At 38.5% G+C, this 144,179-nt stretch overlaps 1 protein-coding gene across 2 annotated transcripts; it reads right to left on the reverse strand.

Annotated features, from left to right (window-relative positions):
- Positions 1-36,726: 36,726 nt before the first annotated feature.
- TOX3 (TOX high mobility group box family member 3) lies at positions 36,727-114,535 on the reverse strand. 2 transcript variants are annotated; one of them, XM_032195982.1, is made up of 7 exons: positions 114,343-114,535; positions 62,930-62,995; positions 58,723-58,974; positions 42,784-43,053; positions 41,245-41,472; positions 39,903-39,983; positions 36,727-37,673 (listed from the first exon to the last, which is right to left on the reverse strand). In XM_032195982.1, the coding sequence occupies exons 1-7, from the start codon at positions 114,442-114,444 to the stop codon at positions 36,933-36,935; spliced, it is 1,740 nt and encodes a 579-aa protein (XP_032051873.1). In that variant the 5' UTR covers positions 114,445-114,535; the 3' UTR covers positions 36,727-36,932. The 2 variants fall into 2 exon arrangements, with proteins under 2 accessions (XP_032051873.1, XP_032051872.1); XM_032195981.1 differs by having other exon boundaries at positions 58,723-58,977.
- Between the last annotated feature and the right edge of the window lie 29,644 nt (positions 114,536-144,179).

Raw genomic sequence — 144,179 nt, forward strand, 5'->3', positions numbered from 1 at the left:
TTTATTATTTGCTAATGTCATAAAAAGCTGAATTGTTTGCTTTGTTAAAGGGCTTACTGAGCATTGACTTTTCTTTATTTGTATTTTACTACCAAAAATGTTTTAAAAAATAAAATAATAAAAAATCCCATCTGAAATGGGATTTAAATAACAGAGCAAGGTTTGCCATTATCATAAATGTATAAAGTGCTTTGTGAGTAATAAAATGGATCATGGATTCTGGATAATTCAAACTGAAATGTTATGTTCAGTATCAAGATTAGATTACATTAATGTAGTTCATTTTAAATGGTTTAAAGGCCATCAGATGCATGTGAAAAGAATCTGTATCATAACTTAGAATAAATAGACTGAGACATTTGTTTATAATGTCAGTGCTAAACAAATCTATTACTACATTTCTGCATGTAACATTATGTTACCACTGTTATTAAACAAGCAGAGCATGAAGATAAATTATAGCTTTAATTATAAACATTACCTTTGCATATTTATTAATTTAAAATGAAACAATGTTCATGAACCTTAGATTATTTATATTTGCTAACATTTTAATTAACTTTGTTTTATTTATGTTACTTCTTTGCTGCTGGTGGTCATACATAGCTACTTAACTTGTGCAATCTAATTTATCATACTTCATATTACCCAGGAAATCAGACAATGCTGTTTTGGCTACTTTTGGTACAAGATACACATAAAAAGCAGAGCTAATGACTGATGGGAAAACCCCTCGAAGCTCACTCACAGGCAAAAACTCCAGCCTTGCTTTTTTAAATTACATCCATCTAGCCAAGATGCCAGCCATAACTCAAAGAAAACTCTCTGCTTACCCTGAAATGATTCCGTTTGACAATATGTCCTTGATTCGATATTGCGAGTGTTCTTTCTTAAAGTGATTTGGGAAGAAGAAAGTACTTCAAGGACTCCATGTTTATTATAGCTCAATAATGAGCAGATAATGGTCTGCATGGAAGTATTAAGGTCATAGTACAGCCTGAAAATTTCCTTTGCCTGGTTCAAGTGTATCAGAAGAAGAGAAACTGCTGAAGTTTTAAATCTCTGGATGAGTTTCAAATCCCTCCAACTTCCAGCTAGAAAGTGGGAAAACAAGCTTAACAGTGAAGCCCTTGCTGCTGCTTTATGATGAACTTCTTTATAACTTTCCATCACTCAAGCTCAGCTGAAGTCAAAGTAAGACTCAGCTGATTTCCACTGCCTTTGCCAGCACCTCCCCAGGCAGCAGAGGGGCAGCCCCACTCTGAGCAGCACAGGCTCTGCTCAGCTGTAACCCTGATGGCCTCGCAGAGGGCGGTTATACCAGAGTTTGCCTTAGGACAGAGTTTTATGTACAGCTGGTGATGCGGATAAGGCACAAAGGCATTCCCACACAGCTGCTTTTAAAACTCATGCTAAATTCTGCTATTAAACACTTGCTTCTCCTTACATGGATTCTCTTTGTCCCACACATCTGGGAGAAAATCTGTGTAATGTTGTCTTTGGTTTAAACACTAAACCAGGATTAACACCATCATTGTGTTTTGCATAATTAATTTTTTTATATATAAATTTTATAACTAAAATGCAATAAGTATCTTTAATATCAATAAATATCTTTTAAAACAAATGTCTTTAAATTTAAATAAATAACAAATGTTCTACTGTAGTCCTCCCTCTAAGGCCAGAGTTGCCTTAGTAACTGCAAGTCAGAGGAACTAAAAAGAACCAACTATACAGGCCTTAGAGAGGAATGAAATACTAATAAAATTTTAATATTAAATAGAAAGCTTAAATTAAGTTTTATAAAGGATTTACACTCTGTGATCCTTATCTTTATTATGCTACAGCATCATATATTCTGAAAAATGAGGAAGCTCAGTATGTCCCATCTTCCACTGGTTACCACACCAGGACCCAATCCTGCAAAATTTTATTCCCCAAAGGGCTGAAGATTACTTGAAATCAGCAGAAGCAGTCCAATGCAGTGAGTGCTCTGCAAGAAGTCACCGTTGTCTTCCCTAATGCAGCTTGGGGCAAAGCTGGGGTTTAGGATTCTGGTCTAGCCCTGTCCTATCTGAAACAAAATAAACTGACATGCAGGTCACTCTTTCCCTTCTGTTAGAGTAACAGAACAAAGTATAGGTTGTTTTGAAGTCTCTCCTTGGCACAGAGGAGTTGGACTTCGTGGACAATTCCCCAGAATCTCAGTTCCCCAGCTATAATGTAGCTGTCTAACTAACCATTTGCCTGAGATATGATACTGCTGCTTTAGAAAATTATTTATTTTTACTCTGAGCCCCCAAAAAAGGATTACACCTTTTTAACAGATGTCTTAATTCCAAAAAAGTGCCCCCCCTAGTGGTGGCACTTTCCTACTTTACACATCCCAAACCAAAACTGTCTCCAACTTTATCTAGGACAACCTACATTTGTGTCCTTAAGTCATATATACCACACTGAACAGCAGTCCCACAAATGTCAAAAAAATATCCTTATTAATTGTTAACTGCCCCTTTTTCAAAACCTTATCAGTAATCCCATCTAAGAGCAGTTGAAACTCTTCAGTGAGATCACATGTTAATTTCTGATAATCATCACTAAAACTGTCTAATTATTCCAACTCATTATTCATTATGACTACTGAAACCTCCTTTATCAGCTGTTTTGACCTCTACAGTTTTATTATGCTTTAAATCATTTACAGCATGTCTCTTGCCATAGCTGAAATTGTAATTAACCTCAGCGATATCATCAAACATTTTATCAAGTTCTTCACCCAAAACTTTAGAAAAGGTCAAGAATAGTAGGCAGAACTAAAAATAGAGCTTGACCACATAAAATAACCTTAGTGGTAGACTGTATTCATTCAAGATACAGGACGTGAAGGAAAATAATAAATAAATAAATAAGTTAAATTAAAGTTATATACAAATGAAAAAGTTACAATAATCATTCTTCCTTTAAAAATATATTGTCTTAGTTCCTGCATTAAAACAGTATTTTTAATTATGTCCAATTAAACTCAATAAAACAATTAACATTAACTCTCAGGGTAACTACATCTCCCAGCTTGACAAAGATCATACTTCAACCAACATGCTAGCAAAGCTTGGAGACTAAATAAATGTGTGGCATACCTTGTAAGGTCATCTCCCTGATGTTATCATCACTGACAAAGCAGTGAGCACTGCAAGAGCAGAGCAAGATGGCAAATGAACACACTTGTCTGATCACGCTTGTGCCCAATTTTCTTGATAGTCAAGAAACATCTCCTGGCAAAGCTTAGCAGAACTCTACACCATTCTATCCCCTCTTAACAAAAATGGAGGAGAAAAGCAATCTAGCCATGCAGAAATTAAGATAGGAAGTGCCAAGATAATGCAATTTTACTTTGTATATGCTGGAAAGGCTGGCAGAGCAGAAACAAAAGCCATCCGTGCGTGTTGTACCTGGGGAGATGCTGCAACTCTGATGCTCTTGTTTCTGCTTTGGAAATGGTGAGTTACAGAAATCTTGGGGCAGATTTCCCTCTATTCCAGCAATTTTACTCCTGTGCAAATGTCTTAGGAAGGGTAAAGGACCTATCAAAATCTTTTTTCACTCAAGAAAATGTTCTAAAGTTTATAATATCATATTCAAATGTCTCAGAACATGCTTGAAGACTAAGCAATTGATGATATCACTCAATCTAGTTACAATTTCAAACAAAAGCATTTTGTTTAGATTTGATTAGCTTGGGTTCTGTAGAATCAGTCTCCTACTAATCCAAATATGTAAAATTTTATTAGGAAAGGACAAAAAGAAAACATGATGTTATTCTGATCCATTTTTTCTGGTGGACAAAACCCCACAAGAATGATATACCACACCAAATTATAATGCCTCCTACTGATGTTAACAGAAGTCTCGAAGTGCAAAACTGGAACAAGGTGCTATGATTTTATTATTGTGATGTGTAAAATTTATTTCTGATTCAAGTAGTTATCCACAATTTAGTTAGATTTTTCTTAATCACTTCACTTTTCCCCACTATCTTCATTAGTTCACATCAAGAAAACCTTAGGAAAAGAATTTGAGAAGAGATCATACTATTTCTGCTGTGACACATTTAATATTGTTCCAGATTTGACAGTTTGAAAAAAAAAATTAAATCCACTATTACCAGCATAAATCTTTCCATTGTACCTTAAGTACAGGACTTGAATAAGGATTTTAAAAGTTATATTTGAACTTCTATTGTGAGAGCTTCCTGTTTGGGAAAATAGAGAGATGAAGCAGTGCTCATGCTTGTGAACCCCTGAACATCTAGGGCTAAATCTTGCTCTGCAATAAGGCAAGCACTGCTTTTAAAGGTTCATCATCTCCCTGACTTCGGTGAGCATTTTCCCAGGCAGGGCCACATCTGGCTGCATTTGAGAAGGAAAGGGGAATAACTGCACCTAAGCTTGGTGCAATTGGGTCTCCTGCCCTTCCCCTTGGTGGCAACTGGTACAAATAATGACAAGGAGATGCTGATCATCTCGGTTGGTGGGATAACTTGCAGGTCCTTTCAGACCAGACCAGGTAGTTCCAGGGTGCAGTGCCCTTATTTGACATAGGGGAGCCACGTCTGGGTGTCTGGTACCTCTGCGAACATCCTCTTCACTTTCACAGCCCATACCTGTGGTGTTCCACAGATGGTGTGTATATCATCTTAATAACACACCAATTTAATCAGGTCTGCCACAGTACCTTGTCAATCATTTAATTGACTGTGGCTTATATCATGTGTATTTAATAGTTGTATGATTTATCCACTTAACCAAAAAAAGACAAATATTAATAAATATTAAACAGTAAACTCAAATAAGATAGTTTTATTCCTCTGGATTTTTTATTGTACAAAATAAAGCTCACAAGACACATTTGTAGAGGAAAAATACGTTCCTAATTATACCTTTCCAGTCTCTTACAAGGAAATCGAAGCATCATTGCTGATACAGCTAAAAAAGATCTCATTACATCTTTAGGACCAGGTCTTTTCCTAGTAGTAGGCGATCTTTTGATCTCCCCCTCTTTCTTCCAGGTTGGCTGCATACAGCATTTGTCCGAAAGGCTGCAACATGTCTCATGACATTTCATAAGCTTTATAAATTCCATTTTTCCCTTTAGCTGTTTCCTCTAGTAGTTTTAAATCAGTTTCTCTCTCCCACAGTGCAGAGGTCCTGACCTGACATGGACCTTTGACCGTCACAGCGCTAACACAAGAGCTCACTTATCAGATCCGAGTGCCTTGGAAACCCAAAGACAGCTGGCACTTACAGAGAACGGGAGGTTAGTAAAATGAATGATGTTGTACTGAAATGCACAAGGTAAATATTTTGATATGTTAGAAGAGCATATATACCCTTAAACCTCATCCATATGGACACCGCACACACATGGGGCTTGATCCAGAAAAGGAGCTGAAAAGTGGCTGATCCCCATCCAAAAAAGTTGGGTTTTTCCCTCCCACATTTCTATTTCCTATAATTGAGTTTCAAAATGAAAGGGAGGTTACTCTGCTCATCCTTAGGCATCCTGGAAAATTATTGGAAGTCAGAGATGTGTGACCTCTTTCAGACACCCTATGAAGGGGCAACCAGGTACAATTCTTAACTCAATTTTCCATCTAACACTTATAACAAACATCTGAAATAAAATATTTTGGGGATATCTGTAATAATATTTTGATATTAAATGGTTAGCATAGGTAGATGTCATTTTACCAACAATATCAATTTGATCATTTTCAGGAAAATTAGCCTTCTTTTTTTTTGCCTAGAAAAAGATCTTCAGTAATTTGGGATTTACTGAAGGTCTTACAAAAATAAAGAATACAGAGCATGAGTGATGTTTCCTTCAGAAATTCACTCAGCTTTCACCACTGGTGAAAAATACAGAATATCTATGGAACAACCCCTATTTAAATCGTAGCCCTGTATGGGTTCAAGGTTGCTATTGCTGCCATGTTCTTTTGCTAAAATGTTTTTTTGACTATCCAAAGGAAACTCCTGAATAATTATGTGATCTATGCTATCAGAAATAGAATAGGGAGAATTCACTGCCTCCAAAATTAGACCACTCTCAGGAAACATCTGGAATGACAAAAGATAATTAATTTGGAGTTTAATGGAGTAAGTTTAAAGGCATAAGTTAGGTAATCAGCCTTCTTTACTGCATTAGTTTCACTTGATATTTCATGTTCCTGACTTCCTTCACCATCTCTAGGTCTATGCTGAGCCCAAGACAAAAAATCACCAGTTCAGGTTTGGATTTAGAGCAGAGGAAGTAAAACTGTTGTCCCACTCTGCACAGCCTCATCCCAGCACAGATGTACCAAAAAAACAGAATACCCATTATCAAGATGGAAAAGGGACCTCGGGCATAAGAGTCGCATTCCTTTTCATGTTCTTTGGGATTCCTCATATATATATATATATATATATATATATGTATATATATGTATATGTATATATATACACATATATCTGAAGAGTGACACAGTTATCTGGATAACAAGCAAACTACTTCCTAAAAGCTGTGAAACAGCTATAGCTAAGGTTTCCAAACTCATTTTTGTAATTGTGAGCAGAACAGAGACCACCAAATCTCACCCAGTAATTCACAGTTTGCATCTATACTTGGAGATATGCTGTGATTTAAAGACATTAAAGAATGGACAGATTACTGCATCTTGTTAATCATTTCTGCTCTTTAATTATCCTTATTATATCCTGCTGAGATGTGGCATCTCAGCTGGGTTTAAATTCCACTCACTCCAAGAAGGAAAATTAGCCTCTTAAGAGTAATATGCAATGGCTCTCCCTGCTAATGTTTTTGTGGACAGATTCAAAAACATCTGTTGGGAAAGAAAAAACTAAACTCTTGGCCTTATGTGTCTGCCCTTATAACTGGACCAGGTGACCACTTCAGGGATCTTTCCACTATAAACTTGTGTCATGCTTCATTTTAAATTTTGGTGTTCAGCTGTTGCTGGATGTCTTGGTTTGGTTTGCTGGTTGTGTGAGCCTTATAGTGTCAGGTCTCTGCTGATATACTGACACCTATATTATGTTTTAAACTTTCAAAAATCATACAGTTACAGCATTCCTTACCTTAGTGTACTCTTACCAAAAACACTCCTCACTTTCATGAACAGCCCTAGCAGTATCAATGGGAGAGTTTCCACAAGATTATGCAAACTGGTTCTTTGCTCTTAAACCCTGATTATTCCAATGAAAACTAACTTAGCAGATATTAAAAGTAGTACTATAAACATGTTAATAGGAATATTAGTATTACTAACACTAATAAAAACAATGTTTTCTCCACCAAAAGGAAATAACTGCCTGCCATTTACAACAAGTTGTGTATGTACTTGTATATATTCCTTTTCTCTAAGCACGGAAAAAAAAAAAAAATCAGGCCCTGATGTTAATAGCTAATGCCCTGGCTTTACTAAAGACACTGTTAGTTTTGCAATGGGCTTCAGCAAAAAATAATCACAATTCCAGTCCAGTCCTTACACGTCCATTCTGATTTTCCTTCTTGCTTTTGTAATTAAGCATGTTATAGCTTGCTCAATACTGTTGATATTATTTTACTAAGCAATCTTTCAGTAGCACTATTCTAGAGAAATGGACTACACTTGATTTAGAATATATTTATGCTCCCATAATTTAAGAGAGCTTCTCTTTTCCTCCCTTGTTCCATCTTCAAGTTTGACTTTGATTGGAATGGGATTGCCAGTAGTGTTGGATAGTTTACAAGCTGTCCCCAAAATCCTGAATGATGTGTTTCTTGCTGAGTCTATGCCCCACAGGATCTGCCAAGCAGCCATCACACTAATCCAGTATTGAACTAGTCAAGCATGTGGGAGTTTGAGCTGTCAAGAACTGTAAGAATCATACGTAAAAACCTCCACTTTTTTCCTTTTCTTGCCCAGTTCATATATGTAACTACATTTATCAATATGTTATGTGTTCATCTCACCACTAGCCTATTTTGATTTCTTGCTTTGAAGAAGCTGCTATAATCAATCTAAACCAATCTAAACAATTCAGTGTCTCATATGTTCACTTCAGAAAGAGCTTCTGTGAAGAAACAGTTTTCAAAATTCAAACAAAACATGAATGCAGGGGTAGATTTGCCTGGTTCCAGTTACCTAAGTGGATATAGACTTTCCCTGAATCCTGAACAGTTCTTCAGAATAACCATCTGAGCATCTTTTCTCCCCCTTATCAGCAAACATTTCCAATGTGGTCTCCAAAATCAGTAGATAGTTTGAAAATAAATCTATGCAAAACATTGGCAATCACAGATTTCACCCATACTTAAAGACAGGGGGGAAGAAACAGGCTCATCCATCATAGTGGGATTTCTTGGCTGAGAGCAGCACTCCTGTTCAGGCTCACACCCATACTGAATGTATGAAACAGCATGATTTGCTTTAAATACAGGGTTTAGTTTGGCTTCAAGGGTATGATATACATTCTGAGCACCTCTTCAGAAATGCCTTGACACAGATTTGTTCCTAGTTTACACAGCTTAATTGACCTTATGTTTCCAAGTACTTCAAGAAGGAAGAAAAAACTAAAAATTTTGATTCAGTCTGGGGATCCACTGTTGCAAACAACTCAAAAAAAGAGTGAGAAAAACAGATGAAGAAAGCAAGCATTCCTCAGAGTTACATGACCTCATGAATGGAAAAGATCCCAGCTTGAGTTCTCTGTAGCAGAGTGGGCGATATCTATTTCAAGAAAATGTTTTTATCATTTATTATGTCATAAGCAAAAGAGTAAAATAAACTGTTTATTATCATGTATAAAATGCTTTTGACCAGTCAACTGAAAAACTAATTTCATTTTCTCATTACACTGCCTCAGGCATCTTTTAACGTCAATTTTTATTACAAAGAAGGAAAATTAAAATGATCCGTTACAGTGGAAGAAAAAACAAATGTTTCAGAATTTTAAGATGACTAATAAGCACTGAACCTGCTAATCATTCTTGGTAATTACTATTAATTTTGCAAGAAACAGAAGATAGGTCCTAGGGATCTGTGTTTTTGTGTCCCAGAAGGAATTCTCCTGAGTGGAAGCATTAAGGTTTCTAAGAAAACTTGGAACAGTAAAACCATGAGTCTCTGCAGAGACTTCTGGGTCTCATTGCTCTGAAATAGGAAAGTTAGTTATAGAGATGCTCCCTAAAGGAGAATTAGAGGCATTTTTCTTGCTTCTAGGTGGAATTGATTGTTCTCCTCTGGGTACGATTAAACCAACTTCACCAGTACAGTCATATGTCTTAACATCTTTTATATGTCTAAAGTGCATCAGATTGCAACAGCTTTATGGACTTACACTTGTGGGCATTCTCTTGTTTTGTTTGGTATGGGGGTGGAAGGGGGGCTGTCACTCAGAGCCCCCCCACCCCTACCCCTCCCCCGGGTCATCTCAGCACTTTTGCTCCATAAAGGAATCATGCTAGAGCTGTGCCAGGCTGGAAGCGTGCCCCATGGTGATCCCAAAAAATTTAAAAAAATCTTAAGTGAGCCAGTAACTCATTGTGTAGTACAGCATTTCACCAAGTGTAAAGTTCTTCTGGAGATGTGGCCAGGAATTCAATAAGCTATCAAAGGCAGCAAGGCTGAAACAGTTGATGTAAGGTTAAGTATTTACTATTTTGTGGTATTTTTTTCCTATGCCTTGAAAGATTCTAAGAGAGCTATCAAGCTCATCACCATTTGCCTGGCAGAACCTGTAGCAAAATACTTAGTCATTTGGGTTCCTGCAAGACTTTCCAAGTACTCCAGCTGCTGGGGGATCAGCAGGAGGGACAAATTTAATGGATCTAACATCCGCTATCTGCACAATGGTAGCAAAGGCAAAGGGCTCCTTTGCATGAGTTTCTGCCATAAACTACACCAAAGCAGCATGTTCCAATGAGTCAACAGTACAGTGAAAAGTTTCATAGGGAAAGAATTTCATGTAATTTGTGCAACACTTCTGTAGGCATGTCCAATCCTTTTCCCAGGTTACTCACAGGTGTACAAAATCAGACTCTTCATTTTCCTGGGACAGCTTTAGGAGCCATCTTGTTTTCTTCCCTTCTTTCTTCTCTTCCTTTCCCATCATTTTCCTTCTCTTCACAGAACACCCTGGACTTGAACGTGGAGGACAGGTTTCAAATGATGACAAAACACTTCATTAAATGACCATTGCTGTCTTCCACAGGAAAGACTCCAGGGAAGTATATTTATAAATAAATGAAGTTTCAATTCAACTACATACTGAAAAATCACCTAAAGATAATGGAGTTAGTGATGAACAAAGGGCAAAAGTGGAAGTGTCCGCTATGATTGCGGTCAGCTTGGTCATTTTCTGGAGCCAAACTATAGGGAATTGATCCTTTCCTATCCACAAAAGTCAAGTTAAAGCCCTTTAAACTCTGCTAACATGTTAATTCTGAGGTCAAGTTTACTTTCTGTACATCCTCCAGTACAGCCCTGCCTGGGAACCACGTGAGATAGATTGCTACAGTCCGCTAGTTCAGGCCTGATTCTCACATATTGTGCTTTGGGGGAGTTGCTCTAATTTCTTCAGTAATTAGGCCAGTTGATATCAGTTCAGAATATAGCTTGTACATGCCTGTTTCCCATGATATATGCTGTGTCAGACACAAGACAAAAATTTACACATTTAGATGTGAGCCCTAGACAGGTGTTTGTCTCATGTCCCAAAAATTGTTTAAATATTTCAGGCAGGTGCTTGAATGATTGCCATTAAAAGCTAACTTACCATTTATCTCCTTTCTAAATGACATGTTGATTTAGTACTGCATGCACATTAGTGACATGACTGAGCCTGTCTTAATTATTCTTTTATTTAAGTCTACAAATTATCATTAGTTGTTTCTCTGTCAGGTTAACACAGATTGTGGCAAGTATCCTTCAGTTTAAAGTTCTGGATTTTATCAAGCAAAAACAATGTTATTATTGAGTTGCTGAATCTTAACATAATTCCTCTTAAAAAGAAACAGCAGCAAACAATTAATACATAGGTATGATGAGCAACGCTTGCTCTTAATAAGCTCCCAGAAACCTACCACCAGCTAATAGCATGCAAAGCAGTTTGCTTGGTTCTGTAAAACAATCCACATTTTCATGGCATAAAAGTAATAGAATATTGGATTAAGGATGCAAGGGGTGCTAGAATAATATTTGCAGAAAGCAGGAAAGACAGTTAGAAGAAAGTTAAAACAGAATGCAATCATTATACTGAAGTAAATACAGTATTTTGAGAATACCTTCTATTATTCTTGTGAATATTCTCAGGGGCATAACAAGGCTTTATATCACAGATAATTAAATGCAGTCTCTTTACTATTATATCTGTTGTATTCCAGAGAGCAGTAGGTTATAGGGCAATAGACTGAAATTAGATTTTAGCAGAACATGTGTCCTGACCTTTCTTTAAAGCAGATCTATTTACTTTATAATGCAGTTCATCTTGTAGGAACTGATGTACTCATAGCCAATGTAAAGGTTAAAACATATGTGACTCTTAAACCTCCTTGCTTCTAACTCTAACACAATTCTTTGTTTATATTGTGCAAAGAGATATTTTAAATAGCTAGTATTGAAAATAATCTTCTTTGTGGCAATGTTAATTTCAGCTATCCTAACGTTTATACATGCAGCAGAGCAAATGCGTTTCTAAATTGCAAATCTAATGGGCCTGATCTTCTCAGCGTAAATCAGAATAGCTCCAGTGAATCAAACACTGAAGCCAATGAAATTTCACTGATTTATATCTAGGTACCTAACTCAGAGCTTAAATGGATTAAAGCCAGATTTACATGATTGTAAGTGATAAGATCTTGGCCTCACGTATTTTGATACATTATGGGCCAGATTGGGAAACCCTTATGTCAGTGGCACAACTTGCATGACTAAGTGCTCACTGATGTGACTGTGGGCTGCACAATCTGGCTCTGTATTACACAGATGTAAACAAGTAACCAAGAGAAAGTTATTAAGTGGCTTTGATGATCTCATAAATAAACACGTCATGACACTTAAGTAGCTTTAATAGTATCAGAAGCACAAGAAATATGTACAGCCTTATATTACAGATGCCCTGTGCTGTGGTCTTTAAACATAATGGATGAGAGATGGTTCAACTATATCACGCCATGATTCTAGATAACATTTGATTTGCAGAGAAAAAAAGTCACATAAAATAGGACAATGATGCACTATGCAATGCAAATAGGAGGTTTTGCACATTCCTTACTGCTCTTACCATTGTTGTCTATTGATCACCAAGATGTTTTTCCCTTGCCCCATGATCTGTTTTCCTCCTCCTTTCCCCCTTGTTTTTATTTCCTCTTCCTTTGTGTATTCTGTTTTTCTAGCAAGACCTTCACATTTAAAGCACTATGTTTTTTTCCCACCAGGTAAATTTGTGCATTAATACCACTTGTAATTTAATGCTAATGCACATAATAGACATTTTGTATGTGCATGCATACACATTTCAGATGCTAATATAGGTATATGTATTAATAAGTGGAGATTCTATGTACATCACATAGGCTAATTTGCAAGGAAATCATAAATTTGTGTTGACAGCATCCAAACTCTCAAGGCAGTTCCTACGTAGCCCATCTCCTGAAACACATGTCCACTTATACAGATAGATACAGACATGTACCAGCAGAGCAACACATCATGGAATGACATGGTAAAGGACCTGGATGAACAAATTCTCGTAACATCTCAGATGGCAAGAGATTATTGAATTAGCTCATTGACAATACCTAGCTGTAGTAAAAGAGTTTCCCATAAAGTTGAAGTAATCTGAACAAACAAAATACAAGGATACAAGTGTAAAATCTATTGTCTATCTATATAACACCAAGCTCTGCCTTAATCTTCTTAAGAAATATAGATATGATTTTATGCCTTAGAGAGATTTTTTTTTTATTATTTTCCACATGTTAGTTACTTTTATAATCCCTGCTTTTGTCATTCCTTGCATTTGACATGTGGAATTCACATGAATTACAAATTCCAATCTTATAAACCACAGTAAAAAGTGCAATAAGTAGTAAAAAAAAATAATAAAATAAAGAGATTTCAAGGGAAAAAAAACTGGGCCAATAGCTCTGTTCAGCCATGATATGATAAATATTGATTCACCTGGCTGTTAGGCCTTTCTACAGGATTATCCCGAGCCTGTTTTTATTACTGTGCGCACAAGCAGGTAGCAAGCAGCAGGTTGAACACAGGGGCAGCCTGGGCTCCCAGGGCAGGGGTTGCAGCTGGGGCAGCAGCACAATCAGGGGCCCTATGAGCCTGCTCCCTGCAGCTCTGCTGGGCTTTGACACTGGAGGCTTAAGACCAGAAAATTCTTCTAGAAGATGCAAGCTCAAATACAGAGACCCTGCAATCATACCATTGGCTAGCATCGAGTCATCTCTGTCAGGGTATAGAGATAAAAGAAGGGCAAGGGGAAGGTGCTGGACAGGAGTATTTCCTCAGTGGACTTTTTCCTCTGAGCACCAGGGAGCACAAAATGTCATTCTAAGGGTTCTCAGCTGCATGGGCAATGGGGGAGAGCAAGCACCTCAGTGCCTGTGGTACCCCCTCTGTCCTGCACCCAGTCTTCCCCTGTTCTCTGGCTTCCCAAGTGAAGGAGTGCATCTTGCTAACAGCACTCAAAGAATAAAAAAGAAACCCTTATATATTTTGATATAGCAGCACTTGTTACCAGCAACAGCACCATGAAAAAACAAAAGAGGTTTCAATGGCTAATAAATACAGCTGCATCCTGACCACTATCACAGCTGCTCCAGAACTGGGAGTTTGGAGGGCCGCAGTCACTAACACTACTCATAGGAACAGGAGGAGCTGAAGAAGGGGCCTCACAGCAATGCAGCAGTACAGGGGGACCTCTGCAGCATCGTCTGGGGGTGCCTGGAGACTTCAGGGCCCCCAGCATAACCATAAACCTTTCTCCTGCTATGGGTATCAAAACAGTAAAGAGAAGCTTTCCTTTATCTTCAAAGCATAGCCCTCCTGTGAGAGGGATGGTCTGTCTTACAGCGCACAAACTGCTTCGAAATGAGGGAGCTGGTACAATGGCTGCTACACACAGTCCTCTTACAAAGCAGGAGGGAGCTGAGAGGCTGCAGCAGCCCATGCAGCATGCTCAGCACCTCGAAGTGCTCCCTGCAACTCCAACACGCACACAGCTCCCTGGGCATAGGCACTTGCAGCCCTGGCAAGAGCACCTTGCCCCTTCTTCTCTCTGTTTCTTCACCTTTGTGACATTTCCTTCAAGTTTCTAAACTCACATTCCTGCTCCTCTCTTAGATGAGCACATGCAAGGGCACCAGTATGCACAGAGGGTTGAGGGAAACGGCGAATCACGAAAAAGAGCAATTAATGTGAAAATGTTACATGCAGTACTTTTTCTTTTTTTTAAGCACATTACATGAATTCAGTGTCTTATAGGGATTATTTTTTTCCCCTCAAACAAGAGACCAAGCTATCTTTCATAACTAAAATAAAAGTAAACTATGAAACAGCACAGGCTTGGTGACCATCCTCGGTAATGCAATTTAAAGCCCCACAAAAATACACTTACACTGGCATAAATCTCAAAGCCTGAGGAACAATTACTGCCAGAATAATAAGGGATATCAACACTGATTTTAACATGAACAAAATGGCTTTTTCAGTGTTCTTAGAGGAAAAGTAGAAATATTATGGGAAAGGCCTTACATAATAACCTTTTTGTAAAGCTTGGATGGCAAGATGATTCTGTAAGACACTGAAGTCACATGTCATTAATCAGAAATGACAGTCTTTATTCATGTATATTTGACTGAAACTGCATAATTTTAGCCTCCAATAGCCCTGGATAAATGACCCTAAGTATAGTACTTTTTCAAATTGACAATGATTGATGATGGAGAAGAAATTATGAACACAGAAGAAGTAAACATGAAAAATAGACAAACCCTTTAGTATCAAACAGATTTCTTGTTTTCACTTCTCCAACTCCTTCTATCTCATTTTTTATCTCTATAACCTTGCTCATCATGTTTTAATCATTTTTATGCTACTGCATTTTTTACATTTTGCCTGCGGTGCCCCCACACTAAATCCAGAGCTTGCTGAAAGATTCATTCAGATAAATGGAATTGATTTCATATTTTCCCGTTCATGAAAAGAGTCTTTAAAGTTGGAAACTCTTTATGCAGAACAAAACTAAGGAAACTGATTACTTCTAGGAAGCATTTATCTACATCTCTTGACAAAACTGCATAGCACGTCCTCACGTGAGCAGCATTACTTACATGACACATGGTGAACCAGCCACACTGCTCTATAGAAGCAGTCCTACAGCTTTCAAGTCCCTTTTATAAACACAAGCCACCTGGCTGACCATGGGATAAATAATGTTCTTAAGTGATTAAAACCCCACCCTATTGATTGTTTTACAAACCAGTATGTGCTTGCACTAATTGATGAAACAGTGAAGAGAAACCAGCACCTAATTAAATTTGTTGGGATTTAACAAGTCCTCCTCCACAGCAATACCTACTGCTGGAATTAATGACTGCAGCAGTTGGGTTTTAAAAAGAAAATAAAAGAAAATAAAAAGCAAACCCTGCCTTGGCACCAGCTGATGCTCTGTGCATGGGCAGAATGTGGGTTGGAGTCTCGAATACTGTTCATTGTATGCCTTCCTCAAGGTGTCTGCTTGTACATGAGCTTGAATTTATGGCAGGATATCAGAACGGGGGGAAGCACACAGTGGTAGAGGGTTCAGCTCCCTGCTGGCAGGGCTGGATCCCTTGCTGTGACCCACTGGGATGGGGCCAGTGGTGAGACATAGGCAGGCAGGGAGCTGCCCCACACACAGTCCCTCTGCTCCAGCAACCCACTGTCTGTCCAGGCGAGGCTTCCCATTTCAGCTGGGATCGTGTGGTGCAGCCTACAGAACAAGTTTTATACCACAAGCAAAGCAATCAAGCAAGAGGAAAGCCAGTAGCTCGCAAAATGCACAAATGTTTGGGCTTATTTCATAATATATCTTCGTATAAAAAGCTTTAAGATCTGAAGATGAAATCAGAAATAGGTGGCAGCCCATTTTTCTATTCAGATTGAAGACTGGCCGAGCCCACAGAGCCCCACAGCCCTGATCCCTGGTTTGTCAGCAAGGCCCATGACCTTCATGTTCATCCCCTGTACTCCAAAGCTTTGAACTGACTCTGTGAGAACAGAATTCTGCATCCCGTCACTAAGGGCACACAAGTGAACATAGCCTGTACAAAATAAAAGACTTTTATTGGCACTTTCCTCTGTCATAAGAGCGACTCTCATATTGGATTAATAAGGCTAATATTGCCCCTGTGTTACCACTTTATGAAAATTTGCTAATGGGATTTAGACTTGCTTAATGGAAATTTCCTGGTTCTTCCAAACACCTATGCTGCTGCTTGCCATCCGAAAGCTGACCTGTGCCGCCACAGTGGGAACCGGCAGCAAGTGGTTGATGCCAGGAGAGGCCAAGTTGGCTTTTCTCACACAGTGCATCATGTAACATCATCCCACATTAAGTTACACCACATTAGGGCTCCATGCAGCATAGTAGGAGGCGACATCCAAAGGAATAAGCTCGAAGAAGCCCACCACTTCACTAAGGTGCTTGTGCAGCAGAAGTGGGTGCTGCCACAACCAATAATCCTGGTCTGCCGAGCCCTGCACCCTGATTTGGGAAGGGACAGCATGGACCCAGCACCAGTCTCCAAAACAAGGTGGCCAGAATACACTGCAAACACTTTCCCAGCAGTCCTGGGCAGGGGGACTGGAGGGAGCACCATGGGCACATGCCCTGTCACGGTCTGGCTGGCAATTCTCATATTTAAAAATAATAATTTAATAGCATCAACAGAAGTTATTCCCTGCTGTTTGCTTTGAATAAATTCTGCCTGTTGGGTTGGTGCTTTACCAGACATGTAGTTTTAAGTTTAGCTTGTCCCGTTTGTTTTCACTTGCACCGACAAGGCATAGCGATGGTCTGGACTTCTGCAGGAAGGCATGGCAACTGTTGATTTGCAAGTGGGAAGATGCTGGAGGCATTTACAGAGAGCCCCAGGGAGCACTTCTAGGCTAGGAGAACAATCACTATAGATAGGCTGACCAAGTCAATGGCTTTGCTATAGATCCATTAAGAGCACCAGTTCTCACTTCTTACAACAATTGTAGAAGGGCCATCTGACTAGTCCAGAAAGCAATAAAGCTCCATTTTTCCTCACTTACAGCTGTCACAATTTTCTGCTGGGCCATGAAGACAACAAGGAGGAAAGCTGGAAAAGTCTCGGTCATAATTCTGCATTCCCTGGCACATTTCTCAGCTGCGGAATTATGCAACAGAGGAATCTGTCCTCGGGTGTCTGCTTTTCTCCTGCCATAAGTCATGGCTTGTAACGTTGCATTCAATACCCAACGAAACAAAAAGAGCCCCTCTCTGTAGGAGGCATTTGGGTCAACTTTAACAGTGTGAAGGGCTCCATGCAGGGAGCAGTGTGCTGTGCTCCAGGAAGCGATGAATGCCAGTGTTTATCCAGCAGGAATCTGGAGCATCTGAAGTTCTCTTTTGTGTTTTGTTTTGTTTTTTTCCTCCTTTACTATCTTTTCATCCAAGTGAAAGGCTTATGGGGAAGAGCCACTACACAGTTTAAAAACAGATTAGTGAGCAGATGTTCTTCTAAACCAAGTACCCACCATGATTTTTGTTTATTATTACACCATGTTTACACCACGAAGCTGTGATGAGAGTGTGCACACTTGTGCTGCTCATCAGGGCCATCCTGCTGCAGGGTCTAGTGCAGAAAACCCAACCTTGGCAACACAGCCACGATGCCATTAAAAGGTAGTCACTGGATCAAGCTGTTCTACCTTCATAGCAAGCTCCTGGTGCCCCAGCTGAGAGTCACTAGCACTACAGAGTCATATATTTCACTACTGTCACTACGAAGTGTGGTTTCCATCACACAAGGGCCAGATTACTGTTACATAAGCCTTACTATGTACTGCAGCGTTGACTGGACTGGACAGACTTTTCTAGGCACTGGGAACAACCTCCCAGCACATGGTCCTCTGATGCTGACCGATGTCCAGCTGTGGGTCATTAGAACTCATTTCCAAGCTTATAGTCCTTACCAGTTTACTCTATGACTTCTTTTCACTCCTCAGGTGGGTACTATATCATATAACACCTGAGAAACGTGTATACCCTGATTTTAGCCAAATGCAGGTGGATTGGCTTATGTCAGTAATTAGTCAATCCTCAGCACAAAAGGCATAAGCAAAGTGAATGGATGGTAATAAAATATTAAAACAAGGACTCCCAAACAGTCTACATGTATTGATCATACAAGGAAAACCACAGAAATGAGCAGAACCCCAGCCCCTGAGCCAGCTTCCACCCTGGCAATCCAGGGCCGTGGAGCTCCTCATTCTCATTCACACAAAGGTTACCGAGGCATCACTCTGGCAACATAAAGATACCTCAAAGGGGATATAAATATTCAAACCTTAAGGTCCATTTATATAGCTAGAGAGAGGTAAAACAGCCTCAGGGTAAATGAGAATTAAGATAATAGATTTTAAGGCCAGAAGGGATCACTGTGATTATCTAGTCTGATCATAGTTTTACTCAATAATTAATTTATCAAGCTGATGCCTTCTCTTCACAGGAGTGCATCTCTGTGCCACAGGTATTTACTGCACAGTGAGCCCAAAGAATACTTTGCAATGCATATGTCAAGTAGTGAAGCACTTTTGTGGTATTCAGGTGTCCTGTTTTAAGTTCTGGGTTCCTTGGGTTTGGGATGGGTCACAACAGGTTGGGAACCCTCAGGCTCATAGCTTTGCTTCAGCATTTCAGATGGGGTGCAGCAGCACAGACAGTGGTGAGGAGTTATTCTGGAAAAGAAAAAAAAAAAAAAAAAGAAGAGTTGTTAAGAGGAAACTTCTGGTTAAGACAAATGCCAGAAACCACAGATCATACTTATATTAATCCCATGTCCCATCATAGTCACGGTCATTGATGGAAAGAAACGCTTCTGAGAAACAGCTTTGGCAAAAATGAGGAGGTGGGAAGACTTCAGAGTTCAGCTCTAAGGGGGATGCAATAGTCTCAGCCTGAAACATGGAAAATGCAGCCACTGACCTCTGGGCTCATCTCCTATCCTCCTAGGGACAGAAGTTCATATGCACTGTGCTTGAGCAAACTCTTTGTGCTCTAGATGACCTACTTGCAAAAAAAAAAAAAAAAAAAAAAAAAAAAAAAGGAGGGGGGTCAAAAGTAGGCCCTTGCAGAAAAACAGATGCTGAAAGTGAGCTGAACAATCTTGGGTAATTAAATTGTAATAAAAAAAATCGCTTCATTCATTAACTATGGTAATTGACCAAAAAAAACAGTATGACACCTGCTATTTTCATTATAACTGCCCCAAAATAATTCAGGGTGCAATCTCTATGTGGAACAGGTCATTTAGGTTTAACATGGCTTCAGATTATCATATTAAACAGCTCATAAATGTCCTCACCTTTTATTTCCAATGACTGATTCCAACAGAGTTTGACCAAAGAAGAATACTTAGCTCTGGATTTATAACAAAGTGTTTCACCATGTTACTAGAAGATTCATCTCCTTTTGTATTTGTTTCTTTGCTTCCAATTCCTTTAGGCCCTATTTAGTATGAAATGCAGTCTTTATAGATCTCTCAAAGTTTCATGGATTTTTCTTCCTATTTTCTTTTTTTACTATTTAAATGTGATAACATACAATCCTATTGTCATTTTTATGTATTATTTGTGTTGTGTCAATGTATGGAAATGTGTTCCCTGCAAAGTACAGTCAGACAGATGTACTGGAGGTGAAAAAAAAGAAAAAAAAAGAAAAAAAAAAAAAAAAGACTTTATTTTTCAGTAGAGCTTTCTTTCTTGTTCCCCCCCCCCCTTTTTTTTTTTTTTTTCCTTTTATTTATTTACATCTTGCACAATAAAGATTTATTGTCTAACTGCACAGATGTCAATACTGGGCTAATTCCATGTCTCACTCAAACAAGGTTCTTACTACAATAATGTACTTACCAAGATTACAACCACTGTGGAAATCGGTTGCAAGCATCCAACAAAACATATTTCTCCCAGTTTTAATTTAAGTAGTGGAAAGCAAAAAGGAAAAGAAAGAAGATGAATTCATATAAAGTAACAACTTCAGTTTGTTTTTGTCCTGTCAAAACTACCCCAAAGCTTTTAACTCATGTCTAGAGAATTTTAGCCAAGCTTCTTCTTGGCTGTGTGTTGTAAGGGCTCTGCTTATTTTCAGTTTCAGCTGTACAACTTGTACAGCACATTGAATGATTTAACCAAGCAGATTTAGAGTTCAGTAGACAGTGTTCTTTGTTAGATTTTAGTCACATACCAAATTCAATAGACTCTCTGCTGCAGGCGTACGTCAAAATGCCAGGAAGGCATGAGACATTGTTGAATATGTTGGAGTTTATTGTTTAGAAAAAAATTAAACTTGGTCTCTCATTCAATCTTTAATTAAATAGTCATACTCTAAAGCTCAAGGGACAAAGGAGAAGAGAGAATAAAGACAGTTGTTCTGTAAAACACAACAGATATTTCTTTATAGCTGTATTGAACAAGTCAGTATATGTCATCCTCTCTGAAAATAAATATAAGTATGTTGGGTAAATGTGTTCCAAGCAATAAATTACCATCACTACTGCTAGCTATTACCTACATAAGATCATTAACGAACAGACAGCTTTTCTGCATAAATAGAGCTGTGTTTGTTTCCTAATAAGAACTGCCATCATATTCTCAGCTGGTGAGTTTTGGAAAACAAGTCTTAGATCTCTGTGCAAAGACCTCACACAAAAACTGAACAGCCATATGTGATAGCTAGCTAAAAAACAAGTCATTTCGCTGCTCCCTGTCTGCACATTTGTCCTTAAATATGAACACAGAGCAGACTGCACGTTAGATCCTGGGCATCAGGCGTCAGGCTTGCATTGCCTAAGACCGAAGAACAGCCAGCAGTCTGCCAAGCCCCCGATTTCAAGGAACCCATTCAAAGGCCACTGTTAGTGGTCTGACCACAAATCCGCCCAAATTGATTCAGAGTGGGAATGCTTGAGAAGTGCTCAAAGTGTGGAGAACCACACCACAGAAACCCAGGAGCCATTAATTATGTCAGCCCCACCATGCTGCAAGTATTTGCCTTCCCCGGGGTTGTGGTGGGAAGCATCCAGAAGATTTCTTCTTTAATTTCTGTATATCATTTAAGGGAGTTTTCGTTTCGTATATCCATCACATACCCATCCACGGGACGTGGTTCTTACAACTGTATGCCATGTATATGACAATATACATGTCCAGACAATAAAGCATGCCATTAACCTACATTAAATAAAAATAAAAATAAAAATAAAAATAAAAATAAAAATAAAAATAAAAATAAAAATAAAAATAAAAATAAAAATAAAAATAAAAATAAAAATAAAAATAAAAATAAAAATAAAAATAAAAATAAAAATAAAAATAAAAATAAAAATAAAAATAAAAATAAAAAAGCTTTGGCTGCTTTCTGTCTTTGATTGTATGATCATCAAAATATCATCAACTGAAAAAATAAGTCTTTTACCCTAGTAATTGTTAAAGAATGTGTGACAGAAGTCCTTTATTCCCGCTAATGTAATGAGAATGGGAAACAGTACAAATTCTAACCCATTTAATTATAATGTTTAAATTGTAAGCTTGTTTTCCTCCTTGCAAGCTTATTCACAGTAACTTGCAACAAATCCGTCGGCAGCACATTAAACTTGTTTTCTTAATATTCATATTCCTAATTAATCTATTTAATGTGGATAGCAGAAGTCAATTATTCCTGTTCTTGGAATAATTGACTCCAAATATTTTAAAATACAACTAAAATTTTACAGGGTTATGACCAAAATTGTCTTACTCTGATGTGTGAAGGTCACTAAAATCATCCAATTTGAGGTGACTAGCTGCTGGTCAGTGCTTGGCAACTGGACTTATTGTTCAGAAGAGACTAATGTAATTCAGATGAGTACATTTTCACATCTTCTTCAACTCCCATTTTCACAGATTTTGCCTATAGAATTTGTTCATGTTGTGGTTTCAGCAGCATGTTGTTATTGCTATGTCTCCTGACTGCACTTCTGATTTTGTTTAAGGTTAAACAACTACTTAGGAATGCCATCCAGAGATCTGTCCTGAGGCAGGATAGTTACGAGTGGCAGGGAGTGTGGAAGGATATGGGCAGGCATACAGAGCTGTAGGCACCTTCAGTGCTTTGAAAATTCACCCCTGAACAACCGCAAAAAAAAAAAAAAAAAAAAAAAAAAAAAAAAAAAAAAAACTGTTAGAATGCTTGAAAAAGGTGTATCATCAACCCGGCAATACCAGAGAGACACTGCAATGTGCCAGGGACTGGCCTATGCCTATCAAGCTGCAATCGATGGCACTATAACCCTAGTGACAGACCCTGCACGTACTACAAGTCCTGTGATAGGCCCAATGGCCACTCCAACCCCTACCATGGACCCTGCGGTCACTCCAGTCCCTGTGACGGTCCCAGTGGCTGTTCCGACCACTGTAACGGTCCCAGTGGTCATTCCAACCCCTGTGACAGGCCCTGTGCCTGTTCCAACTCCTGTATTGGGCCCTGTGGCTATTCCAACCCCCTGTGACAGGCCCTGCGGCTATTACAACCCCTGTATTGGGCCTTGTGGCTGTTCCAAACCCTGTGTTGGGCTCTACGGCTGTTCCGACCCCTGTGACGGTCCCAGTGGCTGTTCCAACCCCTGTGACAGGCCCTGTGCCTGTTCCAAACTATGTGACAGGCCCTGAGGCTGTTACAACCCCTGTATTGGGCCCTGTAGCTGTTCTATGCCATGATGGGCCCTGCAGCTGTTCCAACCCCTGTGACAGGCCCTACAGCTGTTCCAACCTCTGTGACATACTCAATGGTCATTCCAACCCCTGTGACAAGGCCTTTGGCTGTTGCAACCCCTGTGAGAGGCCCAGTAGCCCTTCCAACCCGTGACAGGCCCTGTGGCTGTTCTAACCCCTTTGTTGGGCACTTTGGCTCTGCCAACACCTGTGTCTGGCCCTGTGTCTGTTCCAACCCCGTGACAGGACCTGTGGCTGTTGCAACCCCAGTGACAGGCCCTGCGGCTGGGTCAGGGAAACAGACTGTAGCAGTGCAAGCTGTCTCTGTAACCAAGACGAAACAACGGATGAGAAAGTCAGGTTGTTTAGAATGCAGAGGAACTCCTACTCAGATGGGGGAGGAAGATGATGACATGATAGCTACTCCACAGTGGCTGGGCCATCATACAAACAGGAAGATGAAGAGGAAGATATCATAAAAGTATCAATAACTACCCAAGGCCTAGCCCAGAGTGAGCTACGAGATACGCGAAAGGATTTTGGTCATTGTCATTTCAATTGTTGTGCTTCAGTTCATTTAAATTTTGCAGTGGTTTTAAATTGAGTCCTCCAAACTTCAGATCTACAAATAGTCATGGCAAAGGTTTACCTGGCCCATTCTCCAGTGTCCAAAACAGGCTGCGACAGCGTGGGAAGCAGAAGACAATCACAACATGACATTTTACCAGATTGCCTTCCAGAATGTAACAAATCTCTTCTAGAGGCTTCCCAAGCCAGAAATTTCATCTTTGTATTGAATGAGGAAACAATCATTTTCCTTGAGAAGTCTGACCAGTACACCCTTTGAACCCACATACACTTCCAGCATCGTGCAGGAGGAGTCCAGCAGTTTAAGAACATATTCTGCAAAGCACAATGGGATGGCAGTCAGAGGTGCTTTACAGACAAGTAGTGCAGGATTTGACCTTGCTCATAAATATGTCATTACAGGTCTTCAGTTGAGAGTACAAGTAGCTATTTGGAAGTTTTCTTCTCTTTCTTGCCTTTTTTTTTTTTTTTTTTTTTTTGAGCAGAAGTTAACTTTTTTTTTTAGTTCAACAGGCTTGAGGCAAATTCTGCCAACTTCCATCTTCAAACTACAATGGCCAATAATCACTTACAATAATCACTTACAACCCAGGTGCCAGGGAGGTGTGCAAGAACCTTTTTAAATGTAAAGTAACACGATTCTGTGACGAATAGAAGGCAAATCATTCTCAATCTAAAAGCAGTTGGAAAATTCATGATGTGTACTCATTAAAAGTGCCTTCAAGATACCAAGATAGGCTCTCTCTATAAATGCAAGTTGAATAAAAATGGTAAGCAGCATCTATGATGTACAAAACACTTCAATGAACACAGTTGTTTTTGTTTCATGCTGCTGGTGGTTTTAGTTTTTTGTTTTGTTTTGTTTTTAAGCAAACCTGTATTGCTTTAGAGAGCTGAATGTGGACTAAAAGTAAGAACAGGAGTAGGGAAAGCTGAATGCCACAGCAACGTGAAGAGGCACAGGAAGGGCTCTACAGCACTAGGTGTGCTGGGGCAATGCCACCAGGAGGAAGAGAGGGGTTCACTGGACAAAAACATAGCAAGATTGATTTGGCTTTGTGACCAAATACCGGGACAGTGTCCTTTTTGTAACGAATAGCTGCTTAACTGCCTCAGAACATGAGGCACCACGCATACCAAGATGTGAATCAAACCATGCTTCTGGAGGAAACAATGTTGAGACATCAGCTCTTTCAGCACCAACCACATCCTCACATTTTCTCCATGTCCAACATTGCTAACTACCATCCAGGCAGGGCTGCAAGGCTAAGCAGAGCTGCAAAGGTGCAGGGCTGCAGTGCTGCACGCAGTGGGTGCAGAGCAGGGCAGGAGCACCCAAGCCCTCCTAACACATCCCCAGACAGCATCAGGCTCCCAGCCAGAGGAGCCTGAGCCTTACTGAGGCACAGCTCCAAGTTAGGGTAATTCTTCTATTTCATAAAGATAGCAGAGCCCCTCTGTCAGGATTTGGTCCGGTAGCACCAGAGCCACCGAGGGCTTTACACTGAATATCAGGAGGTGAGGGCTAAAATGCCACTGGCGCTAAACTATAAGACAGAAATGCTCTATGTGACACCATAACGAGTTAATGAATACAATATAAGTAATTCACTTGCTGTTTAACTCCCAGAGGAATCATCTATCAATGTTTCACGTTAGCAGAACTGCTTCAAGGACTGAGTTCCTCTCCATACCTGACCAGCAAATCTCACTCCCAGCTATACCTGCCCAAGCTGCAGGGGATTCACCATTCACCCTCTGCTTTTCCCCACATGAAACCCAGGAGGGCATTTTTAAAGAAACAGGTGGAGTTATCAGCACATAAACACCCCAAACTCTAATTAATCACCAAGAATAACAGCAACCTGGTTCAGCTGTTCATGAAGTCACCTGTTTAATCTGCTGCTTCAGTTTTAACAAAAAAAATAATAAATAAATAAATAAATAAAAATCAACAAACTTGCCTTCACACTTCACTTTCATGGAGCAAAATCTTTAGCAGTATCAAAAACCTAAATAAAACATAAATCCTTTGGGAATTCTCATTATTTCTGTTCCCAAGGCCTGAAGGAAGATGTGATGGATTATGAGCAGTTACAGGCTTCTCTACTGTTCCCAAATCTTAATTATCTTTCCTGTTCAGGAACATACTTTATAAGCAGCTTAACTTTAAGCACGTACTTAAGAATCATTGAATCCAAGAAGCAGAAGGTAGGGTCAGGATGCAGGACACCAGAAATGGTCTCTTAGTGAGCTACAGACAGCATTCACTTCTCCCCAGGTTGAAAAAGCACCTGAGGCCACTGGTGCCCGTGAAATATTTAGATAACTTAGATGAGGTGTGGGCTTTTATTAATGTCTGCAGTTTTTCTTCAATAAAGTCTATGAAATTCAAGCAGACTTGTACTCATAAACTCATGTCAAATCAATATCAATAGGCCTGAACATATGCTTTTGCACTGTACAAAAAGGGCTCAGATGTAATTACGCCAGCCTGCAGAGGTTAGCGTCCCATCCTCAACCCCAATCCCCACTTCCGTCACAAAATCAGCCAGCAGAACGTGCCTGTTAGCTACACCCTTCTTCTCACTGATCCAAATACACCACCAGGGAAGTTGGCTGTGATCTGTTGCCTTTTTCTAGACATTTCCAATCAATTACACTCAGTAGCTGCCTTTTTCCACGTTTGTTTCCCTTTATTTTTTCAGTAACATCCAAAGGCCCCAGGACAGATCTGTGCCACACCACAGGACGCACCGTCTCCAGAAAAGACTGCCCATGACCCAAAGACACTGCAATTCAAACAGCTAACGATCCGCAACAGAAATAGAAAAAACATCAACCAGCCCACGTTTTCAAGAATGCAGGATTCCAGGCTAAACAGCATACCTCTCCTGTCCCTTCCTTCTCCTCCCAAGGCTTTTAATCCTGCAGAAGACAAAAAATATTTTTTTGCATGTGCATTGAACTAGTCCTTTCCAATAAATTCATAGATCTGGATCCTCCAGTGGACGTGTCTGAAGGCAAAAAACAGCCAGCCACCACCTGGTTTTCTGCTTGCCCAAGGATGCTGCCATGCAGCTTACATGCTTTGTGGTGCTTTGCTGCCTTGGGTTGGGCTCACAGCCACAGCCAGCTCCCCTCCTCAAATGACGGTCCCCAGAGGCTGCAAACACTGCAAGCAGCAGCTCAACACACAGCGTTCCAACTCAGGACAGCTCTTCTTTTTTTTTTTCTTTTTTCTTCTTTTCCCTATGTTACCCTGCTCACATGACACTTCCAAGCAGATGGACAGGAACCTTTAAATGAGCTCCCAAGCTGAAGTGCTCAGTGGAGACCTGCAAAGCAGGTGCAGCTCCCAGCTCCTTCCTACTTTTACACACCTGACTCAGCCAGCAGCCAACATGCCACCAGGACTGACTCAGCGCAGGGCCAGCATGCAGCCTACCCTCCCTGTTTCACAGGTGAGGGTTGTTTGTGTCTCAGGGACTTCCTGGGATGATCTTGAAAATCACTTTGCCATCCACATTGCCCGGTTGGGACCGTCTGCTTGCTGAAAACAGGCATCAGAGACTGATGATATGGCCTCAAGTCTGCATAAAGAATGAGAGCGCTGAACCAACAGGAATAACCACAAAGTAACATTTGCCCCCAAGAACGTAGCTTGGATAGTGCCTACATGTGCGTTGTACCCTGCAGGGACTCCTTGAGTCTGTCATGTTTATTCTGAGTTTTATGAGCACCAAACACAATTCTGGAGGAATTCTTGCTGCACATAAAAGCTCATAATTTTGAGAGCAAAAGGAAAGTTTGGGTTTCTGGTATTTTCAAGGAACCTGAAAGCTACTTCTCTATATGGTTTCTTGGCTTATTCAACTTTTATTTGCCTGAGTGCTCAGCTGAGATGCTGCCATGTGAAATGCTTCTGGTTTGCTAAACCAGACGATGCTGCCACAGTGTGCTACCCTTATATTTCCTTGGCTACTGAACCCTAGCTGGTGATTTGTGTAATTAAAGCCAGGCATGCCCCTACAAATGCTTATTTGCAGTCTCTGCTCTGGGTAGGGCAGCAACTGTTCCTTGTTAGGGTCTCTTAAGGGTGCAATCTATCCCAGAAAATATACTGTTCATAGTCTATCCCAAGACGTGTAGAGGAGGCAATACACACTTGGTTCTTTCTCCTGGGCTCACTCCTGTGCTGTGCCCTCACTAGCAGGGGTAAGGGCTGGTGTCGTCCCCTCCCCATGATGCCCTCGAGCCCCATGCAGGCAGTGCCCAGAGCAACCCCTGTCATGGGAAGGCTGGACCAAGGGCTGTGTAACTTCCAAGAGGTGACCTTCCTCTGCTGCCTGGGTCTGTGTTATCGCAGCCCATCTGTTTGTGCTGTCCTCTTGTGCTCCTGGCTCCCCTGGAATGGCCCTGGAGAGCTAGGAGCTACTGCTGGAGATAAAGCAGATAAGGCCAGCAGTCTTGCCAAGTGGGATGGAAAGGACTTGAAATCCACCTTTACTACAGATATATGTTAGATGAAACTCACGTTCAGTTAGAACACTACATGCATCTTGCATTTTTTACAAAAGAGGCACCTCATATTGTTAACAACTGTTACCAAGGATAATTGCACTGTAATTCTATAAAATAAAATGTAATATAGTACTTGCACTTTCCAATTACACAATAGAAATTGTGAATAATTAAACAAAAACCTCAGGCTTTTTTATGGCTCGTTCTAACACTGAGTTTGCATTCACTGTATAAGCACCATCTGTAGGAAATGTAAGGCACAGCTATGTAAAACTGTATCACCAACTTTCCAGTGAGCACCCAGTTAAAGTTATTGGTTGCATCTTCCTCTAGACTACCTTCATTCAACAACTTACCCTTTTCTATTCAAGGTCCTGCTTCTTTGCATTCATGCTTACTCACCTGAAGGACTTCTGCTCGCTGCACAATGCTCCGTGCAGATACCTCGTGTCTGTGACCCTGCTTCCACGGGGTCTTCCCTTGGCTCCATTCTGTGCCTGCCCCACCATGCTCTGCCCGCACCCTCAGTGCACAGTTACAATAGTGCACCTGAGGTAGGTACAGGGTGATAGTTTCCAAATTCTTGCAGTGCTTTTGAGGTGTTTCAGCAGAAGGCTGCTCGCAGTGAATACCAAAGCAGGGTCTTTTCCCTCTGCAGAGGCCCCATCTTAAGTATAAAGTGCAAACAATGAAAATGAAAAGCAATAAAAAAAGAGATCCGGGCTTTCAATGCTTCTTAGGGTCAAGCACTAAAACCTCTTTTGACAGCTACACTTGTTCTCCTCAAGAGAATTTGACCTCGAGTAAGGCATTGAACAAAGTGCATATTTTGTCTACACAGGATGAATATGTTGTTCTAAAGCAACAAACAAACCTCAGATAAAACACACAGATAATGTCAGGAAATAAAAAAGACCCTCCCAGAAGTGAAACCCCCACTGTAAGTGATGCAAACTTTAAAAAAAAAGAAAAAGTATTTCTGATTTCATTGACTTTGTGTTGTATGGCAGAAGGTTAATCAAACTAAAGTGTTACATTTCTCCTCTGTTATTGATTAACCAAAGTCAAATAACATTATCATTTTTCTTAATGCATTTAAATCATGACTGGTCTCCCAGATGCTCTGCACAGTCACTTTGCAGATTTCAGTGGAAGTTGTTTACATGCTGAAGCACTGAGCGTGGATAGAAACACTTTGCTGTGATAGCAACACATACCCAACAGTTTTCATTTTCTCAATTCAGGAGGAAAATTGCTGTCCCTCCCTCTCCTTAGAATTATCTCTCTTTGTACAAGACTCATTCCAACATCATTGGAGAAAATAATAAGCCTGCTTGTGATAGCTGCATTTCTGTGCCCATCTTCAGCTAAGCCCTGACCCAAAGTCCCCTCAAATCACCGGGATTATTTCTCCTGACTTCATGACCTCTTATTTATCCCCAAGGTTGCTACAAAGCTGGTTCTAATTTTTAATAGGATATTAAAAATTGCTCAGTGGAGTCACTTATGCAGAGAATTTGGCCTAATAGCATAGAAGTGAAATCCTGTCCCACTGAAGTGACTGCAGCCATGCCACCAACTGTGACAGGGCCAAGGAGATAGAGTAGTCCAAGACTGGCTGCTCTTTCTCCCTTTGGAATTGTCAGGGGAAAAATCTTGCTTTGGTTTTTAACACTAAACAGAGGCGAGTTGAGAATGGAGCCTGTGCTGATGGGGCTGGACTCACCACCTGCAGCATCTCACAGCCATCCAGTGGACGCTGCTCCTGGCACAGGTTCCCAGAGGGTATCTGTGAGTGCAGCTGGACTGCCAGAGATGCACAATCATGGATCAATTAATTTTTGCTGATCAGCAGCTTTGAAAATGGAATTAATTTATCTGAACAAATTCAGCCTGGATTTAAAGCCAAGTATAGCTTCAGCAGACTTAAACAGAACTGAACATGATTTTGACTAGATTTTCACTACTATTTTTGTTCAAAGACGTTTAATTTGTCCAAAGCTGCTAGCAAGCTCTGTCTGTTTTCTGCAGTGAAGGATAAGGATTTTATTTGCATTAGGATAAAACAAAACAAAACAAAAAAGCGCACACACACACACACACACAAAACAAAACAAAACAAAACAAAAAAAAAAACTGCTGATTCCTTATAGAAGCACAAGTATCTGTAAATTGACGCTCAGAATTACATGGATTTCACCTGAAGCTCAAGAGCTTCCTTAATACACTATCTGCTGTAAAAGGCCCAAACACTTAGATTTATCTGCCACAACACTGTAAAGGAGAAAACTATGTTTATAAAATTATATTTGTCATCATCTATATTCTGCCAATGCCTCAGTGTGCTAAGTAGTAACCAAATCCTACAGTAGCCCTTGCTACAAAGCACCTAGATAATTACCCCCAAGATCCCTAAATGTATGCCTAATTTTTACATGTGTTATGTACATATCTGGACATCTCTCCATTTAAACACCTATCACATTTGGGCTGCCTATTATTCATTTTCTCGTGACTATGAGGAACAGGAGGGACAAGAAGGGGTAAGGAAGAGGAGAAGCTCTTCAGGAGGAGATTCCACCACTGGCTGCTCCTGTGATTAGCAGAGCAGAGAGGAATGTGGCAAGGGACAATAAGAGAGACGAGGCTGGGGGGATACAATTTGGTTGATGCCACAGTGCAGCTCCACAGATGTTTGGTCCCATATCACTGAAGTCAATAGCACAATACTTGTTAGTAATGGAACACACATTTAGGCCTGGAACACATCGATGGATTGCTTGCATATCCAACTTACATATGCACGCATACATATGGTGCAGCAGTGAGAATCACCTGGTCAACAGCTGATGAGGCAGAATTTTCAAAAGGAACCTCTGATTTTCAGATGCTGAATATTTAGTATTCCCAGAAATCGGGAGTAAGAAAGAAATTAAGCAATGTTACTTATCAATTTTAAATATCCATGTTGTGTGGTCATCATGATGCATAGAACAGCAATTTCAAAATTAAGTACCTATAACCACCAGTAAGAGAAGTACAACACATGGGATTTATTATTTATTTGCTTTGTGTTAATGCAATGTGTACGTTTGTTATCAGTACACTCTGGGATCTAGCATTAAAAATAAACCAGTCTCAAGTAACTATACCCTTTAGGTTTCACAAATATTGCCAATAGGTATAATGCTGCTTTGTTTGCCTGCATTTACTTCTCTGTTTTGTAAATACAAATATTTGGTCAAGGCATCTGCTTAGTCAAGAACTGTGACTGCTGATCCAGGTGCACATTTTCAGACCTGTGCACAGTAGAAACACATCTAAACGACTGAGTATGCAAATTACCAATCAGGTGGTTAATTCTTTACACATCTATGATGATGTGCAGTCAGTGAACCAGCACAAAGGTTAGATACCTGTACTTGAAAATCAGACCTGTGGTTTGTTCAGAGTAGAATTTAATAAACGGCAATGCAGAAAATGTAAGTTTGGTTATGTTAGTTTTAGGTTGTCATTACTGCTGTTTGGAATTGCTTGGAAAACAAATACAACATTTTTGCAATTAGACCCCTGATCTATGAAAGCACTTGAGCAACTGTACAACTGTAAGCATACGAGTAGTCACTTTAATGAAATTACTACTTATATACATGAATTATCCACTCATTTTAAGTGATTTGCTGGATCAAAGCCTTTCTTTTTCAATTAGAGCAGCAGAGTTAAAGTAATGTAACATATCCAGTTTGGAGAAAATAACAGACCAAAGGTATCTGTATCAATATAGATATTCCAGAAGGGAAGGAGAATATATGAGACCTGTATTAAGCACCCATATAACTACTCTACATCAAATACTATTATCAGTTCAACTTTTTTTCCCTAAAAGATTAAACTGCATTTCGTTTCAAACCTTGTAACAAAACTCCGCACTACTTCAGTTTGTGTAGAAGCTGAAGAAGTTAACACTGCAGGAACTTGGATAAAACCATGATTTAAAATACCACTTCTACTTTTTAACAGTGGTAAACAGAGTACATTATAAATCTCCAGCGTAGCCTATTGAAGTGTCAGAACAGCTCATTCAAAGTCATACATTCTCTTCTGAAAGATTTTAGTATTATAATCGAAAATTCTCTCCCTCAGATGCACCTGAGAAGCATTAGTTTCTTGGTGACTTTAAGAACCAAATCCTTTAATACAAACCTAGCTTTTCCCACAGGCACTTGAAAATATTTAGCATTTTTTCAGTTGAATGCAATTTTCATAATAAAGTAGCTCACTTGGCTACCTGACACCACAGACAAAGACACCAAGCAAGCAGCTACTGCCAACTTCGGCAGAGCGCAATCTCCCCCCAGTCACATACGTAGGTCAGCTTTTAAACCTCCAATTGCTGCAACAATTCAAGCAATTTATGTGTACAAGTGCCCATGTCCTTTATCCCAAAACATCCAAACACAGCTCTTGCGCACCGGATGTCTTTCAATCAACCTTAATGGCAGGTACAACAGATCTTACATTTTTGTAGCATTTAAATTCTACTTCAATGGCCAGTTCTAGGACACCAAAAAAGCCCTTTGCTACTCTAAAGCTGATTTGGATGCCTCATTTTATTTTCTGTGTTTTAGGGGATGGTAATCAGAATTGGCTTAATATAATGTCTATTCTGCCCTGAAATAGATTCCTCCACATAAACACACAGTCCTTCCTGAGCTGCACAGGCTCATCTTTAATGATGCTATCCTTTTAGTGAACTGTTCATTTAAATTTCCCTGGCAAACCTCTTAGAAAAGTATGGGAATGAGGTATCCTTTTTTTTTCTGTGCCAGAATACCCAGTCCGCCCTATCAAATCAGAAACGTTTGTATCTCACTGCATCTCCAGCAGTTTTAAGGACATTGTTTTAGGATTCTGGTACTTTTTTTAAATCAAACAGCACAATGATCCTGTTTTACTTCCATCCACTTAGCCTATTAATGCAGGCTAATACTGCATGTTCTCGTGGCAGCAAAAACTAAAGTGTACCCAGAGACTACAGTGATAGATTACATGTACATGCTGTGTCATATCCAATTAACTCAAATTGACTGTGTACTGCATTATGCTGTTAGTGCATGGAAGATCAATAAATATGGAGAAAATCCAACAAGGCTCTCTCCATTCCCATCCAATTCTAGTAGGTCTGAGACAGATCATGCTCCTATGATGTGTATGCTGCTGCTGAAGAGGGCAGGTGGTGCATAGACACCATTCAAACTTGGCCTATTCAATCTAAACTCCTCTAACTCTCCATTCATGCATAGCAAAACACCATCTGGTCCTATTTTGCCTCCAGCAATCACAGCTGACCAAAAACGATAATAACAGCTGTTGCAAAACAAAAGCCAAACAAAGGGGGGAGGGAAAGGTTAGAATGAAGTCCAGTGCTGCAAAATACTCCATGAAGTGAGAAATGGAAAAGGAGCCATTCAAACGTCCAATCCCCATTGAAAAGAGTCAGTGCAAGACTTCTGGTTAAACTTGAGATATTTAATCCATCTGTCCTGCAAACCACAATGGTCAGGTGATAATATAAAATTGAGATTATGTTGCATAGTGGTATTTAAAGCCTTTGTTCTCCAAGTTAGAAACTAATGACCCTGTGTCAGCTAAAAATTAAACCTCCTTATGTTCTTTCATCATGTGTCAACCTGGGTTAATGTGAAAGTAGAATGTGGTTAACCGGGGTGATAAAGCATCTGAAACCTTGGGAAAAGAAGGGAGCAGTTAAGTACTTGTAAATGATATGAAGGAAAACGTTCTCTAAAATGTGTATGACACTGAAATCATATGGATACTGCATTTTCCCTGTATAAATTGCATATTAAGTGATTTAAATTAACAGTTTTATTTATGACCTCTGATAGCAAAGTTATTCACTTAGACGTAGAGAATATGAACACCAACTTGCAGTTTGAAACACAAGATGTTCTGCAATATGCTATTGTGGGTAATATAAAATATAATTTTGTAGCAAGGAGGGGGATGCTGCAGTTTTTCATGATTCAGATTTCGATATATAAAATGTAGTCCTGCTCGATGATTAATTTTTTTTTAGCTGGAGTAATTAAAACTATTTTTCCTGGAATTGACCATCAGTAGTTCAGCAGCTCTTAATCAAACGTGATAAAACTCAGGATTTATTAAATCATTAAATGAGTGTAATAACACCTGCTTCTCGCTGCAAATAGTTGAAAACAGACTTCAGTTGTAATTAACTCTTATCATTAGTGACATTTTTCCAACGATACTTCATAGGTCTTCAAAATGACAATTACAGAACTAATACACAATTACTGTCACATGCAGTTTAGCAATTATTTCTGAAGACAGTTGTCTAAAGGTTTCAAAAAGACTATAAAATGGTTCCTTTTGTTATGTAACATTGCTTAAAACTGACACACAAAACCATCCCTCACAGCCAGCCTCTGCTGTGCCATTTCTAATGCACGCAGGCTTCCTCGCTCCTGGAATAAACACCCTCCACCCCAGACATGATTAGATATCATACTAAGGCTATTATGAGCATGGGTAGCTGTCAACTAACACCTATTATGAAAAGCTTCAATTTATACACGTTTTTTTCTGCTCCAAGAAATCTATACATTTCTAATTAGAATCTCTCGCTGTTCAATATTTGTACATAATAAACAGTACCTGAGGATTATGAAATATTGAAAGCTGAATTCATTATTAATAAACTCACACTGTATAGTACCTCCACCCACGAGTCTGGCTGCAACTTTTGGGGAATCTATATTCCATTATTTTTTGGTTGTGGCCCGAGCATGGTAGCCATGGACACGGCCTGAAACAGGATTAGGATTCTGCTCAGGTTTGACACTTGCTGTTTTTAATTTTCATTTTATCATAAGCAGTTTAAGATTGTTGCCAGTGGTAATTTGCAATTTTTATCAAGACCTCTTCATTATAGCTTCTGACAGGACAGATGCTGTAATTAATCATGCAAGACAACTGGGGATAGTGGTCAGACTGCACCCACAGCACAGCTATTGCAGGCAAAGAAAAAGGATTTCTCCCCTCTGTCAAGAGTAAAAATGTACAAACAGCACTAACATCTTGACAACATGCTGGATGCAAATGTTACCAAATCTTTCCCATGAAATATCTCCCTCTCCATCACTTCCTACCTCCACAATAAAATACAAATCAGATAGCCTGGACCAGCCAGAGCCAGGGGTTCAGAGGCAGGAGGCCCAGGGCAATGGCTACGTTTGCAACTGAAAAGCAATTTGAAGAAAACCACAATTTGTGTTTATTTTCATCTGTGACCACCACAGCTCAAACAGGTTCCCTATCCTGTTCCTGCTGACATATGTATCACAGGGCAGGATGACTGCTTTATAACTCCACCACCCATTTTCTCTCTCTGAAGTGACAGAAACCTCAAAGAAGTTGTGTGGGACTCTTCAGCCTTGTGCATTTATGGACACAGGAGCTGATTGCAACCCTGATCCAGATCAGTACCCATCTACACACAGTGGCTGAGAAAATAAAAATCCAAAAAGTTAACTAAAGTTTCTAAGAATGTGTTTTTATAAGGAAATATTGATGGTTTTATTTTTTCTATCAAAGACTTGTGGCCCATCAGTTTTACTGAAATGTGTTTATTCTATAGCAAGATAAAAGCATTTATTTTAGATAAGCAAAATACAAACAACTTAATTGCTGCTATCGTAACTCATAAAAAAGTATAAAACAGCATAAAAACACAATAAGCAATGTAGCAATTAATAATTCATGTTACCAGTGTTTACATTAAAGCCTCATTTATGAAAACTTTACAACACATGATATGAAAACTTACAACTTTTAAAGAAAATATTTACATTGATTATTCAGCTGTGGAGTTTCTTTTAAATATTCTACCGGTTTTACAGCATATTAAAAACTCTTGCATTTTTCATCTTAGCTTTTTGTAATAACAGTTTTATTTAAGTGCATTTCCCTTTTAAAAATACAGTGTATTAAATCTGAAACTCATCACTTCGACACAGAATATAATATTCACATTTGTTCTGTAATTGGAATTAACGTAATAGGGTAACTGTCAATATATATTTTTTGTTACAAACTATGGTACGTTTATTTGGAGAAATGTAGTGAAAGGATGGATCAAACATTTAAGTTCAGTTACTTGCATTTGTTTTTCTGAAGATATTTAGGACAGAAAATTAAGAGCTTTGGCAAAAAATCTGTGATTTACTCTATTTCTTTTCATGACAAAAAATGCCATCACCTAACTCATGTCATACAAGTATGATTGTATGAAGACCAATCATCATCATTTTACAGGTAGTTACAACTGTGCTTTAAGGGCTTCATGAGTTCGTACTGCCTTGAAGTGCATTATTCACTTTTAGAGAAAGAAGGGTTGTATCATATAACTCTGAAAGGCCATTTTGCAGTCATAAGGTCCAGGTATGTATCAGGCCATTTGATTCACATATTGTAGGTAAAGCTTAAATAAATTAAAAAGGCATCACATGAAAAAGAGCACAGCTTTTTTTTTTTTTTTAAAACAAAATGATTTATAGTCAGCTAAAAGATGATACACAGCTACATTGTAGTTCTTTATTGCCTATCTAATAGACACTTTAGAGGATCATTTGATCTGTTATGCATCCCTGCATAACTACCATCAACAATTTACAGTTTTCAGCCAAATGTGGTTTACCCCTACCCCCTCCATCAACACAAAGCGATGCTGCAAGATCATTTATCTTCAGAAAATACTGACCTGTGATAATACTTGAGTCTGTGTCTGGGATTGTATTTGTGACTGGTGCTGCTGAGGTGCTGGCTGAGGGCTCCCAATGGCAGGGATTGGAGATGTGATCTGAGAGGCTACTGGAGAGTGCTGCTGAGGAGAAGGCTGTGACTGGTGTTGCATATGCTGCATTTGCTGCTGCTGCATTTGCTGAAGCTGTATGTGCTGAAGCTGCTGTTGCATTTGCTGTTGATTAATTTGCTGCTGAAGATGCTGCTGCTGCTGCTGCAAATGTTGTTGCATGTGGTGCTGGAAATGCTGCTGTTGCATTTGTTGTTGTATTTGCTGATGCATTTGATGCTGATGTAGCTGCTGTTGCTGCATCTGCTGCATCTGTTGCTGCTGGAGCTGCTGTATCTGGTGCTGCTGGCTTTGCATTGAGGGACTTACTTGAGATGAAGATGGTGTTGCCACCATATTTGTTCCCATAGAGCTTATCAATGGAGCTGCAATGTTTGTTGGCATGTTTGGTGCAATGGTAACAGATGCTACAATCTGATTCATTGGCAGTCTCATGGTTAGAGGTTTTGGAGCAATTGCTCTGGGAAGGGACTGTTGAAGACTTTGAGGAGATGCCGATACTGTTGCATGTTGAGAGAGGGAAGTATTCAGAATAAGGGAGGAAGACAAATTTGTGGATGCCAATGTTTGCTGGACAGAACGAATTGTCTGGGCCTCAGCAGACTCTGCAGCAGCCTGTGTTTGGAAAAGGAATTCAAAAACTTGTATTGGTAAAAACAGACATCATCCCCTATAAAACTTAAAAAAATTATCAAAATCCCCTCCTGCTCTCTCTTCCTTCAATGTACGTAGTTCAGTGGGAAGGGGGAAGACTTCGCCTTGAGAGTTTATCCAATTATTGTAATGGTCCATTTAGGAAACACAGTTCAGAACATCCTCTGAGTTGCCCACTTTATTCACCCATTACAAGCTTTTACCACCTTGTTTCTTGCTTGTCCTCTTTCAATACTTAAATCTATCTGCTTGCACTTAAGGTATTTAGAAAGGTACAGATCCTGGCTCAGTATGACCTGATCAGTTTAAGTTATCCTGCCTTTTTAAAGAGAAAACTTTGTTTCTGTTTACAGAAAGTAAACAGTTACAGGGAAAGAAAAGCTACAGCTACTCAGGGAGACTTTCATCTTCAGTTTTCTATCGGGAAGCATTAATCAGCAGTCTGAGAAAGGCCACTGATCCACTGATCCATTACATCACACCTTCGTCTGTCTCTGTACACAGTACCTCCAGTTCTTACCTGAATGCCAATTCTTTATTGGACAAAAACAAACAAACAAACAAAAAAAAAAACATGCATGTACGCCCTGGTTCAACACCAGAAATTCACAGTAGATCTTTGGGCTGAAAGAGCCCAACACTCTCTATATGCTTAAAAACAACAACAACAAAACAACGCTGTTCTTTGGGAGACAAATCCAAACAGAAGCATACCCCTATGCACCAATTATCATGGTATAAGAACAGTGTACAAACACCCAACTTCTCAAAATACTGCTTACAGACTAAAGCTCCAACAAGTAGGATTCATCTTGCACAGTTTTATACATCTGCATTGTACACAGTATGTAACCTAGTTGCCTAGAATCCCTTTAAAGACAATGGAGAGAAAAACTCTCTTCCAGTACAATTAATTGATCTATTTTAGACATTTACCTTAGAATGTGTCAAAACTTGCCTCAGAAATGCCTGTACTATCCCTACTCTCAACAAGAACCTTCAGTAGCAAAGCTATAGCAAGGATGTCATAAGTAAGGACAGATGAATTCTGGACTTTCCACCCTATCTTCCTATCTTCTTGCAAGTCACTCAGCAACCCAGGTTTTACAGATTTAAGGAGAAAATACGATTTCGGATGTTTTTTAAAAGCGACTTTAGGACTGACAAGATAAATTCCTTCAAAGGTATTTAGAATTCCAGCTGCCATTTCACTTAGCATTGCATTATTAAAAACTTTGTGAATATTATCTAAGTCCTAGAGACAACAGAAAAACACAGCTATGTATGCCTAATTTCTGTTGTTGTATTTCTAAGCATTAATTAAAATACACAGAAACTTTCTATACAACTTACTAATGCTCTGCAGTTGTGTATTCAAATAAGTATTCTTCATTCTCAGGAGGTGGATCTCATCAGTTTAGTTTATTGCTTTCTAGTGATCAAGGATATTTTTGTAGTTGATCTTTACAAAGTATTACATGAGAAATAGCCATCTTGATTTCCATACATATATCAGATGGACATAAACATACTTCTATTTACAATATTCAGAAGCAACAGATATACAATCAACCTAGTGCTGGCAGCTAAAAAGGTAAATTGTCAAATAAGACAACAGAGCTTTGTTTTCTTCACATGAGTTTTATATTAACTAGGGATCCGCTGCAATATTTAGTGTGGCTCACTGCCAGCTAGTCCATTTGTAAGTACTCTCCAAATTCAGAGCCACAAGACTTATTATTTTTCCCCCTCACCTGCAAGAAATACTTAAGCTTTGTCATACAGTAACTGCTCTCCAAGTCCATGCCAAACAAGTTTGTCTTTGGAGAAGTAGCACTTGAGGAAAGGAAAAAAAACCTCTGTGAATACCCTGTAAATCTTAATGTCAAAAGGTCGCTGTATTTTTCATGACTAAATTTTACTTCTATTGTGAAGTGCATTATTTTGCTTCCAAAGATAATGGATGATGTACATTTGCAAACTTATTGTTTGGTAATCATTATTGTGCCATTAGAGAGATTAAATTTCTGTTGCAGGGTTCAAGCAGCAGCACAATGAGTTTCAGAACTGTATTACAGAAATCCTAGGATTCTACTTTTGTTCTGCATAACAGCACACCCCTGCCTCCATATTTAAAACAAGATTGCCAAAAGCTAACTTGCATTATATTGAAGACATTATTAGGCTTACCTTGGAAACAAGGCTTGCTCTATAGGCTGCGAGTGCCTTTAGGTATTCTTTTTTGGCAGCTTCGGTTTTTCTTTTATAAACCTATTAAAAGAGACCACAATTTCACCAACTTCAGTTATTAAGAAATTTTTGCCAGAATGTTCCCAGAATCACTTGCAAAGAAACAAACAGCTCAGATTAAAAAACAGAAAATGCTCCGTGGGAAGAAAAAGCCCATGTAATATTAAATATTTTTGCAGGTGGCCACAGACTTCCAGGTCTATTTGCTGGACTTTCACCACAATTTATGTCAATTTATCATGAAGGAAAAAACCTGCTCAAGCAGCCGACTGTTTGACAAGACCAGCTATGCACACTTCACCTCCCTAGGAAATGATATTTTACTGACACTGAGTGTTTCAGATGCTGAAAAGTATCTGCAGTAGTATAAAGTAGAAAAAAAAAAAGGGGGCACCTAAGCAGTAATTTTGTTTGAAAAGTATTCAAACTGCACTTTAAAAAATCATACATTTAGAAAACGTGGTTCACAGAGTTTTGACAATTCAGTTTCCCCAAAGTCAGTATTAGAGAATCCCACAGAGCTTAAGAAAAACAGTTAAGCAAAAATTGAATAAATCTATATCTCTGATCATCAGAAAATTTAAAGTTCATCCTTAAATCATGTTCATCATCTGTTAAATGATCATCATCTGTCAGACTATTAAGTATGACTAGAAGCTGCATATCAACAGGCAAAGAGCCCCAAAGGATTTTTTTTCCAATCCATGTGTAGGAGTTATATGTGTATAGTAAGAAGAATAACCCTCAAGGAAGAACAAAACTCATCATTCTGTACCAAGTTTGAGTTGGAGATAACATTTCACACACGATATTGTAATGAGGCACAGAGGATTGGCTTCAAAGGTTTGAAATCAACACGCTTTGTAACAAATTCATAAGGCAGATCAAAGGAAAAGGTAAATGTGCTGTACCTTCCCCTTTCCTATTCTAACGTCTGATTAATAGGAAACAAGAGCTTTGAAATAGGAATCATCAAAAGATTGTCTTAACAGGACTCCAGGACAGTATCACCTGAGCTTTTTACAAACTGCCTTTTAAAATTTAAAGACAAATGCATCCATTCGATATTACCTACTGGCTCTTATAACAAAATGCTTTTTAGATGCCAGATCTTCAGCAGGTTCAAAAAAATCAATGCAGCTCTATAGAGTAAGAGGTCTACATCAGCAAGCAGTCTTTCCCTCAGAGCAGAGGTAGGAGGATTCTTTACAAGGATTACTATATTACTTCTTGTAAGACATCCCTGCACCTGTTTTTTTTTTGTTTGTTTGTTTGTTTTTACCTGTTTTTGTTCTTCTCCTAAACTGTCCCACATTGATGCCACTATTTTTGAAACCTCTCCAAACGTAGCATTCGGGTTCTGCCCTTTAATTGCAGCTTGCGTATCTCTGAAGAAAAGGGCATATGCTGACACTGGCTTTTGTGGCTCGTTGGGATCTTTCTTTTTCTTCTTCTTTGGAGTCTTGGGCTTCTTGCCAGAATCTGGGGCAGCTCTTTTTTCTCCAGTAGCCTGAGAAACAGCAGGAACAATAACAGTCTATATATGCATGAAATATAAGAATACTGAAAAATTATTGATGGTCTGGCTTAATAGTATATGGATAAAACCACTGTGTAGGCAACGTTTTAGAGAGTCCTGTTGTGCAAGCCTTTCTCCTACCAAATAGCATTACTCTCAGTTATTCTCATCAGATGTATTGGAACTAAATGCCTAAAGAGCTACCACCTATCGTAAGCATGGCTCAGAATCAATCGTACAAGCTTGACCTGAAAAAGTACACCTTGACATCCTGAATTTCTATTAAAAAAAAAAAAAAAAAAAAAAATCTATAGTGTGTTTTGAATAGGCGATCTATGTTTTTCCAATAAGATGCAATTCCTGCAGCACAGACTCAAAAGACAAGAGCTTGGAGGCATTTCCTGGCTTCCAGACCTATGGCTGCCAGCTTTGACACAGGTCAAGGGTTAAAAAAACCTTACCCTTGAGGCAAGAAGCAGCAGCAGCAGCTCTGCACTTTCTCTCCACCTGCAGCGAACACGCCCTGCGCCCACCACCTACCCCCAGCAGGGGGGTCCCCCACACCTAACACCTCCTCCTGCCCACACAGGACCTGGAGTAGCCCACACAGAACACAGGAACCTGGAGTAGCACCCCAAGGATGGGGGTACCTCCAGTCCTCGTTGCACCTCATGTCCCATACCCAATTCTGGTGAATGACTTATGACAGCAAATGGATAATGTGGCTCTAAATATACCTCTCACAGTCCTTTTACTTTGATATTTTCAGGATCCTGTACAATATTCTTTCCATTAACTTAATGAGAAAACCTATCACAGAACAGTCTAAGTTAACCATTTAAATATACTGCTATAATAAGATTTTTGCTCTATTTTGTTGATATTTTTTTTTTCCATTTCTAATAAGTTAAACTGTAAATTAACTACACTTTCAGATAGAAGAAAGCTTATTTTATTTCCTTCTGAACACACCATATTTTAAATGACTCCAGTGAACAGTGATATGACAAAACTGTCCAAAGCTGATGAGCAAAGAGATTCACCAGATCTATAAATCTAAAATGGATTATTAATGTATTCAGCTGAAAATAGATAGATAAGCATATTCCGACCTCTGCTATCTTGGAGGTGTCATGGAAACTTCCTAAGAAGCTAAACAGCAAATGGGTCACATATCCCACAATACAGTAAAGTGTGTGTTTTATATGACCACACTGCAGCAGGGATGACATCGCCACATTCATGAAAACAAAGAATACAGACATGTAAAGCTTACTCACTACAAAGCAGAGAATAACTTACTCTATTTGATTCATCTGCGTCTTCTTCATTTATAGAGCTGGATGGGGAAGGAGTGGCTGATTTACTTGCAGGAGGGGAGGGAGAAGTGTGTGGCAAGTTAGTGCCTCCTAAATTTAGCCCCAGCTGTGCGCTTAGCTGAGACTGGTTAATGGTGGTAAGCTGAGAGGGAGGCATAATTCCTGAATGAGCAGCATCAGTCATGTGGACAATGGATCTCATAATCAAAGAATGGTCTTGGCGGTACTGAGAAACTTGTGTGTGACTCTGATCCTGAAAGAGATTGAAACAGTATTTAGTCATTAACAGTGACCATTATAGCATTAGCAAGTAAAGTTATTTTTACAGGCTCACACAACTGAAACTGTCTGCTTGTGGTTTGTTTGTTTGTTTGTTTGTTTGTTTTTAACAAATTAAATACATTTTTAATAAATGAAACACAGCAACAGTTGCCACACTTGCTTCAGACTTTGCTTCTCCCCCAGTCATTTTCTGGGGGTAATAAAAATTGTATTTCCCCATTTTTAAACAGTTTTTCTCTTGATGCCATGTGAAATACCCACATAAACAACTGGCTGACTGATGACACAGGGAAAACATTGCAACTGAGTAGACAAACTGCTGTCAAATGCAGAAAGCAAACAAAACAGAGAGGGAGTGTGGAGAGAAAAGCATCTTCCTATACTGACATTCAATTATTCATAGCTGTTACCAGTAACAGCAGTAGGTATAAAACAACCCTGTTTAAAATAACTTTTAAATCCCCTTCAGACAAAGAACATCGCCCTGCCACATCTTGAGTGCAGACACAGCAGCACTCTAGAAGACTGTTCAAGTAATCCTAATCACTCCTAAAAATCCTTTTTTTGCCAACAACATACAAAATGATACGTTTTTATCTTTAATCCAACAATCAAACACATGTGGAAGTAGCAAGCTATGCACCAATCACCAGTTTATTTTTCTTGTACTTCATGTCTTGGAAACTCAAGTGCTTGCATGTTTTTGTCTCTACTGTTTCTTGAGGGCAAAAACTAAGTTGCCTTCTTCATCTACACAACACTTATCACAGTTGTAAATAAAAGGAAGTCAGACCCCAAAGGTAAAAGTCAACTGGAATCTGACTATGAACAACTCAGTTTTGTTATTTTTTTAACCATACACAGACCAATACACAATAAGGGAACATTTAAATAGAAGATTTTAAAACCAATTAGTAAGTGAAGAAAATAAATAGCTCACAAATAGATTTAGCAACTTGACCAATCTATAGCCATTGTTCAAACAGACACAACCATGACAAGTACACTAGATTTTGAAAACTCCCTCATTATTAATAACCCACGTTATTAATAACCTAATTAGTAGCAGGTACAGTGATCTTTAATGAAATGCCACTAAGCAAAACTGCAATGCTTGAGAGCCCAGCATAGAGCCCACCTGACTTCCACAGCAGATTTCGACTTTTCCAGTGCTCTCTTATTAAGTTTGTATAAGCTCAGATAGGTGTTCAAAAATCTGCATCAACACTGAGGTTTATCCCAAGTGACTTTGCTCTTACTCTTTCCCAGTGGAGGCAGTGGGCTCTGTTCTTCTGGAAACCTCTTATCTGGGACAAGTGCAGTAGTGCAAAGAAGCAATGCACTTCTTAAAGAAGAAGCTTCCCCTTGCCTCATCCATCTTGCCTCATCTATCTTATGCTGCAGCACACCACTTCCTTATAGCAATAACTTATTAATTCTGAATTTGGCATGCCTGTGTCTTTCTGCTGAAACCCAGATATAGAAAAGAAAGACTTTGTAGCATAAAAGCACGCGTATTGTGTTGCACCTGGACCCAGTATAGATGAAGTTAACTCCACATGCTCATGATCCAGGTCCTATCTACTAGGTCTCATCTTCATTTTCTCCCTACTTGCCAAGCCATTGCCCCTCGGTTCATCATCCATACTGGACCATGCTGCTTTTCCTACCTCTTGGGGTCTTTTAATATTTTCAGTAAAGGAGCACAGTTCCTTAGAGATGAATGCATGTGCCAGAAGTGAAGCACTGATACAGAAAGATCAAAACATCAGACTTACTGACTGAAATACCCATTTGCTTCAGGGCACCTTTCTGTGAAAATTTACGACCGTTAACTAGAGGGTCATTTTGATTCAGAATTGTATTGGCAGCGGCATCTGGAAGTCATATGAAGTCTTTTTAAAAGGATATCACTTTCTGCATATTACTCCATTCTTTTCTAGTTTACAGACATTGCTTTATTGCATTAAGAAGAAAAAATGTGTTGTTAAAGCAAAGGTGGAGATCTTCAAATTACCTTCTCTCATAAAAAGCAACTTTCTTCATTATATTGCAGGCAGTACTTTCGTAGGGCTGTTCTATGGCCTAAAAGGCTAGCCTTTGCTCTCTCTCTATTGTTACACAAAACAGGCCTTTTGGGCCTTTACACCAAGGCAACGAAATATGATGACATGGGTTACAAACGATTTACTCTAAGTCTTGTCATTTCAGTTGCATGTACGATTTTATTGAGACTAAATTCTCTTGACTTGCATTGACCCAGAATCTAATTTTATACAAAAGCCCATGAATTCTTAACTGTCACTTCTTCTGAGACTACTTCTGAGGCTATTTGATGCTTCTGTGTTTTTTCATCAACTTATTTAATTCCTGTTTTTCTCTTCTATACCTCTTCCCAATTTTTAATCTTTAAAAACTTCACTAGAAGCTAAAATTAGGAACAACAATATCTTGTAATTGGCTCTCTAGCACCAAGCAGGTAAGACTTACTATATAAAAGAAGATATTTCATAACATTTCCAATCATTTCTCATTACATCCTATGTGCATATGATAACCAGGAATTCATCTGTTTTCTGCACTTAGAATTAAAGTTATGTGGCTAATTAATAAAAAATAATGGAATGGGAATCTCATTTTTATTTTGCGGTTTGGTGTTGTGGGCCTCAATAGTCTCTGGTATCTGCAGAGGAGCTTTCAGACAAGGAAGCATAAGCCATTGTTTATGGCTATACAGTGGTTTGGTATGTAGCAAGAAAGCAGGGTGGTCAATAGTAACAACGAGGTTCGCAGCATTTGTATATAAATTCTGAGTAAACAAAATCTATCTAAGGAGGAGTATATACTCAAGAAAGCAAGTTTTCCATCAGTTATCTCACCTCTTATTTTTTTCCCATATTTTATGAAGACCAGTATTGAAACAAAAGGATCAGCATTTCATTATGCATGAAATGTTAAACAAAGAAATGTTTAACAACAACAAAAAACATCTTATATCAAGAGAATGCATGGAAGTACTATTACAGTAAAACATCCACAAGACACCCTAATTATATTACTACATAAAAATTGAAAAGGCAAAGCTTGTGCATTTAAAATAATCCACTGAGAATACTGTGAAAATTTTAGAGAGTAACACATGCTCATTTCTTATATAAACTTAAATAGAAGTAGAAGCAGTGTGTAAGCATTATGAATTTCACAGAATTTCACAGAATTTCTAGGTTGGAAGAGACCTCAAGATCATCGAGTCCAACCTCTGACCTAACGCTAACAGTCCCCACTAAACCATATCCCTAAGCTCTACATCTAAGCGTCTTTTGAAGACTTCCAGGGATGGTGACTCCACCACTTCCCTGGGCAGCCTGTTCCAATGCCTCACAACCCTTTCAGTGAAGAAGTTCTTCCTAACATCTAACCTAAAACTCCCCTGGCTCAACTTAAGCCCATTCCCCCTCGTCCTGTCACCAGGCACGTGGGAGAACAGACCAACCCCCACCTTGCTACAGCCTCCTTGAAGGTACCTATAGAGAGCAATAAGGTCGCCCCTGAGCCTCCTCTTCTCCAGGCTGAACAAGCCCAGCTTCCTCAGCCGCTCCTCGTAGGACTTGTTCTCCAGGCCCCTCACCAGATTCGTCGCCCTTCTCTGCACCCGCTCAAGCACCTCGATGTCCTTCTTGTAGCGAGGGGCCCAAAACTGAACACAGTACTCGAGGTGCGGCCTCACCAGAGCTGAGTACAGGGGGACGATCACCTCCCTAGCCCTGCTGGTCACACTGTTCCTGATACAAGCCAGGATGCCGTTGGCCTTCTTGGCCACCTGAGCACACTGCTGGCTCATATTCAGCCGACTATCCACCATCACTCCCAGGTCCTTCTCTGCCTGGCAGCTCTCCAACCATTCCTATCCTAGCCTGTAGCTCTGCTTGGGGTTATTGTGCCCCAGGTGCAGGACCCGGCACTTGGCCTTGTTGAACTTCATGCAGTTGACCTCAGCCCATCAGTGCAGCCTATCCAGATCCTCCTGCAGAGCCTTCCTACCCTCGAGCAGATTGACACACGCACCTAACTTGGTGTCATCTGCAAACTTACTGAGGGTGCACTCAATGCCCTCGTCCAGATCATCGATGAAGATATTAAAGAGAACTGGCCCCAGCACCGAGCCCTGGGGGATGCCACTAGTGACTGGCCTCCAACTGGACTTGGCTCCATTCACCACGACTCTTTGGGCCCGGCTATCCAGCCAGTTTCTAACCCAACGAAGCGTGCGCCAGTCCAAGCCAAGAGCAGCCAGTTTCTTGAGGAGAATGCTGTGGGAGACGGTGTCAAAAGCCTTGCTGAAGTCAAGGTAGACCACATCCGCAGCCTTTCCCTCATCCACCCAGCACGTCACTTTGTCATAGAAGATCAGGTTCGTCAAGCAGGACCTGCCTTTCATAAACCCATGCTGACTGGGCCTGATCGCCTGCTTGCCCTGCAAGTGCTGCGTGATGACTCTCAGGAAGATCTGCTCCATGAGCTTCCCTGGCACTGAGGTCAAACTGACAGGCCTGTAGTTTCCCGGGTCTGCCCTCTGGCCCTTCTTGTAGATGGGCATCACATTTGCTAGCCGCCAGTCAACTGGGACCTCCCCCAATCGCCAGTACTGCTTATGAGCATCATAAGCATTCAGGATTTTCATCACATAATGCAGAAATGACAGATTAGTTCTGAAAAAAAAAAAAAAAATAATCATGGACTCCTCAAGTGAACAGAAGGAAGTGTTGAGTGAACCTGATATGCTGTACTGTTTTGGACTGAAGTTATGCAAAACTTTACTCAGTTTAACAATCAAAAAAGGACTTAATGGATGAAATGGAAAACCAAAGAGAAATGACTTGTGTGATTCCCCTACAGACTGAAGTGACTATCTCAGATCTCTATCATAATCCTACATAGCACTGCAAAAAAATATGGTTTAGATAAATTTATTAAATAAAAGCAAAATATGGTCCAAAACTGAAAATTAATGGTCCCTCTGAAAATTAATTGGCTTTCTGTCATCACTCCTGAATAGCTCCAATAGCACCCATTATGAAGAGTTTTATCATTTGATGTGTTGAAGACATCAAAGGCATCGTGAGGTTACCTATCCAACAAATTATCCTACTTTCAACTATTCTAATCTATTTAGAGTCACGTCAAAGAAGTCCTATTTAGTCATATTTAGAAGTCATGCCAAAGGACATCTCACAGCAAGTGCAAAATATGTAGATTATTTTAGTTTGATCTGCAGAAGTATTAGGTTCTCAAAATTTGATAAAAATCAATTCCTCTACAGCCAATAAAGCAAACAGAGTAATGAGACTTTAAATTAAGGTGTGAACTCTAGTACTTTATACAGTGTATACAGTTAAAGGTGTTTTTCAATAAATTCTGTACCTCATCCAGCCAAAGTGAAGCATACCCCTGAGAATAAAGGGAAAAACTATGGTAATAAAGGATAGTTACTTGTTCTGATACCAAGTTATTAGGCATCCAGTAGATAATAGAGCCACTAACAGAGCTAGTATTTATTTTGATAGATAAATGGTACAGAGGTCCAGCCATGACTTCTAGAGATGACATAATTTCCACTTTTCCTGCATTTTGAGAATTGTTTGCAGATAATTTCTACACCAACAAAATTTTGAACTCCACAAACATTCAACAGGATATATGAAATATAACTAGGAAAATGTTTTTTAGACCATTTTGTGTAATAATGGTGTCTCAATTAAAATCAATGTCTACAATATTCAATCATGCAAATAGGCAACACCTCCACCAAGATGTAGGGCTGCGATCTGACCCTATACTAGATGAGCCAGGTTTTTAAGAAAAGTGGTCAAGTCTGTGGTAAATCTGCCAGTAAAAATAACTACACAAAAGCTAACATTTATGTTCATGCTCACTGTGCCCTGGTTTTGGAAGTTGACTTAAAACATTATATATTCTTTTGCCTTAGGAATTTGTCACTGTCAATGTAACATAAGCTGATGTAATACTTTGAAGTATTCGAGTTGAAGCAAATGCACTTCAATGTAAAGAGTGGAATCCTCAGTTGTGCTTGTCTGTAAATTACTCCCTTTAGTTTTGGGCAAGTCAGCATATCTCCAGAAGAAATTCTCAATACTCTTTTTCTCCATGAGCAAAATAGAGATAAAAGAATCCATTAATCTAAATTTTTACAAGATTGGAATTCACTGCCAGTCAAAACAAATCAAACTAACAGGATGCTTTTCTCTGTCAGAGATTAAATCCTTACTTAATAGAGTATAAAACAGTTGCACTTGGTAATGCCACCACTGCAGAAGTGTCCTTCCTCTCCCCCCTTCAGATACTGTGATCAGTGATGATTTGTCAAACTACAGTTATCAGGAGATCCACTACAAGCAGCAGCTTCTTTTTTTCTAGCAATGAGAACACTACTAGGTTTTCCTTTGTGTCTCTGTAGTAAAGTAAACCTTACCTAATTTAATTCCCAAATAAAGGCTACAACAACACACGGTACATGTCAGAGAAAAAAAATGATATCTGCAGATGGATTTGAAAGATTGGTTGGTGACAGGAGGCTTACGCACATTGTGCTGCTTGAAAGACATGAGGAGCATGCAATCTCTTGGTCTGTGCGCTCCCCCAGTCCCAATACATCAGAAATTACTGTGTTCTGTACACACAGAAAGAGCACATAACCCAGAGAAGGGGCACGAAAGAGAAAAAAAAATAATAACATTAGGGCCCACTGAATCATTCCTCAAAACTGAGCATCTCCTTTTTATCTGCGAGTCTCAGATGTCTGTAGAAATTCCTCTGTCTAGAAATAAATTTTTCCTATATGATTTTCTTCTATAGCTACCACCTCCAAGCTAATTTACCATGTTTTCTTTGAATCTTTCTCATCTGCTGTCCCTTGATTTTCTTCCCCCCCCCCCCCCCCCCCCCCCCACCTTTTTTTCTTTCAGGTCAGTGACCTCTCCTGTGGCTGGTGTTTGTTCTACCCCTGGGCACTGCAGAACTTCTTTCTCAGCAGACAGCCTGACCCATGGTGTCGGGTGGTTACAATGCTGAGAGACCACCAAAAGACAAGTTAAAATGATTCCTTCTATGGAATGATGTTCAGGGAGCAGGCAGGAGGAGCACACCTATGCCAGGTGGTGCAGCACCACCTCAGAGATGCAGCTGGAGCCAAGAGATGGAGCCAAGCAGCCTGGGCGCCTGCCACACCGACATGGCCCTGAGCCCCAGCTCTGGCTCCCCCTGCCCTGCTGCTCTGTGCCCCCACCAGTACCAGCTTGTTCACAACAGCCTCAAGTATCTCTAACGTTACCTGCATTACCTGGTGAGGAATCACTAAACGCTCACAGCTGGGCAAAATCACACAACCAAAGCAAGCAATAAAAAACTTTCCTCATAATGCTCATAATGCTTAAGCAGGTCACCCAGCCAGCCTGGCACAGAGCTCTTGCGGTTTGGGAGACTTGTTCTCACCCATCTACTTTCCTGTCGAACCACATCTGTCTGAAAATGACCTGAAATGTTCCTCTTACAGTCCCCAAAGTGGGCTGAAGGGGACCAATTCTTCTTGGTTGTGTCAGCTGCATGTTGAGCCTTTCTGTTCTGAAAGGTCCTCTGCTCTTGCAGATGGCTGACACTTGGGCTTGCTATAGCCCTGAATCCACCCACAGCGGCCACCACTGACTGATGCTTTAGCATCACCTCATTCACAACTTACTCATAGTTCAAGTTTTACACCACTTTGCAGACACTTTTAAAAGCAGGTACCCTGCTGCTTCCCCCATATCCCCTCCCCCCCAGCTGCCTACCATTCTTTAAGCCATTCTGAATCACACTCCTTTTGGACAGGGGATCCAACAGCATGATCACAAGGCGCATGTGACTCAGATCACAGATCTGGGCTCTGATCTGATCAGTCTGTTGGCACGAGGAGCTTCTATCCAAATTAGCAGTACAAGCTTAGGTCTGCTGTATGCAAACAGTGAAGGCACATTGCAAACAAACAGTGGAGAGTTGAAATGAAGTCCTGTAATGTCAGATAAGTGCTGTAGCAGTTTTGTTACAACCCCTGCAACTCCAGGTGCTTCAGCTACCAAATCAAAGGCAGACTTCAAAGGTCCTTATTATGCAGAAAGCATCATCAGGAGAGACTGCAAGGAAGCATGACAACCAACAAACATTACCAAAGCATTACCAAAGGTAACATAAATTGTGCGAGAAATGTGGGGTGGGGAGGGGGGCAGGGAGGGACAAATGACACACTCAGGTGTTGGGTGACATTTGTTTAACACTGCTGCAAGTGCTGGTACTGATGTGTTGTGCTTTTGTCTTTGGGATTTTTTTTGTCTTCTGCTTGTTGTTTTTTTTTTTAAGCAAATCATAAAAGTAGGTCTCATTATTTTCCATATTATCAGAACCAAGCTTTTTTTTTCTTTTCTTTTTTTTTTTTCCCTTTTTTTTTTTTCCAGCTACCTGGCAACACAGAATACAATCTAAAACTCTACAAAGACTCTATATTTCTTTATGGCTTGAGAACTGGAGGTGAAAGCTGAGGATTGGGTAAGCTGTCCATGAGAAAACGTGGCTGGTAACAATAGAGAACAGGAGGAATTGCAAAGGCAGTTTTCAACTGACCCAAGAATGAGGGCAGCTGGACCCAATGCAGCCTTTGTCCAGGTACAACACATGCAGCAGAGCAGCACCAGCACCTGCCTCATCTGGTTGACTTCAGGAAGCAGCAGGTCAGGGTTTGCTCACACCTGACTTGAAGCACGGGAGGCAGAAGAGTTCAAAGCCATGGCCCAGGCTTAAAACACAGCTGGTGCCCACAGTCAGGTATGTCCACACTCCTTCTGAGCTCACTTCTTAGGCATATCGCCAGTTCCTGACAGCTTCCTGGTGGATGCAGCACTTTCCATGCCTTCATTTGGCACCTCCCAGTATCTTGTTGAGTTAATGGATCCTGATGTAGGTATTATGAATATCACGCAGGCATGGTCTTTTTTCCCCAGACTCTTCTGCCAATATTTGTGTATTTTTCTATTTCCACGTGGAAGTCCCTCTTAGCTGGGTAGGTTAATAACCTGCTTCCATTACTTTTCCCCCCAGCATCCGTAGCACCTGCTATTCAGACAGGTATCTTTGGGAATGGCTGCCGCTGTTTCCTACGGACAGGTCCTTTCTCGTGGTTACTCGGACAGGAAATAGTTTACACAGACCAATAGACGACGAATAAAGATTCGGTTAAGGATTTTGTTCTGCTTTGAATTGCCAACTTTTGAAAAGAACGCGAGAATCCGTTTCCTTCTCCAACCATAGCAGCTCATTAACAGATGGCCTATTGTCTCCGTATCGATGAGATAGGAGGAAAGAGCACGTCTCACAGAAAAGTGACTATATTATCTACTCTAAGCATTACAATGTCACCGAGGACACAAGAATCTACACACTATTAAAAACTCTATTATTCAATATATCATTAGGCTGTGCTGTCTTCATATCCCATGGAAGTTGTAGCAGTTTCTGTACAGAAACAACTGCTGCCTACGGCCTCCGGGGCTGCAGCCCATTGTCCACCTCCCCCGGGGCCCTGTGAAGTGGGCATACATGCTCTCTGAACAGTGACTAAAAATGCACAGCTATGTCATTAGATGCAAAATATTTAACCACATACAAATTTTAATAAATAAATAAATAAATAAAAATCTCTGTAAAGACTTGAAAGCTCATCAGTGATGCCCATAGCCCAGATCTGCAGGCAGAAGACAGAGGGACACACTTCCTGCCTGGTAACAGGCACCGGAGTTACAAAATCCCAAATGAGCCCTAACAACCTAATTTCATGAAGCATGAGCCACCATTTGAAAGATTCTGTATATGACCAAATGTCACCTATCTGAGCCAAGAAAACATCATTTAATTTATGACTACCTAGTCTTGAGATTATTTTTTCCTGGTACCACAAATTATTAAACAGCCACAAAGTCCAATGCAAACCAGATTTATGATGTTAATCTGGAATTTAAGTTCAGTAGCCCACCTTTCTCAAAGGACAAACACAGATGAGAAAACTGAAGATAATTCCTAGTAAGAATAGCTGCTATTCCTATAAATGAATAATTTTAACCTCCCAGAATCAGTTGTATGTTTTGGATTAGGGATGACAATAAACACGTTCATAACAATAACAAGCGCTTGTTTTAAAAGACTGTTCCAGGCCTTAAACACATTAATGACCCATGAAACAACTGCTTCATCTGCAACACATTAAACAATGTTGTTATAATGTTGTATTAATTGAAAACCAACTGCATTCTCTCTAAATATAAGATTACAGACTGGATATTAGAAGAGAGATTTACAAACTAGTTTATTTGTAATAGGAAAATTAAACATATAAATTAAAGCCATGAAGGTGAGTAGTGAAATAATTATCTGGAAAGCAATTTTTAATCTTCTGTTAATCTGTTCCTTGAAAAGTTAAATTAATAATCTGGGAATAAACTCTGTAAGATTTTGACCTTTACATAAAAGGTACCACTATTTTGAAACATTAATAATATTTCTGTTTTATGCAGCCTTTAATAAGCTGAAATTTGCAACTTGGATCTTTAAAGCCACATCATTGTGCTGTTTACTTAAAAAGTCTTCTTGAAATAAAAGCAATAGCCACCATCATGCCTTTAGTTTGAGCACAGCGCCACTCTTAAGTAGTAATGTAATTAAAGATGAGCTTATTCCACTATGAATTAGCCTTATCTGTGCAGAATCCTGAATGCCCTGAAAGCATTGCAACAATTATAAAATATAAACAGGCTCAAATCTTCATCAAATAGGAAACACATTTTCTCCAGCAGCATAAGGAATATAGGGAGCAATACATATAAAATTATCAGTCTGTTTTTGTAACATCTGTACTTTTTTGAATAAAAGAGAAAAATCAGACTGAAAAGAGACAATTATTTTACTGTCTTTTTTTTTTTTTTTTACTGTTTCTTAGATACCAGAAAGAGAATTTTGAAATTCATCAAAGCTAACCTTCTGTTATGTACAACAGGCTAAGCTGAAAAGAATGTTAACAAGTTCAATTTTCATTCAATCAGCACTACTGCTCTCTGAAATGTTTCATTGCAGGAAAGAAATAAAAATAATCTATATGGTAATTATGAGGATGAATCCCCCAGTAACTTTCAGCTACATGAAAGGTCAGTTCTATTCAAGATATTTTATCAGTCCCCTGCACATACTCCTGTCCTGTCATTTTAAATCTGAACAGCATTTTATTTTCCCATTTACAGCTACCTGCAGAATTAAGTACTTAAGCCAAATAAGAAAAAAAAAAAAAAGAAAAAAAAAAGAAAAAAAAAAAGAAATGTTGAATGCTGGCAAAGGCTATAATAGCATGGAGATAAATCGTTCAGCTGCTCTCTCTCAAGCCTCTGGGGCTGCAGATTTTTCTTCTCCTGGTGCACTGTGGGTATTCAAAACTTGTTCAACATGATTTCATTTCATTTCAGGCACTGCCTGAGAAAACTAAATTACAGAATCAATCATACAGAAGGTCAGAGTGAGACTTCATTACAAGTATTGCATGCTTGCATGAATATCTTTCATTTATGACTGACCCAATATGTCACAATAGCTGTCTAGTAAAAATAATCCACTTTCTGAAATTGATGTACTACTGATGTCAATGCTACTCAGCAGGCTGGGCAGATTATAGAGAGGTGTTAAAAAAAAAGGAACCCTCAGGAGCACAAGTTGTAGTTATATAGAATTGCCACAGTTTGCAGATTAAAATAATTTTTCTATGGTCAGCTCAACAGAAAACAGAGCATTAATATAAAATACTGGGGGTTGATTTTTAATGAGGATATTCCTGTTGATTTCTATTTACTTATATTCAAGCATTTACAAGAATAATATTTGCATCATTTAAATCCGTATGTTCTTTGGAGTCAAACGTACATCAGCACTTCACTTTTCAGCGATTTTTTTTGAATATAAGGATTTTTTTGTATGTTATTAAAATATGAAAACGGATCTACCTTCCTCCATTTTCCACCTTTCTTTTTCTTGCCGTTGTCTGTTTTTAAACGTAAAAAAAATGATGTTAAGTAAGATAAATGTGTTGTGTTTGTTGCCAATAATAATGAAGTTAATCAGCATTGTGACAAATTGACACTCCTTCCACAGTATAATTCAGCATGCCTGGATCCAGCTTCTCTGTGTCCAGAACTGCCTTGTTCTTAACAGTATGAGCAATTGTTAATTCATCAATACAAGCTTTTAATAATTGCTAGGACACATTTTTATACAGTGAATAAATATCTTCCTTGCACTGTGAATGAATTTTTCAATATAACAATGCACAAAGAATATGTTAAAAAAGAATTATTTTTTTTTTTTTGTCTGTCTTCCTGTGGGAAATATGTGAGATACTTGCAGAAGTATTATGAAGTAGCTAGCCAACTCCATACCCTAAGGGAGACATAGGAAAACCTTGACATAACCTATTTTTAACCATGCCTCTGGTGATTCTGCATTCAAGTTTATAGGTGAACATGTCAGGTAGTACATAGCAAAAAGCCAAAGACACACAGTATTAATCATAATTCTGTCCGAGCCCATTTTATTTTTTCAACATTTGTGATTTAAAATCTCATGACATTTCTTCAAGGTGAAATTCTTCTACTGGACTTTTCAACAGGGTAGGACTACATTTATCTAAATTAAATATGGCTTACAGTAAAGCTCTCTAATGCTTCACAAGATAACCAATAAACTCAATGCAGTTCATATTAAAAAAAAAAAAAATTAAGTTTGTATTCAGCTAAAGAAGCTTTAGTGATTAGCAATACATTATTAATACAGTCTTTAAATAAGACTATCCTAGTATCGCTGGATAAGAACATTGTTCTATAAGTGTATACGAACATCATAATTATTTTACAGCCTCATCTTTAGTTCTTTCTGATATAGTAAATTCAATTGACCATGAAATGAAATTTCATAGTCAAAATGCCTCCTTTACATTTTTTTTATTGCTGCAATAAAGTTTTTATAGCTCCAAGGCAAGGTAATTCATGAAATGTCTAATTTAAAGATGAATTCTAATATTATTAATAAATATTTACCAGTCTAATAAAGTGCACATTTTTCACCTAAAATATGATGTACTGTTTTCATTTTCTATTTTTAAAATACAGATTAATGGCTGGAAAATTTGAGAACTAAGGAGCATTATATGAGTTCAGGGGAAACCTATGCATGGACCCTCTGTTAGTATTTTTAAAGTTCCTGATGTCACCCAGCATTTATGAGCAGAGGAGAAAAAGATCACTGACTAAAATGCAGTGGTAGGGGTCACTCCATCTCACAGTACAAAACAAATCTAGCAGTTGTCAGGAAGTGTCTGACACATGAACCTCCCCGCGTGGCTCCTCTGTATCAAATCCCCCCATTCCTCATCAATTCTCTTTGACAAAACTGCTCACAAGTCCCAAACCCACAGCTTTGAATTGGCAGTCACCCTCGAAAATATCACTGGATTATTGGGATATGAAGGCTGGAGCTTCTCTACATCTTCCCTTTGACCGCTATGGGAAGAAATTCTTACCATTGCAGTTAATGTAAACCTTGATTTAATGGAAGAATGGCATTCAGTGAAAATATGCAAAATGACAAGGCAACTCAAGGTCAGGTTACAAACCACTTGGTAACACTGGGGGGACTCTCTCATGTAACACAAGACTGATCCAGCTTATGGTATTTATTACATATTTCTGAACAAGTTCCTTTGCATTCAGCACACATGCACTCCACTGCTTTAGTTTTCAGGCAATACATTCCCGACTCTAAAGTTTTATTATTTTTTTTCTGTGTTTGGCACTCAGTACGTCACCCAACATGGCCAGGGCATACAAAAGCCCATGCATAATGAGATCTGAAAAGAAGTATCATATCCTTCAAGGCTTGTTTCAGGCAGTCCCTGCTTTGTGCCTGTGGAATTACTGAACTCTGTACCTCCTAAAGAGTGAGCAGTTTGTGTTTATTTCTGTATTAGGGCTAGCTACTCTGCATTACCTCAAAGGAAATATTAAACATTGCGATGGAGCCAGAAGCCTGGAAAAATCCTGAGAAATTTGCCGTGTGTTGATTTGTAATTCTTTAATTAATTGTCACTCGCCAGAATAATAAAAAGGAAGAAAAAAAAAAAAAAGTACATGAAATTATAATAACATAGTGGGCTTTATTATAGTCCAGCAGTAAATTTGTATTTTCATTTCAACAAGTTTAGCAAAAGGTCTATGAAACAGAATAACTTAACTGTTGAAGCTAAACATCCACCCTGGCTTTAATATGCAATACAGAAACTAATTCTAATGGCAACCATTGAGTTTAAAATGCTAAGTATGATAAACTGACTCACAGCTATGTCTCATGCCTGGGAGTAGGAATGTTACTGCACGAACCTTAGAGAAACTCACAAAAGAAGACTCTCCAAAGGTGGGGAGACCCTCCAAAGCTGAAAGGGTAATGCACCAAGAAAGTGGAAACTGCCCCATATACTCTCCCACCACAATTGCAGCCACACAGTGTGAACAGATTCTGGAGATGACTTAATACAGCCTTGGTTTTTAGTGCTCTAATTGCCAGGAACTATCACTGAAATTGGCCTAGTAGCCCCATCCCTCATCTCTTCCCCACAGTCAGATCATTCCTCCCCTTTCTGGGGGGCTCCAAAATGTCACAGGAACACAGAAGTGAGGCTCAACCTGCCACAGTCTCGGGTCAACAGGAGCACTGGACAAGTCTTTTTATGGCCCTGTATTTCTGAGTATATGTCCAGTTAATTAATCCCCACCACTCTGTTAGTAGTTAAAAAATAATAATAATTATAAAGATCTAGCCCATGAAGTATAAAGAAAACAGAAATATATATGTATACTACTGCTGGTATAAGGTGTCTGGATCCCTTTCTGAACTACTTTCAATAATGTGCTTTCAGAATATCCTGCAGGCCGTCAAGTGTGGGTCCTATACGTGAAATGTGGTCAAACAATTCCTTCTAAATGCCATAGTTCACCCTGGCCAACACCATGGTGCTTCAACTCATGCTGCCCATTATCAACTGTACAACAATTTCTTGAAATCTAACACCAGTCAGGATTCACGTGATGCCAATGACATGGGCTTCCAACTCTGTTCCCAAAATTAAAATTCTATGTTTATAAAGCCTGACTGCTTTTTTACAAGAGATCTGTTTACACACAGTATAGCATTGCACTGTACATTAACAACCATGTTTATCTTCCTGAATCCACCAATATTAAACCCTTAAACATTTGCCAACTGCCTTAGGGAACTAAATAATAACATATCATTGTTCGCTGTGCAACACTGACAACATGTGTCATCATTCAAACAGAATATGGCTGCACATAATGCAGAACATTGGCAAATGCTTGGTCGGACCATAATACCAAGAAATGGCACACATCTTTGGAGAAGTCAATTAAAACTGATACACGACACAAATCTACGTTACTATGCTTTGACAAACGATATTTTGCAACCAAAACACAAAAAGAACTGCACCTACCATATGCAATCCATTGTTGTGGATGATGCCATCTTGCTCCACAAGATTTCGGGATATCGTAATAGAGGGAAGATCCAAACTCTGTGGGGGAAACTGAGGCGTAAATTCATTTCCTTGTGCAGGCAGCTGGTCGCCAAGGCCCTGAAAGGGCAGCAGTATATCTGCCATCCCTAGTGCAGGGTCTGATTCCGGTGGGGGCGTAATGGGTGGGATTTCAAACTCCTCATCCCCAAGGCTCGGTGTGTGGAACGTCTGCTAAAAAAGGACAGGACAACATGCACCATGTTAGGGCACACTGTTCTCCAAAGTCATCTTTGGACCTGCCATCCAAATCTTGCTTTGTTCTCAAATGCAAACTCTATATATTAATAAATAAAAAAAAAAGTTTCATATACTAAAGGAGTTTGTATACTGATACATACTGATTAAAGATTTAAGTCTCATTATCATATGGCTTTAATGGAGTATCAGTATTAACAGTTTTTTAATGCGTACTTAATTAGCAACATCTGTCTTTGTTGTTAGTCTGAATATCAGCTACATTGGATTTGGCTGTATAACAAATTACCACTTTATTGATATGTTAGTAAAATAGCACAAACAGCTTATATTACTCTCATGCTTCATAAAATACTAACAATTTTGTATCACACACACAACATTAATTCAGCACTGACCATTTCACATCTTTTGTTTCCATTTTATCCACTAATAAACATGAAATACTATAATTCTGGTCTTTATTTCTTTTCTTTTCCATCCCCAAAGTACAATGCATCCTTCTATATAGGCGTTATAATTTGGAGAAGAGAAATGTACAAAGGAGTGTGGGTGATTACAGCAGCTTCCAGTGCTTTTTAAAGCCAGCCAGCTTTGTTTGAACAGTAGGTTTGTTACGAACTAAACACCTGTTAAGATGCCTTGAGCAAAACGTTTACTGCCAGTTATCTTCAGGGTCTGTGCGTGTTTGTACGTGTGCATGTGTCTGTCAGAGATCTTTATTCAAGTAGAGTCTGTATCTGGCTTCAACACTGCCGATATTTATTTGGGAAACAAATGAGCTGTGCTGATTCAAATTTCTTGTGAGTCAAATTAACTTTCATATATTATTTCGGCTCCACTGCTACTTAATAATAGAAATCCAGTGCTTGAAATTAGGCCATTTTAAATGTACCCAAATCAGGACAGTCTTGATCAAGTCAGGCAGTTGGCAATCCCAAAATAGGCACTCTGTCTTGTTCTGGACATGCAACACTGCTCTGGGATTTGTTTGTTTGCATTAGTTCAGGATCCTAGTTGAGAGCAGGGGAAATTGTTTTATATATTATTTACATTGTTTGAAAGAGTGACTTAATGCCAGTTAATTTAAAAATGATATGTTCAGTGAAAGATCTCATTAACTGCTGCAAATTGTCATCCTTCAAACTGTTAATGATGATACAAATTAATAACCGCTTGAGAAAAGATGGAAACTGAAACACAAGTAAAACCTTTGCTTGCATATAGAACCTGTCAGCTGTCATTATTGGTCTCACACCAGAAATGATGAGGTCCCAGACTGCTGCAGTCTGCACTACTGTCAGTCTGCCGAGACACGAGGTGCAATACTGTAACTTAATTCTGGACCTGAAAGCTGGGCCAGTGACAGGGAGCCATTTGACTTCCCCTCTGCTATATCACAAAAGGTGTAAATTTTGATTCCTGTGTATCCCTTAGTTCACAAACACAAAGGATGGATTGGCCACGAGAAGTGGTTGGCTAATGAACATAACCCTATGGCTGCATTTGCAGTTATTTTGGCACTAATGTGGTCTAGTAACAGATGCAACTGTAATTTGTGACTCATTTGCTACCCCATTACTGCTTAATGAAATCTAACATATCACATTAACAATACGGATAAACACTCATTCTTGATATGTGGCATTTGGCTGTTTTCATTACCACTGTAATTAACACTTGAAATATTATTTCAATAAATATTTAAGGTGCTTTAAAATGGGTCGTGGTAATCATGACATAGAGACAGAAAACATAAAGCAAATGTGTGGCTTCTTAGCCTGAATGTGCTCTAGGATTACTCTCTTAAGGCATTATTTACAGGAATAAAATGGGCTTCTAGCTCAGCAGTGATCATGCCCAAAATCCTAGCAGGAAAGCTACATTCGTGTTAATGTAAAAACACTATAATTAAATACATTGTAATGCAGTAATTGCAAAGTTAGGTTCATGCTTTAATGCAAGCAGTAACACTTAATGATATTTCTATTCCTTGTTCAAGCAAAGGGGGTCAGTGAAATCAGTATTATTACAGTGCGCTTCAACCTCTCTTTACTTGTGTTTATAAGATAGTAGTAATTAAAAGAATTGGATCTTCTTTCCTCATCTAACAATAAATCTAGGGCATCTGTATAAATATATAACACAGTTGCACGGTAATACAATATTTTATTTAGAGAAGCCCCACTCATCTTAATAGTCATGGCTTACTACAAATGGAAGAGCAAATTGATGTATAACATAACATTTTTTAAATGTAGATTTAATTCTTACAATATAACTTTTCCAAGTGTGTGTATATCTTTTTTAAAAACATATCAAGGGCCTAAGAACGAAGATGAAATAGATGTAATCTAAGAAAAAAGAAAGCCCCTTAGTGAAGTAGTCTTAAATCCAAATCACTGAGCTATTCAGCCTGCAGAAATGGTCTGAATAGTATGCAATTTGGGATTGCAGAAAGGTGCTGTTATGACCAAGAGATGGTCTAACATTTGTGGGATTTATCTTACCAATCATATATATTTTTTTAAGTTATTAACTTTTCAAATATTTATATCTTACATGTTTAAAAAAAAAAAAAAAAAACAAAACTGTGTGCACAGTTAAATGCCATCTGTACTGAAATGTTCAAAACATTTGTTCCTTTTGATAAAAATGCAAATCTGGAGAACTGTTGTATCAACATATAACAGCCAATGTCTGACACGGTGAATTATCACAGCTGGAATTAAATTGTCTCTGAACAGCTGCTGGCAGCAGAGCTTTCATCAATGTTTGATTCAAATGTAGGAAAGAAATTCTACAGAAAGAAACATCATGTTGTCATTACAGATGGGGTTTGTGTTCATTATCACAAATAACACTGGAGCTAGTGCCAAACAATATTCCTTTATCTAAGCAGTCTTGCTGGGTAAAAAGAGATGGTGACCATTGTATAAATGATTCATAAAATATGACTCCTAATTCTAACCTTCGTATTTATTGTTACACCTTTCTACTTATTTTCTCCAAGATCATTTTTTTAAAAGTGCATAAGAATACCTCTGGCTGAATCACCGCTTACAATATGTAAAGTCAAAGCTGCCCAGGTTTTAACCTTTTCTTATGTCTGGAAGATCATTTATGGCATACACCTGATATAAATATTGAGTTCTTTTTCTTTATATTGCCACACACACTGCTAGGCAGTGCATCATGCATTTTCCATCCTTCCCACTCCCTTTGGAATAAAAGCTGTTGATTTTTAGTGACAAGCAAAAGGTGTTTCTAACTGGAGCTGGGGTCAATATTAGCATGTTGATAGTCTATTAACTGGCTGGAAGAAGGCACCACTGTAACAACAACTACACAGACTGCAGCTGCCGTACCTTTATCCTGTTTCCCTTTGAAAAGCCAGTGCTCAAATCCATCACCTCTACAGCCCAGCCAGCCTCCACCAGCCCAATGCCCAGGTTTGCTCTTAATCCTGATCAGACATTTCCCTCACCCAGCACACTTTAGGCAACAAAGTTGGCTTTGCTTTTCTAACTTATATGAGCGTTAAGAACCCAAATCAAAATATTTGTATCTATAATAGAAATTAGCACATTAGCTGCTATTGACTAGTACTAAGCTTGTTTTGAAAATGTACACCTACTGTGCCTTTTATTTGTTTCCTTCTGTTTATGACTTTTTTTTCATACGTAAAGCAGATTTGTTTCTATTGACATGCTATGTAAGTAACAGCCTTATGGACAGCTAAATTGACTAGTAATGGAGAGCTGTCAGGTTATTTTCTTTCTCATTAAAGTCTTTATTTTGTGCTCCATAAAACACACAGAAATTCAGCACTTCACTCTTCATCCATTCCAAGTCTGTTAAATTATCAAAGCAAACAGCGGAATATGAGCATAGATAAAAAAAAAAAAAAAAAAAGAAAAACATCTACCTCATTTGCAGCAAGAAATGCATTATTTGCCTCTGCCATGTTCATGTAGTTGTTATTGTTTCCAAACTGAAAGAAAAATAAATATTCAGATTTTAATGCATGCCACAATAAACTTTTCTTTACCCCATCATCAGCATAGAAAAGTTTAAGAAAAGCAAAACAGATAAGATGTGATTTTGCAGGTGTTCTTTGAAGTCAGAACATTATTATTTAACATTATTATTATTATATCTTCTGCATCCCCAGGTCTGTACGTGGACGATCTCCAAGCATACCTTTTCAACTTTCTGTGTCACAAAGCCATCCCACAGGCCTAGGGATGTCTGGAAATTAAGTGCCCATTACAAATAGACTATTTCCCAGAAAAGGCATTTCAAATCTGCTACACTTCTCCTGACACACATAATTATATTTCTGCAGATGATCTTGATCTTGGGGACAGCTGTAGCTAGAAGTAGCTTTTGTATTACTGTTCCAAGCAGAGCTGGCTTAAAAGAGATGAAGGTAAGAAGGAGAAGAAAGAGCATCTGCAGCATTGCTTTTAAAATCCCATTCTTTCCATAAAATTAAAAAGCCAAACAATCCCCCTTTGTCTATCCTTCATTCCAGTTGAGCTCCCACCCCCACTGATCTTTAAGGCCAGAAGACTTTGCTGAGGATTTTTCACATCAGAGGAATGGCATCACATGGAGACTCCAAGATCTACCCGGGCTGGGTGACCGCTTGCTCCTGCTGGGGTACAACTCCTCTCCCAAATGAGTGATCAGAAAGGATCCTCACAGATGCCATTAAGTCATTTCCTCCAAACGCCCAAGTATGAACATTTGTGGATGTGGATAAGTACTTTTTCTTCTACAGACTGAGCACAGAAAGGAAGAGATTATCAGCATTTGGTTAATTGGTAGTTAGCGTGCCTTATTCCCTTAAATGGCACTTCCAAAGGCAAGCAGGTGCCTCAAGTCCTTGCTTCAAGGAACAGACACCATGCATGTCATGCAGCTACCATATAAGACACTAAATTAAATTTTTTGCATTTTCAAATTTCTAGCGTCAGGCACATTGCAAGAGCATCAAATGAGAGCAAAGTGCTGCTGCTACAGTGCCCTACCGTGTTTTACTGCTGCTGAACCACACTAAGCATTCTTCCCTAAGCTCTCATTTTTTACTTCTGTAAAGCAAACTTTTTCGGAGGTTTTTATCTTGCCAGCCCTTGCCAGAGAAAACAATACCAATCACAAAAAATCACAACTCCCCCCACCCAAACCAAACAAAGGACAACAACTAAGTACAACAGCAAAGAGTACCAGCAGCAGCAGAAGCTCTGCAACAAGTACTTGATGATTGGTAACCATACACTTGCAGAGATTGTTTTTCTTTCCAAGCAAGAAACCCTGTTGTGCTCCCAGAGCAGGTGAACCTGTCCTGAAAGGAAAACCACTTTGCTCCAGCTCAATTTGCTCTTGTAGTGCTTGATGCCTGACTGTTTTTAGCAGGGAAATGTTTCAGACCGTGACTCTCTCCAGTTCCTGCAGCATCCTGGAGCAGTGGGGGGCCAGAGAGTGATCCTTTCAAGAGAGGTTCTTTCCCTGAAAACTCCAAAATCCATTTCACAAAATAAGACTAAAAGCCAAATGAATGAAAAAAGAGAAGTTGAGGAAACTGTAATGACAGAGGATGAAAAAAGGAACGTGGACACAAAGAACTGGAGCCTCACGTCCCTTGCGAATATACTGTCTTTGAGTCCTGATCAACAAAACCGAAGAGATCAAGTTCTATCAAATTCCATACTTAATATATGCTTAAAATGCTGATTCTTTCAACCTGTATCACGCATTAAAGCAACAGAGGCCTTAAAATGATAAGTAGGCTGCCTCATAATTATTTAAACTGTTATCCTCAGCTACTGAAATAATGTCATCCACCTTTAAAAGCCCAGATGTCACCCATTTTGGGGAGAATTAAAAAAAAAAAAAAAAAGAAATTGCATATTGAAGTTACTGTCTTGGCATGGAAGGATGCGTGTGTGTGGATTTGGGGCACAAAGATATACTACGTCAGCTCAACACAGAGGTTGACAGGATAGATTTTTTCATGTCAGACAGTGGCAAACTAAGAAGGCACACCAATGGTTCCAGTAGAGCTGTTCTTTCTACAGTAACAAGAAATATATATTATTTTTTTCAAATAATACCCAAATGCAAAGGCATAACCTGCACTAGCTCTAATACTGGATAAATAAATTGGAACAAACCCAATCCTATTTTCATGAGCTTAGAGTCTTAGGGACTCCAGAACCTCAAAATGGGAATGCAGCTGATTTTTATTTATTTTTTATTTTTTACCTCAGAGGGTAAACTTCTATAATGTTTTGATCTACATGTGTTCCTCACATCACAACTGCTGCTGGTTTGAATGCCAACCATTTTTAACTTATGACAGCATACTTTTCCATTTTATTAAGGCTGTGGAGGCAAATTATATAATGAGGAATGTCATAGCTAGAAGTTGCAACTATATGCCCTTAAATTCACTCTGTTATTGGAGTACAATATTTAGGACTCTATTGTATATGACTCAGGCACTGATGTCAGAGCCTGGCACATTTAAGCTTTTGTTAGTGTGGGTCCCAACTAATATCACTGAAATTTATTTTTTCTCTCTGAACTAGAAATCCATTTAAGGCACACAACAATTATCAGTGAGTATTGCTAAGATTAAACTTCCTTATTATCTAATGGTACCTATAACAACAAAAGAAAATAAAATGGTTATTATCTTAAGGACCTAAACAATTCAAAAAACAAATTAAGCTTAGAGTGAAATAAGAACTGGGTTAGAAATCCTCTTCTGAACAGTTAGTCTGCGAATGTAATTACTGAAGAAACTACAGCTAATCAGCTGTGAATTGTATCCATTAATTAGTATTTGCCCTGGAGAAATGAGAAAAATCAGTAACAATGTTAACACTGCAATGCACTGATGAGTACTGAAACACAGGGCCCTCAGCATTTAGTCAAGCAGGTGGCTCCAATGGTCCAAGTAATTTAAAAAGCTCTCACCTGAAGTGCGGAGCTGGAATTACAAAGCACCCCTTGCATATCTTTGTATCTATATAAGGCTATAATTAATGGCTTTTAATTTAGAAACACTTTGTGATCAGCTGGGAACAGTTATAAATCATTCTAAATAGAACAAAGGGTTCTTGTCTATTTTAGTAAAATAATTTGGGAAAGATGTTTTCTGTGAAATGACTCTTGTTACAATCAACACTTTTCTCCATTTATTTTCTGAAGGATCACTTGCCCAGACCCCTCATAAACATGACGGAGCATTCCGACACTTGACAGCGGACATCCAAATTAAAGGCTAGATCCCCCAATTACTGGGTCTGCCCAGGTACAGTCCTGTGGGGTTCCATCTCTTGTGTTTCCTTGGGACAGAACAAGATTAAGATGCAGTACGTAGTCCAGCTATCTTTTAATTTCATGCTGGTTTTGTGATGTTTTGCAAATGAGTTAGTTAAATGAGTTATGAGCAAGGTTTTGCATAAACTTTTGTATCTAAAGATCCTAGAGCATCCCAGGTCTGTAACTACAAAAGCAGACTTTTTTTTTCCGTCTTCCTCTGGCAACATATACCATCAACCCATTTATACAAAAGTAGCTTTGGCCTTTCAAGTAATATCTGCAACATCAACAAAAATGAGGCGCTAAGAAACTACTCGTTTCCTTTGTTTCTAGGAATTCAACAGACTCTATCTTAAGTTTCAATAAACATACTAAACCTGAGTACCATAACTTTCTGCTGCAGCAAATCAATGCGAACCATACACACATGCTGATTGCACAAAATAGACTGCAAACAAATGAATACTCTTCTGAACTTGTTCTGATATACAGCTTTTGCTGTTCATGAAAATTGTTGCACTAAAAGTATGACAGTTCAGTCCTATACTCTTTGAAAGGCCCTTGAACTGTCTCTGCTGAAATCTGTAAGCACTAACAAGAAGGCTGTTATGAGAGACCAAGTGTTTGCTTACTAACACCTTGTATAAAGAATGTCAAGAAAGCTGATTGATTCTAAAATCACTTGTTGAAGCTCTTCTGTTAGCTTTGACTACCCAAACCAAAGTCCAACATCTAGACCTCTTTTGTAGGAAGGGTCTGTATTTGTAATGCCAAAAGAGAATTCATGCCCTCTATTCTATCACATGCCCAAATGAAGACCAAAACAACTTCTGGCCAAGCTTTAAAAAGCACATCACTGCCCCACTTCAGCAAACTGCACATTTTCTTTGACCAAACATAGGCCAGACATTATGACTCCTGTTTGTGAATCAAGGAATTAAGCATGTTTAATCAAAGTAGAATGCTACTTGGGTTTCCAAGCTACCCTCTGTAGCTACCAGAGCATAAAAATTGTTTGGTTATGAAAGCTCTGAGACTAATGAATTCACATGAATCAAGGAACCAATGTTTTAAGAAAGAAACCTGATGGTGGGCTTCATTAAAAAAAAGCCTTGGCAGCTGGAGATACAGATCAGGAACTCAGACTCTGTGGACATTTAATGACTGCCAAAAAATATCTTCAGACAAATCCCAAAAGGTTAAATAGGAGCTACTATCTGAGTTCTTGTCCTTTTGCAACTTTGATGAGTCAAAAGCCACAGCAAGAAATAGGCAACAGAAGTTTACATCACAAAGCCACAATAAACAGAAGTATAAAGACTAAAGCTAATAACTAATTCTGAAGATGTTATGGACACACAGAATAACATTATGAACCTATAAAAGTTAATGGGAATTTTGCCACTAATTTTAATGGAGGGATTATTTTACTTGCAATATTTAATCAGTATTGTTTATTTAAGCTTTGTACATTTCTGCCTTTAAGTCAACCCAATTGTGATGCTACTCTAATTTGAAAAACATTAGAGCCCCGCTACTCATTACCAAAACAAGGCAAATAGAGAAATACCTATGGAACTTAAAACATACAGGAGCCCAGAGCATCTCAATGGAACAAACAAGAATTTTTATAGAACTGCTATTTTATGCTTCACAGTAAAATTAGATTCATTGGGCAACTACAAAACATTTTCTAAATAACTCCTTTCATAATAATGCTAGTTATTTTAATAATGCAATCAAAAAGAAACCATTGGATGGGTTATTGTTCCAGCACAGAATAAGAGCAAAACCATAGAATGTGAATAAATGTTCCAAATGAACAAAAGAAAAAAAAACAACCAAAATATTTACAGAACACGCAAATGAAACACATTTTGTCTTCTCAGAACATACCAGGAGATTTATAAAATATTGAGATTAAATTCCTTACTCAATATTGAGATTGTAATTCCTTACTCAAAGATTACAAATCATAAATCTGAGAATAAGTAAAAGATTCATTATAAATGATTACAGATTTCCCCTCCTCCCCCTGTAGTTTTTGGGTTTGTTATTTTGTTTTGTTTTTTAAATAAAGCCTTATCCCAACCCTTACTTCAAAACAGAACTTGGACCTGGCTACCATGACTCTAAGAATCCTTACATAATTATTAGTTAATGTTTAGTCAAAACAAATATTTTAAAGTTTCTCAGGATAGTATCTTCAGACAAAAATTCTCAGTGGCTTGATGTTCAACTCCTGCTTGAAGAACTAGTGCTAAATTAGTTATGTCACAGCACTACATATTCACTTGGATATGTATTTTAGATAGTTGCACACCTGAATTCTATCATTTTTAATGTCAATTTATTGCTTAAGGAAAACAGGAGACTCAACTGATCACATTTCCAGCAGTTCTGCAATAATATTAAGAGACATATTTTTTGTTTTTTAAATACAGCCATTAATACAAATCATTCTTTTATGGTGTGAACATATATATTTTATATAGAATAATATCTACTTGCACAAATATATATTATGGCAAGAATCTCAGTTCTATCTTCAGATTTGGCAAATTAATTCCTCAGAGGTTACACTATCCTTATGAGTGAAAAGAAAGATAACGATCCCAAAAGATGTAATTACAGACCAAAACTAAATTACTTTGCAGGTCTAAGTACTGTATCTTAATAATTTCACCAGAGAACATCCTCACTGCATTTGGGCAGATTTGATTTTGCTGCCTGACCAATAATTACAGCTCTGGCAAATACAATGCCTGATAAGGACATCAATTAAGAATGAGCATTGTGTTATTTAAAAAAAAAAAAAAAAAATCATCATGTTCACAGCCCGTCTGATTGAATGAAATGCCAAATTAAATTAATGGAGATTGCTAAGTCTAGCTGACTGGTGGGGAACCATGCAGAAAGTGGGACAGCATAGACAATAAACTGTCTGTAATTAAAAGATGAGAAGCTGGACTAATGCTACTTCAGCCTGATTACTCCAAACAAAACAATATACACTAAAATTATTCTGGCAACAGAAGTAGATGGAGTGGGAGGAAGCTTTTTTTTTTTTTTTTTTTTGGGGGGGGGGGGGGGGGGAAGGGGTTAAATCATCAGCTATCAGCATCTACAAACAAGTGTTTCATCAGATGCATTACATTAAATACTGGTTTTTGTCCTCAGGAAACACAATTTATTTTCTTAGTGAAAGTAAAAATAACATTTCTATTCTGGATAGATTTCCAGCTAATCTCTGTAGAGGCTTTACTTTTAACTGTGATGCGTTCATAGCAGGAGCAGAGTGTTCTTTTCTGGAAGAGCAAGTCCTTCACGACAGTTTCAATACTTCAGAAACAGTAGGTGGCATTCATATTATTTTATAAAATACAAGTACTCTATTTTATTTTTGCTACTAGTAACTATAAGGCTGGTTCACAGATGTAACATCACTAAATCTACTAGGGATTTATACTCATAAATGAATGAAGCATCTCTTAAAACATGAAATTTAAAACCTTGTAAATAGATGAGAACTAATTTTACCTCAGAAGGGATACAAAATGGTATACTCAATTTTGATGCTACATAGCTATGCTTAGAAATATCTGAACTTCTCTGGCACAACTCTAATGTTTTTGAACACCACTTTCTGCCAATTACAAAATGTATTATTTACCACAGCCAACAAGTAGCTACTGGAGTTGTAGGCATTGGAGGTTGTGCTGATTCACTGAGTTGAAAAGAGATGGCCAGTTTGACCAGATGCAGGCAAAAGGCCTTGCATTTGGGTCAGCGTTTGACCAAATGCCTAAGTAGATGAGGTACCACAACTACATTAAAGAACAAGTCACTAGGTGTGTGTGCATAGGGTATTTATATATGCACAGACACAATACATAAAAGCTACACTTTCAGATGAATATCATGATGTAGTGGGCCACTTGTTAATATGCCACATTCATACTTGAGCCTTTGCATTCATATTCTTACAGCAAAATTATGATCAGTGATTACTGTAAAATAGCACAATAAAAATCAGCTTACTACATTCTGCTTATTTCCAGACTTTTTCAGAAGATTTCCAGAAGTACCTTCTGGAAGTAGGCTCAATTCCTGCTACGTTCTGCTATAAATTTTCTAGGAAAGATCCTAGTGCATGTGTGAAAAACTACCTGGGAAGTGCTAGGTTTAGTGACTTCACCCACCAGAACTTACTACACTACAGATATTTCTATTATTTTCCAACTCCTAAAGATTCCCTAAAACACCACATCAGATTCCTAACCTTTAATCAACTGCTTAATACTTACGAGGAAACGCAGGTCCCACTGAAAACAAAAGGAGTTCCTACAGTGTTTCTAGAAGCTTCGTTTGCTTACGAACACATTGCTGATGAGCAACCAACAACAAACAGGAACACAAAATATTAGAATGAATATTTTTAGTACCCAGTTTTGAAATCACATCTCCAATGTTGAATTTTGGGCAAATGAATAATCTCATTAGTGGTTCGTTAATTACTGAATCTCTACATAAGTGTTTGTACCATCATATATTTGACAGTCTTTTGATATTTAATTCTTAAAAACCTTTAATTCAGGCAACCATTCAAATTTGATTTGAGTCTTAAACACCTGCCACACTAATTTTCATATATGTGTGTTTTTACACATAAACATATGAATGTATGTATACACACACTTGTACTGTTTGCTTACCACCAGAAAAAAAAAATATATATATATAAAAAAAAATCAGTGGGATGAAATACTTGAGCAAGATCCTAAAGAAAACAGACATTTATATTTTATTCATATATCCTCAAATCTCCATCACACACACTGTTTGCAAATATTACAGATTTAAAAGTTTTAGGAAAGCAATTAGAATGAAAATATTTGAAATTACTTTAAAAGCTTTCAGCCAACAAATAAAAACTTCAACAATAACAATAAAAAGCACTGACTTAATCTCTCTAATTCCAGCCAAACTCTTTAATATGAATTCCTTCAGTGAATTCCATGGCCAAAAGCAGTAACTGAATGATATTTTGCCAAGTGTGATACTGTGCAATCTTAGGAACAGTAATGAAAGGAATATTTAATGGTCTCATGTTAGACATTTTCAGATCTCTTAAGAAGGATACAGTCTATAAAAGTTTTTATATGCAAGAAATAACTTTGTATGAATATACACGATATTATTATTCTGTTGACTGACAGTCAGGGTAATTCAATTTATTCCAGACTCTTAATGCTACTTATTCCATATTTAAATGCATAAATATTAAAAGGTGGTCTAAAGTGCAGTACTGGCCCTAATATTCATACAAGATTAAGGTGTTATAAAATTAGTTTGAATCTTGACATTTCTCTCCAAGACAAACATACCAAATGCTTTGCTGTCACATGTTCAGAGCTCCAATTTACCATGTTAGCAAGTTGTAGACAAGGATGTATTTTCCATTCCACCCACCTTGGTTCAAAGAAAGTAAAACTGAGAATTATACGTGGATTCTGGGTATCTCTCTGTATCCACCTACATATATTCAGACTATTTTTCCTCTGTAGAAGGCTAATAAAAATATCAAGTTTAGACCAACCCACTAATTTCCACGAAAAAAAAAAGAGCTCCACAAGATCTACAGATGTTACTTCAAAGAGTTCTGATGTGCAATCACTATCACCGTACCCTGTTGTTGCCTGAAGGTTAAAAATACAAGAGTCCGAATGTTAAGATAACTACAACCATTAACAAAGGCAAGGAGAGGCAAATGTAATTTTAAGTATTTGCTAAAAACTATATTACTTTTTTTTCTTTGCTTTTTAACCTAGAGTTGTTTGTGGTGGTAAGCTATGAAATTATTTTCATGATCGCATACATGTTGCTGAATTAAACCAGATCAGATGCAAATACCATGGAAGGAATATATTGCTAAAATGCAAAAAGAACTTACTTATAGAGATATGTCTCTTGCTTCTACATATATATGTGTATTTTTTGTTTAATTTTTACTACTTTGTAGCAATTTCGATTTCAAATGAAAAAGGTCTCATCAAACATGCAGTTTCAGAGCATCTATTCAATGTATGTATTTTATGAGTTACAATTATCTAAACAGCTCACATTATACATAAGATCTCATTTCTGATAACATCAGAGGCTAGAAGGAAGATGAATTACATTTTTTTCCACAACTGCTCTAAAGAACCACAGCAAGATTAAAGCATAATTGCTCCCTTTCCACGGCCCTGTGAGACAGTTGAAATGTCTCTATATTCCATGACATTTACCAAACGGGAGGAGATCAACAGCCTCTCAGAATGGCCTCAAACGTGGACAAAATAGCTTGCCAGGAAGACCCAAATGAAATCTGTGAACCAAATTTTGGGACTTTCCCGCCAGACTACCTTCCCACATGCCCCAAGACTGCAATAGCAGCACTGGTGCTGGCTCCTGGTTCATGGATAGAGGCCCATACCTTGTGTCCTTCTAAGGGACAGGAGCCCGCTGGCACACTGGGGACTGAAGGGAGAGCAGCCACATCCTCCTCCTGTCCCAAAACACAACATTAAGGGTCCTTCTTTAACTCCCCCCAGCAGGGATATGAAACCATGCTACACCACTGAGTCCCTTTCTCTACCCAACAGCTTGAGTTTAACTGCTGTAAGGAATACTTTTATAGGGGGAGAGGGGATGGAGAATTCACAAATACAAAACTGGTTTTGCCATATGAACATTTCTGTTTCACCTTCTTCTTTCAGGCATTGAGTTCATACAGCCAATGTGTTAATCATGTCTACCCCCATATTTATTTCATATAAGCTGTCTAAGCATTGAATCTAAGCATTTCTTAACATAATGACAACATTTTATTCTTAGAATCCTAAGAAATAGTTTTATATCACTATATTCAAGATTACTGTAACATTTTCTCACACGAAATTTAAAGTGATGTGATTATACTGCAATTGGGCTATAAGTAGCTTTTCTTTGAATCTTATATCAAATTTCACTCACTCCAGCAAAAATCATAAATTCCATTCTAGACTGTGATTCAGCTCTACTACATTAGCAAATTATATCAGGTTTTAAATATAAAATTGATAGAGAAAGGGTGAAGCAGATGCAGACATTTTATAATAATCATAATGGAGGATTATTCAAGACACTTTCAGGATAAAGTCAGTACATGCATGAATTCATAAGTATCTCAACTTGCAGCCATGTTGATACCCCTGGTTCAAGCATTTTTTTCTGAGACTAAACACTTTCCACTTTAGAAAATATAACTAAAATCAAACAGCACACACACACACACAAAAAGCATTTTAAAAAGTATTAATTCTACTCATTATATGCAAGGCTGTACAAAGCAATACCATCTATTGCAAAGACAGCCTGAAAAATGCAACATTGCTCTCACTCTCTGAATGAGAACTGGAGAAAAGCCACCCAGAAATACACCAGTGGTTCCAACCAATTGTTCCAGTGGTTGTTACCCTCAGCCACGATGGGGTTGGTGGCAGCAAGGGAATTTTACACTTGGTTTCTTTGTCCCTTCATAAGCTTCCTAAGGGAGATTTCTCACTTGATTATTTATTACTGATTTCCAAAGCATTCTTTACATGACAAATGTTTTCTAAGCTCTGAAAAAGTGATGATCCCTGTTTTGTAGGCCTCATAAATTAAGAATCATCTCACAAGCAGATACAGGAAAAAGAAGAAGAAACAACAGCAAAAAAAAGTATATATAATAAAATAATAATAAGTACATAAAGCCTGTTCCGTTTACCAGGCAGACCTGGGAAACACCAGGTTGTCATCTCTCGTGAAGCTCTGCTCAGTGATAACTCGGCTGCTTGCAATACCCAGGCCAAGCTGTGTTAAAACTAGGGGGAGTGTCACCCCTCTATGCTGCAGTATGTAATAACAGTGCCGCTCTATGTGGAACAAACAGGAAAGCACAGATGAGGCCCAGGGATTTCCTATGATAATCTCATAAGAGAAAGCATGAAGTGGCTGTACAAGAAACTGAATGCCAGTCAAAAGATTCAGGAATTTTGCTGAGGTAAAGAGGTTTTCCAGTTTTGCAAAAATTATGTGTCGATATAGTATCGATATAGGTGCATGTTTGAAACAGGAATATAACATCACTTGCTCCTGTTTCTTCATCTTATATCAACCTTAAACCTGGTAGATCTCTCCACTGCTTTTAGTTGGGGCTGGATTACAAATCCCACAGCAGGGAGGCCTCTGGAGAGTCTTCAGCAACAACTAACTTTATTTAAACATGCAAGATTGAATTGGATGCAATGCTCTGCAATAACAGTAGAGGAGAATTAAATTTAAGAGTGGAATAATCCCTCATGCTAGCTTGTATTCTTAATTTATGCCACTGAGACTAATCAGGCTTAATTTATCTATCTTTAGCTTCCCACTGTTCCATTCCATCCTAAAGGCAATGTTTTGGGCAGCACAAACTTATTTTGTAGGTGAGTAACCTACTTTAATTGCATTTTCATCCACTACTAAAAGTCTAGCATTTTCTTCACTTAATTGGGTCACTATTTCTTCTTATAAGTGGGCACAGAAATTACTTCTGATATTGATTGCAGCCCCTGAGGTTCTGCTGAGAGATGAGGACACACTGCGAACTCCATTTATGACTTGTGAAAAGATTCCAGTTTCCCTCAAAGCCTCCACTTCCGGTAATAATAAACAAACAACCAAACCAACGAAACGAACATGAAAATTCCTAACATTGAAATATTAACAGTATATATTATACAGGTCAATGCCAGTTAGGAAAATTCAGGTGATTCTGTTTATAATCTTATCTAAAATGCATCCTGACTGATGGCCTCACCCGCACAGGCTGGGAGTGTGCTGCACCACACAAAAGCTAGGCCTTGCGAGTTTTCAGGTGATACTCAGCTCCAGTGTTTCAGAATGCTAACCACTAATTAGCATTAAAGAGCATATTAAGTAGCACACCAGGCATCTGAGTAATGTATTTTGGCCTCATAATTCTCAGATGCCAGAGAAAAAACATTGGTTGCTATATAAGACCAAAAATGGTAATAAAAGCTCTCTTGAACAGTCAAGTGCTTCTCTTAATGTCTTGATATAAGTAAATCTGAACTTCGATACATGTACATTTTTGAGTTTCTTTTCTTGAAGTATAAGAGACACCAGATCACAGTGGCATTTCCTCTGCAGAGTTGTTCCACAGCTCACAACTCATGCTCTGAAAATATTCTCCTAGTTTAGCGGACTGAGACATTTCAGTGTCTTATGCTATTCACACTAAAGATGTGAAAAAAGTTGAATATTTCTTAGTTGAATTTAAAATCATCAGATTTAATTTTAGTATGAATTCAAACTGTATCTACAAAATTAGCTGAAATCTTGCCATGAGATTTATATGAACCTGCCTTGCCTGAATGTTGAAGTTATGACAAATATTCCTAGGAATACCTGTTAAATACATGTCAGGTCAAATAACTGGAGGTCAAATGGGAGAACTCCCAAGCTTATACTCACGTAGCACTCCTCGCTGTTCCTCATTACCTGATGGTGATCTGAACTCTACAGAAACATTTGTGTCTCCAAGACAGTATCTTCTTCACATTCTGATGAGAACAGAAAAATACCTTGGGCCATAACAGCATGCTTCTGGCAGACAGTAGTCTGCTACAACTAGCTAAAAAAGACCAGGAGTTCTCTCACATTTCTCTTCCATTTTGATCCCACTTTCAATTGCCCAGACATCAGAAAATTTTGTAAAGGAAAAGGAGACTTGCTCTGAGTGCACTCCTGGAAAAGTCCTACATATAACTTTTTTCTTTTTTTTTTTTCCCCATGGCAAAAACTGTCTCATTACCTTATTATATTTTGCCTCATATAATAACTTTAACCCCCACCCCTTTTTTTTTTTTTTTTTGACAGTCAGATTATGTTTCCCTGATATCAAACTCTTACCTTGCATAAGAGTTGAGAACTACTATTCCAACGTCCAGTTCTGGTGAGCAAGTGAAATAATGCTAAACAATGCAAGGGAGCATGAAACATAAACACTGCTTAATGAGTTCACAGTAAGAACAAATCACAGTAAATCCACAAAGGTTGGTTGCTTCCTTGTCTGCAAAATGGGAGATTTTGCACTACCCAGTTTTTGTTGTTATTTGTTTGTTTGGTTTTGACCTGACTTGAAAGACACTGTACAGCATCAGTATGAATGCAAAGGAAAAGGCAGAAGCAGAGGAATAGAATATGATGCTCTGGTAGTTCTCTCACCACTACAAGAAGAAAACACCAACCAAGCAACACCTATCTGGTCACAGTAAAAAACGAGTATTATTATAAATAATTATTTTCTTTTATTTTGTACAAGCATCTACAATCATTTCTGGTAATATCATTGTCCAGTGATCTTAAAACTTAAAACACCACCACCACACACACACGCACACAAAATGTCTTATAAAATAATTAAAAAAAAAAACCAACATCCTCAAGCTAATTGCTTTGCCTGATCTGTCCTGGAATCATCAGTACAGTTCCCCAGTAAGACATTTCCTTTGCTGATCAAAACAAGATTTCTCAGTGGTTCTTCCAGAATTTGTTAAGAATAACATAAAATATATACATATTTTTAATGGGAGAACTGAGTTGTGAAATATTATATATATATATATATATATATATATATACATATATACACATATAGCCTGCTTTTGAGAGGAATGTTACAGCACTGCTATAAGATGCTGTACAAGTGCTGAAAGCAGACAAAGGTTGGAAGAGAGGCACACAAAGGTACAGTGAGACAATGGTTATCAAAACAGGTTAATAAAAATTAGCTTAGCAGGAAGATAAGAAAAGAAACTTGAAAATAGTAAGAACAAAGGAATGAAAAACTTTGAGGAAATTAATTCACAGCAAAGGACAGTTCAGCATTCAAAATTAAAAGAAAAACAGCAGTTCGTGATATGTTGTAAAAGAAATGATTTTGAAAGCATTTAGAAGCAATTCAAAGCATTCATACACTTTCATATGAATGTTGTGGGTTTTTTTTTATAATTTGAAAGAATGTACAGCTTGTAACAGTGAATAGAAACCTAAACTAATCTGCTAATTCCAGACAACTAGAACTTGTAAAGAAAAATGTGTTTTTCTTTCATCTCCAGTACATATATCTTATTTATACATATACCTGTACATACATTATATATTTTCACCTCCTCGCAACCTTGGAACCTTGTGCTCAAGCACAGAGAAAATTCTGGGTAGCATATCCATGATAGTCCTTCACACATCTCTCTCTGCTGACCTGTCCTTACTAATACTGAACCCAGGCCAGGTAGGTTACAAGGGAGACCGGAATGTCTTTCAGTGCTATAATCTCACTTTCATCCAATCACATATACAAACTATTGGTTATAAGAAACACCTCCACTTCTATGCTGTGCACCCCTGGGATATTTGACAAGAGCAGGCTCTCTCCATTCGATATAAATTAACCCTCATTGTTTGTGTTGTGCAACATTATGGTGAAGTTTTTGTTTGTTTGTTTTTAAGCAAACAGAAATTTGTGTAAGGGTTATCTAGGAAACCAAGGAACAGTAGGAAAACAAGAGCTCTGTAGTGGTACTTTACCAGGGAGAAAAATGGTGAAAGGTTATTTGCCAGCATGAATCCAGCTTTTCGATTTGATTCAGATGGTGGTGGTTGTGCACTATATTCCAGTAAGTGGAATATCATCTGTATCTAACTAGCTACTATAAGAAAAATAAAAGGGCTATCAATTTTCATGTTGACATATAAATATTTTACCTTCTGGGAAAAGGATAAGTTTCTGCCATGTTGTAATATTTAACTATGCATGTGTGAAAGGGGGATGAGGAGTGAGTGTGCATGTATTGATTACATTCCTTACAGACGTATACACTAAATGCTTCATAAAAAGAATGCTAAATTGAAAGCCTGTCTCTGTTATACGGCAAGTCTTACGCTCCCTATATAAACCCTGCAGCATTCTCAAATGCTAATTCTCTTTCTGCTGTGTTCACTCTTCTTATGTTTTGCTCCATAAATACAGATTTGGGGAAGTCAGGCCCCTTTCTGCTCCCTTCCTCCTCTCTGAAGCAAGACTCATGTTGCCGGCTCCATAACCTGTCTTCTTCAGAGATATAGAATGGTATTCAGTTTGTGAATCTCACAGTACTTCAGCCTCATTAATGGATACTTTTATTATCAGGATCTTAAAAACCGGCATTTTCACACACCCCTCTCACACCAGAAGTTCCCAAGTCGTCTAAACAACCTTCAACATTTAAACTCAGCATCAACAACAGTGAATGAGATTTACAACCTATCTCCAGCTTCCAAAAACTGGTTATATGTGAGGTTTGATTTCAGCTATCAGCAGCAATGACGACCAAACTAAAGGACATTCTAGTGACTACAATGTCAGCGCTGGAACCTGCTACCATGTTGTTAAGTGACCCCAGGTTCCAAGAGGTTCGTATCTTGCATCATGCTTCAAACCTCCTGTGCATTTTCTGTTCTCTCTGTAATTCATAAACCCTTGCTTATGCCATTACAACTTTTGCTGAGGTCACACTGCAAAATGAAACACTAAATTCATTGGGATTTGGGGGTAAATGCGATTTAACATACAGCATGAATAAAGAGCTGAGGAACGAACTCCTTAGCTTAGGCGAGCTATAAAGACAAATCTTTTGTATCATGAAACCACATATTTACTTACCGATGCAAATGGTCAAATTTTCAGTAACCAACTTGCTGACTACATGGAGGTTTTTTGAAAAAGTCAGATTCTATACAGAAGCTGAATTATGAGAAAACTTGCCTTGAAGGGAGATGCTGGACACTTACAAAACTTACTCACTCATTAAAATATATCAGATATTCTATACACAATTCACTCCTACTAAGGAATAAAATGCATATGGCCTAATGGAAGCAGCAATGATTAAAATTTATGTAACAAGTAGATAAATTATCCTTTGCTATCATGCACTACCAAGAAGCTTATGGAACAGAAGCAGGATTAGTTCAGGACAAGGAAAATTATACACGTAAGAGTTAAAGCTTAAGAAAAGAGATCTGGCTTATATCAAGTTGACGCTTCAGATAAGAGACTGCATTATAACAGGTTATAGTTGCAAAAATAATTTTGATTGGCATATCATTTATACTAACTACTGCTTGGAACCCATCCAGAATATGCAGCGTACTAGAAACTGTTAGGAAATATATCTGTGTATTGTTCAATATTTACAGTGTGCTTTATTTTGTAAATATAAGACCTGGCCAAAGAAAAAAAAAAAAAAAAAAAAGTAAAAAAGTTGAGTATTAAAATAGTTCTGTTTAAAAAGAATCCCCTTTTCCCTATAAAAAGAAGTATTTCACTAACAGCAGTTGATAATTCTGTTCAAAAATGTTCACGGTGAAGCTAAATAAACTTTCAACGGAAAAAATATGATTGCTTTGTTCAGCTGCTCAAACAGATTTCTATCTCTGCTTATTTGCATATTTCTGAATATTCTCTTTCAGGCCCACACCATTTTTGCTAGCAAAATCAATTTTCTGTTGGACAAAAAGTGAGATTTGGTCTAATGATTTTAAGCTTTTAAATAAACATGAACCAAATGGTGTAAAGAGCTCCCTTTTAAGAAAAGATCTTTGCAGTTTGGAAAGAAAAGCATTCTTCACATTCACAGATATCAATTGACAGCAACACATTTTAACATGAAGAGAGAAAAAAAATATACAAGGGCAAAACAAAAAGAGCCACAACCTAATTGTGTAGCTACAACACAGATTGATGCTAAGGTTAATTTTTAAGAAACATTGTGTACCTACATGTACGTCCATGTGCAAAGCATAATAAATATAAAGCTATGATATGAAAGTGCTATTATTGATTTTCTAAGACTCTAAGAGTAGTCATGTTTACAAAATTTTCTTCTTCACCTGAAGAGAAGTATTGTTCTAAAACTCTGCAGAATCCTTAACAAACACCAACCAAATGCAGGTTGCTTTTTTTTTTTTTTTTAGGTCTGCTCAGCTCTGCTAATAGTTATTGTTTGCACAACTGTAACTAAGTACATTACCAACTAGTTGTTCAATCTATATAAATTTAAGAAACACACATTGCCAAGGAGTGACTCATATATCAGTCTATTATATGCTACAGAGCTGACTGTATTAAACAAATCACTTTCCCTACAGCTGAAGAATAGAAGCTATATACAGAGCAGAGGTTATTGTCTAATTTAAATCTTGGCTCACTTCCCAGAGCTGTACAAGATTCCAATTTGTGGAAATGTTACTCTCTGCTACTGCCAGAAAGGCTACAGAAAATGGTATTGGGTGCCTTCCAGAAATATGTCTGCAAAATGCCAATCAACAAGTCACTAAAGATTAACAGTATGACTGTACCAAATTAATTTAAATTATAGAAACATATGGCTAGGATGTTTGCACTGCACTTAACACAACACCTGCTTCACAAACAGCTAAATTTCCTTCCACAGTATAAAATAATACATGTCAAACACCTTAAATCTGATTCCTATAAATGGGAAAAATCAGTTAATAAACATTAACCAGAGGTTACCACTATTAGCTCAAAGCCACCATTCTGTAATGGCTAGGTCCCTTATTTATTTTAAGTTTTAACATCAAACCACATCAACTTGTCTTTTCCCATCATAGTAAAAGTAATTGGCAACAACAGAACTGAAGGAAAAAAAAGATGACAGAAACAACAATCATTATATTCCACTTAAGCAATCCAGAACAGTATGTTGATTTTGCTAAAACGTGCTTCTCTTCCTTTAACAGTCATTCAAATACAGTGTTACTGTGTCATAGTGTATCACAGTAAAAGTTGACATTCTTATGCAAAAGCCACTCCTGAAAGGCACAACAAGCTTATGAAGAGGTTAAAAATTACACACCAGAAGCCAAATATTTTATATTTCCTTGATGATGTTTCCCATTATTTCTACAAAACTCTTTTAATATATGTGATCGTGTCATCAAATTAAAAAAGGAAAAAAGTCAGTGACAGTCTTAGAAATATTTACACGTTACTGTACGCCATATTTCAGCTGAAGAGGAAGGGAGCTGCTTTATGTTTCTCTCCACTGCTTTTCTATTATTGCCTAGCTAATGGAAATACATCAAACAAATGTTCTACAAGAGCAATAAATATTAAAGTTGACCTATCCATCTGGAAGAAATGAGAACAATACTGCTCACTTTTAGCCCAAATATGACACTGATAAATGAAGCTGTGAGATTCCATCACACTTTCAGCAACCTGGGCTAAGCGCCCACCACGTGATTCTTGTACCAGCAATTTTCTCCATTCATCTTCATTAGGCAGTCACTTGACCTGCCTCCTAACATCCCTGTCAAATTTGAACCTTCAGGGGGCTGGTTGTACTTTCTAACAATGTACTCTAAAAGCTCCGTTCCCTTTTGGAAAAAAGGCTCAGATGAACATGAAAGAGTATGAGAGCCATTTTTTTTCTGGAGAGAGAACCATCAGATGTTAGTCATGATTTAAAAAAAGAAATCACAGGACTGTACATGCGACAGTATGCACAGTAGTGTTCTTAGAAGTCCAAAACCAATGCACAGCCTAGAAGAAACCACAAATAGGCAAAAGCAAATCACCCTTTTGGCCATCGAAAGACAATTACACATTCAAATGAGACTGTACATAACCTCTTGCCACAAATGAAACACCCTCCATTTCCTCACTCAATCACTGTTTGAAGCAAGCTGGAACAAGCAGCCATAGCATTCTTAACCTACCATAATAAGAGCATTTCATCACATTAGCAGTTTTACATTACATTCCCATTATTTTCTTTTTCAACAGTACAATAATAGCAGCACTGATTTGATTATTCTGTAATAGTGAAAATGAATACCAATTCAATATGAATTTGCCAGTATAATAAAAAGCTCCTAACAGGATTCTTAGAGACCTCCTAGAAAGACTGTTTATAACTTTATGATCACTTAGGGAAATCAGAAAGGCTGAAGGCACCAAAAAGCATTAAGCTTTTGACATTAAAACCATCTCAAGCATTCATGCAGTTGCAATACCTTAGTTAGGGTAGATCTACAATGCTTATCTGACAAACATCTGATGTATTAACTATGTTTTTCTATAGCACACAAGCCTCTTATCTTTCTTTTTTAAAGAAGTCTTTAGAATTATAAATAGTGCAGACTGTCATGGTAATGTAGCAATTAAAATACACCCACATAGATTCCTTTTAGGCATTAAGTTCTTCAACCCTTTTTCATGTTGATCAGGTCTTACATGAGTGGTTCCATACAGCTGCTAAGCACACCAGGGACTTACTCATCCAGGAAAACATCACTGAATACAAGTAAAGACTGCAGAGTCAAACAGAAAACATGAAAGTATGATAGATAGAGGTAAGATGGATTTCACTGTGATCACCAGAAAATGAACAGAGATGACTTCTATGCAAACCAAACAGTCCTTTCATGAATGGATATTTCCGTTATGCTAGACTGGATTTATTGCACTAAAATTTTTACTTTTCTGTTTAAATGCATTCAGATTGCAACTGACTTCAAGGGAAAACAAAGAACACATCTTATTTTCTGTCATTACTTTACAGATCTCTGCAATATCAAAGACTGTGCTGAAATACTGAGTACGTTTCTGAAAGCATGGCCAAGAAAATTTATTAACATGACGTAAAATTTAAGATCAAGATCTGGTATAGATGAATAATTTCTTGACTACAGCAACTGTTACAGGTAGTAAGGAAGTATTAACTAATAACATGGTGCGCTTTCCTGCACAACACAATAAATGCTGGTCTATGAGCTTAAATGTTGATCCAATTCTCTTTGTAATCATATAATTATATGTTCTCACATCTGCATTAAAGCAGTCACATAACAATCACTGGCAACATTTTCATCAGGCTTTTACAAGACAATGAACGATTCACAAGAACGCCATCCGTGGCAGTAGGTTTCACCTGAGCCAATCCAGCATCTTGCTGTAGTAGTATTATCTGCATTGGTATCTGAGCCTTTCTGGAAGTGAACAAAATGGGTTCTCTCTTACTTGCTTGTCTGAGATGCTGAAGATTTCAGGCCCTCTACACTGATTCCAAGTTCAAAGTGTGTCATGTTTTCTTCACTGCTGACAACACAGGCCTTGGCCATTTTCTTCATACAAAGGGATTCTTCTCAAGAATGAATGAATGTCTCTGCGATGACAGAGAGAATAAAAAACCTCACAAGTGGTTTTCAGGTGTGGGTCAGTCTACAGCTGCAGCAGTTTATTCTCAACATAAAGCATCCTCTAAAGATCAGCTTTTGGATCCAGTGGTTCTCAAAATAGGCCACATGTCCATCATCTACCACTTCAGTTTGTCTGAGCTGACTTCTGCCATAAGATTAATACCTAAGTTAATAATGAAACAAACTGCCCTAAACTGAATTTCCAGATACAATACGACAAAGACTTTTTAGTGTTATACAAAATTCAGTTTGTGAATGAAACCTGATTCCAACAAGATTAAAACAAGAGTTTTGCCAAGGTCTAAAGTGAGAAAACACTACACAATGAAAAAGAGAGGCCTGAGGCAGTTTTCAAGGGGCCTGGGGGGGGGGGGGGGAGGTGTTAAGGTGTTAAGGTATTAAAGATCTCAGCACAGCTCCGGAGATGATCCCATGCATAGCAAGAGATGTAACTTTACAGGTCTAAGAAGGTATGTCAGGGAAACCACCCTCAGGTTTCAGGAGACCTGACTAAGGGGGAAGAAAAAAGAAAAAAAAATGTAATTTCCCCTGCTTCCAAGAAGCCATATTAGAGAAAGAATATCTCTATTGCCCTATATGCTACAGCTAAGAGGAAAAAGACAAGCAAACAGTAGATATTCCAAGAAGTGGCGTCACACAAGAAGAGATGCAGATTTTCACCTCAGCTAGCTGATGTTTGCTGTGAAATGTTTCATCAAAAGTGATGATGATGTGTTACGATAATGTCAGCTCTACCACCACCATTATCTGTCATGCCAGGACTATTCTATAGCTCTTGATGATAGAAGTTCTTCACTTCTTCAAGACTGAGCAACTCCAAAGCAACCAGAAAAAGTATTTGCTAAGCACCTTTAAAAAACAAACAACCAACACAACAACAAAAAACTCTACATGGATTGAATTAGGCTATGCATACATCAGTGCAATATCCTATTTGGAATTAGCCTTCCTCTGAGCAGAAACCTCAGTGAGCAGTTGTACACAGACAGAAGATGACATCTTAAATTTCATTAACTTTTCTTCTACATTACTTTCTTAACTTTATTCAGAATGCTCTTTCAAATGCAGTTCAGTCATGAACTCTATCATTTATAGTGCAGCATTGTTTGTGTCAAATCTCTGCAGCAGGGTTATCACCATAGGTTAATGGATTTGTGTTCTGAGAAGCCATGATTAGAATAGGTTTACCAACAGTGACCTGTGTTCTGCATTATACAGTGAAAAACATCTAGCAGCATGATTATTATCAACCATCAAAAGAGATAGTGAGAGCTGTGTGTACAGACAGCACTAAACTCAAATGTTTTTATTACTCTATATAGGTATTGTGCAGTGGTTAAATTTGACATGTACAAATTGCTGAAGTGAAGACTTGCAAAATAACAGTATCTATCTCGATGCTAATGGCTTAGCTTAGAAAATGATGTGCAAGATTCCAAGCACAGCATGAATATGTATTTAAAATATTCGTGGCACTTTAATGGACATTTTCATTAGCAGAGCTTATAACAATGGGAAAAATCTGAAATTTAATGCAGCATCTGAAGATATTACAATAACTTCAGAAAATCTGAAGAGAAGTATTTTTACCATAGGAAAATATATTAAAAATTAAGACCCTTGTTCTTCCCTCTTGATGCAGTTATTTCAATAGAAATTCAAACATATAAATATAGAGGAACATGTTTTCATTGCAACGCCTTTTTTTGTCCTTTTTGGAATACTTTTTAAGCACTGTACAATACAAAGTAGTAGAAAATATAAGCTATCACAGCTTTTCTCTTCTCTCCCCCCCCACTTTGTGACACACCAGGTGATATTACAGGAGAAAAACAAAAAGAAATACATTTATAATTTAAATTGAATATACTAGTGCTATATTAGCAGGGCATCAAAAAATACCGATCAGGAGTACATTTAATAGTAACTATAACATTAAAAAGAATAAGTAGTACATGCAAGGTATAAGGCTGACTAATTACCCAGTGAACAATAACACTTGCTGTCAGAGTAGACTGCACATACAATGCAGGCTTGGACTTTCAAACCATTATGCATGCACAGCTACAGCCTTCCCTTGTTCAAAATTGGACTTTTACACACCAACTCTTTCACCAAATCCAATGACACTGAATTGTGACACTGAACCCATTCAGTTATGAAATCTGCATCAATAGAAGAGCCTGCAAGGAAAGACTCAATGCCTAGGTTCAAAATTTACACACGTCACAACATCATGCTTAACAACTCACTGACTTCTTTGAGAGCTTTACTAGCAGAAGTGTACACCTCCAGTTCCTGCAGAAGGAGGAATTCTTTCCAAGTTACATTCAGTATGCTTGGAACAACTTTAGCTATGGAGGAAAAGGAATTCTCCTGACCTTCAAGCAGTCTGCATCAGCCTCGTTTACAGGTATCATTTAGATAAGCCCAGATTTTGTTAGACAAGCGCAGATTTTGACAAGTGTTTGTCCACTATTTCAGCCACTTCCACGGGAACAGTGCTGTAACCTCAAGAGGAGCAATGACTGCATCAGACACAGATGATGCAGCTTCTGTCTTCTGTGCAGCCGTGCTACAAGTAGGATACTACAGTTCAAGTTCTTTTCCTCACCCCAATAATCAGCCTTGAATTGCCAATCCAGTTAGTTATGTCAAATTTATATAACAGTTATGCAAATTTTAAAACTGAAATAAAATAAATCTGCTTTCCTTTAGAGGCAGTAATATATTTGCATCTGACCCCAATGTCCTCAGGATTTCATTCAGCACCTCTTTCCCATTTGGTGTAGTAGCTTTATCTGCTGTTGTTGTTACAGCTTGTTTAAACTGTTCTCAGACAGTTTTTGTAGCTAATACCTACTACACTGTCTGTATTACTTCTGACATAATTTGCTGTGCTAGGAGTTGCTGATGACCACTTCTAGGACACATTGTTTTCAGTAGTACTTGTAACAACATTTCTTTTCAGAGGCAGCCGATCAAAAGGTGCTGCAAAAGGTCCTTTTCCTGTTGCCCCCTCAATATTCTCTCACGTGAAATTTAACTGGTGTCTCACCAGCTTTGAAATGAAACATCCATTTATGACTTGCCAGGATCAGAACTGCTGGAAGTATCTTCTTTCAGATTTGCTGATGTGAACCTCTGTTATAACAAAATGATGATCTCTGGAATAATAGCAATGATGGCAAAATAATAACCTCTGTGAAATATTTAAAGACAGAGCTTTTAGATAACTGCCTTAACTGCTGCTGTTACCGCAGTTAGACAAACTGCCCTAAAGGCTGTCTTTTCTAAGCCTTCAAGCTGTCACACCATTGGGAAACATGCTGAACATCACTTGCTAGATATGATAGGACAAGTCGGCCTCTTACACTCAAACTCTTTCTGAAGTCTCTTTCAAAGAATGTTAAACTCAGTTCTGTAGGGAAGATGGTAAGCACTCTCTACAGAAGAGCACCTTCATACAATGAATGACAATAATTAAAAATAAATAAATAAATCATGAGCAGTGAAGAATTCTGGCAGCTGCTGAAATGAAGCACAAGCCTCACCATGTTTTTGCTACCCACTTATCCACAGGCTGGTGAGGCCTGTGATGTTATTGCCTATGAAACATGGATTCTTTATGTTCAAAAACCCCAGCACTACAAATGAACTGTCTTGGAAAAGAAAAACAAAACCAGTAATTGGAATGATAAGAAAATGATTGAATTTTGTGTGATGCAGAACACGTATTTCAGTACTTTTCAGGAAAATATTTTTTTTATTTATTTATTTTTAAAGAGAGAGCTTTGTGTATTTTAAAATATACATAAGAAAACACATGAGCAAAAACATAGATTTCCAAAGGGTCTTTCATTACTTAGGTAAATAACTGGTAGCTCAGATATCTTTTTATTTTGAAATAAATTAATTTGCATCTTAGTGGATGGTAAGGTCTGTTCTTGAAAGTAGAAGAAAAAAGAAAATGAAAAGCACTGAGACAATGCCCAGTTCAAGTAAAAGCACATTACTAAAAGTACAAATACCCTATGGACAACAAACAAACAAAAACCTGCTAACTTGTATCTGTGTATGCTTTGTGCAGGAGCTTTGGTTGAACTCATAGCTGAAAGCCAAATCTTCATTTTGAGCTTTTTTTTGAACAATGGTATGTGTCATTTAAGTTGAGATCAAATCTGAAATTGTCTATCCCTGAGCAATAACCAACAGGAACATATTCCTGTTGGAACATATTCCTGAATTCTTTATTTTTCTGGCACAAGAAGTTATCTTCACATCTGCTAGTTGATTTGGAAACACTACTCTGGGAAGACAGACTCTGTCACTTATTTCGTTAGCTTAATTCCCCAAAGAGTTAGGGAGGCCTCAGTCACACAAATGGGATATCCCAGGAAAACCCGACCTGTGCCAAAGGGGTGGAGGGGAATTGTTTTTGATGCCACAGTGCAATCCCATGTGCCAAGAGAACCGAAACCAGCCTGGGAGGCTTACTGATTCCAGCCCAATGCAGCTTTTCAACTTCTTTCCTGGGAGCCACTGATGCGCATGGAACAGTCCCATGGGAGTTACCTACGGGCTTCTGCATCTTGCTAGGAAACACTTACTAGGAAAGGAAGGATGGCAGAGGAGTTGGAAGTAGATAATCTTTAAGGTTCCTTCCAACCCAACCCATTCTATGGCATTACAGCCAAGATAAAACACACGCAAGACAATTCTGCAAGTTCAGTCTGTGTGACCTTGGTTAAGTTACTTAACGTTAGAGCTCTTAGTTCTGAGCATCTAATGAGAGTAAAAAGCATGTTGCCCCACAGGGAATAGATTTTTAGGTAACACAGGAGTATAAACAAGAAAATTTAAAGGATTGTTGCTCCGAAAGCAGGAAAACCTAAGGATAAAGGCTACATCAGGCTTCAAAATTTAATCAGGCCATATGCTAATATCCAGTTGAGTATTAAATTAGGAGGAAAAAAAAAAAAAAGGCAATAATATTCATCCTGCCTCAATTTAGAGAAAATTGATGGTTAGAAACAAATTCTCTGTATTTGCTTCTACCTCCTCCTAGAGTTTGTTAAGCAACCAAAAATAACAGCAGAAGTCCAGACACAGCCTGAGATAATACATAGTGGTCTTCCTTTGGAGATATCCTGGCATTTGTTAACTCTGTAAGTGTAACAGTGCCAAATTAAAAACATTTGGTCCCCATTTATTGGCTGAGGGCTAGATCACCAAAGGACTGTGCTTTGAATCTTGCCTGCACATAGCTTTTAGGCATTCGAGTTAAGAGCAGAGGCTGCAGCCCTGAACGAAGCCAGGATTCAGAATCTTAAAGTTTATCTTTGATCTAGGTCTTATCAACCTATGGTCTTCTCTTTTCCAGGCTCTCTGCAAAATTTTGGTATTGTTGGCTACCTGCAGAAACAAGGGAAATTTTTTCTGTGTATTTAACACTTCTGAGAAAAGCTCAGGTTCATACGGGCTTTAGGGAAACGAACACCGAAGCAGGCATTTTTAAACCTCATACTTCAGGATTTAGACATTTTCTGTCTAGACCTTAGACCTATGCACCAGGCTATAGGCTTCTAAACTATTTAGGTTTTGAAATGACAGAAATATTACTTGTTGAATTAGTTCTTGGTCCTGCAGAACCACATAATGAAACAACCACTCCTAAGAAGTGACTGATGGATTTTATTCTGGTAACTCAGCTAGCTGAGTCAAATAATTTAAAGACTTATTTTTTCCTAGCACAAGAATGACTGTACAATGCAGAATATTAGTGTTACGAAGCTATTTCAGCTGTACACATACTATTCTTGTGCAACTCAATACCTCCCCCTACATATGAACATAACTACACTGAGCAGCAACTGCTGCTCTCTATGGCAGCACCGAAACAAGACTTAAGACCAATGTTCTTTAAATATTTGCTTAATTATACTGCACAGAGAGGCAGTGTTCCCCCCCCGCCCCCCTTTGGTGATTTAAAATATAAGTGGTAGTTCCTCTGCATTTTGAGTTAATGAATGTTATGAACGGTTTATAAAGCTGAAGAACGGCTGCTCCCTCAGAGCCAACAAACAATCGATGCTAATACTGGCGTGAGATCACAGTCAATGTCTGGAGCCATTCCTTCACATAGGTAAAGATTCAGAAGCCACTTCACTACCATTTAATCAGGTTTCATTATGGTGTGAAGTTGTTTTTATTTTAATCTAGGGAGTACATAAAGGTGCATTTCCTCTGCATTGCCCTGAGTGGAGAACACATAAGAAAAGTCATGAATTTTCAATGTGAGATAATCTTTGTATCTTAAACTATGACATTTGCATTACATACTCTATTTATTTATATTACACACAACAGAAGTAGCAGACATCTCATTGAACCTGAAGCCAGCACTGACATGCAGCCTTCTCGTAGATGAAGGCCAATGCTTTCCAGAGCTAGAAGCTTTTGCTTCGCTCCTGTGAGCTAGATAAGGTGACACTGAAACTTCCAAAAGGTTGCTGAGGACAGAGGAAGGAAATGTAGAAACTGCTGTGCTGGAAAATTGCACTGCAACAGAATAAATCATAGGAGAGCCACAGGAGTTGCATTTTTCTCCTTTCCATTTTTGCTAAGAGAATGTGACAGAGGTTGGCCCAGGAGACTGACTCCAGATTGCCACATAAACTGTAGGCACTAATATCTAAGACTTTTATCAACAAGCTTCCTGGCACCACGTACTATTCGCCCACCTAAAAAAAGAATACTTAATAGGTAAAAACAGCTTCCTCGCTTTATAGAGGTGAGAAGTTTGCATTTTGTTTCTCCTCTAAAGCTCAAATGCATTTGTTTTGACACAATCTTTGCAACAGCATTTGGAACTACCGCTCAATGCAGAATTATTTACATTGCTCTAAATCACTGGCTTACAATGCTTGTTTTCTTACTGATCTAGCTTCACTACAAAAGGAACATCACACAAAGAATTCTTCCCTGGAAAAAGAGAATTGAGAAATACAAAAGATGTTACCTTTGCAAAAATACAGCAGATACTAGATTATAATTAGGTTTCTGTTCCAAGTATTTCAATACATGCTGTTAACCTCAGACAACTGTGCATGAACCTTTTAATTAGCATGTTATCTTTGGTGCAATTAATATCTTGTACCTCATATGTTATCTTCAAATTAAAACTTTTACTGTGTGAGCCATATTAATTAATCAATGCAGCTCTAAGAGGGAACAGACATCATTCAAGAGAAAGTCAGTGTTTTTAGAATGTCACAGCCACTGACATTTTAGAGCAGTTATTTAGCTTCCTTCAAATAATAAATGTTACCTTCAGCTTACACTGTCCTTGCACAAAATAAATAAATAAATAAATAAATAAATATTACAAACATGCTTTTTGCATCTAAAACAATTCTTCCTTGCCCTACACAAAAATATCAAAGTACATCAGTAAAGAAAAAAATAGTGAAAGAGCAAATGTATAGGTATTTTTAAAAATCCTTAATAATTCCCTCGATACACTCAAGAATATTCTTCTATGAGGGCCTGTAGCAAAGTTCACAAGCAGTAGCACCAGCTAAAGGTAAGAAGTGATCTGACTGCTTTACCCTGAAGATATCAGTACAGATGATGATCGTTTATAAGCCACTGTGCCAACTTGATTTGCTGTGATGGATGAATAAATTTGTTACCTAATAGCTTGTCACAACACTTGATATGAGAAGTTAAAAGAGAAAATAATTTCAAAAGATGTGTCCTTATTAAATACTTTAAAAAACACAAATATATACAATTGTACTATTACTCAGAATAATTAACAATAATAAAATATTAAGAGTAATAAATGTAATAAAAAAGAATAATTAAAATTAAAGAAGAATTAAATAATAAAAGAAGAATAAAAGAATTAATAAAAGTAAATACAAAACAGCATAATGCAGACACATTATGTAGTCTGCATCAACAAATAAAAATATCTACTTAATGATAAATTTTCCATGCTTAAACTAGGAACTGCTTTATGTCTGTTTATAAGCAAAGGACTCCTTAATCTATATTACACCAAAGAAAATTAGTCTATTTCCAAGACAACACAGAAACAGAAATCAGTTGCAAAACACTGGATTTTCTTGAATTGCTTCAGAGAAAATGAGAAGTATGACCTAGAAATATTTAACAGATGAGATGAAGATTTTCTTTGAACTGCAGTACGTCATAATCTGAGTTTCATTCCAATTACTTGATTCTACACAGCCCTAAATCCAAAAATGTAGGGTACTTGGGCGGATACCTACCTAGATAGCTTTGTTATCTACATGTAAATAATATCACACTGTAAGTAGACTTATTCTAGTGATTTTACTTTGCAATTCTTCTTTTCAGCAAAATTAGTCAGTTTTTATTAACCCAGTATACATTAAGATCTATGTATATATTTTTACATGTACCAAAAGAGATCCTGAAACCCCACAGAAACAGACATTCTGAGTTAAAACACCTGTGATCCTAAAGAAAAGAATTAGTTCCTGCTTTGAACATCTCTTTCTACTACAGTCATGAATGGGAACAAAATCATCAGTAGTGTCACAGCATGACTCATTAATATAAACTGTAATTATACAGGAGAGTAGTCAAACATGCTGATACACATTATATATTCATATCTACTTCATATCTAAAAATACATATTATGAGCTGTCATAATATGCACGTATGGATAGAAACGTCTGCAGTAGTGCCTTAGACAGGTCTCCCAGAGCCCTCCACAGACAGCAATGAATTAAGGTTGAGCATTACCAAGAGGTCCCTATATATTATCATCTCTATTTTCATAGAAAAAAAATCAGCAAGGGACAGGCACAATAAACAACTTGCCCAAGGTCATACAGAAGTGTAATAACCAAAATGGGATTGGAACCCAAACACCCTGACTTTTATTTTAACAAATACAAAGTGTTTCTTCTGTTAGAATAAAGGACAGAAACAGAACATCTATTATTTTAAGAATATCTATTATTTTAAGAGAATACTCTTGCTAACTTGAAATAATCAGGTTATATTAGTTTATTTCAAAAAAAAAAATCTAGAACTATTTTAGAACTGTAGGATGAAAGAAGGTTGAGGCTACTAATAAAGTCAATCCACCACCAAAGTGATAAAGAGTGAAATGGATTTGAATCACATTCAGAGCAATGTGAATCAGTGCATTTTTTTTTAATTAAGGATATAATTGCCTAAGCATTAGCACCAAAATAAATATCTTCTACACTGCTTAGCAAGAAGTAGACAGCTTTCATGAGATATTCATGATAAAATGCAGACATATTCTGATACTAATTTTAAGTTAACTACAATCATAATCTAAACACATTTTCTTTTTAAAAATAAACAAAGATCATTTTCTTAATATAAGAAGCCCTGAGAAATACATTTCCTGCTGAAATGACTTGTTCCTTTCATAAGACAAGGAGAAGTGCATATCATATAGTCCTCCTTGTTCTGCTTACAGTCTCCAGCAAAGCCAGAGCCCGAAGGTCACATCAGTGCTGAATCATACACAGGCTCAAACATACCACATAGTCTACATGGATACTACTAATTTTGAAAGATTCTTAACCCTTAAAAATGGTAATAATGGCTTATTACATATTACTACAGAAGCAAAATTACAGATTTTCAACTACTACTTCTCAAAGAAATCTGTTCTACATTGACATTGTCATTAGGGAAGACTCAGATGGAAAAACAAGGCAGTGAAATCCACACAACTGAAATAAATAAATAAATAAATAAATACTATGGTGTCTTTTGGCTTTCCAAAGAAAATGTGAAATATCCAAACCATTAAAGACCCCAAACCACCTCAATGTTTCTGATAAGTTCCCTGAGGGCATAGGACAACCTCAAGACTTACAAACTTGAACACTTGCCTTTAAGTCCTCCTGTCTTAACAAATAACTCTGAATCTTTTTATCAGGAGCAGTGAAGAAAGGGATAAGATACATACTGTTTGTCCTTATTCTGTGTTCAGTGACAAAATTACCATTTTTACATGTCTCAAGCTTTGAAAGCCCAAAGAATTTTATCACAAAATACAGAAGCTTCATCCAAACCACAACTATTCCAGAAGGTATGGCTTTTACTGACTCAACTATCATTTTTTCAATTCTTATCCTAGTGAAATTACTACATACAATCAACTAAAAGGTTAAAGGCCACTGCTGAACCACCACAGACCACTGCTGAAACTTGGATGAATAATGGATGTTATACAGTCTATTTGTAATTTTAGAAAAATTCTCTGGTTAATCTGCATGCATTACTTGGGTTGTCCTTTCCAAGGATAGGATGATTCTGATTAATTTACAAAACTTTAAAGCAAACATTTTTCATTTAATAAATTCATCTATTTTTATTAAACCTTTGGTATAAATGTAAATAAGTCCTTATGTAGATGAAAAGCACTAAACAATTAATTTAATGTTACTGAGCAAATGCCTTTTTTTTTTATTGAAGACTGAATGAATATTGGCTTTGTTAGTAAAGGACATTGAATATTTAGGGTTTTAAAAGGATGTGGTTCATTTCTTTATACGGCAACAAATCTTCAGACAGTACTTCTGTCTAGCTGTAGAAAACTACAATTGATATCTTTTCCATATATACTTAACCTCCTACAGATTTATTTGATTCTCAATAATTACTATTCTCTGGTAAGAGGCATATGTTATTACAGCACACTGCACTCCCACAAGCTGTCCACTCAGTGTATTTTAATAAATCTCTGCCAAAGCTGTATAAATTTGATCCTGTTTAAATTTAATAAGGATCAGAATATATCAAAGCACAAATTCCCATGGGAGAAATAGATATTTTGCATAGTTATTGAGTGCCCTATTCATAAATACAATGTCTAAGACCTAGACCATCAACCTTGAATTAAAAAGAAAAAGAGATTAATGTGTGCAAAGCCAGCTACTTCTTAAATAACAAGTGAAATTAGTGTTTAATAAAACATTTTTCCCTATACTACTGTTGGAGATAGCAGCACTGCTATGGTTTCAATTCTGATTGGGAACATTGGTCTGGCATTCTGATATCTAACTACTGAATGTTACAAGTATACAAACACCTTTTCAGGTACCTTTTGTAATTGTTTAAAAATGAACCCACTCGAGGGCACATATCGCTAAACATGCCACCAACAGTTTCTCTAGGGTTACCCCTGATCCTTTGTAGTCAATGGGGCCACTGCCATTGTGCAACCAGAACTCACTTCAGACCACAGTTAGCATGAACATAGACTTGGCATCCATCTTCTTACTTCTGATGGCAGGGAAAGGAAGAAATTCTTCGATGCTCTATTAATTCTAGATAAATTCTGGTGAGCCTCCATAACACCCTACGAAATTGTATGTTCTACTAAGTAGATCATTTTCATGCTTACTGTGGCAAAATACCAGGAGACATGACTACACAAAAAGATGGTGATCTTGCCACGTTATACAGAATTTGGAGGACCACTAGGAATATGACATGTCTTCTAAATGCATATATACATTATACAATTATTTCTTCAGATTCCAATGTGTTTTTGTTGTTGTTGTTGTTTGCTTTAAAGAGACACTCTGCATGAGAAAAAAAAACAAACACACATTTCGAATGATGCACACAGAGACCATACTTGACAGCTGATACTTACAGAAGTGATTCATTAGTCTTCATTAAGAAGTCTGCATTCCTTATCTTTGGTTTCTGCTAGTAATTGTGTATAGAACTGTGCATACAACCTACCACTTTCAAAGTAGCTCCATTTTCTCCCATTTTTTTGATACTTAAATAATGATAGGTGTGGGGAAAAAAATCAGACTATATTTATCTTGAATTAAAATTCACATTTTCACAGTAAGAGCATATAAGTCAAAAGACAAGTCATTTTACATGAAGCAGAGATCTTTCCCAAGGGAAAAAAAAAATGTGCTAAATCAATTTACCATTGTTTTACAAGTCAGCCACTGAGGATGAAATCACAGACTGCTGAAATTAATGTGAGTTTTGCCATTGACTTCAATGGGCCAAAGATGTCATTCTCAGTATTTTACTATACACGGAGGCCTGATGTCAGAATTAGTACAGCTTTACGAAGTACAATACAACGTAATTCAATTCATCACAGGGAAGCCGATCATGCCATCACTCAGTTGTGGCTCCCACCCACATCTATAAGACACTTGCTTTATTTTCCCATCATCATCACATAGGTGTTTGACCTGAGAAAAACCTCAGGCATGTTCATCACCAATGTTCCTTTATCCATTATCAATATTATATTGTTACAGTTACAGTGCAGGAATAGAAAGGAAGTTAAAAATCCAGATTATATCAATGGAAGCATATGCAAACCACAGTCAACATGCCAGAATACTGCCAGCAAAATCACAGTATTTAAAACACAATTACTTGAATTAAGGTCACACTATACCATGGCATAAGTAGTCACCCTAGGTGGACACATGGCTAGCTCTTTTATGTGCCACCTGTACTACAGGGTTACAATCTGTCTTCATTTTTGTGAATTTTAGGAAATATTGAACATTGAGTGTTGGTTCCATTCATTTAAGAGATTCAGTGCTTAAGCACAAAGACCACTGAGGTAAGAGTGACTTAATTTCCTTGCTTTTATGGGTTTGTGTCTCTCAACTTTAATGTTATTTCAACAGTGCTTTGTGTTTATTATGGAAATATTCTGCTATATTTCCCTTTTCTCAGTTCATGAAATTTTCAATATAACAAGAAAAAAAAAACAAAACAGTTCACATTCCTATTTTGAAAACCATATTGCCATTTTTATTCGGCCTGTATTTTAATATAGCATCAATATTTAACTACTTCATTAAATGAAGTGTGACTTTTATAGTGAAAATGTCAGTCTTTGCAGTTCATTAAATTCATTTAAAGCATAGCTGCTTGATTTTTTTTTCCTGAAGGAATAAAGGATTATTAACTGAAGGCATAAACTTAGCATTAGCATGTACTTTTTTTCTTCAAATTAACATTCAAGATTTGTAACAGTCTTTACAAATTTAAGGGATTGTTTGTATCCTTTTGCATTATCTTTATTTTTATAATAGATGTCATTTTTACAGCATATACAACTGTTTATCACAGTTGGATATGACCAGTAGGATGTCACAGAGGATATTAACATGTCATGTGCTATTATGAATCTGTAGAATTCTGCAAGTAGTATTAAAAATACATTATTTTGAACTGTGGCATCTGGAAAAATAAACCGTATATGATGTAAAATGTAATAACTCTTGGAATCCAATGGGGTTTATGAGCACTGTTTTCTGTTTCATAAAACATTCTTTGATGAGTATCCTTTTTCAAGGAGGGTTTCTATTAACTAATACAAAAGAACACAAGGAAAGCTCCGTTTCCAGAAAGGTAGTGCCATGTTTCTGCCAGATGTAAGAAAACCTGATACATATAGGACTTCTGTAACTGAAGTCTATTATATCTGGAAATGCTCATTATTTCTGATTAAATGGATGTGACTATAAAATACTTTAGTACGAATTAAGAAGCTGATTTGAAACATACTAAGAAATAAAAGTGGTAATAGTTTCTTTCCAACCTACTGCTCCTTTAAATGTTTGAAGTAGATTTCCATGACTTTGGTTTTGGAAGACAAATGACAATTTCTTTTCAGTTTTACTGTTTGGGTTCCCCCTCGCCCAAATAAAGCAACGTGGTTACACTCTTGCAATAAGGGACCTGAATCACTACCACCTCCTATTTACAGACTGCACTAAATGGTCAACGCTTAGTTTATTACCACAGAGAGGGTGACGAGAGGCTGGGGAGGAGCGGGCCACAGACATTTTTCATTTTCAAGTGTTTCACTTTCATAACTGTAACATCTAGTTCTCTGAAAAATCGGATAAATTCCTAGTGTTGTAAACACAGAATCCAAAATACCCTAACATATGCAGTCATTTGTGGTACCACACCTCAGTAGCATTAGGTACCACAAAGATTTAATTTGGAATTAGGATGTGAAAAGGTATCAATTTATTCAGTCACTAATTTGAAAGGTCACCATACTCCCCATTCCTCTCACCCAAGGGCACTTAAGCCTCTATGCGACCAGAGACTGGCACCAAATTAGAGAAGAAGAATGCAGTAATTAGTGCTCATGTAAGTTCAAAGCTCCATTCAGAACACTTTCTTCCACAAATGTTGTGCACAACAAACAGTTTTATTTTCTAGAACTACTTTGCATCTCCAAATTTTTGCTAAACCACTGTGATTTATTCTTCTGTGTGTAAAAAGTAACAGTTTCCAGAAAATTTTGTTGCTTGAACTGCCTTGCTCTGGATGAAATTTTCTAAATAGTACTATGAGAATAGAAATTGCATTACCACATGACTACAATTCTGAAAAAGAAGGAAGAAACTCTAAAACTTAATTACAGAAGCAACAGTCACATACAAACAGTTAACAGGTACCAGGGACATGCATTCCAGATTGGAGTTTGACAGATACAGGCTTTACACATTGTCATTTTCTACACTGTTACATCTGCCAGCTCAAACTGATGGGCTCCAACTAGCAATCCCTTAAACCAAGATGATGTGGAGCTAAACAAAAATCATTGCTTTTAGGATGTCACAAGTTAAGACACAACTACAAAGGCAGTGCTATCCAGCTGGCTGTATTAAATCCATATGCTTTAGACAGGTCATAATTATGGACTCACTTGCACCAATACATGCACAACCTGCAGAATGGGATTCCCATCCTCATTCTTTAACTTGGAAACCAACTCTTTTACCAACAGCGTTTGGATAGCTATCCAGAATGAGAAAACCAAGCACTGGTTTCACACTGCATGGACCTTCCAATTGAAGGCTGAAACACTGCCACTCTTCCAGATCTGTGTTTTCCTGCTACAGATCTGTTTTTTCCTAGTACAGGGAGGAGCAAGTTAATCTCAGTTACCTATTCACTTTGTGCAATCTTTGAGTCGTTCAGGTTGGAAAGGAAATAGGGAGATCTCCAATCCAACCTCTGCTCAGAGCACAGGCAGCATTGAATTCAGTCCCACTCCCTGAGCTTCTCCTCGCAGAGCAAGTGCTCCAGACACTGCCCATGTTGCTGGCCCTCCACGAACTTGCTCTGGACAGTTTATTCAGCCAACTAGCCACTAGCACCTGCCTGCGCTCCTCAACAGGTCTGCTCACCAGCCAGTCAGACCCCAGCCCGTATCAAACCAATATACCATGGAAGGGTTTTGATACATTAGGCTAAGGATAAACGTGCAAGCCTATGAGGGGTAATACCACCATTGAAAGACATTTCCTTGGGCATTTAATGTACTTGTGAAGCAGAGGACATAATTTTGGAGTACAAGCACCCTACATAATCAACAAAGAGAAGGGAAGCACTGACACAGGACCTTAGTGTTCTACGACCCTCAAGAGCTCTCACAGATCTCACAGGCCTTTTTTGTTTTGGTTTTGGTTTTTGTTTGTTTTTTAAGGTCTGCCTTACAAGAAAAAGAAACAAATTATTTTTTCCTCCATAGAAAATACTTAATTTCCAATTTGACATGCGAGAGTAAGCAAATAAAATCATACTGTTATTATTAAGCAACAAAAGTAGGAAGAACCATTACTTTGGGTAATTGAGGCTTTGAAGAAAACTTTTACACCAGCTATAGCCACCTGCTTCTAAGCTTAACTCCAGCAACAAACGAACAACACAATTCAGACAAGTGACAAACCTGGAACCCTATTTTTACAAAGTATACTTACTGACACTTTAATTGCACAAAATTATGTACCTGTCCCAAGACATATTAAGAAATAACAGCAATAAAACTTGAAAATAAGACTTTTACACCCAAACTGACTTATAACAGCAGATCATCAAAGTACATTTCAGAGTTCAGTAACTCCCAGGAAATCGTGCTGCAGCTGCAAATAATCAGCACCCTGAAAAACTAGGCTACTGGAAGACCAGCCAATCCTTAAAAACTCAGAGCTAGTGGATATGTGCTGCTGCTTAAATTGTTCTGGACTTCTTAAATTTCTCTCCAGAATTCTGGAGTCTGAGACCCAAAACCAGCTAAAAACAAATGTTTGTGTACAAAAAAAAAAAAAAAAAAAATTAGCTACCGAATGCAGTGCTACAGATAAGAAGGTGTCAAGAGAACTATGATTTACCAGGCCTTTTACCTGTGTTGTAGACTATTGTACCAGACATTCAATCCACCTTTTTTCTAAACAATAACTAAACTAATCCCACCCCTGGTGAATTGTCAAGATACTTTTTGTAAACACTGAAGTTCAGCTCAACTTTACGTTTATTTAGTGCATCTTTTCAAAGAAAGTTACTGGAAGAAGTTCATTTTATATACTCCAACCAGGTGACCCTCTCAGGAAGTCATCAGATAATCTCAGTTTAAAATGAACAAATATGCCACCTATATTTTTCTATCAAATAATGGGCCAGGAATGGAAATATGCCAAAAAAAAAAAAAAAAAAAAAAAAATCCTAAGAGTGATTAGAAGGACATATTAATAATCACAGAGGACAGAAGAAATTTTCCTATATGGGTAAGAAATTATGTTGTTATTTTTGTACACTGTACTAAAAACAGATGCAAATGAACATTATAGGATAAAGCATATTTCATGAGAACGCTGCACTATGAAAAACTTCAGATTTGCTTGCAGAAAAATGATACAAAGGCTCTTCTTGAACTGAATTCCTTTTCAATTAACATACTTATTTAGTGAAATCAAACTAAGATAGAAGGACCCTTGCAATTTGCAACTCCAGCCAAAAACATGCATTTCATCACTACGGTTGCAAGCACAAATACTGTATAAAATGATATAAAGAGTCATATAAAATGCATCAATTTCCTACCTAAATAGGATTATAAACTGGACTTTTCAAGGAAAGATCAAAAGAATGGAATTATGCTGCTCCTATGTACCTTTGATATTAACCACTGATCTATAATTTACCTCTAATCCTTTATTTACTCTATAGATATGATGAAAGTGGAATTACAGTAAAAACATCTGGTACTGTCAACAGTTTTGCTTCATTTTAAAAATGTAGAGGCTATGTTCTGCAATGGCAGAAACTACTGACTACATTAGGGAATCTGAGCCTTTGCCACACAAACCAGCCAGGTCAGGTTATGAGGAATTCAGTGTCCCAACTTGTGGGGTGGAAAGGAAGGAGCAGAGCTTCGAAGAACCCCTTGGTTGTACTAGCTGCTTTTGCAAGGCTGGAATATTTACAATGGTGATAGCAGATGGCACTTTTTATACAGACAAGAAGCCATACCTTGGCTTCATTCACAGTCTAGAGGAAAACCACAGATACCAACTATGATCAGTCTCAGTTTTTATGCCCGCTAGAGAAGAGAAACAGACTTGTTCGTGAACACAACTGGATGCTAGGACAGGCTGCAAAATTTTGCCAGCATTCTGCATACCTATCTGAAGGGCTGCTTAGCCCCATTGTCCAAACAACAATGAAGTTCTCACTCAGACCCCTAAGACCAGATTATTTTTCAGAACCTTGGAAGTGCAGCAGTTACCAGAGCATGGAGGTAAGGAAGGAGATGATTATCTGACACATGCTTTGCAAACACTCACACTGAGACAAATCATCCGATAACTTGATATCACGTTTGTACAGTCTGTCAAACTTTTAGATGCGAGTTTTCCATCACCTCTTCCAGATGCATAAAGGCCTTTTCCTCCCCTACACAGCATCCCTACCACCACCAAGGAAAAGCAGGCATTCCTCATGCAAGCAAGGAAAAAGCATTCCTCATGGAATAAACAAGTGGTTCCCCCATGCTCACAGATACTGGATAATTCCCCAGCCTAAATCTCAGAAATAACACTTTTCCACTGCCAAATTAGACTTCAGACAAGTATTATTTAGCTGTCATGCATTACTCCAAAATCTTTGCTGACTCTAACTATCACATCTATGGCTGCTTTGTCCAACTCAGAGGCACACTTCAGATCAGAGTGCATAACAAAACTTCTATATCATATGGACAAGAACATAAGCAGGGAATCTAAAAGAACCATGTTGAACAAGGTTGAAAGTACAGACAACCTCAGGGTCCCTCTTTCTTTCAGCCAACCACACCACATAACATTTAGCATTAACTCAGAGCCTTAGAAGTACCTGCCATTCCTTTATCTATTCCCACTCGGATGGGAAGGCTGCTTCACCATCGTACTCCAGAAGTGAAAGGTTTTTTTCCCCCTCATTCCCAGCCTAAGCTCACAGCCGGCATTTTTACAGGTATGCCTGTAATAACACTGTCTTCCCTCTCACTTTGCTATGTTACCAGTATTACTGTTAAAGCATTGATACTTTGGGTCTCTTATGTCTTCTTTTCTTAAGGAAAATCGATTCTCCAATTGTAAGGTATTTATTTAAAAAATAAATAAATAAATCTTTGCTGCCAGACCTGCAATTTTATGTGTCAGTTCTTTCACACTTCAGAGATGAAGATTATCTACACCTTCCCAACTTGAGGCAGCTGAATGTAGCTTCATTTTCAGTCGGTATCTAAGCTGGAGGAAAACATCATGATGATTCATTTGTTTAGTAAAAATGCAGACAAAACCAACTGGAGACCATTTTTATGCTTTCTAGTGAGGCAGATGCTTCTTCTGGTAAAGACGAGAGGCTGGATAAAGCTGGTGCTTTTTAGCAGCCAGAGGAACACTTACCAATGCTACAGCCCATCCACACATAACATATTATTAGAATTGCTTCTTTTGTTTTGTCAGCAGGTACAAAGAATTGACTTTATCCTTTTAGGAAATGAATGGTTCAGTGCCCAAGAAACTACGACTTCAAAACACATCCGCTAAGCTGAATTTTCTCCAGCAAGTTTATGAAGCTCAACTGAGAAGCAGAAACATCTCTCTTCTTCAAAGAGGGTATGTGCAAGAGCAGGACTGCACCCGCTTCTTTGAATCTATAGAAGGTTTTGGAAAGTAGGATGAGAAAGAAAATGTTGAGTATGTTTCAAATCAGTTCTTATATGAAGTTCAGTTTGCTTGTTTTTCTCATTGATTTTTATTTATTTATTTATTTAAGATAAACATAAATCATCTTCACAGGGAAAATTTCAGCAGCTGGGATCAATAAAGCAACTGCCCTCTTTCTAGCATTCATACTGAGATTCATCATCTAAAATCTTGTTATTTCTTCTTTCTACATTCAAAGATCCCAGGCAACTGGAGCATCAGAAAAAGGCTGCAGATAGGAGATAGATCCTTCACTTGGATACCATAAGGCAGTGGAAGGGGAAAGTAAGAGAAGAATCTCACTTTTTTAACCAAATGAGGACCAAAGATCAGTTCTCCAAAGCTTTTAGGAAATCTTTAAATGAAAGAGCATGCATTTCTTCCCTCTTCCCTGCCTAAATTAACAAACGGTTACTTCCTCTGGCACCAGAGAATGCAATGACTGCTTCCTACCATAGCAGTGTGGAATGAAGATTCATCTAAATAAGAATAAATTGAAAAGATGTAGTTAAAATGAAGTAGGATGGACAATTTTTCACTGTTAAAATTCTGTGCCAGGGCTATGCTGTGCATTGCTCGTACTCACTGCAGCTGCAAAGAATCAACCTGAGTTCATGATTCTGAAGGACCAGGACTGATTTTCCTCCATTGAAATTCTTCTGTCTTTTTTACTTTCACATTTATTTTAAAAGAAAAAGGTTACACCTGGGGGGCAGAGAGCAAGGTGTATGTTTGGTATCAGTTCCTTCCCATGCAGAGTATAAATGAAACTCAAAAGCCCTATAAATACTTGATATAGTCTAAAATTTTATAGAAAGCCATTATGTTCTTATGATTTCTAGACTTTATCCTTTCCTATGCATTTTAATTACTCTATTGATGTCATGAGATGTTAATGGAGTTTAATATCATTTTTGAGTCACAGAAACAGAGTGAGGCATAACAACATAATGTTCACCTGCAGTTAGTCATAATATGAATCAAGCTCTTTATCACCACTGTCTCTCACTTACTTCTTGTGATAGGATAACCTTAAAAAATTTTGTTTATAAGTAATTTTGCATAAGCATACAGTCAAACAACATGGTACACGATGCAGAGACGGTGATAGCAGAATTCAGTTAATTAGTGAAAGCAGAAGCAATGACAAGGAGACCCATGACCTCAACAGTAGACGCATGGCACGTATCCTGATGTATACATCCTGGACAGTAACAAAAAGCCTCTTCCCACCTTTTTTCTAGCAGTGGAAGATTGTTACAACTGATTCAGACCAATACTTGTTGTCTATGTTTTAAAAATGTGTGGCTGTACAAGAGTCACATTTTCGATTCAATGTTTATTAGTTACATGTATGACAAGTAACAGCTGCCAAATTTTCTTTACAAAAACCAATACAAAGCTCACAAAACCTCTTTACTACATTATCAAGTAAAGAATCAGGATTATTTTCTGGTATGTAAACTCTCCACCAGACTATTAACAAAAGGGCAAATTCTCAGACCTTCCCTGAAAAAGCTGCTATTTACTAGAGATGAGAATACAGGAAGATAGGCAGCACACTTGCGTGATATGTTATCGCCAGTAATATATTTGTGCTGATAGAATTCAAAGCCAAGCCTCGCCATCCTTTCTCAAACATTTTCTAACAGAGAAGACAAAAAAAAAGGCTGCTATCCTTCCACAAGTTGTTTGCTGACTAAATTTAGAAAAAATAATTTGCTACTTAAAGTGGGTAAACTATGGCTGCAGATTGAGACAAAATATGCACAGGATCTTACAATACAAGTTAATAGCTTTTTTTTTTTTTTGGTGTTTTTTGTTGTTGTTGTTTTGGTTTTGCCTTTTTTTTAAGCAGAATTACAGGTAAAAAGAGCAGTATTCATCACTAAACTGTACACTGGGCATAACACAAATCTGTGTATGCAAAATTCTGAAGCACTATTGTTTTGTCTACTCAAGCATGCATTTAATGAACAGAACTGATGTTTTCCTTTCATTGAGCTATGTTTAGCCCTAGATTACACTGCCTACCTTTCACTGCACGTCAGCTGTTGTGGGTGGCTCCAATGACTTGAGCCAGCCAGTCCAAGCCAAAGCAGGCAGCAGAGCCAAGGGGGCACAAGAAAGCAGCCCCAGGAATGTGCTGACTGAGCAAGCTCCAGGGATGCTCTCACAGAAAAGGCACCCACAAAGCTGATCCCACAAAGGCCAAATCTCTGAAGCAAGTCGTCATCTCATGACATGACTAGTGGGAGAGCATGGGGTACTATCACACTTCATGGAAGCCACTGACGCGCACATTTGACTCAAACATTTTTAAAAGACCAAAGTATGAAAACCATCCAAAACTGAGCACAGAGAAAGTATGTCCATATGGCTTGTCAAATCCTTGAAACAACAATTACCTATTTTCAACAAGCCATACTATACCTGTGCACATTACAGCAGCAGCATCCAAGACCTCAGCACAAAGCATCTGATCAATACGTTTATTTAAAAAAATATATATATATCTTGCACTTGTAAATTATTTGGCAGAACAGAATAAAATGAAGCAACTTGTATCGATTTATCATGTGAAATACAGTTACTGGACACTTAGAAAATCGCAAACGCGAAGTCGTGCACACAAACACATTGTTTGGTTCAATGATTACTTTTAGTACAAATGTTTTCACTTGTGCATCTAAATAAACTTCTCATGTTTGCACCTCATAATATGCTTAGCTTTATGGTACATTCAGTGTACAGCCTTGAAACCAACCTTATTTTTACCTATAGCTCCCCTGTGGAAAAAGTGCAGAAAAATCATTGTAAAATTCTATTTATTTTGCCTCATGTTTAGAGCTGCCCTCCTCCACCACCACCACCACCACCCCCTTTTTTTTTTTTTTTTTTTTTTTAACTGTAAGGTTAGTGTATTTCTAACCATATCAAGAAAAACAATAGAAGAAAAAGAGCCCCATTGGGTTGTGGTAAGAAACCACAGCTATCAAAGTTTTTCACTTGAACAAATCAACAGTATGATATCCCCGTATTTACATGGCCACCTAATATAATCATTTCATCCACACATTTACTAAGAACCCACAAAAGTAACTGTAGTAACCTACTAAAGCAAACAGAATGACTATTTTCTTATGCCTAATCAAATTTTTATTTATTTAATAAAACAAATTGCTAAAAAAAAATACAGAGGATTGCTAACTCTTGATCAGTTTGATAAAAGTACAGCTTAAAAAAATGCACTTCTGTGAATAACAATAATACCGAAATACAGTCCCCAAAACCATTCAAAATTCATCTATTTGTATAAGCCTAAAGACTATGAAGAGTAGTATAAAAAGCAGAACTGGAGATAAATATGATCTGCTCTGAAAATAAGCTACTCCACTATGCAGCAATTGATTTTTGCATGGTTTTAACACAATTTTTCATATCAAAATTAGACAGCTAATCAATACGGAGGTGTTTAAATATGTCCTGAACCTACAAACCCTTACATAATTCACTGACTAAATATAAGAGTTGCCCCATTGGGACAGAAAGGATGCTTCACACAGCTCAGGTTGTTTCCATGCATGGGTTCCTTGCAATAACAAAACAAAACAAACCTCAAGAAGCCAATAATAATTTACATATCTAACAAATTATTTCATTCTTTAATCCCTATCTGATTTCTCCAGTATTTCCTGCTTACAGAATTGTAGTGTAAATTATGTTGTTTTCAATGTTTCAAAGTTTCTCTTTCTGTTCAGAAAACGAAATGGGGAGATGTCACCTTGGCATCAGTTCTCAGAAGGCAATATCACAATGAAGATGTGGAAAAGATTTTTTCAGATTGAAAACTGCACCTTACTTTTATTGCTATAAATTTTGTGGAACTCAAGTCTACCGAATCACAGTAATAACTCCAACAAAGTTCAATGCTGAAGGACTCTTGAAAAATTAGAAGGTAATCATTCCAAAATCTGGGGGTTGATCTTTTACATACAGATGAAGGCAACTTACTTCAAGTGACCCAAATCATCTAAATGTAGTCTTCATCTTCCAGAAATCCTACCCTATTGGTAATTTTACATACTTGCAAGCTCTTATTAGGTTGTCCAGTTGATCTGAACTCATTACAATGCTAAATCTACAGAAAATTCAAATGCAAGTGTCTCTCTGAAAGCAATATTCCGCTTTAACTAATGATTTATTTCATCATCACCAATTGCATACTTCATAAAACCAAACAGGAAAGTGAGGAGATAGCTGTGCTTCTGCAGCTTTCACTCATCTCCAGTTTCTTTGCCTGTAATAAACAATGTCATGCCAAAAAAAAATTAAAAAAAAAAATCTGAAGACAATCAGATCCCTTGCTTCAGAGGTTGACAGTCCTAATCCTGGCCTTTCATCCAAACACCCTCTTCATTTTTGCCTTCGCTATGTCACAACTCACTCCTCTGCTTAAGATTTAGTCTTAGCTCTCACAAGCCTGTGGCCAGGAGCGATAATATATGGTCACAGTGACCCAGACAGTAAGAATGATTACAACTTCACAATAGCAAAAATAAAGTGTTGAATTGCTAACAGTTTCCCCCATTAAATGCCAAGGGTTGGCCTGATCTAATGTCCATATAAGTAAATGAAAGATGTCCACATTGATTCGATCTCCAATGAGCATAAACAAAACCGAGAAACAAGTGACAGAAAGAAAGAAAGAATAATTTCTATCCAAGATTTTTATTTTTTAAATCAAGCTTAGAAGACATTAAGACATACTCTCAAGTGTCTGTTTTTGAGAATGACTTGCTTTAAAAATCTTGTTTTGTTTTGATAGCATATCCTCAAGTATAGATGACAATTTGGAGGCTTCTTCATCTTTCTAAAGATTTTTTTTTTCTTTTCCCTCTTGATATTTATACAGGGATTTTCAACAGAACACAGGCTGCTGGGCAAACTGGCCATGGAGGAGGAAATGGAGAACATCGATGTCAATAGCTGGCACATGAACTACACAAACAAACAACAAACTGAAAGAACTGTTTGTTTAAAACATTTCTCATTTTCAATAACAAACCAATATTTGCTACTTTCAGTAGAGCACCTTTTCAAACAGAACCGAGGCTGCAGCCATGGTCAGTCGTATCTACAGTACTCTGCTCAGAAAACTCAGTTATTTTTAATGTGATGAAAACAGTCCATATTTTCAGCCTGCTTGCCCATTAGCATGACACATCTGAAAAAGTTCATGAAAACAGCTATTCAGATACCCAAGGTGCATATTTCAGAAGCCACTCAGAAATGACAGCCTCCCCTTTTGTTTCTGCCAGTTCAGCAGTCCTGTAAACACTTATGGTTTTCAATATATTGTTTCAGGTACAAACAGAGAATGCACTCAAAACAGAATTTAGATCGGTTTGACAGGTGCTAACATGCAGTGGAGAAGATATGAAATAGTAATCTTGTTACTAAAATAAATAATGAAAAACGTGGCTGCAAGCATGATCTCATCAAAGTCTTCATCTTAACACAGCACAGTGGCAAAGACCAGAAGGCTCTTGTGTGACATTGTTATCTAAAGTCCTGATTAGATTTTCACCTCAGAGTTCTCAATTTTGGTAGCAATCATCGCAAAGATACTATGGTGACTGGCACTCTATAAATACATCATACAGACAGGTAACAGTATAGAAGACGGCTATCAGATAAGAGTTTGAAGCATTTGAGAATTCAACCCTGCCATTAGGTCTGTATAACAGTACTCAATTTTATGGCAGGAGAAATGTGATTACAGATAAAAAGGTAGGATTAGTGCTGTACAAATTCTTTTCCTCTTAAATTAGATTATCATCACTCAATAGCATTAGTTAGGTATTTTGGGAGTGTCGGAATTCGACAAATACATAGGCATGTATTAACCGTAAATTTAATAAAAGCCTGCAGCACAACCCAAAGGTCACAATTTGATGGGCCTCGCTTTGCTAGACACTGTACGAAACTGTGACAAATGAGTCACAGAGAACTTGGATTCTATGTGACCTACTCTCACTTCAAGTATCTGCCAAAGAATGTAAGCTGTTATTTCCCCTGTTTCTATTTTAGATTTTATTACAAATTCATGATAATTCATTATAGGCTCAGGCTAGACGTGGTACCTCATACAATGCACGGTGCTGGGTGCAGGCAGAGCTGTGGGAATGAGGCTGTGCTCATCTCAGAGGATTTGCTGAGTATTTTATTGCTCTAGAGCCAGAGGTGTGAGCAGCTGCCCCTGTCCCTGACATGCATGCTTCAGAATTGCTGTTGCTAAAAGTTATCATTATTTTAAGAATACCCACACTTATTTCACACCTACCAAAAGTACAAATGCTTAGATTACCTCTAAGCATTAAGCTCAAACTCTTCCAACAGATTGCTATTGCTGTATATTAGTACAAGTATCTCCCTAATACAATTATAATCCATCGTAAAGAAAGCAGCTAAATTTTTTTTTTTAATCACCAGGATGAAATGGCTTCCCCTAAGTAAACTTCATACACATCCAATTTCTCCTCATGTCTTGATAACAAAAAGGTGCAATCAGGACCATATCTGCAGTATTAGAACAACGGACAAGTTGCACTGCACAATCCAATTTGTTTTTCCATTATACGATCTCATTCTAGACAATGTGGGTTCTTGCACGATCGCTGCCCTTGGCATACATGGGTTTCCTTTCAAAGCAAGCTCTTCAAGAGAGCTACGTCACAAAACCTGTGGGATGACTGCCTCTGTAAAACAGCATAACGCAAGCAGTGATGATGATACAAAGGGTAATTTGTGTTCTTGCAGATATAGTCATCGCATCATTACACTTCCTCTTGCAAGCACAGGGAATCATATATCCAACATTTTTAGTGCTGGAATGGACAGCCAAATATTTGGAGAGCTTTTTCCTCTGCCAGCAGTAGTTGCTTGTATAGTCCTGAGGTTCTGAGATACGAGAGGCAGGGGAGGGCAGTTCTGAGAAAGAAACAGGTCAGCACACTTGTCACGTGCGCCAGAAGATCAATGGGAAATAGCGAAGGTAAAATGGCATTTACTAAGCTGATACTCAAAACAACAGCAAGTTCCCAATCCCTTGGTTACACTGCCTCCAGCAAGAACCCTAACTGCGAGGGCCAGCCTTGCCAGGGTCAGACTGGAGGTACATGCATCAGCTTCCAGCTCACAGCCTGGTTTCATCAGAAGAAAAACCACCCCGTCTGCACCACAGCAGAGCCCAGATGTGAAGCAGCATATATGCAGAGCAGATGATGAGTGAGTGCGCAGTTTTCTGTCTTAACAGCATACATGCACCCATTGTCTCTCACCATCTGCTATATGAAAGAAAAACCTATGCATATATAGCCACTCTAAATTTGCGAGAAGAGTAATTCTCAATCCTTTGCATAACTCTAATCCATTTTTCCTACTAACACACACTAATAGGAATGGCTTATAGCCCAGTTTAGCATACTACTAAACTACTGCTATCTATGCTTTACCTCTGGAAGAACAAGATAACCTTCCGGAGCTTCCTTTGTAAAATGCAAAATATTTCAGCCAAAAACTTCAAGCTCTGACATTCACATATGTATGCTGGTGCCTAAATTAAGGTATGGATGTTTGAAATTTGTATCCTTCAAGGACAATCTGTGCAGAAGAGATAAACATTATAAAATGTAGACAGCTAAATAATGAAGTAAAGATTCTGGAATTTAATATAATGATAACTCAAGCACTGAGCTGTATGTGTTTAGGGTTTGGAGATTTCTTTTTCCTTTTGCAAATTGCATTATGAAAATGATGGTTACTCTAACAAAAAAGAAATGTGTTTGCTATGATGAATAGAAGTTCTCAAATATTTTTAGTACAAGACAAGTAATTTACTCAATAAGTGAAAAAGTTTGTTTAGGAAAAAAAAAAAAAAAAAAACAAAAAAAAAAACAACACACCACTACTAAACTATAGCAAATGTCCAAAATTACTTTCCATCAGCAGAACCATAGAAGGGCTCAAAACAGAAGCAGGATGTTTTACAACAGCTGCTCTCTTTCAACTTTTGTAATTTTTATAGCTACTTCTTGATGGTGGCTTTTTTTGTTGTTTGTTTTGTATACAGAGCAGCAGGCAGTTCTAGAAACAGGCAGACCGTGATCTCGCTCATGCAACTCTGAAACAGAGGTGGATCGCTGCTATCCCAAACCACCACCAGCCAGACACACGCGGGGTCAAGTTCTGTACTCTCACACCAGCTCTGAAAACTTATCAAGTATGGCCCTGATCCAGCAAAGCACTTAAGCACATGCTTTACTTTAAACATGTAAGTAATCCTATTAGAGCAAATGAGATTCAGCATAAACCACTGGGCTGAGTCTCAGAATACCTTGGTTGCAGCCCTGATTATGTCAGTGACCGACTGCGTAACCTTGGACAAATCGCTGTCTTTCTATTTCCTCTTTCGCACTTTCTGCATGTTTACGGCATTGCACACTATCTAGACAAAAATAATCCCAATCTGGAATCTTCTGGAAAATACTGTGCTGCAAATAATGTCAGGGATACTTCCTTCTGGCCCCTTTTCAACTGCTTACCACATGCTTGGAAGTAACGTTCCCCCCCAGAATCACAATGACTTCCCCTACCCTTAGGTGTACTTATCCAGTACTGACAAGAGACCTCAAAATCATAACTTTGAGTTTAAGAACATGCGTTGGGGAGGGACCCCGGCTGCAGGATACCTGCACAAGGGCTCGGACAGGTCCCCACGTCCTGCGGTCACTGGGCCTGTTCCCATCCCAGCACTGTCGGAGGCCAGGCCTGGCCGGGGTGCCCAGGTGGGACTGCACCCTGCTGGGGGGCTGCAGCCCCTAAGGCACAAATGGGGCAGTCCTAGGAAAACCAGAAGGCAGCTGGAAGGCAGAATTGATCCATAGGGTGCAGGGCGGTGATATCAAAAGGCCTCACATTCAGTATTTTTAGACAATTGAATATAGCACGCAGTTTTCCAGAGGTAGACCACATGCCATCAACTCTACGCCTTGATGATCCCAAGAACGTTTTCAGATAAACAATTGTGGTTTTGCATATGTACACAAACAGGCAACACATTTACTCGTGCCATCATGCTTCCTGCTGCCCGGCACTCGTCACAGGCGATGTCACTGTCACAAGAAGAATATGGATTCGGAGTGTAACGATGAGGCGGGCATGGATGAGCGGGCAGGATACTCAAATGAGTTTCAGAAAGACTTGAGGTGAAATACTGTCCCCAGTGAAATCAATAACAGTTCTCCCATTTACTTCAGTGGAGTAAATATTTCAGCTCTTTTTTCTGTGCCTTCTGGTCGTCTCAGTGCCGACCAGAGTAATCATTTATTTTTTCTTAGGAACATAGGAAAAGGAGAGAATGGATGGAAAGTGAGGGAGGGAAGAAAGCAGGGAGAGAGGGAAGATTATTTCAAAATAAATGTATTCTTCTTTTTGTGGATAAAAAAAAAAACAAGCCTAACAATAATTGCTACAGTTACAGATTATAAGCAATACAGAAGAAGAGGTTAGATCAATGTAGCTGAGAATCTTTCTAGGAACTCACTTGCAGATTCCCCTTCTGTCCTTGAAACACCTGTACACCACACTCTGGTTTCCTGACTGAGCACAGCAACAGCAACACAGCTTCGCCTGTGGCAGCCTGCTCAGGATCAGGCCTTCCACATGCAAAGACATCTATTATAAGCCACATGCATTATGAGCTGTACTCTGTTAATTAAAATATTTTCTGCCACACACTGGAAGCCTGGCCTACAAGATACTTGCCAAAATTATGTTCAGGAGCACAGAAACTGAATTGCATTTTTGAATAGGTCAAAAGTTAGTTACTTCTGACTTCTGAATGTGTGCTCTGTTCTCATTGTATGAGGAAGGGAAATACAGTCAAAAGGTTATATCTAACTCTATGCATTTGCTGCAAGTTAGTGGTCAAAATAAACTTCTGGTTTTGCAACCATTCACATTTTGGATGTAAAAAAAGAAAATCAGAAAGAACCTGTACAGCAAACTGTAACGGCTCCTGAAATAAATACATACCATGCATAACAATAAAGTTACCGAATAAGTGAAATTTACAGTAAGCATGCTGTTTGTCAGTAAGTGTTGTAAGTTTCCTAAATTAGTTGGCATATCAGACAACAGTGAATATTTACTGCGTGTTTTAGAGCTCTTGAAGTCCTTAGCAGCATTCGAAGTTAAGGTTGACATTTCATCTTTAATTCATGCTCCCGTGTCTTTCTATATTAACTACTAACAAAGCAGCATGCTAATAGCCTCCGCACAGAGCATGCGCAGGGCTCGGCTGTGCACACTCCACGGGAGCACGGCTCTGCATCTCTGCTGAGAGTAGATCTGTGCATTTTGGAAAGGGAGGCAGGCTCTAAGTCACTACTGACAAACTTGAACGTTGCAGCAGCTGAGACCAAGATGATCATAAAGATGATCGTAAATAACAACAGAGAAGGACACTCGTGACTTCTACTTGAAAACAATTTATCTGGGAGAAAGTTTTGTTCAGCTACTAAACCTCTTTACTTGAACCCACGTTATTTCTCTCTCTGAACATGATCTTTGCGTTTCAGCAAACTTTATCTAGGTATTTGGAAAGGATTCTTAAAAACAAACAAAACAAAACAAAACTGATTTTAACATAAGCTTAGACTTTGTGCAGCACCCTTCTGTTCCCCAGCATCTCATACAGTGCCTCACAAAAGGCCCCAGAGGTTGGACAAACATAGCACCAGGAAAAACACAGTGTGAAAGGGATCTTTATGTGCATGTGTGAGGGCCCAGTGCTAATAGCTCAATGTGCTATTGACACATCACAGTGCAAACAGCTAAGGCTTTTTCAAAATAGCATGAGTCACAGTGTCATTCTTAACTTCGCCTTTCCCAGATTTGGGTAATTTGTGGAACAAATCATCTCCATATTATTAAAACATATTTTCTGTAAATGAAGGTAGCCACCGGGGAATGCCTAGCGCCTGACTGTAACGTTTGCTCCATAAACTACACGCGCCGCAGAGAAGGTGTGAATAAACACAAGTGGGACTGCAACTTCTTCGACAGCCCTGGCGGAATTAAAGCGCTCGTTACCCTTGGGTGCTAGCAGCCGGTGCCCCTCCAGACATCCCACCCTCCGCTCCGCTGGGGTTAGGGGCTGGCCGGGGCAGAGATGGAGCTACCCGGAGGTGCGGAGCGGGGGCAGCCGCCCCCTTCGATCCCTGCCGGGGTCGCCCAAGCTCCGCCGGGGCTCTGCCGGACCCGGACGGCAGCCCGGGACAAGCCATGCAATGCCCGGCCCGGGAAGCCCCTGCCCGTGTCCCCCGGGCTGCGGCACCCCAAAGTTGCCGGCGGGCCGGGGCCGGGCTCCGCAGCCCAGCGGGGCGCCCGGGAGGGTCCCTGCCGCCCCCCGAGCCCTCCCCACCGCCGGGAGCCCCCAGAGCATCCCCGGCCCGGCGGGACACGGGCAATTAACGACCGCGGGCATAATCACCTTGTTGTAGCTGTAGTAACCCAAGCACTGGGCAAAGTCCAGGTTGGAGGGGTCTCCGGGAAGCGAGCTGCCCGCCGCAGCCGGGTAAAATCTTACATCCATGCCGGTGCTTTGGTCCCAGAAGTGCACTTGGAGAGAGCGCCGGGGGCTTTGATAGATCCACCTTCAGGTGCCTTCGCCGGCAGCGGGCACGGACGGGGGGCGGCAGGGGGCTGCGAGGGGGAGAGGCGGCGGCAAAGTGCAGGTAAACGGGGAGGAGGAGGAGGAGGAGGAAGAAGAGGAGAGGAGCGGGGAGCAGGGGTGGCGGGCGCGGAGCCCAGGTGGGTGCCCGTCCGCCGGGGCGGCCGGGAGGAGGGCTGCTGCTTTGGGAGAGCCCGGTGCCAAGCCACAGGCTTTGCCTCCGCATTCAGGAGCAGCTGCCGTACACAAAGGAGCCACGCGCCCAGCACCGACCGACGGCCGGCCGGACAGACACACAGCCAGCCAGCCACACGGACCTCCTCAGCGGCTCCAACCGGAGGGGAACGGGGAGGGGCGGGGGGAGAACAGAGGGAACGCGATGCGGGCTGGGGAAAGGAGGGGGAGAAAGAGGGGCAGCGCCCCCGGAGTTGGATGCAGCGGGGGCTGCGCGGGTGCGAAGTGCCGGAGGAGCCGGCTGGGCGCTGGCAGCGCTCCCCGGGAGGAGCGGCCGGGCCCCGCGCCCCTCCCCGCCCCGCCGCCGCCCCTCCCGCCGCCCGCCCGCTGCCGCCCCCCGCGGCCGGTGCCGGAGCCCCGAGCCCCGGAGCCGCTGCCCATGGCCGTCCTGGCTGGGCGGTGAGGCGGAGATGTGCCCCGCTGCCGGCTCCCTACCCTCCTTCGGGCTCTCCGTAAGGCGCCTTATCGATCGGTCCCGCTGCCCGGCGGGGCGGGGGGCGCGGAGGAGAGCTTTGTAGCGGGCTGCGGGCACCGTCCCGAAGGCGCCAAGTCGGTGGGTGCCCGTGCAAAACATGCACCGAGGAGCCACGTTTGTTTAGCCGCCGGGCTGCCCAGTCCCGGCATCTTGCGGCAGAACTTTTGAGAGAACCGCTAAGGCAGGAGGAAAGGCTGTTTGGCCTCGCACCCGTGCCCCGCAAACAAGGGGCGAGGGAGAAAAAGGATGGAAGCGCCCTTGAGTCAAGGCTTCAAAAGTTCTGTGCTGGGGAGAGACCTGTCCTTTGGGCCCAGGGCTGTGTCCCAACCTCGACTGTCTCTGGTTTACTCCAAAACACCAACGACAACAGAACTATACCAGGTTTAGCTGAATAACACCAGCAAGACCTCCGAAGGCTGTTTGCCCACATTTCTGCTGTGGCAACAGGGGCCAGGGGTCAGGGACCAACGCTGCAGTCCCACCTCTGCCCAAAACCTGCCCCAGGGGCTTAACACCCTGCACTGCCCTGCCCCGCGAGAGTTTGCACTGGGTAGATAGGTGGGGGAGCACACTCCAAGTCAACAATCACAACGTGTGGAGAAAGGGAACATCTTCCCAACTCCGTTCCTAGAAGTCTTGCAGATTTTTGTGGCACAAATATTGTGGCAGGTTCCTGCTGGCACAGGAGGCGCCAGATCGCAGAATCAGTAATGCCTTTGTTCAGGGTGTTGGTACCCAAGTGTCGTAGTTTGAAGCCAGGAAAGATCTCTGAAGTGACATTTTGCTCTAAGAGCAGAATTAAACATAGCGTGGATGTACATCTGTATTTACATGGAGTATTTATAATCTAGCTTTCTAGAAAAATGTGTATGAACTGGTAAATGCCTAAGTAGAAAAGAAAGCAGGCATATTCAGCTAGATACTTAATCCAATTTCATATTCATTCACTGTCAACCATTTCTAACCAAAGGGGAAAACTGCAGAAATCGACTCTGTTGCTAGAAGGGGAACAGTTGAGGAGCACACACTTCAGAGCGTTCTTGCAGGCACATCCCATACCTATGGCAAAAATTATTTATACTTCTTAGAGAAAGAAATTGTTCAGAAATAAAGACAGCCCAGCACTGAATCCATATCAGAACACAACTTTGCTTTCCTCCAACAGCAGTGGCAGAAAAGTGGTAATGTACAGGCACAGCAAACTCCTTTTGACATTCCAGCTGAGGTTAATAAAGTAATACTTGCTTTGTTTTATTCATTGGGTGGCAAACATTTCTGAAATCAAGTGTACAAGTTAGAATAAGCAGATTCTCAGGTACAGGAAGAAATTATTGGCACTGAGTCCTGATGTGCTCCGCTACATAAATACAGGCATTTCCAGACTGCCTTGCTCTGGTTCTCTACTCTTTTAATGCAATCTGAAAGCACGCTCCCTTAGAATTCAGAGGGAAATTGAGCAAGGAACAAACAGCAAATGGTTGCAAGTTTAGGACTTGATCCCGTTGTCTTACTGAAAGGAGGTCCTGAAGGGCTGCAGCCCTACACAGCCTATGGCTCCTGGGCTACTCATAACCTCTAAAGCACTCAGGCTGCTGCAGGACTCCAGGTGTGGCTGGTGAGGGGTGCTTTGGGTGCCCCCCAAGGTGCTACCCAGTCTGAACAGCTTAGCTCCTCTCTCCCATCCCATGCCCCTGACATGAAGGCAGAAAAAGGAGCACACAGGGCAGCAGGCGGTCTTCAGGTTATAAGGCTTCATTCAGGAGCTAAGCAGATGATGGTAAAGGATGAATCGAAGTATTGCAGTGCAATATGCTGTTCCCAGCACAGTTTCTTCAGAAACTAAAAGAACAAGCACAGGAGGAAAACCCCAAAATATTCCATCTTGTCCTCGCTGGAGCAGGGAGTTCATATAAAATTGAAATGAAGAAAAGATGTATTTATTTGCTTTTTTTTTTTTTTTTTTTTTAATTCCAGCATGGTATCTCCAAAATATTACTCGGTGAAGGGCTTTGAAATACTGGCTATTTTTACAATTATGAAACTAAAATGTAAAAATTTAGTGATTTTTCCAACTAAAAAAAAATTCCTTCTCCTGACCATAATTGAGATCTCTGCCAAGTGCCAAAATTCAGTCTTTCGCAAAAGTAATAAGACTGCAGTGAAATTAAAGAGTGATTTGAAAAGGAACAGAAGTGAAACTGGGATATATGTGCTAATTTGTTTTTTTCTTTTTAAACAAAATATTGTGTTCGATGTGATAATGCACCAGAGGGAATTTTACAATCTAAAAAATCAGGCAAGCGTGTTTGCTTTTCTTGAAACCTCTTCAACGTAGTTTATTAAATCAGTAAACTGGAGTAATCTCTGCTACACTTTAAATCCATATACATGACGTCAAATCTGGTTGTTAATAACAATGTATTTATCTCAGGAGTACATTAAAGATGGAATAGGAGCCAAAGAATGTATATCTTTCTGTACATATCACTTGAAAGGAATCCAACAATTTCTTCTCTCAAGCTATTCACTTGCAGATCTTTCAATAAAACTATGGCTTTGGAATTCTACTTTTGTTTTTTCTTTCAGGGCAGTTGGAAAAATGAAGTATTTTCAACTTTAAGTATTCCCTTCTTTTCTGTTGATTTAATAAAAGTAAGCACCTACCTACTATACATGCAGTATTCCAATAGTTTCCTTGGTAGCCTTGATTTTGAAGAAACTTTTTGAAAAGCCCTGTTCCATAAAGATTTGAATGTATGCCTACTAATGCCAACAATTATGATTCAGGCAGTAACACACAAACTGTGACTTTGTTCCATCTTCAGCTATACTCTCTTCTGAGTCATCATCACAATTCAATTTTAAAAGCCATTAAGAACACTCAAGCTGCTTTTCTGATGTAAGAGCAGAAATTGTATTGGAGTGAATCAGTCATATACAAACTTGAAAATGTGCATGCACAAATTCTCACTGCTGCCCAGAAACCTTTCAACTTGCATAGGTAAATACCAACATTTCAGGTCTTGCTGATTTCCATACAGGCCTGGCATGTCCTTTTCTAAGGACCAGGACATAGGAAGGGAATGTGTTCAATGGTTATGGTTGAATTGCTTTATCCAGTGATCTTCAGCTATTACCCTTAAAACCTCTGCAAACTACTTTGCAAACCCTGTGTCAGGCTCCCAGGATGTAATACAGATACAGCACCACAGACTCAGTAATATTTTCTTTCTTTTTACTACAGAGAAGCCAAAAGCACTGGGATGAGATTTACTCCTCCAAACAGCAGAGCTGGGAAGTAACCCTAGAGAGAAGAGCAGACACACCAGCACCCTTACATCCAAACATTCAGATAGCCCCTGAAGTGTGCCACGAGTACTAGTATAGCAGCAACCAGTAGTAGTAACGCTGGCAGACACAGACAACAAACATGAGAGGGGACAGAAAAATGAGGAATAAGGGGAGAGGTGGTGGGATGAACAAAGGTTAGACTGAGATCCTTCAGTCAGAGGAATCAACACAAATAAAGCACCACCACTCATTTTCAGGGTGCAGGCTCCACATCTGATGGCTCCTCGGAGAACTGGGAGGAACAAGATGAGGTGGGAGAGCACAGCATCCTTAATGTTACCTCCTAAGGAACACTGCCTTGGTTCCTTCCCACCAGAGCAGCTGTGGAGAATGAAAGGGCACGAAACAAAAAGAATGGAACACAGAAGGAGAAAGAGATAGAGCAGCAAGCAGGTCTGGTTTAGAAAAGAATCTAAAGCCTCCTACAATCAATAGGAAGTCCCTTTAATTGATTGCAATGGGCTTTGAATTAGACCTATATTCTACTTATCAAGTACAGCTGCTGAGAATCAATAATATTTTGACTTGCCCCTCAAACAACAACTACAATGGTAACTTTTGGCTAAGAAATAGTGCAATGCATTTTAATTCATTAGAGTTTATCCCACTGATATACCCTTCTCCTCAGATTGTAGGGTCAGCTACTGTTTACAAGTGATCATGCAGGCATGAATGTCCTACATAAATGAGGCAATAAAGGAAAAACTGTTGTTGTTAGCATTAATTCAGATCAAATATTCATTGATATCTACATTTCTCAGCAAGTATCTCCAGCAGAGATCAATAAATACTTATTAGTCACTGACCATGTTTCCTGCAGTAAAGGAAAGAATGTCAGCCAGCAGATGGGAGCAGCCAAGTAATCTGGGAAGCTGGAGTTTCATACTTGTCTGCCAGCTGATCGTTTACCTTCTCTTTGTCTCAGTTGCCACAGCTAGAAAACTATAGATCAAAGAATAATAACAAAGAAAAATCTATTTTTATAGTCATTCCTTAAAAATACAAATTATTATTTAACAATACAAACATGGAGTGCTGCAGGAAAAAAAAAAAATCAAAAATGAAAGTTCTTGGTTTGTGAAAATTTGATTTCTTTTGGGCCCAAGTCAGGAAACACAGGACTTTATGAAAAAGGGAAAAACAAAATGATTAAGCTTTTCAGACATTTACATGTACCTGATTTGATATTTCTGTGCATTACTGAAGTCTCATTTTACCTTAAGTATTTTACCACCTCAACTCATATCTAACAAATTTAACCTTATTCTAACAGAAAAATAAGTATTTAAATTTATTAGCCATTTACAGAGCAAGGACAACCACTAATGCTGCTGAAGTGCAAAAGCAAAAAGGCTTCTGTCGCTTTAAAGAAAGTATTCCTCAACCCTCCAAAATAACCTGTGTGTAATGGATAATATAGGATTACTTTTTGGCAGCATGAATATCCTGTTGCTATTGACTGCAGAGCTACAGTATCCTGACATACTAGTATACAGCTATTGTGAGATAAAGACCACGTTGAAAAACAAACTGATTGCAGTACTGAAAACAGAAAAGGAAATGTCCAGTAATATAAAAATTAAGACTACAATGGCAGAAACAGTGTAATTTCTAGAATAAGCATTAAAAAATAAAAGCTTTAACTGAAACTAAGAGAATGCTGCAAAATATTTCTTTCTTTTTGGGATACCACTTTTAAGCAAAATGGAAAAAAATGGTTAGAGATGGTTCTGTATGTATGTTTTTCATTTGTATCACCTGTTGATATCAAGCTGTTGGTATGTGTCTCTTTTTTTTTTTTTTGTGTGTGTGTGTGTGTGTTGTTTTTTTATTAGTATTATTATTTTGTTGTGTTTTTTTTTTTTTTTTTTTTTTTTTTTGGAGGGGAGGGAGGGTGGTTTGGTTTCTTTTTTCCCCTCTGGCCAACTTCACATTCATATACTTTTTGAATTTAAACTAAAAGATTTATTAAAAGAGGGGAAAAAAAGCTTCTGGCATCCACTTTATAAAGGGAATATACGAGTACAACATCAACAGAAAAATATAGATGCTCATCAAAAGCAACTCAAATTCTTCTTTGAATTTCTGCATTAATCTAAAGGAATTTGTCAGACAGAAACTTTCATTTGACAGTAGAACCAAATCTAATTACTGAAAGAATTATTTTAATGAAACTTATCTGAAAAGTCTTGGTGAGATACTGTGAACAGTATTTCCCAATGACAAAGGTTACATTTAATCCTTGTCTCTGCACCAGATTTGCTCATACATATTTTTCAGTTTTAATTTCATCCAATGTTCTATTAGGTAATTAGTTGAAAAATACAGCATATGACCCAAAATATATTTTCAGGTGTACACATTTCATTATAAAGCAACTAAACAAGGATGCTGGAGTGCCTGGAACAACTGAGAAAACAGCTTTTGGTGTTTTTGTGGGTTTGATGCAAAAATACTATAACTCCCATACAGTAGCCCCCAAAAGAGGGCAAACTTACCCTTAAGATCCTGCATGGACCCTGGGGAGATGTGAGAAGCTTGTGCCCTGGTTGTCTCCTGGAAGCAGGTGCATATACTCTCAGTGACCACATTTCGCATCTTTTGCTGATAGGTAGGGAAGAGTTGGGCTTTTGGTCATCACTTGGAAGCCACTGAAGATGAGACACTGCTCAGATTCAGCATAAAAGGCGAGGTCATTCCTTAAAAATAAAAGTCATTATGTTAAAAGGCAAGTAGGGAGTGCTGCAGATAAAAACAAGGTGCTGTGAGATGCTGAGCCCCAACATTGTTAGGAAAGAGAGGGATGACATGTCTCACGGACTTTTTTTAGGCAGGAATGGACATTTGCTATCATCTCGTTCTCCCCATAATTATTTCCTGCCCCAATAATATATAATTATTTCCTTCCTGTGTTGTAGGAAGAAGTAACAAATGTAAGGCTGCTGATCTCATGTCCCTTTCTAATGTGACACTGCCTTATCATGATATTCACGTCACCTTTCACCAGCACACGTAATTAGTAATTACGTGTAATTAGTGACCAGTGCTAGAGAACATGTGAAGATATACAAACATTTACCTACATTTGATAGGACTGCAGACATACAGCTTTCCTGGCATGGATCAGATCCATACAATAACTGGAACTAGTCTTTCAAAGGACTTGTAAGTTGTCCTCCAGGTCTCCTAATTAATGTAGTGTTCTGAGAGTGCATTAGTAACTCCAGTATTTACAGCAGCATGATTCTAGCTGAGAATTAGAAAATAAAACATTTTTGTAAGTACTTGTACAATAGAGTTTGGGACTTAATGATAGACACATACATAAATTCATCAGATTAAAAATTAACAAACAGATTCCTACAAGTATGATCTAGGGACCACACCATCATCTCCAAAAAGAACTGCTATGCTTTTATTCAGGAGACTTAAGCTCAGTTTACAGAGCTGAACTCCCTTTTTTGATGCTTCCATGGATGAGGTTTTCAGCAGTCAAAGGCTGAAAAACAGATTTCATCCAGTTCTTTAGACTATTTCCCCAAGCTCATAAATGCTGTGTACCAACCTGATTCTTAAAGAATCAGCCCTCATTGCCATGAATGAATAATATTTAATAAAAGATCTGATCACAAAACCAAATCTACAAAGGAGTACTAAAATAACACTCCAACTTGGTGCTGAATACAATGTTCTTTAATATATGTCCATTTCAACTCCATTTATTCCAGGGTTCTACAGCAGTCGAAATAATCAATGCGGAATTTTCCATGTGATTTACACATTGCTTTTTAAAATGAATTGACTGAAACAAAAAATGTTTATTTCTGCTGCCTTGCTTGTTTTCTAAAACATATTCTCTTTCTTCTAAAGTGAGAGAACGACCTCTGCTTCAGGAACAATTTTCTGAGACAGAGTGTTTATCAAATGGCTTCTCTGCTTTCATGAAAACAATTTATTTTCACTGAACTCTTCAAGATAAGCATCTAAGTCAGGAAGAATGTACAATGACATTTATAATTACATTCAAAAAACAAATATTTTGCTCAAAGAAAGGTTTGGGATTTTTATCTGTTTTTAGAGATACAAAATATTTTTCTTCCTTCAACGTACCTTTTAAAGACATTTTCTCCCTGAAATTACAAAGTGTATTTTCATATGCATGGAAAGAGAAACCTGGGACAGTAATCTTCTCATAGAAAGGCTACAGTATGCATCCTAAACAATGAAAGCTCTAGCATAATCCTTACAACCAAATTGCCTTCCCTGCCCCACTCTTAGGAAATAATCTGCAGACAAATGACAGGGAGAGCAGGGGGATTCGTGACCTTGCAGAGCCTCCTCCAAACTCCCCCCCCCAGCCCCCCCCAACGCCCAATCTTGCAAAATGGACAAAACAATTGTCCTGTGGAGTGGCACGTCCACCTCTCCAGCTTTCCTCCCACATTTTTCCCTTCCTCAGGGGGAGTTTCTTAAGCCCCAGAGCTCTGTGCAGAGCCTATGGACATTGGGCACAGTGTCCCCCCTTCTCTGGGGAAACAGATCTTGCTAAAAAAGCTCCCTCTGTTTCCCTTGTGGATTCAGCCCTGGTCCCATTTTCAACTACCACCAACAAAAGCTCAGTCATGCCAGACAATTACTGCTTCCTGCTATATTCTCAACTGCCACTGAAATCAAGGTAGTCCATAATCTATCTCATCTTTCAGGACAAAGCAGCACGAGTTTATCTCTACAGGGCCTGTATTTTCTAATGCCAAATCAGTAACTACCTATGCAAAAGCTGCCCGTGAATATATTTAGGGTTTCTGTTTGGGAAACGTAGCTCTTACTGGATTAAAAAGACATATTACTTTCACACCAGTAGAATGCCCTTTAATTTGTGGGAATTCATTTTAGAATTAAAAATTTAAGGTCTGGTTTATTCCTTGTCAGTCAAACATCGCAGCTTTTCATTATTCCGTTTTTCAGTGCACAGAGTTAGTTCTCATCATAAAGATTCTCTGATAAAGTTCTCCTCTGGAGACGTACTCTTTTTGTAGGCTCAGCTAGTGAAGAAATATCATTCATTTGTAATACTCATCAAAGAGAAGTGGAAAAAAATCAAAAGCGGCTGAAAAGAGATTGTGTTTCACTAATATACACCAAGGCTTTATTTAAAATATACAATGTTAAATTTGATCAAATATCAACCCACTATTCAGAATGAAATAATCTCTTTTAATTTGCATGTATCTGTGTGTGCCAAAGAGAAGCGTGTTTGCTTTCAAGCAGGTGCACATCCTGCTATGACTAAATCTCTAACTCATCAAATTGCTTTACCAGTGTGGGACATGCCCTTTTTTCTGGAACAGCTTCAAGCATTTTCCCCAGCATTTCAGCCACCTGTTTACTGAGTTCATACTCCAAAGGAGATGCATGCAATTAGAAACAAGGAAATGAAAATAAATGACCTTGTTTGTTATAAATAACAAAGAGACTCAGCAAAATTAATGCAGTGAAGCCTGACCTTCTGACCTGAAAGAAAGAATCACCTCATTCCTTTGTAGCAGGCTCACAATGCGCCAGCACCAGGCATTGTTATGCAGCTTTGCCTCTTTTGATGGATTTTAAAGGAGTATATTCTAAATATTAAATGTTTTACAAGTTAGATTAGGAAATTTGCATTAAAAAGCATGTTGAAACAAAGTCAAGAGTGCGATGATAAAGATTATCACTGCTTTATTTAAAGAGCACAGGTAAGTCGTGTGTGTGTTAGTTCACTATATTACGGCTTTTCCACTGGAAAAAAAAATGGAATTCCAGGTACTAAAGAGACATGGAAAATGTCTTCTTCGGTGTTCAGTGAAGTGGTCAGGAAAAAAGCATTTAATTACCCAATTCCAAGACAAGGAAGCATTTTTCCTTTGCAAAACCTTTGTGCTATGATGATCTGACTTGATAAAAAAGTAATGTACTTCCACAACTACTACAGGAAAAAAAAAATCATTATCCTTTGATTAGGCAAGCAGAAATACCTTCTTTTGTACAAAGTCTACTGAATAACATTTCTATGGGCTACATTTTCACTTTTGAATGATTCATGTCATTGTGGAACAGTGTCCAGCTGTAATGGAGGGCAAGGTGTTAGAAATTTGTTTCACTGCTTGTCTTTGGAGGTAATGAGACCATACAGTTGTTTTTGTGGCAGTCCTCGCAAAAAGAACAGTGTGTAATTATAGTGCTGGTTCCCATCTTGTCACTCTCTAAAACAAGTCTGTTATTAATGATGCAACTCAGAACCGTTGCAGAAATGAAAGGATAACGCATTTGCATCTCACTGAAAGCAGTGCCCACAACAGGTATTGTTTGACAAGGATTTTTCCAAAACTTGTTTGCCTTTTTTTTCCCCCCCTTTTCTCACTTTCCATGACATCCATCCAGCTGCTGACGCACGCTGCAAGACCCTTCATGCCAATTAGGACCTCAGCTCTACAAATGTCCCTTCTGCTCCCAGCGAAGTGCATGGGGCAGGGGGCTGAGGAGGGCAGCTCCACCTGCAGTACCCGCAGGGCAGCACCGAGGGCTGCTGGTGTCATGGGACAGCACAGGGAAGGCAGGCAAAAATGTCAGAGAGGTACAGTGAGGTCAGTCTCTTCCACCAGGCCAGCAATGGGAGCATGTTAATGTGGACTCCGTGCTGCAAGGATGGAGCAGCTCATTTCCTCCCAGCCATTCCCCTGGACTACACAGGAGAGGCTCCGTATGCCATGGAGCAACTCCACACCTGTACTGATTCAGCAGCTCGCCTGTTCCCATACTTTTACAGTAAAAGGTTGACCTAAATGAATAATTTCCAGCAGAAAAATAGTTGATGAACACTGCCTCACTTTGTGCTCACGAAGCGTCATGAACAGCTTGTGTTTTTTTTAAATGTATGGATTATTAAAACTAAATGGCCCACATGGCTGAAGGTAGGGATATGCACAAACGTTTGATTGCATCAGAGCACTTACAAGTATGGTCTCCTCAATAAACCTGGATCTGCCCCCATGGATCGAAACCAGACCACTCACATTTCTAAACCCTGACCTGTGAGGCCCTGCGTGGCAAACCAGGAGGAGGAAGAGAACCTGCACACCAACCCTGAGAGCTGGTGAAAGCCAGGAGAAATTCTGGTTTGTGGAGCCTGGAGCCCCCACCCCATGGGCTAGCACATGTGGGCCTGCAAGTGGAGCAGGGCTGTGGCTCCATCCCAGCCACCAGCACACGTGTACAAGGATGGTGAGAGCAAAGCTGGGGATCCATTAACGTGACTCGTGCTGAAGGTATGAGACCTTGTTGACCTATAAATTGTGAATATTCATATGACTGTCTATCGTGAAAAGCCTAGATTGGGTTCCTTTTGTTGGCTTTTAATGACTTCAGTAGTCACCTCCTCTTTGTGAGGGATAAGTGGAAACGATTGACTTCTGCAAAGTCTCACATTTAGCCATTCAGAATAAACTCTAGATGAATATTCTCCAACAAGCAGCTTTAAATTTACATGTTTAGTATCTGTCCTCAAACTTACTCATTGAAGCATTTGTGGAAGTTGAGCTTAAAAAGCATTTCATTCCTGGCAGAACAAATTCAGGGCTCTTAACAGAAGTCTATTAGCTCCCCCACATTTCCTTTATTACAACCTCAATATATGATGATTTAAACGAGTAAAAGAATATTGTAAATACTATATTGTTATGTATTTGTTCAAGACAAAGCTCCACGATACCTGCAAACTGCCTGAAAGATCAGTGAGTAGAAGCGTTAGAAAAACCAGAATGGAGCATTTTCTTTTTTTTTTTTTAGTTTGTATTTAAACAATTACCAGAAAACTGATACTGCACTAATTAATAATTCACTAAGACCATAGCAACTACAAGAAGCTGCAGAGCATTCTGGACTGAAACTCTGCCTCCAGCCACCTCCATTTGAAACCCAACATTCACCTCCCTACAGCATGCTGCCAACAGAAAGCCAAGCTGCCCTTACAGGGACATCCCGTGGCTAAATGCACACAGATACTCTGCCACACTGCCTGCCACATGCAAGGCTGTGCATCTGCTCAGCCAGGCTTAGGTAGGCTTTGCTGAACCCACACCGCAGTGGTTCAGTCTCCCAGAGTCTTATAAAAACTATCCAGTCTATCACAGGCTAAGGAGAGTGATTTGAGTGTCCCTGATACCAGCAGCACAGGAAAAAAAGCGATTTCCATTATTTTCAAGCCACATAGATCCCAAAGGCTAAACCCAATAACTTCAGTGCCACCTTGATATTATTTACAGACAGAAGAATAACAATGTTAGTCCAACTAAATAAAGTTTCCACACTAGTGGAAAACTTGCATGGGCTATTTAGAGATGGCAGGCAGTAGAAGAGAGCAGTCATTTTCCATGTTACACATAAGCAGTGTGATCTGGCTCAGCAGCTCTACCCCTTTTTGCACTGGGCTATGCTCTTGCCTGTGCTTTAGAACCAGGCTTCACCCAATACAACAGTACATGCATTTTTTCTCTTCTGCAAGCTTCCCAGATTTGTGCTGCCTTCTTCAGCTGATCACCCTTATTTTAGACAAATTACTCCCATCCTACACCCGCAGACAAGCACACTGCAGATTGTGCAAGCACCAAAACCATGTTAAATGTGCAGTTCAGACATGCAAGCTGGTTGTGCAAGCACAGCTCTTGCTCTGCACCACTTACTTGAATGTCCTTGCATTACATCGGTGAGACACACCTCATTGCTCGGAAGAGTGGTCTGGCTTTTCTGTAACAGTAAACTGAATATTAAGGCAGGCAAAGAACACAGCAGTATTACATCCAAGAATCAATGCTAGTCATGATCAGCATGCATACATGGAGATATGCAAATAAAAACAGCATTCCAAATGGTTGGAAATGATTAGCGTCCAAAATGAGTGATATTATAAACTTGGTTTAAAAAGCAGCAATTTTCAGGAGCATTAGTTTGCATGAATTAGATGCATAAATGCCTTTCAAATTTGTCTGAAGTCAGGTCCCCCAGGAAAAACATTGCGTACTATTACCACTTCTTTGCTTCAACTACACACAGGAAAGGTAGCATCCTGCACTGGAGCAGGAGAGCACATACGTGTTTCACAAACATACAGGAGGCACATGTTGACCAAGAAAATAGTTCTGGAGAACAGAGTTCCTACATAGAAACCGGGGCTCAGCCGATTTCTGCCCTTGCAATTAAGCATTAAAGGTGCTATACTAACAAAGTTACCACCACTAGTATTAGGAAAATGCTAAGAATTAACAAATTTCCTTCTTTTCTCTGGTTCCCATCAAAGCAGAGGGTAAGCAATACCACGAACAGTTCAAGAGGACAAAGACAGTGTCAGGGCCAGTGTCCCCTGGCTCAGCACGACGGCCCTTACCAGCCACAGCCACTGCCGAGCACACAATGATTTTTGCATTGAAACGCTAAACCAGCCATGCTGTGGCCTGAACAACCACAACTCTAACTCACTCCTTCATTAAATGCTTTGCCATTCCTTGAGAAGGAGAGGTTTTACAGAAAATCACATTGTAGTGTATTCTATCGGTAAACAATATCTTATATATATTAAACTGGTTTATAGTAGTCATCTGTTCTTTTCAAGATGTGACAGGACTTTGAATTATTTGCTCTATCAGCTACTGCTATAGTAAATTCCCCAGTTATGCTGTGCATGGCAAACTTGCGGAAACACCCTTGACAATGAAGCGAGCAGAGAACTCATACATGACGGAATCCACTAAGCAGACTATTTTTTGGGGACAGTTGGGCCTCAACAAACAATCCTTTCTTCTCGTTCTATAGAGGAGCTGCACTGGGGCCTACTTTGGCCATTAGTCTCAGGAAAGCCTTTGTTGAACATATAGCTGCTTCTCACATTGAAAGAATAAATCACATTCTTATTCTGGGTATGTCTTCGCTGCATTCACTGATGTGAATGTTGTTCCATGGCTGAAAAACTGGGTAAACAGCTTGCCCTGTACTGGCTCTGTGCTGCTGTGGCTACATTACTGGCTGAGCAACCTAATTTAAAGCCAGCTTGGATGTGCCTGTACAAGCGGCAGCCCCTGGGATAGCACTGGGATAGTAGGCAGCATACCCCTTTTTTTCAGGAATATTTAGTTCTTCAGGCTGGATTCCCAGGATTTGAACCAATTTGGGGCCCACTTTGCCTGAGAAGCAAGAGGAGGGAGAACCCTATCTTTTCTTTGAGTTTAGTGGAGCAGAACCCAGACCACGCATGCTTCAGGAATGGCTTTGAGTCTATGTTTTTCATTTTGTTTTGTTTTGTTTTCTAGGGTTATGCACATTTATTTCATTTTTCAGGCAAACATACTAGAAGCACAGGTCCTGAGTACTGGATGCCCCTCCCTCTAACATTTAAAACCAACAGTAATCATCGCTCCAAACTACATCAATGTAAAACAATTCAATATTAATTCATCTTTACAACAACACGCCACTCTCCACTCTTCAGTTTGTTTTGTAATTTGCTATTAACTTACATTTTTGCCCATCTTCATATCCTCAAGGACAAGAAAAATGGAAGATGCAGGTTTCAGCAGACCGTAGGGACCTCTGCTGACAGCTTCTATGCTAACGTTCATCTTTGGATGAACAGAAGTGGTCTTCCACAATACCTGAGCTTCAGTTATTCAAAAGCAAGATTTCTAAAAAACTGAATCTGATGATCCATTGTCAGTGTGGTGGAAAGGCTCCCATTGCCAGGCAAGATGCTATTGCTTCATCTGAGCTTCTGATCATCTCCTGAGTGTAACAACAAATACCACACATATCAGTCTGTGGCAAATACAGACAGAATTGTCCATTTTGTCATTTAAACAGGAGTTTGTCTGTTGCTCTTATATGATTAACATATGTCTCCCTTTTTATTTCAAATGTCAGTCAGTACTTTTCCAGTAAGGACTGTGCTACCAAAGAGAACAACAGCTGAAGCAAAGTGTTAAACAGGGCGGCTCTCAGGAAGCACCCCTCTCTGAAGTGCTTGCACATTTTTCCTCAGAGGTACAACAGGCAAATTCCTGGGTTGTGTTTTAGTGGGTGTGTGCATTTGTGTACTTGTATGCACAGACGTGTGACTTCAAATTTAAAAAGAACAAATAAATAATCTGATGACCCAGACATCACGTAATCCCTTTTGCTATAAATGTTTTCAAGCAGGGTAGATAGTAGATGCAAAAAGCCATTTTTACTCCCTCTTTCCACGCAACACGTTTGTGTGGCTAGTGAATTTGTGGCAGGAAAATGTCCAAAATCCAGAATTATGACCACCTTTAAATTAAAATCCCTATCCCAAAGTTGTTCTCCCTTCTTTTACTAATTCTTAAAATAGAGCTGTACTGCAAATACATATATACATGCATAATTTTTTACAAAGATAACAGCTCACTGGAACTGCGAATGTTAAAAGTCATTATATTTAAAATGTAGGTACCTTAAACCTTTAAAGTATTGCTTTAATTATTTCTTCGTCTTGCTGTCATTAGTGAATTATTTTATATCTGTACTTGTTCCCTGTTTGTGTAAGAAATTCCAAATAAATATTTTTGACAGACATTTCTTAGTTCACACTCCCTTGTTCTTGCATCTCAGAAGAGTTCAAGTAGCCTAGTAGCATTTATTCTGCCAGTTCCTTTCAGAATTATCTTTGGCTCAATGAGATGACCTCTTAATTTACAGACCTGCTTTCTCTAACTTCAACAAACAACAAAGGTCTCTCTGCCCTTGCATCATACTAGTACCAGTTTTGAACCTTGGCTGTTTGTACGATTTATTATTTTTATATTTTAACAACTAGAATAGGAGACTGGTCTCTTCAGTATTATCACAATACTGTCATTTCTCACTGATAACAAACTACAAAAGAGGTGAAGCCTCTTTATTTGCATTTCATGATTTGCCCTGATTCTACATTATTTGTTTTTATTGTTGTTGAGAATTATTCAGCCTTACATCTGCCAGTTGGTTTGCCTGGTCTCCAAAAACATATTTTATACTTTCTTTACTTAATTGTGAGGTCATGGTCTTTTCTGTCCTCTAAAGTACTGTTCAGTGTGTCTTCTTTCAGCTTCTGAAAATTACTCATAAAAAAAAAAAGTAATTGTACATATCTTTGTGTTCTTTCTTAGGGAAGATTAACATATATCGACTATATGGAAAACTGTATGGGATCATAGGATATAAATCAGTAAACAGTTTATACAATCCAAAATTGCCTGTACAGAAATTCCATGTCTGATTTTTTTTTTATTTTTTTTTTACAATGGAAGAATATGGGCTAGATTATGTATGGCACAATGAATGCAATGAACACAACACTATGAGCACTAACAAAGCACTGGGTGATCTTGTTTGGCAGAATCTTTCTCCTTTTGGACTGCTTGACTTGTTAAATTTGTCATTAAGTATTCCACTTAGAAGCAATGAGGATGTGTCCTCTCCCTCAATACACCTCTGCACCAGCCGTAACTCAGTCCCATTTTTGTGCCCTTCTCTCTACAACAAACTAGGAAAAAGAACGTAGTGCACAAGGATAATGGAAACTGCTTCGTCCAAAACTGAGGAGGCATAACTATGCTCTTGTAACCACAGACGATATGAAACACGTCATGACTTAAAATCTGCCAAGAATTAGAAGACTTCAACTATATTTCAAGTCATCAGGCATTTCCAGCAAGCCACTGTTTCCCATGACATGCTCAGCATCTTCACGTCTCCCCCTGCATGTTTTAACTTCTCCCAGAAATCTGAGTTGATCTTTTAATGTCCTGGATTTTGTCAGTATTCAGAAACTACAATAACTCCTTATTTTTTTTCTGTTTCTGTGTCTCCTTTATTTGTATTATCCTTATCTTCATTGAGAAAACTGAGTCAAAATGTTTAACATCTGAAATACATTTCTGTAAGTTACCTTTGTTATGTTTGAAACTCTGCTGCTTTCTCCGTTGACCTTGTTTCTTTTTGTATTCAGAAAATCTTTTATCCTACCCCTTTGCACAGACTTATTTTGTACCTTTTTGCTTACACCCTTCACTTTGTTCTCTAATCTTTCAATCTTCCCAACCAGCTTTATTTTACAGATGATTGATACATGCACTTCAACAGTCTCAACTGCTCTTTTATTTATCCCAAATAAGTATCTTTGGTATACCAGGTATAATTCTCCAGCTACAAAACTTTGTATTTGAATACTCCAATTTTATTTTCCCATATATACCTTGCCATGATCCTCTTGCTTTATATAGTTTCTTTCTTCATGCAATTTTTAATTATAAATCTAACTTGCTTGTAACACCTTATATCAATATATTTTCACATTCTTACATCTCTTGTCATGCTATATTTATTATGCACATCTATGATGAGGATTGTTTCCTTTTTAGTGTATCCTTTTAAATTGCGTAAAGAAGCAATATTACAGTGTTCAATTTGTGATTTGGGCTACACACCCAGACTGAATTAAAGCCAGATGGAATGGCAATTCAGGTATGTTGTGTGTTTAAAGTTCTCTGTGTGAAAGAAAAAGAAATCTATAATGTTACCCTCAGGATTTCAGGCAGTGATATTCCAAGTCTGAAAGAGAGGGAATAAGGAAACTGAAAAAGGATACACACCACTGACCAATCAATTGAAAAGTACGATAAATGGAAAACAGAAACCTCCCTAGATTTGCCTTGTGGGCTGATAGCAGTGGCTCTGTATAAAAAGAGAGAGCACTTAAGATCCACTTTCTACTTGAGGCATATAAATTAGTTTTTCTGAAGACATAACCCACTGTAGCTAATTCCAAGGTAGTACAAAAACAAACAAACAAACAAAAAAAACACTGCTCCCCAAGAGGAAGGCTGAATGATGCCCCATCTTCATGTCTTCTCACTCGGGCAAAGTCTGTTATTGGGAAACTCATAAGTGACTGAGATGCACCAGCCCTTATTGCAATACTGAACCTCACTGAGGACAATTGCAACCTTTATAAATAACTTTTTGGTTAGTCCTCTGCTTTCTGCTCCTATCTGTGTGAAAGAAACCCACCCATAGGCTTTTGGTCTTCTAACTTGGATTTCTCTTCTGCTGCTCTGCTTCAGGTGTAAACCAGCCGTTCTCCTAAGCAAATGGCTCAAGCAACCTGTGTGGATCCTAGAAATCTCCTCAAGTCAAGCCTATCATCATGTCTCCTGCCTCTGCAGGCAGCCTGGACCACCCCATGCTCACTGGCAGCATCCTCCATCCAGACCAACGTGCGCATTTAACCTCAGCACATCTCTCAAATACTAATCATGTGATTATTTTCAGCAGGATCCCTTCCACAATGAAGATCACAGGAGGCTTTGCAGACTCAGTCCTAAAGGACTCTCTACAATGCTTTTCTCAAACAAGTTGAATTTATTTTGCAAACCCACAACTCGCTTTTTTAGTACAGGGACACTTCAGTCCATAAAAGTAAATAGGCAAATATTAAGTGAGGTGACTCAAACATTTACGCAAGCAAAACCACTCTTATTTTGTCAGAAAACAAAGTTCACTGTTGGCAGAGTTTTATAATCCATCACACTTCACTTTGTTTTTCCACTTCTTTTTCACAACCCAAACTTGAAAGGCAAGGTAACCTTGGTGACTGCTGAGGTCCCACACAGCTGCTCAAAACTGTCCCACAGCCCTCAGGACTTCATTTGGTCAGGACATATGGAAGCCAACTCCTCAGCACCTCAGCAGGTACTGGTGGCAACAGAAAGCAAGGCACGTTGCATGTTGGGCACATGCTTGGAATAAAGAGAAGGTCAAACAAAGCCCAGCCTTTTTTTTTTTTTTTCCTCTAGGTAGATCACACACAAATGATACTACTCTTTTTCTTATATGACCCCTATATATTTAAAAATATAAAAAAGAGAGCCTGCAGTAATTTTGCTTACATTACAGACATTGAAAAGTCCTACCTCCATAGCTGAGTCACACCATTATTTTTTCACTATTTAGGTCAATTGCTACCAGGTTTCTCAGCAGCTGGAAAGAGACAATGGAAAATTAAATTCTAATGAACTGGACTAGCATCTTCCCTTAAAATAATACAAGAATTATAAAGGAACTATACAAAAACTACTTAATTTTAATGAAAGATATAAGTCAATAAATCTAGTTTTACTGAAAAGCTTAGCTGTTTTAGGTTGTGACTCTTGCTCTTTTTGTGCACAATTTAAGCGATAGAACCTGATAGAGAAGGCACTGAATGGAGACTAGAAGCAGATAGCTCTATTCCAAAATGAGGCACGTAAAGGTTGTACAAACGTTTAGTGGATAGTGCCCTAATTTATTACAGAATGGGATTCATATACTTACACAGTAAAAAGCTCGGATTAGGCACACAACATAATTTCCATTATGTTAATGTTGCTTTAAAATATATTGCACGGAGTGCTGCAACAATCAAATTATCAATTATAATGTCTACTCAGAGTAGAAAAGTGTTGCAAACAGAGGGCTGATTACTGCTTCAGTACTTCCAATCTGCATACTCATTGTTTAGTACAGGGAAAACAAATTATCTTGTGTTGGCCCTAGTTCAAATTTAATTAAATGAGTGCAAAGCAATTATAATAAAGTACAATAGTATAGTAATGAAAGGAAAATAACTCATTAACCTATTAATCTTTATTTATGTTCCTCTCAAATAAGTATGTAATTTCTTTATCACTGCATCCCATAAGAAATAGCAGGCTCTCACTGCTCATGGCCCGCTTTAGTGGGGCTTATTTTGCTAAAGATCATTGTATGACTTCACTGTTACTATTTATATAGATTTTATTTAATGTGTCTGATTTTTCTCCTCTCTTACACAGTATATTTTAAAACCCTTTCCCACATATCTGTGATGTAGATTGTAAACCTGTTCACACCCCTCTTTTCTTTTAACACTTGTCAGTTCTGAAAGGTAAACCTCTCTAGGAGCATTGGTATGCTTCTGTCATTGCGTAAGGGAGGGAGCGCTCCCAGAACATCTGCTATAAAAGACAGTCTTACATTAAGACATAAGATGAAAGCATATTATTTTTAAGAGGACCTGACACAGCTATTGCTTTATGATCTTTATGGGTTTAACAACATACCCCATATTTTCAAATGTGCTTTTCTAGTTCCTCATTCCAAGTTTTATCTAGGTTGCTGGCTTGTCTTATTCTGGAAAATCTTAAATTTGAGGAAAACCAATACTTTTAAACTATTAGTCAAATATTGCAATATGGTGTATTTTAACCAGGACTGCAGTAAGCTAGCTATTGTTATTACCTTATCTCTCCAAACCTGGTTTTGTTTTCATTGACATCTTACATTCTCGTGTGTACATTTAATGTCACACACCAGTGCTTAGCTTATTGCAGCCAGCCAGGGTTGACTCTGTCCTTTCACTAAGCTGAGCCATGCAAAAGAAAAACAACAACAAAAACACCAACCAAAGCTAAGCACTAAGGAAGCAGCAAGATTATGAGCAAAAGCATGCTTCAAAAATCGTCAACAAATGTGCCTTTTTTTTTTTTTTTTTTTTTTTTTTTTTTTATAAGGGTGAGGAAACTATTAACATAACCACTACAATTTTCTCTACTAAATAAGATGAAGTCAAGGTGATACTGTACCACAAGCAGTAATCTAATGCTTTCCTGGTGAGCAGGCAAAATTGTTAACTGCTATGTAAACCATAAGAAAATTAAATTAGAAGAACTACAGTTTTAAAATATAACCTCCACTTCCGCACATACAAATGTAATTACTGGCACTTACAGAAGACCAGAGGTACCTGTGTAAAACATGATGAACAAATCTACTGTACTGAATACACACAAAGGGTGAATGAGGGCTCCTTTTCAAACAGGAGAATAAAACCTTCACAAAAGAGTTTGCAAAGTCAGATGTCCTGAGGCTTTTTCCTTTCCACACACAGACCCTGTGCAGGCAGGGTCCAATCTTCCTGTCTTATAAGATTCTAGCAGAATGGCTTCCAAAAAGTTATTAACAGATTCTCTGAGAGGATTGTAGAGGTGCAAATTTACAGCTCAGATGGCTGAGAAACATACAAGTTCACCATATCTTTCTTCTTCACACATAGCAAAAAACTTCTGCCTTGTAGAGTATATTTCTGGTTTCACAATCTGCTGCTGAGAACTCTGTTAGCAAGAAATGGAACTCTTTAATCTTAATGACACTTAATGAATCACTCTATTCTTTGCACATTTTTAACACTCAGTTCTTTATTTCACACTTATTGCTCAATTCTTGCTTTTATATTATGGCAGTACTGGTACTGTTTTAATACAGCTCTGCGCAGAGCTGTGCGTGGATCTATTGTATCATGCGGCACAAATGACATTGTTCGTCGTGACATTGCTGCTGACCTGTTGGAAGGAGCGATCAAGAAGTGCAAAGCCATCACCAATAGGTGGCACATTTGCATTTTGCAGAGAATAGTGTCACAGTTCTTTTTGTTTGTTTGTTTTTGTTTGTTTGTTTGCTTTTACAATGATTCATGTTTTAATTACAGTATTTCAACATGTGAAGTAACTAAATAATTAAAAAGAGGGAGAAAGCAAAAAATAAAAACTAAATAAATGTGCCATGCGCAATCATCGGAATCTCATGCGAACTGTCATCTTATTCAGTCCAGAGTTAAATACTTGTCATCGAGCTAAATTAATGTTTATCCTCTGTGTAGAGCAACCACTAGAGGGGAGTTTGACACTCATGTTGCAAGTTCATAACTAGATGCTATACTGCGGGGAAATGTATAACAGAAATCCACAGAAATTTAAAAAGACTATCATGCCAAACCCACAAATTCTCACCATCTTTCCAGATTACTGAGTGAGATGATTTCTGACTTAATAATAAATCCTGCCGCCAGTTGAGCTGACTTCATCCAGTTTCCTGATACATAAAGTGGAAAAATGAAGCTGCAGTGAGCTGAAGAAGAGAACGTGAAGCATGCTCAATAATTAAGACAAATACAAACTAAAATTGCTTGAGATTGGACTAGACTTCACAGTCACTGGGCTTCTGCAAGCTATGGGACACTTAACAGAGAAAGAATCTTTCTCCTGCCTGCAAATCACTGGCCTAACATGGTATTCTGTGCAAATATGCAACTTGAAAATATATAACAATGTCTGCTATCTGCACCTAAAATGTAAACCTAACCGTCCTTGATATTTCCTCCTGTGTGTGTCTCAGTTTTATTTAAAGTGAATTCCCATTGTACCATGCACTGCAGAGAGTGACAAGGTCAGATTTTCAAAAAGCACCAGTCTCCCTGCACAGTGGGTACAACACACACCACGGGTGAAGCTTTCCTTTAATGCAGACACAGCTTCACTCAAGTCAGCTTACACCTGCAAAAGATTTGGCCACATCTGTGTAAATCAAACAAACCCTGCCTGAACATCAGACTTGTTGTAGAATTCTTGGCTGCAGTGGGAATTAGGACACAACTCCCCAAGTACTTGGGCACAGGGAGGTACAATCAACGCATGATGACCTCTCAGGTTTTGTTCTCCTACACCTACTGTTTAAGCCAGAAGGAAAACTTCAAGACTAACTGATTCATCCGATTAATCATATACAATCTCATAGCTCAAGGTTTTGCATCACAGCATATGTTCATTTCATAAATTAAAAAAAATAATAATAAAAAGAATAAGAAAATAAAGTCTGCAACTTTATTGAAATTGTACTTTGTATGACTGGATATTTTTAGGTCCAGGCATACATCTGTCACAAGCAGGATATATATTTGTGTGTGTGTGTATACACAGACATTATTTTTTTCATAACTGGGTCTCAGATGTACTTCTACTGATCTTCAGAATAATGGAACCGTACAGATTCAAAATAATAAAAAGAATAATGTATCTTCTAGAAGAAAGAAGTGAGTACAGTGCACATTGCTTGTCACAAAGAATGTATTTAATCTATTCTCTTATTTATAGCATCAAAATGTTTTTGACAGAAATAAGGATAGTAAAAAGTCAATAAACATGAGACAGACAAGAAACAAAACTACTCAATTTAAATCAAACAGTATTTAAAGGCACACTGATCACGTAAGAATATATAAAATATATATTTACAAGTTAAAACTGTCACAACATTCCTGTTGTGTGCCATAACATACTGTTCACCTAATTTACTCTAACACGTACCAGGGAAAATCAGGAGTTATTCCACTGACAACAATGGAATTTTTCTGGCATACTATTGATGAAAGTAGAGAATTTGACCCTGTATCCGAAAACCTTCCATTAAAGAAATAATTAGTGTACACAGGTGTTGTTTTTCCGTAGTAATTGATGTGGAAGCCTAACCAGTTCTAAAGGCTGGCCATTTGCTTGACAGACAGGAATTTATTTTCCTCAGTAATGAGCACAATTTCATATGGATGGGCTTTTTTTTTTTTTTTCCCTCCACAAAATAAAAAGGCTATCTACTTTGCAGCATTCAATCTTTCTCATGCCAAAACCTCAAATGGCCCCAAAAGATCTTCTGCAACCCCACTGAGTTTATGCAGGTACTACAACCAGCCCTACTGCAAGGTGCTGCCTTGAGCACAAATTCTGGGGATTTGGCAGTATGCTACAGATGCCAACCTCTTGGAGTCTACTGCCCTTGGTGTTCATACCTGAAAGCAACCCACAAATATCCCAGGTCAGGCGCAAGAAACCAGAAGGCGAAACAACCATAGGGCATTTTTTCATGGTTATAACTGAATAATGAAAACATTTTGCACACCAGCTCTCCCTCACAGGTATGATGCACTTCAGGATGATGAGAGATGGAACATGATGCCTGGTGATGGATGGAGCAACCTTACAGAAGTGATTATGCTTTGGCCTGCAGCTCTTGCAGCAGAGGGATGAGTACTTCATAAGAATTATCATGTGTAGATTAACTCACAGTGTCAATATTGTCTACTATCAAATAAGATTTAAAGATCACAGTGTATTAATTGATCATGCAATGACTATGAGTCTGCAGTTCAACAATTACTCACAGAAGGCTTAAAACATTTCATGAAAATAGTTAAAGAGCCATGTCAATGCTTCCATAAATGTGCTGGCAACCCTTCAACTGGAATATTCTACAGGTTGTTTTCTGTTCAATACCCTGCATATTGAACAGGTTCGGATGTGTGATAATAGGATGGACATAGAGACCTAATCTTACAAAGACTGCTTAAGAATTTTCCAGCCTTGCAAAACAAGTAACTCTAGAGAAAAAAAAAAAAAAAAAAAAAAACCTTAAAGTCACTATTTACAAAGTGTGATTCATCTGTTTAATGGTGACAGATAATTCAGTATGTAGTCCAGATGGTAGCACAGCTAACAAATCTAGCTTGGCTTTTTGATGCTATGGACAGGCTGTCTGACTGGCTCACACCAAGATAGATAGATAGATTGACAGACAGACAGACAATGACCTTCTCTTCTTGATATAGTTTTGCTGGTAATACACACTTCAGAATAAAACACCAAGGTATGCACAGACCTTAATAATCTATAGAACTAGCACAGGAGTGACCTGAAAACATACACAAGCTTTTATTTTAAGTTCACAAATTCATGTTTCCATTGTCCCTTTAGGAAAGAAAAGGGCAAGGCCAGAGCTTGAAAACCTATTCAATAATAGATCTTATGCTCTAAGCTAGAGAAGGACGATTCTGGGCCAGCACAGTGATTTGCCAACAGCTGGTACATATACTTTGTAGTACTACAAGCTTTTGGCAAAGAAACTCAACTGACTCTGGATTCTATTCCCAGTGCTGCCTTTCCCCAACTTTTAACCCAGGGCAATTTACCTAACTTCTGTCTGTTCCTGGTTAGCCATCTGGTAAATAGATAACATAATTGCATCCTTCATAGACTCATTGTGAGGTGTAATTATTGAATGTCTTTAAGATAAGTCAAGGTTCTTGGTGAAGTCTTGTACAATCCATCAATAAATAATGATGGGGGGATGGAGAGGAGGGGAGCATAAAGCTGAATTGTTGCATAGGAGAAACGTTAGCCCAACTGAGACAGGAGAAATACAGGAAAGCAATTAGTTGACATGATCTGGAAAGCAAGGGGGTGAAATCACTCAATTAACTGCACTAGAAAACATATAGAAGGAGAACAGGCTAAGTTGAAATGACAAAAAAGTAAACTTGGACAAATGGGAAAAGACAGACCTGGCAAAACAGAGTAAGTTATGTCTCACTGGAGAGGTGTTGAGGCTGGAGTGAGCCAGGAAGCTTAAAGTGACTGGAAGGAGAGCTCTGAGGTTTACAATTCACATTGCTTTCTGTTCCAGTTTGCTCATTTCTTTGCAGCATAGCTTACAGAGATCGTTCTAATGGATTGCACTGCCACAGGGCATGTGCCCTCTTCTATCTCGTCTCAAGTGGGTAGCACCTCAGGGAGTTGACAGCTTCTCCTGAATGTGTGGCATTTCTGGGACAGACATCTGCACAGACATCTCCCTTACAGCCTTAGGGAAGCAGCACTGACTCCCTTCACCAGCCTGATCATTTGCAAATTGCATCACAGGAACTACTTTCACTTCCTAAGCATAATTGCCCTAAGTGATCCATTGATTGCTATCTGACACTTAGCTTCTCTGCTCTCATTTCCCAGATGTTTCTGGTTTTGTCATCACTCTTATCCCCATTTTATCAGAGATGTGACAACACATATTGAAAGGATGTGGCCATACTGAAAGAACTATATCAGATAAGTACAAATTAGAATCATGGTGTTTAAATAGGGTTGTCATTAATTTAATAATTTGCAAATGAAACACAATTAGCTTATTGTTTATTCAAGCTCTCATCAGAAAAGTTGCTTTGTATACTGAATAACTTCATTGCCAAGGCCATGCACTTTCGTTAGCGTGGCAGCAAACAAAGTCTTTTCCCCTCATATATTAACTTCCTTTTTTTATATTATTATTTTTTTATTTTTTAAATGGTTATTTGTTTAAAGAATGTTTTGTTCTGTAAGTTGTTGTTTGAATTGGAAATCTTTGGATAGAACTAGATCTATAAAACCACCAACCCTATTTCCTTCTTGTTTCAAATAGATTTAAATTATTTCCTCTTTCTTCTACAAATATGGTGAACATCCATTCGAGCACTCACTGGATTCAGTTCTCCAACACTTGTTTACATTTAATATTGTAAAACAAAGGCACCAATGTGAACAGGATGAGTTAGTCTGCACAACAGGAACTCAAAGATTTAAAACAAACAAACAAAACTTTTTCTGTAATTAAGCCATAACAGAGATCTAGCTCTCTGATTTTTATTTTTATAAATCATCTTGTTTTTGATCTTCTCTGAAGCAGTACATTATGTAGGCTGAGTATCTTTATGTCAAGAAAATTGAGAGATGGGAAGAGAAAGTCCACAATATCCAGTGTTACACTAATATTTTACTATGGTATTCCTACTGTACTAAAAAGGTACAGTTTAATCTGAGAAATCAAAAACAAACAAACAAAAATATTTTGTACTGATATGGGCAGGTTCTTTGTCTCCAACATACAAAGACAAGCTGTGGTTTTCAAGAACATTTTAACCAAATGGAAGAATATCCACCAAAAGAATACAGGTATACTAATAAAGACAAATGCCTGATATTAATCCAACACAAAAAAGAAAAGATGGTAGGGAAGAAGGACTTCACAGTGATTTTCCAGTCGTATTGCTGAGTCCATGATACACACCCCAAGATACAGCGAGCAGTTCAGAGATTTTGTTCCATGAAGTAAATTTTGAAAAATCATATGGCCTCATCACTTGGTAGAGAACAGTGAGACTTGCTCAATCTTGCTCTTAAGAATATGAGTGACTCATAAGAATTCCATGCCTTTTATCTCCAAAATATTAAATACAAACACTTTAGTTTACCTTCTGCCACTCCACTACTCATTTGCCTGCTATTGACAATGCAGGTGTGTCACTTCCAATAAAACTTTATTCCAGCATTCATGCTTTTCTTGGAAACGAAAGCAGGTGAATCCTTGATCTACAGAAGATAAATGTGATTTTGTTCTAGTCTGTCTGACCAGTCCGTCAATGACAGCCATTCATCTGCTGTGGAACAGTGAACAGTGCACCATGAATTTGCTAACATTGCATCTGCCAGTACATTTTTCTTTGATGTTAAGTGAGGCATAATAAACCTTGATCTTTTTTATATGCTGTTTTTTGTTTGGGAAGTGTGATTCATTGGCTATTTACTACTACACATTGTTCCTCTACAGAATCACATTCTACATACTCCACAAATTTCTTTCTTGGATTCAATAGAAAAACACTATTTATTATTCTAAAAAATAATAATAATATAACAGCAAAATCTCCATGCCAAAATTTTAGGCCCTCATTTTCAGTGCTGACATCTGCTGAGTGATGCATCAAAGAAAGAGGGCCTATTATCACCATAAGAACTCCAGAAAATTCTTTCTGAATTCCAGTAAATATCACCCTTTTCAACAGCTTATTCAAGATATATGAATGTGATGAAATTCTGTGTTCTGTGCAAGTAAAAATGTTTTAATTTTCATTCAGCAAATAGCAATCTGTATCCCACAAAGACATTAAGAAGAATATTTGTCTTTGCAGTGCTCCATGGAAGTTGTTAGAACACCTTTGTCAAAACTTTTCAGGCTAAAAGCTCTACATTGGCAATCATTTACACACACACACAGTTGATCATTTAGGGGCTGGAAAAGTATTCTTAGACCTTTCACTGCCTATGTGATAGTATTTTCCTAACAGTAAGTCTTGTTTTTCACTAAGTCTACATCAAAAAGAGAGCATACTACTGAGCTGCTTTTTCATATAACATACTAATGACTCACATTCTCCTATCATGATCTTTCCAGAAGTACAAGTAAGGGAAGGAGAACACCAGTCAGTTCATGTCTTTCACCCAAAGTGGATGAAAAACTACTCACCACATCACAGATTTCTTTGTTTCCAGGTAACAGCCCCTTTACACAATATTTATTAGCTTTCCCCTATAGTTTGGGTAAGCATCCTCGTATTTTAAGAAATAAAAGACAGGAGAAAGAGGAGAGAGTCCAAACTAACATAAATACAAATAGGCTTATGTGTGGGTGTAATTTGATTAAAGAACAGGTTTCAGCTTGTGCATACTGCTGTATCAGTATCACCTGAAGGTAATGGATTCACAATAACTGACACTTATTATGAGCCCAACCAGTATGTCATCTGTACACAGGTGAAATAACATTAATTAAATGAAATCACAACAGAAAATGGCAGTAATGCTCCTTGCTAAATATATTCTTTCTGTACATAAGAAGACAGTATGAAGATTACTCTGACTCTACTGCTTTTTCTGATGTCAAGATGCAAGTGAAAGGTTTTTAAATAACATGAGATAGGCTTCTTTCACTCCAACACTGAGATTCCTTTGAAAAATAAGTGGTTAGAAATTTCTGTACAAGGAAAAATTGCTTTTGTTTAAGATTATTATATTCCCCCTGTTTTTTCATCTTGACTGGTGGAAAATTCTTATCTATTATATAGAAGCACAGACTATTAGAAAGAAATAAAACAAGTAGGTACATGTCATTCTCAGTAATGTAATAAATAATTACTGGATATGGTACAAATTAATAATTTTTGTGTTTACTGTAGGAAACAATTTTTCAACACTGTTAGTAATTTCTTGCCCTCCAGTTCTATTTTTTTCTATTCTTATGAGAAAATTTCTCTTCTAATGTAAACTCTCTAGAGGGAGACTGCAACTGTATTTACAAGTACATAAACAATCATATTCTCCAACACCATAGTCTTAATTGATTTGAGTCAGAAAAAAGATTTGGAACAGTTTCATTCACAGGGTAGGCGCATTGTGGCACAACTTTCACTTATTTAAAGATAGAAATATAATTATCATTTAAACAATAACAAAAGTATTCCCCCATGAGCTCTGTTTGCTCATTTAATATTAAAATTCTTTCATGTATTCCCCATATTTCAGATTTCCTTTTTGTATATCAAAAACCGGTGAACTTTTTCCCCTCCTATAACTGTCCATCTTCAGAACAGCAATGAGAACAAGACAGAAAATCATCTCTAGAAACTTAAAAAGAAACCAAAACACTAACTGACTTATATTTCCAAATTATTGTAAATATTGTTATTTAGCTTTCAGTTTATGGCAGCCCCAAGGAAATCAAAGTCTGAATCAGTATTTGCTTGCAGAGTGACTTGTACAAACAACAGCTAAGTAATCCTTGCTCCAAAGGCATCACACATAATCAAGTTATTAAAAATAGTAATACTGATCGTTACGGTCTGTCTGTAAGACTGCATTTAATCAGCAGATACCATATCGAGCAATCATAAATTGTTATATAATCTGCGCAAGGACACGAGATCAACACTTCTGATCTATAATTATGGGCTGACTTCACTGAAATACAGTACTTGAGAAAAGTGAATTCATAAAATGCCTTGGTATGAGCCTAACTCCTCCTCTGGGGGAATAAA

This window comes from Aythya fuligula, chromosome 12 (genome assembly GCF_009819795.1).
Source record: "Aythya fuligula isolate bAytFul2 chromosome 12, bAytFul2.pri, whole genome shotgun sequence".
NCBI lineage: Eukaryota > Metazoa > Chordata > Aves > Anseriformes > Anatidae > Aythya > Aythya fuligula.

Bases quoted from the DNA above. Each gene is read 5' to 3' on its own strand.
- TOX3 (XM_032195981.1), bottom strand. From the start codon at position 114,444: ATGGATGTAAGATTTTACCCGGCTGCGGCGGGCAGCTCGCTTCCCGGA. The intron at 41,473-42,783 runs GTAAGTTATTCT...GCTGTTTCTCAG, and splicing joins ACGCAGATGAATCAAATAGA to GCTACTGGAGAAAAAAGAGC. The intron at 37,674-39,902 runs GTAAGCCTAATA...TTCCAAACACAG, and splicing joins GAGCAAGCCTTGTTTCCAAG to GCTGCTGCAGAGTCTGCTGA.